The 144,179-nt window shown below is 43.8% G+C and overlaps 2 protein-coding genes and 1 pseudogene across 3 annotated transcripts; 1 reads left to right on the top strand and 2 right to left on the bottom strand.

The window, feature by feature from the left end:
- Window positions 1-1,872: 1,872 nt before the first annotated feature.
- Window positions 1,873-115,843, bottom strand: ARL6 (ADP ribosylation factor like GTPase 6). Of its 2 annotated transcripts, XM_040338719.1 has the most exons (9): window positions 115,701-115,843; window positions 110,491-110,629; window positions 85,165-85,226; window positions 78,553-78,621; window positions 71,704-71,798; window positions 39,999-40,128; window positions 34,711-34,766; window positions 32,826-32,838; window positions 1,873-2,334 (listed from the first exon to the last, which is right to left on the bottom strand). In XM_040338719.1, exons 2-9 carry the CDS (start codon window positions 110,611-110,613, stop codon window positions 2,301-2,303), a joined length of 582 nt encoding a protein of 193 aa, XP_040194653.1. In that variant the 5' UTR covers window positions 110,614-110,629; window positions 115,701-115,843; the 3' UTR covers window positions 1,873-2,300. The 2 variants fall into 2 exon arrangements, with proteins under 2 accessions (XP_040194653.1, XP_040194654.1); XM_040338720.1 differs by lacking the exon at window positions 32,826-32,838 and having other exon boundaries at window positions 115,701-115,841.
- Window positions 65,102-66,502, bottom strand: LOC120927800. Its single transcript, XM_040338718.1, has 2 exons — window positions 65,358-66,502; window positions 65,102-65,141 (listed from the first exon to the last, which is right to left on the bottom strand). Exon 1 carries the CDS (start codon window positions 66,408-66,410, stop codon window positions 65,361-65,363), a length of 1,050 nt encoding a protein of 349 aa, XP_040194652.1. The 5' UTR covers window positions 66,411-66,502; the 3' UTR covers window positions 65,102-65,141; window positions 65,358-65,360.
- Window positions 92,919-93,001, top strand: LOC120930012 (annotated as a pseudogene).
- Window positions 115,844-144,179: the final 28,336 nt, after the last annotated feature.

Genomic DNA, 144,179 nt, shown 5'->3' on the forward strand with positions numbered 1-144,179 from the left:
CACTGGAAGGCTTAGTTTTAAGGCAAGTCTTTCATAATGCGGTGCATACTAGCACATTATGGTATTGTCTAGCAAGAAAAAAATAAACTTTTTTGTCAAGCGTTTACTACCGCTTAAATTATCTAATCAGCCAATTAAGTAGCAGTAACAAAATACATAAAATCCTGCACATACACGAGAAGCTTTAGTTCGTCTTGCCATGGATTGGTCAAAATTCATATGGTTCAGCAGAAACCAGACAAACTGCGATGTGAATCCAACAATTGACTTCTGATGAACAGGGTGAATGGACATTTTTTCTCAAGCTCCATTGGCTGCAACCGCTGTTCAGTGTATTCTGACAGCTGAGGCCCCGTACACACGACCGGATCGATCCGCCGGACCAGTTCCAGCGGACAGATCCGGTCGTGTGTAGGCCCGAGCAGACAATTGTCCGGCGGATCGGACAGTTTCCAGCGGATAAAAATTTCTTAGCATGCCAAGAAATCTGTCCGCTGGAAACCTGTCCGTCGGACGTATTCGGTCGTCTGTACAGACTCACCGGACATGTCCGACCGACCACCATCCCTCGCATGCGTTGTACCGATTCGACGCATGCGTGGAAGCATTGAACTTCCAGGGCCGCGCGCGTAGCCGCGTCATCATCGCGGCGACGGCGCGGCCACGCATGGCGTATTGTTTACGCGCGTGGATTTCTGTCTGATGGTGTGTACAACCATCAGACAGAAATCTCCGGGCGGACATGTCCGCTGAAAACGGTCCGGACCGTTTTCAGCGGATTATCCATCCGTGTGTACAGAGCCTGAGAGTCCCAGCTGTCAGAATAAAATATCTCAGCGGGGTGGATTCCTCTATCCACCTCATTTGTGTGGATGGAGGAAACCATTTGATATTTTTTTTCATTACGCCCGCAGGCAGAAAAAAAAAAAAAAAAAAAAGACCCGTCTATGGCCACATGAAATGACAGGATGCAGAAAATGTGATCGTCAAACTTCCAGTGGATGGCGGTTCTGTAGACGGAAATGCCCCATGGATAAGAGAGATAAGAAGTAAGTGGAGAATGGTCAGGTTCGAACTGCCAGGCTGTGATAACTCAAATAACCACACTTTAAAACTAGCGCGCAGCAAAGCATTATCAAACCTTGAGGTGGGTAGGCTACATTAGCAGAAGACCACATTGGATTCCACTCCTGTCAGCCAAGCTAGAATGGGCTCATTAATACCAATCAATCATCGCTTGAATGTCACAGACTTTCGGAGTATTGTCATTGACCGCCTTTATGGTCTTTATAACCATAGTATTTTGTGTTCCTAGCAACATGGTCAATACACATACATATACAGTATAGATCAGGGGTCTCCAAACTTTTCAAACGAAGGGCCAGTTTATTGTCTTTCCGACTTTAGAAGGGCCAGACTGTGGCCAGCGGGGGCAGAAAATGTCCTAGGCTTGGCATCGTTGAGAATAAATATGGCCTCAGGGTTGGTGGTCAGTAGGAGGAGGAGTAGTGCCCCTATTAGTTGGAGGAATAGTATCCCATCATTGGTATCAGTGGAAGAAATAGTTCTTTCTTGTTGGGGTCAGTGGAAGGAATAGTACTTCATATCAGTGAGAGGGATAGTGCCCGAGGGCCAGATAAAGGCTAGCAAAGGGTCACATCTGGCCCTCGGGCCGCAGTTTGGAGACCCCTGGTATAGATTGTCCCCGAAAAATGAGTTACCATGTGGTTATATGAAGTTTAAAAAGATTCCTTAAACTTATTCATTTTTTTTGGTCCTAGTAATTTACCATCTATGGTGCTGGAATTTTATGAACAAACTTGATATTACTGTAATTATAATTTTCCTGGGGAAAAAATTATGCTACAAAACTGGTTTTAAATATTTTATTGAATGAATTTGACTTTAATAAAACAAATCCACGTAACATTTTCATCCATTTTGTAATATTGCTTTAACATGTAATGACATCTTTTCAGTGCCACAGTATAAATTGTAAAATATGGATATATTACAGTACTTTCCAAATAAAACAAAGTAAATAAATTAATAAGTTAAAACAACATTACTTTGCATTATTTACATATTGAACAAATTTAAAATAACTGGTTTAACAAAAGACATAGAAATGCAAGAGGATAAATGTTTCTACTAATCATTATTTGCATAATGTTTCACTATTTGCTTTAAAAAGTATATCCGAGGTGCCAAATAAAACGGAGGACCTTCCTCTGACCTTGTAAACGGTGGATTAGCACTTCCTTTGGTCCAAGTGGGGAGTGGCGAGGTGCATGAATCATTTATCTTCTTAGGTCTTCATTGCTTGTATTTGATCTAGTGAGAACAGAAAACACATTGAAGAATAGCTTAGGTCTCATTAACAAGCAGTGCTGTGGAAAATATATACTTTTGGGGCATTTAAAGTTATTTCTAGCACCAAAAAAAATATAAAAATGCGCATTTTCAATGTATGTGAAAAATTAAAAAAAATATTCCCCAGTAGACAAGTGGTTAACCCCCCTGGCGGTATCCCCGAGCGTGACTCGGGGTGGGTTTTTTATGCTTAAATCGGTAACCCAGAGTCACGCTCGGGGTAGACATGCAGAGCCTGCAGCGCGCGCTGGCTTACCTTGTCCTGGATCCAGCGATGTCACCACGCTGTGTGAGCGAGCGGGACCTCGCTCGATTCACACAGCGTCCTCCTGTGCCGCCGATCTCCGTTCCCTGCGACGTTACGACGCACGGGAGCGGAGATCGGTGCCAAATTCAAAAAGGTAAACAAACACTTTACATACAGTATACTGTAATCTTATAGATTACAGTACTGTATGTAAAAAATACACACCCCCCTTGTCCCTAGTGGTCTGCCCAGTACCCTACATGTACTTTTATATAATAAAAACTGTTCTTTCTCCCTGGAAACTGGAGATTGTCCATAGCAACCAAAAGTGTCCCTTTATGTCAAAAATGGTTTTAGATCAGCTAAAAAACAGCGATAATAAATTATAATCACTTGCAGAGTTGTGCGATGGCGATTTGTGGGGAACATCGTCATAAAAAAAAAAAAAATAATGACAGCGACAATTTTGCAACTGAGAAAATGTCAGTGATTTTGATTTGATTACATTATTGAATAATTTTTATTAGAATTATATTATTATTTGTTATAATTATTTATAATTATTTATTATATTATAATTTATAATTTTGTTTTTAAAAAAATTTCATACCCGGGATGCCTACTAGATTCTTGTTTGGTCAGATTTAAGTGAGTTATTCCTAAGAATTACAGGCCTACAATATAAAAAGCCAAATTTCCTTGCAAATAATTGTACCGCTTTTGGTACGTAATTCCAGACAGAATCATACCGCCAGGGAGGTTAAAGAGAATTACCGTAATTGGATTTAGGTCTGCTACTTACTCTTGTTGCTCCCATTCTAAAATAGCAGCTAGCCCTTCACATACTACCCATCTATCTACCTCATCTATGTCCCAAGGGTGAAGTTCTGTCTGCCATCATCATGGACACTTCCATTTAGTGTTGCACCAATGCCAATACTAATCATTTGCACGAGTATCGATACTCGCACAAATCAAATGCTCCGATATCTGAAACCAATACTTTCAGCTGTCAGCGGGATTCCCCCCCACTGACAGCTGACATGTAAAAAAATAGCAGTTATCGGTCGTTAAGGAGCGGTGCCCACATGTCCTTAACAACCAATGACTCATTCAGCTGTCAGTGGGGTTCCCCTGTTGACAGCTGTAAAGTGTAAACGAGGTCCCGGTGTTGTGTCGATTACTGCAGAGAAATGCACAGCTCTCTCTCTCCTGAGAGTTTGCCAGGATGGGAGGGGGATGAGTTATAAGAGGGCCGATGAGAGCTGCAGGGCTGGAAGTGTGTGTCTGTGTAAATCCAGGAGGTGAACAGGCAGCAGCTTCAGCTGCCCACAGTTAGCTCCCATTCACACCTAGGCGTTTTGTCGCCTGTAGTGTGACGCCGCAGGAGCCCTGAGACGCTGGAGGGATGACAACACATTGCCCTCTATGGAGATGGTTCACATCTCCACGCCGAACGCCGTACGCCTGCCGCCTGAAAAAAAGTCCTGGACCTTTTTTTCAGGCGGCTTTCGGCGTTCGGCATAGGAGATGTGAACCATCTCCATAGAGGGGGTGAGGCTGCATTCACAATCGTGGCGTTTTGTCGCCGCAAATCGCGGTACAAAACGCCGCGATTTTGCACGCCTAGGTGTGAATGCAGCCTTAAAATGGCTGCAGACAGACTCAGTGGAGGGAGATTCCTGTAGCATATTTGGCAAGTACAAAATCACAGTATATATAAAATAATATGCAAAGTGGTTAAGGGAACCCTTATGCCGCGTACACACGATCATTTTTCGGCATGAAAAAAACATTGCTTTAAAAAAAAAAAAATTCATTTAAAATGATCGTGTGTGGGCTTCACATGATTTTTCGGGTTCTGAAAAAAGATTTTTTTTTTTTCGAGCATGTTGCATTTTTTAACAATTCATCACGCTGTAACAGATAGAAAAGCGCGAATCGTATTTTACTAACATGGAATCAGCTAAAGCAGCCCCAAGGGTGGCGTCATCCGCATGGAACTTCCCCTTTAGAGTGCCGTCATACGTGTTGTACGCCACCGCTCTTTGCTAGAGCATTTTTTTTAAAACGATGGTGTGTGGGCAATTTAGTTTTATTGATGAAGTTGGAAAAACGTTGTTTTTTTCTACATGCCGAAAAACAATGTTTTTTTTTCAAGCTGAAAAATGATCGTGTGTACGCGGCATCAGAATAGCAAAGATGTTTTTATTACAAATTATGTGAGCAGACTGCAGTTGGTCTTTAAAGCAACCTGTCAAATACTCTGTTCAACCCCTTATTAAAGGGGTTGTAAAGGAAAAAAATGTTTTCCCTAAATAGCTTCCTTTACCTTAGTGCAGTCCTCCTTCACTTACCTCATCCCCTCGATTTTTTCTTTTAAATGCCCTTATTTCTTCTGAGAAATCCTCACTTCCTGTTCTTCTGTCTGTAACTCCACACAGTAATGCAAGGCTTTCTCCCTGGTGTGGAGAAATCCTCTTGAGGGGGCGAGCAGGAGTGTCAGGACGCCCACTAACACACAGCTCCTTTCCCTATCTGCAAAGTAGAGAGTGTCCTGACTTGCCTGCTCGCCCCCTCCCCCCTCAAGAGTCTTTCTCCACACCAGGGAGAAAGCTTTGCATTACTGTGTGGAGTTACAGACAGAACAGGAAGTGAGGATTTCTCAGAAGAAATAAGGACATTTAAAAGCAAAAATCGAAGAATGAGGTAACCCATTTAACCCTTAATTTACTCTAATCAGCCTTAATTAACTCCTTATTCTCCTTCTCCATTTAATTATTTATTTGTCTGCTGATTTTTTTGTTCTCTTTTTTTTTTGTAAAACTATTAATAATTTGTTTACTTCAATCATTAATATTTTTACACCTTTAACATATATTTACATGTTTCACATAAAAAAAGTAAAAAATAAATAATAAAATGACTTTGAAAATAACTTTTCATGTCCTTTGTACTATTGCCGACAGCTGAAGTGTAAACAAAACAGTTGTGGTAGGTATTGGCAATTGTTAATAATAAAATAATAAAAAAAAAATGGTAGCAGTGCATCCCTACTTTTAATTACGAATGAAGCGAAGTGTCAGAGGGGACAGTGGCTGAAAGGACCCCATAAGTATTTGGGGGGAGCTGTAGCCTAGCTGCCAAGTTTTTCAAGTTTTTGCATGCGCTGATAATAGAAGTCAAATAGGATGACCTGGAGTATAGGTTGCAACTAACTTATTAATACCAATCGTCTCAAAAATATGTTACATTTGTTATTACCGGTCCCTGCATTATGATCACTTTATATTAGCACTGGTAAACTGCATTCCATACCAGCTTAAAAAAATGTAAACACTAGTATTTCTAGTACCACTGTCCAGTCCACACATGGTCTGCAAACCCCACACAGAGTGCCCACTGGAATGATCATATATGCTTATAATCAGAGTACATGGGAAGAGACACAGAAATCTCACACGACTTCTAATACACAGAGATTTGGACAGTCCAGGGCTGGGGAGGATGCATCGCCTGCAGACCAAAGCTTAGCACAGCAATCTCAATGCTACAAAAACTTGAAGTGGGTGGAGCCAGACTCTTTACATACAATGGGGGAATTTATCAAATCAGGAACAGCCATAACCTGGAGCAGCTGTACATAGCAACTAATTAGCTTGTTCAGTTTAGCTTTGAAAGTGGAAAATAGAAGCTGATTGGTTGCCATAAAAAGCTGCTCCAGGTTTGCCAACCCCCCCCCCCCCCCCCCAATGTACTTTGTGAACATATTCTACAAAACTAAGGGACAGAATACATTAGACTGCTAATGTGTTACTATTTCAGGTAGACAAGAACTAAAAAAGTAAAGATTTGTTATGTTATAAGGAACACTAAAGCCTCGTACACATGATCAGATTTTTGTGTGAAGGGGCGGTGGCCATGAACTTGGTATGCATACACACAGCAGAACATTTTCAGCCAAAATACACCAAACTGCCACCTGCTCTTTACTGCCACCCTTTGGGCAACTTCTGCTATTGTTGTCTGATGTTTAGCATTGGTTCGGAGCATGCTTGTTTGTACTTTGGATTTTAGTCCGATGGATTTGTGTACACACGATTGGATGATCCGACGGAACACATGTTTTGTTGGACAATTTGAGAGCGTGGCTATCCAACATTTGTTGTCGGAAATTTCCGACAACAATTGTTTGATGGAGCGTACAGACGGTCGGATTGTTCGACAAAACATGTCCGTCGGACAATTGTTGTCGGAATATCCGATTGAGTGTACGGGCCTTTAGAAATGCTAATTGTGCCCAATATCCTGAAAAATCTACCCTTTGTTTGGAATTCATTTTACCACATAGTACAGCAGTGGCCCATCCATAAGAGGCGCCCCCCCCCCCCCCATCCATGCATCTGGCCCTCTAATCTACATGCGGGGTGCTGGACGCATGGGTTCCAATGGTATTTTTTTTTTAAAGCACGTGATTAGAGCCAAAGGCTCTAATAGGCTTCAAAAAAGGGTGGGATCGGGACGCTGAGCCCTGTGCCCAGAGCACACCCACTTGTGTGACAATAGCGAATTAATATGTCCTAAAATGTAAATACATTTTCCAAAAAATGCATGTCTGTTTTATTATAGAGGAACTCCAGGAAACTTCTAAAATTTAAAAGAAAAAAAAAGCAAAAGAGGCCGATTTATTAAAACTGGGAAAGACAATGAGCACAAAAATTAGCTGTCCAAAATACCAAGCCATTGACTCCGATTTAAAGCACCTGCACAAGATAAAAGGAAAACCTGCAAACATGGCCTGTTGGGGGTACTTGAGGACTGAGGTTGAGAATATACCACATCGCAGCTTTGATCGAAACGGAATAAAATAAAATGTGGTTTGCTTCTCAGCTGTCTCTCACTATTTCTATGTACAACCGGCCCACCGGAAAAATGCCTAGCACTATGTGGTATAGGGCAAAACCTGTATGGGGTCAACTTAAAAGATATCACATGGCAAATAGATTCTTATTTCTTACCTGCATTACCTGAATAGTAAATGCGGTGCACCCAGTGAACTGATGTCATTAAGGTAAAAATCTATCTAGAAGCCTATATTCACAGTGCTAGATTCAGGTAGACTTACGACGGGCGTATCAGTAGATACGCCGTCGTAAGTCTGAATCCCCGCCGTTGCAACTTTAAGCGTATGCTCAAACTGAGATGCGCTTAAATGTTGCCAAGATACGACCGGCGTAAGTCTCCTATCTTAACTGCATATTTACGCTGGCCGCTAGGGGCGTGTACGCTGATTTACGCCTAGAATATGTAAATCAGCTAGATACGCCGATTCACGAACTTACGCCCGGCTGTCGCAGTAAAGATACGCCATTTACGTAAGGAGTTTTCAGGCGTAAAGTTATTCCACCAAAAACATGGCGCAGCCAATGTTAAGTATGGCCGTCTTTCCCGCGTCGAAATTTGAAAATGTTACGTTGTTTGCGTAACTCGTCCGTGAATGGGGCTGGCCGCAATTTACGTTCATGTCGAAAGCATGACGATTTGCCAACGTCATTTGGAGCATGCGCACTGGGATACGTCCACGGACGGCGCATGCGCCGTTCATTAAAAACGTCAAATACGTGCGGTCATCAGTATTTTACATAGAACACGCCCCCAACCAGCCTATTTTGAATTAGGCGGGCATACGCCGTCCCAGTTACACTGCGCCGCCGTAAGTTTCAGCGCAAGTTCTTTGTGAATACAGGACTTGCGGCGCAAACTTACGGCGGCGTAGTGTATCTGAGATACGCTACGCCCGCCTAATTCTACATGAATCTAGCCCAAAGTGTCTAAACCAGGATCCAGCAATGAGACGATCGTAATCTACCTGGCAAACGCAGCCATGCAAAGTCTCTTCAGCGCATTGCAGGTCTCATGCACACTACTGCTGCTAGACTCACCTTTTTGTGAGTTTAGAGTAGACATTTATTTTTCTGCCCTTGAACTTTCCTAATGTTATCCTATGTGTCCATGCACACGGGGACATTTTTAGCAATTTAGTAGCCGAGGTGCTTAGAGGACGTTTTTTGAATGCCTTAAAATCGCATAAAAAAAATGCTCAACGCCGTTAAACGCGTGTAAATGCCGTTAAACGCACCTCAAATCTAAAAATGTAAATTTGGCCATTCATTTATTTAATTGATCATAATTTCAAACACGGCTGTACTGGTTTGAAAAAAATGCAGCTTAGGCGAGTTTATAAAGGCATTTTTTTTTAAGCTGGTTAGATGTTTGTGTACTGTACTGGGGAGAGAAGTGTTACTTACTGCTGACCTGTACTACTGATCTCTGCGGTGTGAATTACATACTGGCCCTTGCATTCTGCGTGGCATACTATGGGCCCCTTCAAGGAGAAAGTAAACCCACAAAAAAAAAAAAAAATAGAAAAAAAATACACCCTGCAAGACAAAGACATAATGAACTAGTATGCATAGGATACTAGCTCATTATAAATTACTTACACAAGATCGAAGCCCCCGCAGCGGTCCTCGTTCCTCTCATCTACCGCCGCCATCTCTCCCGGAGGGACTTCCTTGTATCATGGCTTCGGCCAGTGAGCCGAGATGACGTCACTCCCGCACGCATGTGCACAGGAGACATCAGGGACAGCGCGATCCCATTCAGAAACGGCACGCTTAGTGTGCATGCCCCGTTGTGTATGGCGTGCAGGCGCCGTAGACACCGGTGCCGTCTTTCTTGCAAATATCTCCTTAACCGTGTAGGTTAAGGAGATATTTCTTGCACCTACAGGTAAGCCTTAATCTAGGCTTACCTGTAGGTCTAAGCAGGGCTGGACTGGGACAAAAATTTGGCCCTGGACTTCATCCAGACTGGCCCACTTTGACAGGTCTCTCCCACAGCGGCCGGACAACTCCCGCACCCCCCCCCCCCAACCACCCAAACCCCCTCTCCCCCTTCACTAGCCCCTACTCGTTTTACTTTATTAGAGTAGAATGGCTGGTACTGGTACTCTTATAGGCAGTACCAGTGGGGAAGCTAGATATTATTTCTACCAGGGCAAAGAATCAGTTTGGTACCCCCCCCCCCCCTTATGGGACAGGATTAGGCAGAAGTGAGAAACTCCCAGGCCGCTGTCACTGAAACCGGCCCACTGAGCCATCGGCCCACCGGGAAACTCCCTGTAGTCCCAATGGCCAGTCCATCCCTGGGTCTAAGTGGTCTGTAAGGGTTTACAACCACTTTCACTTTGTGTTGCATACTACTTACTTCTGACCCTGCATTACTCCTGACCTTTAAGCTACACACTACTGACCCCTGCACTGTTGTATTACACACTACTGACTTCTGCGTTACATACTACAGACTGCTGAACACTACATTACTTACTACGGACTCCTCAACACTACATTACTTACTACAGACTGCTGAACACTACATTACTTACAATGGACTCCTGAACGCTACATTACTTACTGCAGACTCCTGAACGCTACATTTCTTACTGCAGACTCCTGAACGCTACATTTCTTACTGCAGACTCCTGAACGCTACATTACTTACTACGGACTCCTGAACACTACATTACTTACTACGGACTCCTGAACACTGCATTACTTACTACGGACTCCTGAACGCTACATTACTTACTACGGACTCCTGAACACTTCATTACTTACTGCAGACTCCTGAACACTGCATTACTTACTGCAGACTCCTGAACACTACATTACTTACTGCAGACTCCTGAACGCTGCATTACTTACTGCAGACTCCTGAACGCTGCATTACTTACTACGGACTCCTGAACACTGCTCTACTTACTACGGACTCCTGAACATTGCATTACTTACTACGGACTCCTGAACACTGCATTACTTACTACGGACTCCTGAACACTGCATTACTTACTACGGACTCCTGAACATTGCATTACTTACTACGGACTCCTGAACATTGCATTACTTACTACGGACTCCTGAACATTGCATTACTTACTACGGACTCCTGAACACTGCATTACTTACTACGGACTCCTGAACACTGCATTACTTACTACGGACTCCTGAACACTACATTACTTACTACAGACTCCTGAACACTACATTAATTACTACGGACTCCTGAACATTGCATTACTTACTACGGACTCCTGAACACTGCATTACTTACTACGGACTCCTGAACACTGCATTACTTACTACGGACTCCTGAACACTACATTACTTACTACAGACTCCTGAACACTACATTAATTACTACGGACTCCTGAACACTACATTACTTACTACAGACTCCTAAACGCTGCATACAAAAAAACAAAAAAACAAAAACAAAAAAAAAACACACACACACAAGCACACTGCATCCTGGTAATTTTTCATCTCTTCCACGATTCAGAATTCATTGCAGCTGTAGTTTACCTGCAGGGGATCTGATCCCTTGCTGAATCGTAGCTTAACCAGTTAACAACCGCCCTATAGACGAAATACGCCTACAAGGCGGTTGCTTAACTCTGGGAGGACATCCTCCTGCGCACCCTCTGGGGCGCGCGCACTGGAATGTCCATGACCGCCGGGTCCGTAGCGGTGGTTTACCACGTGATCGCTCCGTCCAATGACGGAGCGATCACTTGTAAACAAACCGGCGTCATGTGATGACGCCGGTTCCTCCCTCCCCTTTCTGTACCGAACGGTACAGTGTGAGAGGAGAGGGGAGGGAGCGGATGCAGCAGCAGCAGCTGCTGTGGGCTGGATCTGTGACAAATGCAGTCACAGATCCAGCCATCCATCCATCCCTGCCCCAACTCTGCAATACCCCACAATACTGTGCAATACCCCAAAATACTGTGCAATACCCCAAAATACTCTGCAATACACCAAAATACCCTGCAACGTCGCCTATGGGGATTTTTAAGTAGCGAAGTTTGGCGCCATTCCACGAGCGTGTGCAATTTTGAAGGGTGACATGTTGGGTATCTATTTACTTGGCGTAACTTCATCTTTCACATTTATGCAAAGAATGAAGAAAAAAATACTAAATTTGCTAAATTTTATAACAGAAACAAAGAAAAATTCATTTTTTTTTTTTACAGAATTTTCAGTCTTTTTTCTGTTATAGCGCAAAAAATAAAAAACCCAACGGTGATTAAATACCACCAAAAGAAAGCTCTATTTGTGTGAAAAAAAGGACGAAAATGTTATTTGGGTACAATGTTGTATGACTGAGTAATTGTCATTCAAATTGTGAGAGCACCGAAAGCTGAAAATTGGTCTGGTTATTAAGTGGGTTTACGTGCCCAGTGATCAAGTGGTTAATGAGACAGATGTCAGTTTTTCAACATCAGTGCCCGTTCAGTTTGTGTTGGCATTTACTGTACATAGTGGAGAGGGGTGGACCTGTGATGGCTCTATGGGAGGCCAGATGCAAACAAACATACTTGTGTCCGTTTACATCAGGCTATTGCTGATCTGTCACATTTAGGTCTTTCAGGACAGACTCGGATGGTAGACGGGTGTAAATGGACACAAGTCTGTTAACATGAGACTGCCCATAGAACTACTTGGAGCTTCCAATCAGGTCCGCCTGAAAAACAGATAGGACTTAATTGTAAAGCGTGTGAAAGGGCCCTCAAAGTGTCCTAGAAGCCCCTTCAGGAACAGAGAATGACTTGAATAGTCTATGTACTCTGAAAACCATAGCATAATAATTTTTCTACAAAACTAAAATCATTGTGAATGAGTATTCTGCACTCTGAGGGATATTATGTCAGCATTTATTCTGAAATATGATATTTCCCTAAATAACCCATAATGTCTTTCCAAGGACAAGTACATGTAAGCACCCGCAGGGTGTGCTTGGTATGCATTATGATGTGTGATAAGCATTTAGATCAGTATACATTACAATATATATTGATACAGAGTCAGTAATTATGTTCCAGGAACCCAAGACCAGCCATAAACAGTCCGATCAAAGCAAGCAATGGCACCATTAAGGAGTGTCACCTGTGATTATTGGGAAGTTTCTAATCTTCTAGGTCAGGGGTCTCCAAACTTTTCAAACAAAGGGCCAGTTTGTCCCTCAGACTTGAGAATGGATGGATTGTGGCCAGCAGGGGCAGAAAATGTCACAGGCCTGGCATGAGTGAGAATAAATATGGCCTTAGGGTTGGTGGACAATAGGAGTAGGGGTAGTGTCCCTATTAGTAGGAGGAATAGTATCCCATCATTGGTATCGGTGGAAGGAATAGTGCCCCATTGTGGGTGTCAGTGGGAGGAATAGTGCCCCATTGTGGGTGCCAGTGGGAGGAATAGTGCCCCATTGTGGGTGTCAGTGGGAGGAATAGTTCCCCATTGTGGGTGTCAGTGGGAGGAATAGTTCCCCATTGTGGGTGTCAGTGGGAGGAATAGTGCCCCATTGTGGGTGTCAGTGGGAGGAATAGTGTCCCAAGGGCCAGATAAAGGCAAGCAAAGGGCCACATCTGGCCCTCGGGCTGCAGTTTGGAGACCCCTGTTCTAGGTGACAACAAGCCTCTGCACGCTAATCATTAAATCAGGGAGGCTTTTCAGTTTTGCAAAAGTTAGAATTTGTGTCAGATTTTAAATGTTGTCTATTTCCCAATAGAGGACTTTTCTATTTTCTGCCTGCTCCATTTCATACCTGTCATCTGGGTAGGTAGAGAGTAGAAATCTATTATGGGGCCACAAACCTATAGAGATCTAAACCTTCCTTACTAGGCTAAACAAAGTGTTTCTATTATTGCTTGTATCCCATATTGGGGTAATTTCTCCTCACTTCCTGTCCTAATGCTAAGTTTTACTGCTACATGGCGCCAGCTGTGCACCGTCTCACCAATTAATACAGGTGACCCCATACTTCCACCAGCAGGAGGGCGCACGCACGCCGCTTCTGCTGTGATTATTCACAGCAGAAGCCAATCTGCGGGTTGCCGGGCCACTCTATGTCTGTCGGCCCCCGCCGATCGCTGGGCAGAGACTCAGAATGGTGTTGTATAACAAGGCAGAGTTCCATTCTGAGAGGTGGGGAAGGGATGGATCCTGTGTTCCTGCAAAGCAAAGCAGGGACTCAAATCCATCTCTTCCCCTAGTAAAAGATGCACACAACGTAAACCCAAAGGGCTCTTTCACACGGGCGGCCCGTTAAGGTCCGCCTGCCAGTTTTTTAGGCGGGCCTGAACGGGCGCTCCGTGCTCCTCTATGGAGCCGCGGATGTCAGCGGTGACATGCCCGCTGACATCCGACCCGCCAAAGTGTGACGGAGGAAAAACCTACTTTTCCATCCATCTGGCGGATCGGATTGGGTGAACACGGACAGACGGTCCGTGTTCATCCGATCCCCCCATAGGGGAGAGCGGAGAAAAGACAGGGCAGTCCCTGCACAGTGTGCGGGGACTGCCCTGTCATCCGCCAGCTCAGCGGGGATCAACGGAGCGATCCCCGCTGAGCAAGCGGAGGTTCACGGGGCGGATCATTACTGATCCGCCCCATGTGAAAGGGGCCAAACACTCAGTCCGTGTCATCAGTACAGTGACAGTGCGTATTTTTAGCACTGGCTCCCGCAAAGTGTCAGTTAGTGTCCAGTTGTCTGCTGCAATAATGCAGTCCTGCTATAAGTCGCCGATTGCTGCCATTACCAGTACCGTATTTTCCGGCGTATAAGGCGACCACGCGTTTAAGACGACCCCCTAATTTTACAGGTTTTTAAAGATTTTTTGCCTGTATTAACCATATAAGACGACCCCTATTCCGATGCTTCATATTTCTTTCTTCTGGAGCCATATTCTTCTTCATTCTTGCTGGAGCTGAAGCCAATCACGGCGAGCGATGTATTCTACTAAAGAATACAAAGCCTGCTTGGATTGGCAGAGGCTGTAACATCATCAGCCCACACTTCTCTGACTCTCAAAGCTAATCCGAGTAGGCTACTGTATGTAGGCACTCGGATTGGCAGAGGTTGTTACCCCAATCCGAGCAGGCTCTGTATTCATTTGAATACATCGCTCACCGGGATTGGCTAATCGGTATATACTGTATGTAGCCGAAGCTACACACTGTATTACCGCACATCTAGCAGGCATCCGAGAAGCTGACCCGGCGTATAGGACGACCCCTGCTTTTTGGACAGTTTTTATAAGTGTAAAAGGTAGTCTTATACGCCAGAAAATACAGTATTATAAAAAAAAAAAAAAAAAATCAGGATATATCCCATAGATTGTAAACGATATAACGTTTGCGTAAACCAAAAATATGTAGCAGAATATATTATTGGCTTAAATTTATGAAGAAATTCGATTTTTTTTTTTATTTATTAGATGTGCTTTATAGCAGAAAGTAAAAAATAGTTTTTTTTTTAAAAGTTTGTTTACAGCGCAAAAAAAACACAAATAAAAAATAAAATAAAACGCAGTGGTCATCAAAAGAAAACCATTTGTGGGAAAAAAATGACATACATTTTATTTGAGTACAGCGTTGCATGGCCGTGCAATTTTTTGTTAAAGCAACGTATCGCAAAAAGTGGCCTGGCTATGAGGAGGGGGTAAATCTTCTAGTGGTCAAGTGGTTAAAAAACAGGAAGTGGCGGCAAAATTAAATATGTTTTTGCAAAAAAAAAAAACACAGCACAAAACACCGCTATGCTACCACCTGAAGTTCCTGTTGATGGCCCTGTGATTGGCCGAAATGTGTCAAGGTTTTACCGCGTCATACTTCTGCCCATACGAACACCTGGGAATCAAGCCAAACGCCAAGAGCGTTTTTATTTTTTTTAACCAAATAGTCATTTGTAATAGCCTTGCTCAATGAGAATCTTTGTCATTTCCATCCATCTATATGAGGTTTTTTTCTGCGTGAGACATCATTCAACAATCATGGTCAATAACATCATTGCCTGTAAAACCCTTTTCATTTATTTACTCAGCCTAGGACATTTACAAGACTTGTCTTGCTGGCATTTTAAATCACAGCCCTCTCAAACACTATATAAAACAGCATGAAAAGCATATAAAAGTCTATTGGTGGTGTCATATCTACTGGCTAATTGAAGCCACATTGCCTATTAAAACTTAAATGGGACATATTGGATTTCTATTGAGAAAAACGTGTGAATGTATAGCTGTCACTACACACCGCCAATCATAGGCAGTGAGGCATTTCCTGACTGGCGGCTGCCTATGATTGGCATTGTGCAGTGCCGGCTTCCTGGGGGGTTCGATCCGAACATGCCCGAGCCCATCAATAGTTACTATTAGGTAGATTCACGTAGAAAGGCTTATCTTTAGGACGGCCTAGCCTAGCCTGTTTAGGCTACACCGCCGTAAATTAGTTAGGCTAGTAGCGATTTTCAAGCCACTTACCTGCTAATCTACGGCGGCGCAGCCTCAAACGAGCGGGCGTAAGGGCGCCTAATTCAAATGACTTGGAGGGGGGCATGTTGTATGGAAATGAGGCTTGACCTCACGTTTTTTGACGTTTGACACTGCGCATGCGCCGAGCGACTACATTTCCCAGTGCGCATTGCGGCTAAATACGCCGTACGGGCCTATTGATTTCGACGTGGACGTAAATCCCGATTCGCGGATGACTTACGCAAACGACGTTAACATTTCGAATTTTGCGGCGGGAACGGCGGCCATACTTAACATTGGCTAGGCCACTAGAGCATAGCTCTAACTTTAGGCAGCCTATCCCTTACGGAAACAACGTAATTCGACGGCGTAGGCCTGGCGTACGTTCGTGAATCGGCGTATCCCCTCATTTACATAACCTACGCCGGCCGCAATGGAAGCACCATCTAGCGGCCATCAGAAACATTGCAAGCCAAGATAGAACGGCGCAAGCCGGCCTATCTTAGCTTTGTTTAAGCGTATCTCTGTTTGAGCATACGCTTAAACAAATGCCGGCGTAGATTCAGAGTTAGGTCGGCTTATCTACTGATAAGCCGGCCTAACTCTTTGTGAATCTACCTATATATGTGCAAGGTGATTGGTAGGAAGATGGAGGTAGAAGGCTTGTATAGGATTGTGTTGACACACTGGGGTAGATTTACAAAAGCTGGTGCACTGAAGCAGCTGTATATGGTAGCCAATCAGCTTCTAACTTCAGCTTGTTCAAGTAGGCTTCGACAATAAGCCCTGGAAGTTGTTTGGTTTCTATACAGAGCTGCACCAGATTTTGTACTCTCCAGTTTGAAGCCTGGTACACACGGGTTGAATATTGGCCGGTTCAACAGAAACTACCTGACATTCGGCCCATGGGTACACCAGCCTGGCCGGCTTCTGTCTGTTGGATGGGCATGCTGGAAAAGCATCCGATCAGCGATGGCAACCTATGGCTGCAAGCGCTGGCCGGTGTGGTCTGGCGGGGGGGGGGGGGGTTGGGAGTCCCTCAATAAGAACACAATAGCTCAGCGGCTCCTCAGTTTATTTGTTCAGCCCGCTGGGTTGAAAAAAAAAAAAAAAAAAACATAACGTGTACTAGGCGTTAGTAAATAACCCCCATAAGCTATTGAAGAACTTGGACTACGTTTCAGACCCCTTTCACACTGGGGCATTTTTAAGGTGCTTTAGCGTTACAAAAAAGCGCATGAAAGAAGCCTCATCTGCAATCTCAATGTGAAAGCCTGAGTGCTTTCACACTGGGGCGTTTTTTTTAGGCGTTTAAGCACTAAAAATAGCACCTGTAAAGCGCCTGAAAAAGCCGCATCTGCAATCCCAAAGTGAAATTTCTCAGTGGTTTGCCTCATACTGTCCTTCCCCCGGTGCTCTCTCTGGTTCCGCTTCCGGTGACGTCATCGTCTGCGTTCCACGCTGGTTCTGGCCGGCTTCCTGATGGCCACAGGATGAACAACTACACTTTCCTGCCTACCCATGAGCCTGGATGCACCTGAGACCGGACCGCACCGCGATTACAACACACAGATGAGCCTGTTTTTTTATACATGTTTGTAAGTGCATTTCCTTTTCAACTCAATAAATTGTGACTAACATATTGCACTTGCAGGTGGCGCTTCCTGTTTTGTCCCCCTGTAATCCCAATGTGAAAGTCTGAGGACTTTCACACTGAGGCACTGCGCTGACAGGACGTCAAAAAAAGTCCTGCAATCAGCTTCTTTGCAGTGCTTTAGGAGCGGTGTATTCACCGTAGTTTTAGCGGCACTTTACCAGCATTTTTTGGGCGCTGGCAGTGTGAAGGGGCTCACTCGGGCACTGCAGATGAGGCTTCTTTCAGGCGCTTAAAAATAAATCAACTTAATTATTATAGTGCCCTTTTGGGTGTTTGCTACATGTTTTGTACAGTTCCGTTACATAAAAAAAAAATGAAAAATTATAGCCAAGTAAATGTATTCTGCTGATTCTTGATCTGTCATATTTGACTTTGTACTAGTGAAAGCCTTTGTTTTTTTTCATTAAAGGGCTGAGGTCTCTGCCATGTTGTGCAGTCCAATGGGTGTACTTTTTCTGCTGTAAGGGCTCATTTATAAGGACGGTAGCCAATACCTCCCCTCTGAAAAGCAATCCGCAATGAATCACTTCAGTGGTTTGCAGGCATTTTTTTTATTTTTTCGGTCGTAGAGGTGCCGGTATTTTATATTGCAACACCATGCTACAACGGCGAGCCAAGCATTTTTCTTGTGATTTAGACAGTCTCACTGACTTCATTAGGTATACCGAAGTAGATTTGCCACCCCTCAGGCTGCCATGTGAGGTTTTAGGTTGGTGATAAAAAATGCAGAACAAGCAGCCTCCACACTCCTGCCGATGGCTTCCTCCTGCGCCCCTTCCATCCAGCCCGAGACACCGGAAACCACCGCTGCCACCGGGTGTGATAATACTGCTCTGGATCTCTATTACTATCTGGCTGCCATTGACTGAATCACCACTGTCTAGTGCAGGGGTCTGCAACCTTTAAGACATAAAGAGCCACTTGGACCCATTTCCGAATGAAAAAAAAAAACCTGGGAGCCACAAAACCATTGCGACATTTAAAACAAATATAACACTGCTAATTGATATTGTACAGTATTGCATTTGCTGGGCATGTGGAGGTGGAATCTTATCTGATATTGTCAGGATTCCACCTCCACATGCCCAGCAAATGCAATCATCATCATCATTACAAAATCATCAGCCCCACCATCATCATCATCATCATTACAAAATCATCATCCCCCCTCACCATCATCAGCCCCCCCCCCCCTCCATCATCATTACAAAATCACCAGCCCCACCATCATCAATTACATCACCATCAGCCCCCCCCACCATCATCATTACAAAATCATCAGCCCCCCTCACCATCATCATTACAAAATCATCATCCCCCCCTCACCATCATCATCAGCCCCCCCCCCCCATTGTAAGCCCTAACAGCCTTACTGTTCTGTGCTGTGTCACGGTCCGGCTGTCGCGATGCTCCCCCACTGTTGGTAACAGTTCTGGCGCGCTGATAAATGTCCCGCCCTCCTCCTCCTCTAAACCAGCTTGTGTGACAGACAGCACACTGGCTCTATCACATGAGCTAGTCTTCTAGGATGAGGAGGGCGGGACATTTATCACAGCCCGCCCAAACTGTTAACGCTGTGATCTCCGGGATCGCTGTGTAACCGGCCGGCATTGCCTGTCAGGGTCAGGCTGGCCGGTTTAAAGTTCTCCGCTGGCTGCAAAAGGTGCCCCGGAGCCGCGGCAAAGGTTCAAAAGAGCCGCATGCGGCTTCCGGAGTCGCGGGTTGCCGACACCTGGTCTAGTGAGTACATTACTTTGTAATGAATTGTTCATGACATTGCTACACTTAGATTGGCGCCGCTTCTCTCTCCTTTTGTCTCAGTATATCCAAGGCCAATTTCACATGGGCGATCCAATCAGGTCCACCTGTCAGTTTTTGAGGTGGAACTGATCAGAAGGTCCATGTGTTCCTATAGACAGGCAGGTGTAAATGGACTTTTACACCCACCTACCCCTGGGCCAGCTTAAAAAATAAATAAAAATAATAATAGAAAAGGGATTCGCCCCTTTCCATTTAGGCAGATCGGAGGGAAGTTAGGTGATGGACAGCAGAGTCAGAAACTGAGAAGACAGACGTGTCACCCACCCACTCTGATCAGCAGGGGATCTGTAAGGTCATCCCCCGCTGATCGGAATAGAATCCTCCCTGTGTGAAAGGGGCCTTACTGAAAACTTCATTGTACTTTTACTAGAATGGATTTTGTCCCAGCAGCCGATCAGTAGGGATAAGGACTGCACTGTGATTCAGAACCTACAAATTTGAGCATAATAAAGGACAAAAATGTATTTTGAATAAGAATTCACATTCATAACTCAATCTGAGAACATCATAAAGACATGACAGACGTTTCTGCAGACCCGAGCGATTTCCAAGTGAAATCATTTTCCTGTTATTAAGCCAGTAAAACGCCAGTGGCCTCAATTCAAATGACAGATTTCCAGTTTCATTTTTCATTCCAACGTTGAAAGTTGGGTTGGCAGTGAATTTTTGGACTTTAGGCTTTGTTCACACGTGTGACTAGGGGGCAGTAAAGCCAGGCGATTGAGCTATAGTTTTACTGCCCCCAACAGACCGTCTGAGGCTGGGCATGCAGCTGCTGAGGGCTGTACAGATGTCGCAGCCATGATGACATGCTTTGCGGCCGTGGCAAAAATACACAGCATGTTGCAATGTAAATCTACGGGGGGCCACACCTCAACTGCGTTCAATTCATGAGATTGCAGCAGAGTAGTATGGTATTTACAGGGTTTCATCAGGGGGTGAGATGTGACATAATGCCTCCGCCCCCACCTGTCAAATTCCCTCTGAAGGGCAATCCAATGTGCATCGCTCTTCAGAGGGCACTGCACGTATGAACAAGATCTTAGCTCCGAATGTTAAAGCTTTAATGCTCTGGACTTTTATGAGAAGGTGGTCGATTTAGAATACAATACTGACTGTGTATATTCCCTAGATTGCATAGCAAGAGAACTCTGGAAATCAAAACAATACTTTCAAAAGAAAATTCCTTGGCTTTAGCTGGAGGTCCCAATTATGGCAAATCCACCCTACTCATGTGCAGTGTAACCATAACCTCCTGACTTCACTCGGGGATTCCTGGAAACACTTTAATCATGGCCGTCCGCCCTACACGGAGCTGGCAGCAATCATCAGACCTTTTCCTCACACGTTAATGAAAGAATTCTTTGGGGGAATGGACATTTAACACAGCAGTGTATATAAGTGACATGTGATGTGTGATGCTGCTTCTGCTGAACAAGGGATGCACTGGGACTAGTAGTTCCTAAACATATTGCCCATACTGTGCATATCATTATACAGCATTCAAAAAGCTGCCAAAATGATCCAGAATTCATTACAGATGTGCCAGCATTGGGACAATTCACTTAAAGCGGGGGTTCACCCAAAAAAATAAAAAAATTGTAACATTAGATTCAGCCGAGTTGTCAGAATGACAATCGGCTGTGTTTTTTTTTTTTTTTATCCCCGTACATACCGTATTTTCACCGCCGCTTGTCTTCTGCGGGACTGGGCGTTCCTAATCAATTGACAGGCTTCCGACCGTCGCATACTGCGCGCCACGAGTTGCCGAAAGAAGCCGAACGTCGGTGCGCAGGCGCCGTATAGAGCAGAGTCGCAGTCCGGCTTCTTTCGCCAACTCGTGACGCGCTGTATGCGATGGTCGGAAGCCTGTCAATCAATTAGGAACGCCCAGTCCCGCAGAAGACATACCCGGAAGCGGCGGTGAAAATACGGTATGTACGAGGATAAAATAAAAAAATAAAATAAAAAAGCGATTGTCACTCTGACAACTCGGCTGAAACTAATGTTAACATTTTTTTTTTTGGGTGAACCCCCGCTTTAATTTGAGTTTTATAATATTGCCATGTTAATTAGGATTTTAAGATTTTCTGTCAATGGCCATACTGTGCAACCTTCTTCCCTCCAAGAGACTCCACAATTGATCCTCCTGTATTGAACCTATACTGTCTGCCTTCATGTTGTAAAGCACTGCACAAACTGTTGGTGCTATATAAATCTTGTATAATAATATATAAATCTTGTATAATAATTATATATATATATATATATATATATATATATATATATATATATATATATATATATATATATATATATATATATATATATACACACACACACACACACACATATATACATACATATATACATATACACACACACACACACACACACACACACACATATACATACAAATATATAAAAACAAAATAAATATTTATCTATCCATCTATATACACACACACACACACACACACACACACAATCAAAATAAATATATCTAAAAAAATCCATATATAGATTATATTAAACAAATAGTGAAAAAAAAAAAAAAAAGAGAATAGGCGCCCCTTCTAATTCCTTCCACCCCACTGCGCCAATGATTGTGCGAACCTCAAAAAAAGCAGCTACTTAAAAATAATAATAATGTGTACCAAAAATTCTGAATGAACAAAATAGTAGCGCTAAAAAATAACTAAACGTTTCTAAATATTAAACAATACATTCGTGATACAGAAAATATTGTGAGGAATGCAGAAATATATAAATAAAGTGAAAAAATTGTATAAATATATATGTGAAAAAGCATCCACATAGAAAATCCAAGGTGATAATATTCCAGGTGAAAACAATTAAAGTGTCCAAAGTAAAAAAAAATCTTCAAAAAATCCGAATCGTTGTTCCACATGAAAGGTAAAGTGACTCCAATGGTGAAGTATATCAAACTTGTTTATTTAAAATCAGTAAAACAGCTTCACACACACATTGCACTCACGCAGGGTGAAGAAGTCCAGAGCGACGAAACTAGTCTAGGGGAAGTTACACGGCACACCAAGGAAGCGTCCGAGTACCGACCATCGCAAGTGTAGTGTGTTTTTTTAAGTGACGAGTGAGACGAACGGAGCAGGGGGTGAGGCTGACGGTTTTTATTTAGGTCCGCTGTGACCATAATGCAACAGGATAATCACCTGTGAGGAACCCGCTGCTTAGTTCACTATTGAAGTGCCTTGATTTGCTGTATCAAATGTGAGTGCAATGTGTGAAGCTGTTTTACTGATTTTAAATAGACAAGTTTGACATACTTCACCATTGGAGTCACTTTACCTTTTATGTGGAACAACGATTCGGGTTGTGAGAATCACTGGTGGAATTGGTCAGTTCGTGTGGAGAAATATTTTGCTGTTTGTGCCAAGCATGAGAATGCAAGGCATATCGCATTGGTAAGCGCAAATTCTTATGGGTGTGGAGTCACTGAGCACTTTGGTGTGGTGAAAGGTCTCATATTAATGCGCCGTACGTCATAGCACAACCGCCAATTTGACGTAACAATGGCACATGCGCACATAGTAAGAGGTATCACTCAATGGGAAATACCATTTCAAAGGCAAAATTTAAAACCTATACAAACAGCGGGGGGAGGGGGGCTGGGGGACTGTAGTTCTCAGATTGTGCATCGCTGCTGCTGGAGGGCAGTGAGGCACAATGTGAGAACTTTGGTCTCCCCCCCCCCCCCGTTTGTATAGGTTTAAATTTTGGCCGTGAAATGGTATCTCCTGCAATGTGCGCTTGCGCCCTGGTATGTCACTCCAGCTGATCGTCAACACAGTGCGGCTTCGTCCTGTGCATGCGCAGGCACTATTCGATGGGGGGCACTTCAACAGAATACCGTCACTAAAAAATGATGCACTCACAGCCATGATCCTTGGTATAACCACTTGTTTACGAGTATATATATATATATATATACATATATATATATATATATATATATATATATACACACACACACACACACACACACACACACACACACCAAAAGTTTGGACACCTTCTCATTGAAAGAGTTTTCTTTATTTTCATGACTATGAAAATTGAAGATTCACACTGAAGGCATCAAAACTATGAATGAACACATGTGGAATTATACAGAACAAAAAAGTGTGAAACAACTGAAAATATATTTCATATTCTAGGTTCTTCAAAGTAGCCACCTTTTGCAGCAGACACATCTCTAGAACTGTTAAGAGGAGACTGTGTGAATCAGGCCTTCATGGTAGAATATCTGCTAGGAAACCACTGCTAAAGAAAGGCAACAAGCAGAAGAGACTTGTTTGGGGTAAAGAACACAAGGAATGGACATTAGACCAGTGGAAATCTGTGCTTTGGTCTGATGAGTCAAACTTGAGATCTTTGGTTCCAACCCCCGTGTCTTTGTGCGACGCAGAAAAGGTGAACGGATGGACTCTACATGCCTGGTTCCCACCGTGAAGCATGGAGGAGGAGGTGTGATGGTGTGGGGGTGCTTTGCTGGTGACACTGTTGGAGATTTATTCAAAATTGAAGGCATACTGAACCAGCATGGCTACCACAGCATCTTGCAGCGGCATGCTATTCCATCCGGTTTGCGTTTAGTTGGACCATCCTTTATTTTTCAACAGGACAATGACCCCAAACACACCTCCAGGCAGTGTAAGGGCTATTTGACCAAGAAGGAGAGTGATGGGGTGCTGCGCCAGGTGACTACCTCTTGAAGCTCATCAAGAGAATGCCAAGAGTGTGCCAAGCAGTAATCAAAGCAAAAGGTGGCTACTTTGAAGAACCTAGAATATGAAATATATTTTCAGTTGTTTCACACTTTTTTGTTATGTATAATTCCACATGTGTTAATTCATAGTTTTGATGCCTTCAGTGTGAAGCGACAATTTTCATAGTCATGAAAATAAAGAAAACTATTTGAATGAGAAGGTGTGTGTGTGTGTGTGTGTGTGTGTGTGTGTGTGTAATAAATATTTATATTTATATATATATATATATATATATATATATATATATATATATATATATATATATATATATATATATATATATATATATATATATATATATACACACACACATATACATATACATATACACACACACACATATATATATACATACACATACACACACACACACATACATATACATGTAGATACATACACACGCATGTGTGTTTGAGCTTAAAGTGGATGTAAACCCACTCTCATCCTTTCTAAACTACTGCCATAGTGCTGATCTATAAGGATACAGATGCCTCCTGCATGTATCCTTACCTGTCAAATGTCTCCCCTCTGTCTGTTATGAGACCAGAAAAACTGCAGAATCTGTGGGTGGGTCTGTTGTCTGGAGCTCGGTGGGTGGAGTCATGATGTCAGTAGATTCCCCACCCTCCTCTACACTCCCCTTGTCAACATGCATTTTTTTCCTTATTCCTTACACTAAATTCTGCTATGATCACTAACATCCAGTCAAAATCCAGAAAAGTAACCACATGACTTCAGAAAAAGAGTGGGGGTGGGAATTAAAAAATAATGCTCGTCTCCAGGCTAGTGCATGAGATATGTAAATAACCTGTCACTCACAGCAAGGGGGCAGAACAGACCAAGGTTTTTCTCTGAAAGTCCGTTTTATTTCACTGAACAATAAAAGAGGATTGCTCAGAGCTGGATTAACTGTGTGGCAACACTGGGCACAGATGATAGGAAATCTTATACTGTACATTGTGACATCCACTTTAAGGCCTCTTTCACACTGAGGCGTGGAGCCGCGGTGACGGTATAGCCGCGCTATTTGTAGCGCGGCTATACCGTCGTATTTACCGCGATATTCGGGCGCTAGCGGTGAGGTTTTAACCCCCGCTAGTGGCCGAAAAAGGGTTAAAAGCGCAACGCGGGCGGTATTACCGCGCTTTCCCATTGATTTCAATGGGAAGGCGCGGTATAGGAGCGGTGAACACACCGCTCCTATACCGCGGTAAAGATGCGGCTAGCAGGACTTTTGAAGCGCTCCTGCTAGCGCATCGCTTCAGTGTGAAAGCCTTCAGGCTTTCACATTGAACACTACGGGGCATGATTTTTCATGCGGTATAGCAGCGCTATTTTTAGCGCTGTACTGCATGAAAAACGCCTCAATGTGAAAGGGGCCTAAGGGTGCACACCCAAATGATTTAGGCATGCGGGTCGTTTAAGCACGCCACACGATATTTTTTTATCAGAATATAGAAGAAAGAGGAGTGGTGGTGAATAAAGCAAAGAATAGCAAACATAGTCTTGAAAAATGCGAAACTATGCAGTCTGCGATCATTAATTAGGCTTGGTTCACACTAATGCGATGAGGGAAATGCACAGAAATTGCTGCGTTTCCCGCATCGTATCACAAGCACATTGCGTTAATGCGATCTTCTGCAGGTTTCAGTTAAAAGTTCATGACACCCCATAAGCAGGTCACAGAACAAAGTGCGTTTGCTAGAATTGGATTGCATGGATAAATACACCCATTCAATCGAATATTAGTGTGGAAGGGGAAAAAAAAAAAACACAATCCCTGCACCGCGATTTGAACCATACACAATGATGCATTAAATTTGCAATTTACAGAATGGCTTGCAGGAGCACAGAGCTGCAAAAGATGCAATACTATATGGCTGGCCTTACTCTGCAAACATAATTTCCTATATTTGTCTCAAAATACGAGACAGTACAAAAGGGCTTCACTGATGCAGAAGCCACACTTCATCATTCTGTGTGAAAACCATTCTAGTCGCTCTTCACCCAGATAAGAGCAGGTTTGACGCTTCAGTGAAATCGCATTATAAACAGTAAATCAACTCTGACATCTAGTGGTGGCTGTGTGCACTGCGCACATCATAACATCTGCTATTGTTTGGTGTTGATTCATAGGAGATGAGATCAGAGACGGATGATGTCAGCACATATACCAACTGGAAATGCAAAAAGCGTGGTTTATTACGGAGATCAGGGCCATTGCCATCCCTATAAATATTTTACAGGAATTGTACCGAAAGAAAGCTTTAAAATCATACTAAAAAAGGAAAAACATCTAGAATTGTCTGAATCACTTGTGTGAATTCATTAACATTCAAAGTCTTATGATCAGCTTATTAAAGCATTAATGTATTTACATATTTTTTTTAACAAACAGTAACACAACTTTAAATAAACCTTTCTTGCTGAATGTACAGTAATTCATCTTAAAGGATCACATTAGAGACTCTGAAATTTCTAATGTTTTACAGAACTCTCTGCCTGTTTACATTAAAGCCATGAGATGCTGCCAAGATTCTGCTGCCATAGAAAATAAGGTGGGAGGAGTCCTGATTTTAGTGCATCTGTTGTGAACTATGAAAATGTATTTCTCCACAATGCCTATAGCTACAGAGGACAGTGAGCTCACTGTCTGTTTTAAAGTGCTTTTTACTACTTGATCAGGATACAGTAAATACGTAAATGTGCATAGTCTGGGTACAGGTTCACTTATGGACGGATAACTAGTTCATTTTGGGGTCATTACTGGGGAATTAAAAAGAGCCAATCCATCTCCTTCACTCCTCTTTCTCTTGCAGTTGGGGGTTCCCCAAGGCTCTGTCCTTGGTCCCCTCCTATCCTCTCTCTGCACCTCTTCCCTGAGCCAGTTGATAAACTTCCATGGCTTCAAATAACACCTCTATCCCTCTACTTCCCAGCTCACCTCTTCGATCTTCTCACGTGTCACAAATTTACTGAGTGACAAATCGGTATGGAGGACACACCACTTCCTCAAACTCAATCTTTTTAAAACTGAGCTTGTAAAATTTCCTCCTCCCTGTTCCCACCCTACCATTGGTCCCTCTGCTCACGCTAGTGTGCTAGGTGTAATCATAGATTCTTCAGGCCCCACATCCAATCATCTTGCCGCCTTAACCCTTGCAACAATTCCAAAAATCAACGCCACAAAACAGCGTATTCATTCGGCTTGGTTATATCCCGGCTTGACTACTGCAACTCCCTCCTCGTTGGCCTACCTTTACACAGACGACTACTACTACTACTACCAATCCCTTCACTGGCTTCCACTAGACCAGCGTATAAAATTAAAAATACTAACCACAACTTGCAAAGCCATTCACAACACTGCCCCCAGCTACATCACTAACCACATCACGCCCAAATCGTCCTCTCAGCTCCTCCTGCTCTCTAGCTCCCTTGTTACCCCCTCCAATGCTTTCCTCCAGGTCTGGTCAGCTCCTACTCTGTCCACATTTAGGCATTCCTTGAAAACAAATTTATGCATGGAAGCCTACCCGCGTCCACCTAAAAAACATACCTTTCCTTTAGATCATCCCCTGCAGCCATTACCTTATGTACTACTTCCTCCCTTTATTTTGTAAGCTCCATGAGCAGGGCCCTCCTATTCCTTCTGTATTGAATTGTACTGTGCCCTTTTATGTTGTAAAGTGCTGCGCAAACTGTTGGCGCTATACAAATCCTGTATAATAATAATCAAAAATAAGTATTTGCAGGAATCTGAATCTCCACACTTAAAACAAACCCGTCACAAACATGGGAAAGTAAAACCGAGCATAGAATGACAGTGTAGATATTAAAAGAGACGTATGGGTTTCTGTTTTTTTTGTTTGGATTCCTACTTACCTCGGTGGATGCAACATCTGTCCCCAAGCGCCTCTACTATGAGAGCTGAGCGATCCAACAGCGCTGATCACTCAGTTCTCACAGCTCCGTGAGCAGAGAGCTGCAGACTGTCAATCACAGCTCTGCTCATCTCCCTCCTTGCTCATTGGAGTGCCAAGCTGTGAAGGAGGCAGGGGCGGCCGGCTCAGTCTCTCAGAGGCTGAGCCGGCTGTTGATCCAGGGATCTGGTGGATCCCAACTCCGTGGTCGTGATGACTCAGAGCTTGGACAGACTTCTGTGACGTTAGCAGAGAGTGCAAAACTAACTGCACTCCTGTTATCAATAGGGGAAGTACAGCCACCGAGCTTTGGCTATACTTCTGCTTTAAAGCTGAATTCCAGGTATGGCAATTTTTATACAGGTACATATCTGCGGAAGCTGAAAATCACTGTAGTAAGCACTGCTGAGTGAGCAACCCTCAGTACAGTGAACAACATGACAGCCACTCAGCATGGGACCTAAAGCTAGTGGAGATCACTGTGTAGGGTAGATGTGAAATTATTATACTTCCACAGAGGCACCATCCCCAAAACATATATGGCTAAAATTCGAAAAATGGGGTGGAGTGGGACTTTAAAGCGGAGTTCCGGCCACAATTACACTTTTTAAATATTAATACCCCTGTAATACACAAGCTTAATGTATTCTAGTAAAGTTAGTCTGTAAACTAAGGTCCGTTTTGTTAGGTTGTTACAGCATTTAGACACTTTATAAAATAGAAATTGCCTGGGGCCATCTTAAGTGTGGGCATCATGAAGCCAGACGGTATGACTTCCTGGATTTCAGCCTTTCAGATCTCGCACATGCTCAGTGCTGCACAAGCAGTGTATTAGGTTTCAGATCAGGTTTCAGCACCTGTACTGTCCAAGTCACATGATTCTTCGAGACTGGGGAGTGCACAGACTCCTGGAAAGTTACACCCACTACATTCCCAGGAGTCTGTGCGGTGTAGGTTAGGAAGCTTAAGCACCTAGGTGCAGGAAGTGGGAAGATTAACTATTCTGCCTAGCAACAACACTTTGAAGGCATCTAAAAAAAAAAAAAAAAAATGTCTTAAAGGACTAATGATTTTTTTTTAAAACTACTGATGTAATGTTATATTTATGGGTGGAACTCCACTTTAACTGTACCTCGGTGGAGTATGGACAAATAGAGATTATATATATATACACACACACACACACACACACACACACATATATATATATATATACACATACACACACACACACACACACACACACACACACATATATATACCACAATTATAGAAAAATATAAAAATAAAAAAATATTTGCTTGCCATAGGTAGAGCCTTTTTTAAAAGTCTATTACAATTTAAGACAAAATACAGTCTACTTGAATTTAGGATGTGCAGTTCCTGGAGATCTCAATAAATGTGGCCTACGCATTTCGCGGGAGCCCCTGTTTCGTCAGGCACAAAAGAAAGAGACCGTCATATAGCATCATAAAGATATTGAGAACATTGAATAAAATTAACATAGGTTACAAGTTGACAGTAATTAAGCAATGATAACACACAAATATTTTCCACAGATGCCACATCATTCTAAAGCATCTAAAATGACTCCACAAGGTACAATTAAAGTCCCACTCCACATCAGCATCAGTGCTTCCATGGAGATCGTCCAGGTATGAACCCATACCTGCTGAAATTTTTGGATCACGTTTGGTGATCTTGTAATTTTGGGCTGTGTTAAGTCACCGGCTTTTTCATAATGAATCATTTTCCTGGGCCCGGGGGGAGGATCTGGAAATGCGTCACGTGTAACGTGTTTAACAATGTTGCAAGCTGAAATACATTTCCCGAGATATCACAGGAATTCAACATGTGGGCCGATCACAGGTTATAAATTACACAGAGCCATTTCTTCATAGGGATTAAAAAGCGGTGCGCAGTCACAAACTATCAAACAGAGAAAACCAGAAGCATGTTGGGTGGGGAAAAAGTATGAAAAACCGACCAGATTTTTTTCAGACAAGGAAGCACCGGTATCATTCTAATCCAACTTTCTCCATATTTCAGCGATCTTCACTGTGTGGCCCTGCCCAGCTTTGCACAGCCTTTCTACCAAAATCATCCCCGCTAGCTCCTCTTAGTAGTGAGCACATGCACCTTGCGCCCTATTTATTCCTATGGCTAGTCATATCCCCTGCATGGCCATGATATATAAATACGGCTAGTGTAACACTGCTGTTATACCAGAAATGCAAGTCTCAACACAGGAATAGGTTGAGAAGTATTTGTTGTACTGCCCGAGACTTTCCTTTTTCAATTCTATAAAAAGCTCAGTATTCTGGCCCTTGGTCCTATGACATGCTGTGATCCCACACAATCTTTTCTGACAGTTCGCTGCAAAGAAGCCACAGTCTAGCATGTGCGAAGGACATAATCAGTAATGCCCAAGTGGCAATATACACGGACAGGATATCAAAAGGGAATCCCACTAATTGACAGATGGCGCCACCTTGCAGCCCTGGCTGGGAGAAGACAATATGGCAGTAATCAAATCACATGATAGAAAAATTTTAATAGTGATCACACTTTATGACTTGCAGATAGGCAAACGCAGTGTGTTTTTAGACATATTCTGTTGTGCTTACGATCAGACGTGAGTTCCTTTAAAAGTGTGTTTGACCTACTCAGATTTATGAAGCTGCCTTTGCATTATCATTGAAAAATCAATGAATGTATTTTTATATTTAAAAAAGAAGTACAGACTTCGAAAAAAAAACCACAACAACATTTACACACACCTAGGTGGATGCAGCAGCGATCCAATGCTGCATCTGTCCTCTGCTGGCTCTGCAGTGAGAACTGAGCGATCTAACACTACTGATCGCTCAGTTTTCCTCCTCCACTCTGAGCAGAGAGCCATGACTGTCAGTCACTGGCTCTCTGCTCTGCCCATCCAGTGCTCAACGGAGCGCTGGGCTGTGGAGGGGACAAGAGGGGCTGGCTCAGGCTCTCAGTGGATCTATGAAAGGCTGAGCCAGGTGCCGAACCAGGCATCTGGGTGGATTCCGGCTATATGGGCGGGATCTTTCCTGAGCCTGGACCGGCTGTGTGATGTCAGCCGACAGCAGATTTTAGCCTGCTGTAGGCTGAAAACAGGACTCAGGACACAGGAGTGCATTACGAACTGCATTCTTGTGACCTACAAGAGAAGTATAGCCAAAATAACTTTGGCTATACTTCTCCTTTTATTGGTATATAGCAAGTACATTTATTTATCTTGATATTTACTCACAAGACTAGGAGAGGGAGTGAAACCAACAAGGTTTTGCTGCAGTGCACAGTGCTGTTAGTTTAATACAGTTAACATGCTGACAGGAGGAGAGGAAGACTGAGCAAAATCATGGCTTATGAATGTTTGTGAGCCCTTGCTGTACTGCATAATTGCAGGTCCAGGACCTGACTTTAGCTGGATCACAAGAGTGCTGGAAAAGCATGATAAAAAAAACTTTTGGCAGTTTACATACATTTGAATTGTGTCTTTAGTGGCATGCTTGGAGTTCTGCACTAAGAGTTGTAGTAGTTTTCCTCAAAGTGGCAGATGTGACTGACAAGCCCAGAGGCAGAGCTGGGTCTACTAACTGACAGCGCAGCTCTGCCAATCAAATAGCCAGCAGCTTCAGGCAATTGACTGGGAAGAGCTGTCAGACTGCTGGAGAGATATGTAGCTGTAATCATTACTACCGAAATTAACGTGAATATTGCCAGGGCACACCTGTCTGTTTATGCGGTCTAAACTGCAGGTGGGATTACATGAAAATGCTTAAAAAAAAAAAATCAGCAAATGTAAATATTGGCTTATAATAAAATAATTACAAATTCTGTGCACAAATATAAATGCAAAGATTTGCGCATATATTGTTGTTTGACCATACCCATATCGGGACATGTCAACTTGGGAAGGAAGGGGGCTATAAAAATGAACAGGTTTTGCTGTGTCATATGCAGCCACAATCCACAGTCCACGTTGACTTTGAATGCAACACATAGATGGGCAATTTCTTTCCTGCAACATTGTGTGTACGAAGCACTATGCTCTCCTGTTTTACATACCAAGGACTTTCTTTTATGTTATTGCAAATCTTTACGATAAAAGAATAAAGGAATTATGCTTAAATAACACTGTATTACAAACTATCAATTTTATACAGTATAATAGGAGCTCCCCTACTTGATGCCTTTGTGTACAGACCCACAAGAAACTTACCAAAGACTGTCTGTAATGTCACTCAATGGAGTCATTGGACAAATACCCTATACATAGGAATGTTACCAGCATATACTGCACATGCAGATCACTTCCCGTTCTCATCTTTATCTATAACTTAAATTGTAATTTTAATAAAAGAGACAAAAAAAAAAAACCTAACATTCACAACCAGCAGGTTTTTAGATCTGTATTAGAGGTTTAATACATATACATTCCCCAGAGAAGCACTGTAATAAAAAGAATAAACTTGAAATAAATGGGCAATACATTTGTGGCCAGCCTGATACCAAGTGACAAACAGCAATTTTAAAAAGATCTAGTGTGGCGCTAAAGACTAAAAGCAACAAAACAAAATAAGCAAATGAATGCAGCTATACTCACTGCGTGATTTGATCTGATAGCGGAAGGAATGAAAATAACAAAATGAAAGAAGGGTGAGGGAAAGGAGAAACAGAATGTGCGCTCTGATATAATAATGTAAAGAGATGGGAAAACAGTGAAGAAGAAAAAAAGAGAAAGAGAAAAAAAGAGAAAGAGAAATAGAAAAAAAGAGAAAGAGAAATAGAAAAAAAGAGAAAGAGAAAGAGAAAAAAAAAGAAAGAGAAAGAGAAAAAAAGAGAAAGAGAAAGAGAAAAAAAGAGAAAGAGAAAGAGAAAAAAAGAGAAAGAGAAATAGAAAAAAAGAGAAAGAGAAAGAGAAAAAAAAAGAAAGAGAAAGAGAAAAAAAAGAGAAAGAGAAAAAGAGAAAAAAAGAGAAAGAGAAAGAGAAAAAAAAGAGAAAGAGAAAAAGAGAAAAAAAGAGAAAGAGAAAGAGAAAAAAAGAGAAAGAGAAAGAGAAAGAGAAAAAAAGAGAAAGAGAAAGAGAAAAAAGAGAAAGAAAAAAAAAGAAAAAAAGAAAAAGAAAAAAAAAGAGAAAAAGAAAGAGAAAAAAAGAGAAAGAGAAAGAAAAAAAAAGAAAAAGAGAAAGAGAAAAAAAGAGAAAGAGAAAGAGAAAAAAAGAGAAAGAGAAAGAGAAAAAAAGAGAAAGAGAAAAAAAGAGAAAGAGAAAGAGAAAAAAAGAGAAAGAGAAAGAGAAAAAAAGAGAAAGAGAAAGAGAAAAAAAGAGAAAGAGAAAGAGAAAAAAAGAGAAAGAGAAAGAGAAAAAAAGAGAAAGAGAAAAAAAGAGAAAGAGAAAGAGAAAAAAAGAGAAAGAGAAAAAAAGAGAAAGAGAAAGAGAAAAAAAGAGAAAGAGAAAAAAAGAGAAAGAGAAAGAGAAAAAAAGAGAAAGAGAAAGAGAAAGAGAAAAAAAGAGAAAGAGAAAGAGAAAAAGAGAAAGAGAAAGTGAAAGAGAAAAAAAGAGAAAAAGAGAAAAAAAGAGAAAGAGAAAAAAAGAGAAAGAGAAAGAGAAAAAAAGAGAAAGAAAGAGAAAGAGAAAAAGAAAGAAAGAGAAAAAGAAAGAAAGAGAAAGAGAAAAAGAAAGAAAAGAGAAAGAAAGAGAAAGAGAGAAAGAAAAAGAGAAAGAAAAAGAAAAAGAAAGAAAGAAAGAAAGAAAGAAAGAAAGAAAAAGGAGAAGAAAAAAAAAAAGAGAAAGAAAGAGAAAGAGAGAAAGAAAAAGAAAGAAAGAAAGAAAGAAAGAAAAAGGAGGAGAAGAAAAAAAAAAAAAAGAGAAAGAAAAAGAAAGAAAGATAGATAGATAAAGAGAGAGAGAGAAAACAAGAAGAATGAAAGAGAAAGAAAGAGCGAAAGAAAGAGCCACACACACACACACACACACAAAGAGAAATGCTGCGTACACACGATCAGAATTTCCGACAAGAAAAGTTCGATGTGAGCTTTTGGTTGGAAATTCCGACCATGTGTAGGCCCCATCGGACGTTTTCTGTCGGAATTTCCGACAGCAAAAATTTGAGAGCTGATTCTCAAATTTTCAGACGAGAAAAGTTCTTGTTGGAAATTCCGATTGTCTGTATGCAATTCCGGTAGAACAAAAAAATCCCACGCATGCTCGGAATCATTGAACTTCATTTTTCTCGGCTCGTTGTAGTGTTGTACGTCACTGTGTTCTTGACGTTCGGAATTTCCGACAACATTTGTGTGACCGTGTGTATGCTACACAAGTTTAAGCCAACATTCCGTCGGAAAAAAATCCAAGTTTTTCTTGTTGGAAATTCCGATCGTGTGTACGCAGCAAAAAGAGAAAGAAAAGAGATTAAGAAGGGTGAGAAACAGGGAAGGAGAAGCCAATAGTGAAGCAGCAAAAAAACAAAAACAAAAACACAATCGCCTACCTTGTAGCCAGTCCACTCCTTCCTGAAGGCCCTCACCCTTTAGTCCGTCACTTGCACTGATAAAGAGAAGAGGGTAGTCAGCACAGGACATGATCAGAGATATTTATTATCATATTGAACATTATATGAAAAATAAAAAAAAATGCGTTGACCTTTAGAGGAACCAATATATAAACCAACAACCGGAAAGCTCATTAAAAAGTTGTTTGGAAGACACTGCAGAAAAGGGCTGGATTATAAAAATGTAATCACCAGGTTTCTTTAAAGTAAAATAAATCCTCTGCTTTTATTAAATATACTGGGTCATGTTAGGTGGCGTAACATTACCTAGTACATTTTTTTTAATGCGTGCCCATATATTAAAGTTACCCTCCCTGCTCACTGCTCCAGGTCCTCAATGCAACTTCCAAAAAACTGGGACGTGGTGCGCGCTCCCTGTGCCCTTCACGCGCACAGTACAGCAGGGACAGCACCATGGGTCGCGAGCGCGCTGGCCGGTCCGAAGCTCCGTGACCGTGCCCGCGAACCGGATTGCTGCCGGTGCCCCACGATCGGGTCACAGAGCTGAAGAAGGGGGAGAGGCGAGTGTAAACAAACCTTTCCCCATTCTTCTCTAAGGCTTGTCACTGATCATCTCTTCCCTGTCATAGGGAACGACGATCAGTGATGTCACACGTCCAGCTACACCCCCTACAGTAAGAAACACACATTAGGACAAACTTAACCCTTTCCTCGCCCCCTACAGGTTAACCCCTTCACTGCCATTGTCATTTTCACAGTAACCAGTGCATTTTTATAGCACCGATCGCTGTGAAAATGACAATGGTCCCAGAAATGTGTCAAAAGTGTGCGATGTGTCCGCCATAATGTCACAGTCACGATAAAAATCGCAGATCGCCGCCATTAGTAGTAAAAAAAAAATATTAATAAAAATGCCATATAACTATCCCCTATTTTGTAGACACTATAACTTTTGTGCAAACCAATCAATAAACGCTTATTGTGGGTTTTTTTTTTTTTACGCAAAATATGTAGAAGAATATGTATCGGCCTAAACGGAGGAAAATTTTTTTTTATACATTTTTGGTGATATAGCATATATATTATAGCAAAAAGTAAAAAATATTGCCTTTTTTTCAAAATTGACGCTCTATTTTGGTTTTTAGCGCAAAAAATAAAAACCGCAGAGGTGATCAAATACCACCAAATGAAAAGCTCTATTTGTGGGGGAAAAAAAGGACGTAAATTTTGTTTTGGAGCCACGTCGCACGACCGCTCAATTGTCAGTTAAAGCGACGCAGTGCCGAATCGCAAAAAGGGGCAAGGTGCTTTAGCTGCATAATGATCCGGGGCTTAAAGCGGGGGTTCTCCCTAAAATTTTTTTTTTTCCTAGCATCTCATTCAGCATAGTAGCGTGAGCTACAGTATGCCTTTATATATTTTTTTGGCGCCGTACTCACTGTGTAATCGCGTAGTAAAGTTTCAGGGGAATGGGCGTCCCTATGCAGAGGGCTTGTGATTGACGGCCGGCTATGGCGCGTCACGCTTCACGGAAATAGCCGAAATAGGTGTTTGCTCTTCACGTCGCCTGTGCAGTCAGCTCCGATGTCTGTGCGCAGGCGCCGTATAGCGCCGGGAAGAGCCGAGACCTACTCCGGCTATTTTCGTGAAGCGTGACGCGCCATAGCCGGCCGTCAATCACGAGTCCTCTGAATAGGAACGCCCATTCCCCGCGGGGAGTCTGAAATTTTACTACGCGATTACACAGGGAGTACGGCGCCAAAAAAAAATATAAAGGCATACTGTAGCTCGCGCTACTGTGCTGAATGAGATGCTATAAAGTTGTTTTTTAGGGTGAAACACCACTTTAAGTGGTTAAACTTCTCCACAACTTTATCCGTGACCTGTCTGGTGTGTTTCTTGGCCTTCATGATGACGTTTGATCACTAAGGTTCTCTAACAAACCTTTGAGGGCTTCACAGAACAGCTGTACTATACTGAGATTAATTTACACACATGTCGACTCAATTTACTAATTAGGTGACAGCTGAAGGAAATTGGTTCCACTAGATTTTAGTTAGGGGTATCAGAGTAAAGGGGGCTGAATATAAATGTACGCCACACTTTTCAGATATTTATTAGTAAAACATTTTGAAAATCATTTATCATTTTCCTTCCACTTCACAATTATGTGCCACTTTGTTGGTCTATCGCATAAAATCCCAATAAAATACAATTACGTTTTTTGTTTGAAACGTGACTAAAGGTGGAAAATTTTAAAGGGGTATGAACACTTTTTGAAGGCACTGTAGAAGCTGCACACACAAGTGAAGTATGAACGGTCTCTACAAGATAAGAATAACTGAAAAATAGTTGGGATTATTGTCACAAGTATTCACCCAGCCATCACAGAAATTCTAACTGTAATTTGCTTAATGAAGTGATCTCCTATGACAGCCCTCAAAATTTACACTCGCCTGCTCGCATTTTGCGAGTAAATTTTGAGGGCTGGCGAGTGTGGGCTGCCTGGGAGAAGGGGGGGCGAGCAAGGAGAGTCGCGTCGCCGCTGCCGCCGCCTGGTTGTTCATAGCGTGGGGAACAATACAGCTTTCAATTCAATAGCGGTGTTCCCCGCTGTGCGCGTCATATACAGCGCCTCCCCCTTTTTCGGGCACTTTTTCATAGACAGATCACCCATCCCAGGATTGGATGGGTTATCTGTCTTATCAAAGTTTCCCGGACAAGGGGGGAGGGGCAGTATATGAAGCACGCGGCGGAGAACACAGCTATTGAATTGAAAGCTGTAATGTTCCCCACGGTTTAAACAACGCGGCGGCAGCGGCTCCTCTCCTACTCAGCACAGGTAGGCTGTAATGTGGGGGGGGGGGGGGGGGGGACTCCTGGCTCCAATTGTGGGGGGACTCCTGGCTCCAATTGTGGGGGGGGGGGGACTCCTGGCTGCAATTGTGGGGGGGGGACTCCTGGCTGCAATTGTGGGGGGGGGGACTCCTGGCTGCAATTGTGGGGGGGGGGACTCCTGGCTGCAATTGTGGGGTGGGGGGGGGACTCCTGGCTGCAATTGTGGGGTGGGGGGGGACTCCTGGCTGCAATTGGGGGGGGGGGACTCCTGGCTGCAATTGTGGGGTGGGGGGGACTCCTGGCTGCAATTGTGGGGTGGGGGGGACTCCTGGCTGCAATTGGGGGGGGGGGGACTCCTGGCTGCAATTGGGGGGGGGGGGGACTCCTGGCTGCAATTGGGGGGGGGACTCCTGGCTGCAATTGGGGGGGGGACTCCTGGCTGCAATTGGGGGGGGGGGACTCCTGGCTGCAATTGTGGGGGGGGACTCCTGGCTGCAATTGTGGGGGGGGACTCCTGGCTGCAATTGTGGGGGGGGGGGGGGGGGGGGACTCCTGGCTGCAATTGTGGGGGGGGACACATGCTGCATTGGTAGACATGGGCAGGCTGCATTTTTGGGCACGGATAAAAGTTGTTGTTAATATTTATTTTTATAACTTAATTCTGCATAAAACATTTAAGTGTCATTTCATGAGATTTATGAGGGCGTGTCTAGGGGCGGGATATGGTAGGGCAACTGGTGGCGAGTACGCCTCGAGGCCTGGCTAGTAGCTCAGGACTTGAAATTTTGAGCCCTGTCCTATGACAAGGATATGCAATTAGCGGACCTCCAGCTGTTGCAGAACTACAAGTCCCATGAGGCATAGCAAGACTCTGACAGCCACAAGCATGACACCCAGAGGGAGAGGCATAATGGGACTTGTAGTTTTGCAACAGCTGGAGGTCCGCTAATTGCATATCCCTGTCCTATGATCATCAGCTCTTTTTAGTGGCCATAATGTAGTACAGTAAAACCTTGGTTTGAGAGCGTTTTGCAAGACAAGCAACATTTTTAAATACATTTCGACTTGATATACAAGCGATGTCTTGATACACAAGTAGCGTCAAGTCACAACTGAGTATAAAAGAGAAGAGAGGCGCCTCCAAATGTAGGAATATGGTTACATTTAATGAAGGTACAACATATTGCTACACTTAGAGGCGCCTCTCTTCTCTTTTATACTCTGTAGCTCCTGATGGATTTTGCGTCTAATCCCCTGGTGGATGAACATTTTATGGTTACACAACCTGTCACATTGCTATAATCTTTTTATATGGACTATAGACTGAAGGACCTATGAATAAATGGTTGTGGAACGAATCATCTGAGTTTTCATTATTGCTTATGGAGAAATTTGCTTTGATATACAAGTGCTTTGAATTACAAGCATGTTTCCGGAACGAATTATGCTTGTAATCCAAGGTTTTACTGTATTCTTCCCATTTGAGATATTTCAGAAACAATGCTGCATTATGGTCACTAGATGGAGCGGATGATCAAAGGAAACCAACGCATTAAGGAAATACGGTCATATATACCGTATTTATCGTCGTATACCGTGCACTTTTTTGCCCTGAAAATCAGGGCTAAATCGTGGGTGCGCGATATACGCCGATACCCGTTTTCCCGCGCCGAGTTTGAATACTGCGCCGGCATATACCGAGCGCAGTACACTCGTGTATTGTCGGGCAGTCTCGGCTCCTCTCGCGCTGACGTGCTGGACGTACAGGACATGAGTGCGACAGTAGCCGAGCCTGCCCGAGTGTACTGCGCTCGGCATATGCCGGCGCAGTATTCAAACTCGGCGCGGGAAAGCGGGAAACGAGCGAGGAGGACGCTGCAGAAGGACGCGGGACCAGACGAAGAGGACACCCGAAGCCGCAGACGGACGCCGCGTAAGACACCAAACTGTAAGTACAAAAATCTTTTTTTCCACAGGAATTGGGGGCAACTTTAGGGGTCCGCGCTATACGCGGGAGCGCGGTATACCCCAATAAATACGGTAAATAGACCCCTTCGGCCTCTTTCACACGAGGCAGACTCCGACGCTACGGAGTCCGCCAGCTCAGCGGGAGGTCTCTCCGCTGAGCTGGAGGATGAAAAGACATTGAGCCAGTTTCTATTAATTTGTTTAGACCAGGACCCAGAATCTTTCAGAATTCCCAAGAAACTTACACTATGGCTAAACCAGAATGTAAAGGCTCTGCAATGGGTTCTGTTACCTTAATTTTTTTATTTTATTTTTTGCTTGATGCAGTACAGTTATTGAGAAAACATTTCTGCTTAGAGTTGCAGCACAGGGAGAACTGTATTCTGGGTTATAGACACTTCTAGCAATCAAAACATCTTTATTGTGCACACACACGCACTTCAAAATAATAGAACCATTACCAAATATGCCACGGCTTGTCCTTGATGTTCTCTAAACACAGCAACTGAGAAACCTTCACAGATGACAGAGAGTCTCTCAGGTCCATTTTGTTAGCAAAAAACAAAATTGGTATCCGTCTGTGCTTAATGTCTGGGGAACAGGAGAAAAAAAAATTATGATAAAAGAAAATTAGAAGAGTTTCAGGTTGTGTGAACATGTATTCACCAGCACAAGCAAAGGGTGGAAATCCCTTTTTAAATTCAGGGAGAGATCTGCCTGAAGTCAATGATTGTGTACTCTTTAGCATTTGGATGAGAAAAGGGAATACAGCAAGCTGATGAAAAGTTGAGATTTTTAACTGCACAACCAATAATACACCTTCTGGTCTAGAGTGACAACGCTCATTGCTCCGCACAGTGCAGGAGGAATAGTGTCGTCACTCTAAAACAGGACTAGGACAGAATACCGCTTCTTCTCTATAATATAGGCAGGTGTTTTATAGTCCACACAGGTAGCTGCTGATAAGTGCAACATAGGCAGAGAGCAGAGGAGATTAACTCATATACTCTGGCTGGATCCACAGTAGGGATGCTCAACCCGTGGCCTGTGGAGCCTTCTTATGTGGCCCGCAAACTCAAAACAGAGAAGCGCATTCCCATGCTCTGGGATGGTAGGTCAGCAAGCTCAGATTGGGATCAACAATTGCTGACCTGCCATCCCAGAGGGCATTGAGCCGGCGCTGGCAGTAGAGGGAGAAGTCAGCCCCCGAGGGAGCAGGAAATGCATAAGCCTATGCTTCCTGTGTAGCGCCGGCTCCTGTCCCAGGTGGAGGGATACCACGTGCACTTCGTCTGGAACAGGGATCCTCAAACTACAGCCCTCCAGCTGTTGTAGAACTACACATCCCATGAGGCATTGTAACATACTGACATTCACAGACATGACTAGGCATGATGGGAATTGTAGTTCCTGAACAACTGGAGGGCCGTAGTTTGAAGATCCATGGTCTGGAACCTTTATAACAGCCTGGCAAGGGAAGAGGAAAAAAGGTCAGTGTATTAAACATCACATACACTGCACTTTTGCAATGGGCATATTAGCACTTAAATAAAAAGGTTATTAGGTTCATTTCACACTGATCCGTGGGTACAGCGCAGTGCACCTGCGGCTTTTCTGCAGGATAGCTGCACTGAGCCATAGACTTCTATTATTTCCTGCGGGTTCGGTGTGCTTTTTGAAAGTGCACCGCACCCAAAAGATGTAATAGAATTCTATGGCAGAGTGCAGCTAACCCACAGGAAAGCTGCAGGTGCACTGCTCTGCATCTGCGCTGTGGGTAAATTGCAGCACATCAGTGTGAAAGCAGCCTTATAGGGGGCTCAGAACAGTATGGGCTCGTTAACATTTCCGGTTTAGGGGGTAGTAAAACCCCAAAGTTCATTTTGGCCCGCAAACTGTTACCAAACCAGTTAAGTGGCCCTCGCTCTTCAAAAGGTTGAGCACCCCCGATCCACAAGTTTCTTTTTACATGGATAAAAACAAATAATTTTCAACAGTATATTCGACCAACCAAAAGGGATCAAATTAGAGAAGTTCAATGTTAGGGTTTTAAATTATGCTTTAACTCTAGCCAAAATATTCCTTATGCTGTGCTGTCACATATGAGTATAGCCTAGTTCACACAGAGCGTACTATACCAAACCGTTTTTTTTTTAAGACAAACAGGGCATATTGCTTCTAAATCCTACTAAAAAACAATCTATGGTAGAGGAAGAGTTTATTTTGGGTTGTTTTTTGGTGGTTGGTATGGCAATGGCAAGAAATATACAGTTAAAGAAAAAATAAAATAAATCAGGAGAGATCATTTAGGATTTACCAGAAAATGAAGGCCTACAAACAAGGTATAATACTCCTGGATACACAAGTCTTTGCGAATACATGTACATACCAAAGTTTTGAGCATTAAAAAGAGAAGTGCAATAATTAAAAATAACAAATACACATATTCACCTAAGTGGATGCAGCATTGATCCGATGCTGCATCTTCCTCCGCCGCCACTAAGACCGAGAACTAAAAGATCAAAGAATGATGATCACTAAGCTCTCGTTCTTCAGTGAGAGTCAGACTGTCAGTCGCCGGTTCTCTGCCCCTCCAGTGCTCACCGGAGCGCCGGGCTGTGGAGGGGGCAGGAGCATCATGCATAGAGGTTGAGCCAGCTGCCGAACCAGGCATCAGGGTGGATCCAGACTTTAAAGTTGGGATCTCTCCAAAACCTGGACCAGCTGAATCTGAATCATAGGAGTGCAGAACAAAGTGCACTCCTGTGACCTACAGAACAAGTATGGCCAAAAGAGCTTTGGCCATAATTCTCCTATAAAGTAAAAGTTCACCTTTACAGAAAAAAATGGTAAGGTAAACTTGCACAGGACCCCCTCCTTGCCCCCCCCCCCCGGTCCCGCTTACCTGTTGCGTGGCGATCTCCCGTTCTGAGCCCCGGTATAGTCGCATCAGGGCTCCAGAGCTTAGAAATCCCCTCGGCATTCACGCGTCTTCTTCCCCGTTGACAGGACGGGCTCTGATTGGTCTGTACCACCCCTGTGACAGCGCAGACCAATTTGAATGCTCCAAAACATCCCTCCAACAGGGTACGTTTTGGATTTCTAAGCCCCGGACCCCTGTGATGCAGCTATACCGGGGTTCAGAATGGGAGAGTGCCGCAATCCAGGTCAGCGGACTGGGGGGGGGGGGGTGTATGAGGAGGGCGTCCTATGTAAGTTCACCTTACAGAATTTTCTGTAAAGGTGAACTTCCTCTTTAAGGTTTGTTTTACCTTGTCATTAAGGGGTAGAAATAAAAAACTACTGCAGACTGATCAAAACCTTCTATGCTTTGCTGAAAATAAGCAATTTTAATCCTTTTGTGTACTCCATTTTCTTGGTTTGACCCAACAATAGTAGCATAAAACAATTCATTACCTAGATAAAAATTTGAGGACTGCGCACTTTAATTCACAACAACAACTGGAGCGTTGTTATCACTGTTTTCCATTGAATAAAATGTGCGGCAGCCTTGGGAGAATCCTGTAGACAGTGATGGATTTCTTTATATTTTAGATGAAAAAAGACATGCTGAGCATGCAATAAACTGTCATATAATCATGTATTATACAAGCACAATCATTTGGTTTTAAATGTAGAAACCTTCCTTAATAGGAATTAAAATACCGGGAGGTTAATATATAAATATATTATGCAATCATATTGTGCTGAATCCATGGCCTGATTTGTGTTTTGATTTTGTTTAATTCTGTGTCCTTGATTTACTAAAACTGGAGAGTGCTAAATCTGGTGCAGCTCTGCATAGAAAACAATCAGCTTCCAGGTTTTTGTCAAAGCTTAAAATGGTTTCTAAGGGCAGGAAGGTTTTTTATTTATTTTTTATCTTAATGCATTCTATACGTAGCCATTTTGAGGCCGTTCCTGTCCAGTAACATGATCTCCTGTGTCAGCCAGCAGCAGCTGCAGGGGAGAGGAGAAAATGCTCCGACAATGGCTAGTAAAGCCTGGAGTAGTGATGTTCCTGGCTTCAATGGCACATCCATTGTATTGCCTCCTCAATGCCTGCCGTAACCCCTAAATCCTGCACCAGTGCACTATAACCGCATGTATTGCACATGGTTGCAGGGCAATTGCAATGTGGGCGCATTTACTTGAATGGGTCGCATTCGGCAGGGGGTAGTGCACATTCAAAGCAACAGGGTAGTACAATTCCTGCTGCAGCCCTGGTGCTTTGCAATTAACCCAGACTGTAGCCTCTGCAGCTAAAGGGGGAGCGGTTGGGGGGTGGTAAAAGCCCCCAACCGCTAGTGCGAATGACGCCAGCTACTTGGATTAGTGCTGAAACGTCTTCAACATTGCAGAACAAGTCCAGTTGAATGCGACCAACTATAACTACCGTATATACTCGAGTATAAGCCGAGTTTTTCAGCACATTTTTTTGTGCTGAAAATGCCCCCCTTGGCTTATACTCGAGTCACCTTTTTGTGTCTGATCTCCCGGACTTTGGGGACCCGGTACCAAACTTGGCACACATGTAGCCCCACTCTTCCTCTACAAGTGTGCAAAGTTTGTTGTCCAGGGGACCTACGGCCGGGGAGCACCGATTTTTCAAATCCGGGCACCCCTTCCATAGACTCCTATGTTAAACGATAATTTCTCTGGTGATTTTGGGGACCCGGTACTGGCCGGTTGTAGGACCCCTGGACCCGGAAATTGGCACACATATAGCCCCATTTCTCCTCTACAATTGTGCAAAGTTTGTTGTCTGGGGGACCTACGGCTGGGGAGCACCGATTTTTCAAAGCTGGGCTCCCCTTCCATGGACTCCTATGTTAAGCGTCAGTCTAGTCATGTACACAGTGAGGCATGTACACAGTGAGGCATGTACACAGTGAGGCATGCAGATGGACACCCTAGGCTTATACTCGAGTCAATACGTTTTCCCAGTTTTTTTTGTAGTAAAATTAGGTGCCTTGGCTTATATGCCGGTCGGCTTATACTCGAGTATATACGGTATGTCCCAATACTGTAAATCTGATCTCTCATACTTGTAAATGCTGAAACATTCTTCTACTTACATATTTATCGGCGTATACCGCGCACTATTTTGCCCTGAAAATCAGGGCAAAATCGTGGGTGCGCGATATACGCCGATACCCGCCATGAGTTTGAATACTGCGCCCGCATATAGCGAGCGCAGTACACTCGTGAATCTTCGGGCAGTCTCGGCGCCTCTCGTACTGACGTCCTGAGCGTACAGGACGTCAGTGCGAGAGGCGCCCGAGCCTGCCCGAAGATTCACGAGTGTACTGCGCTCGCTATATGCGGGCGCAGTATTCAAAGTCGTGGCGGGAAACGAGTGGGAGGACGCCGCCGAAGGACGCCGGACCCGCCGAAGATGGACACCGGACCCGCCGAAGATGGACACCGGACCCGCCGAAGATGGACACCGGACCCGCCGAAGATGGACACCGGACCCGCCGAAGACGGACCCGCTGAAGAGGACACCCGAAGCCGCAGAAGGACGCCGGACCCGACGAGGCCGCAGATGGACGCCGCGCAAGACATCAAAACTGTAAGTACAAAAAAACAAAAAATCTTTTTTTCCCACAGGATTGGGGGCCACTTTGGGGGTGCGCGGTATACGCCAGAGCGCGTTATACCGCGATAAATACGGTACATTACCATCCATATAATATACCCACTAAGTAGCAGAAACAGAACCAGATACATTAGGAGAAAATTGCACATATTTTGAAAGCTAAAAAGCCAGTATCCCTCAATAAGTATAACTGTGTGATATTTAACAAGAACACTTCCAGGGAGTGTCCGTTTACATCCTACACATCCACAAATGCTAATAAGCTGAAGGCTGGCCCGTAAATCTGCAGGCTTGTTCATTAATGAATAGGAAATGCCATATATATATATGGGTCATTATTATCTTCAAAGCACAATAGTGGGAAGTAGCAGAATATCCTCTGCAATATACTTTGATGTTTCCTTTCTATGCAGAGTATTGCAGCTCCAACGCCAGTGGCAGGCCAGCATACAAGAACAGATTGTGCATCCAGAGAACGGTGCTTGACAAAATACATTATCCATCAATAGTTTGTCAAGTGCACAGGAGAAGAAGTTTGATCTACGGTGCAGGCGTGTGTGCAGCTGACAGCATATCTATACAAGCCTGAGGACACACATAGTTGGGCATCGTGACTGAGAGGGAAGCAAATAAAACAGTCCATTAAGCCGGCCATGACTCTGCGTGGTCCAAAAGCAGACAGCATAGAGGTATGGAAAGAAAGGATCAATTTCAGGCCACTTTTACCTTCAAATATTTACATGAGCAAGAGAGAATGTACTGCAAACAGAGATCTCCCATATTTCTGCCATTACAGGTTTTCCCATTTATTTAGTTTAAATTACCTGCGTTAATCTTCCAATCAATCCAGGCTTTGCGGAGCCCCATTGGATCATATGTCCAGGCTGCGCAGAAAAAAAAAAAGACCCCTGCCCCCACCTATAACTGGTCTTTGCAGTAAGGCGCACATGGAAGGGCAACGTATGTCAAACAAAAACAAAGAAAATTCCCAGCTCTACTTACCAACCAGTCTGCAACCAACCGAATTAACCTAACAGTATGCGTTAAAAATAGGGGTTTAGTTTGCACACATTTACAAATACATGCGTAAGCTACAGAGCCACTTCACTGCACCCCAGTTTTATCTGCAGTTTTAACTCTAAATTTTGAGAGCCTCCACAGTGGAAGCACATGCATTATAATGGATAGCAGAGGGCAGGTAAGCCTGGAGGGAGCCCACCCCTCCGTAAAGGGGCACACTGGACACCCAGCATGTAGCACAGTGGCAGCGAAGGTGTCCAGTGCATCCCCTCAGCAGTATTCCGTGAAGAGGCTCTGTAGCTTACGCATGCATTTTCAAATGTGTGCAAACGAAACCCGTTTTTTACGCATAATGTTAGACAGATTACTTTGGTTGGTTGCAGGCCAGTAGGTAAGTAGAGCTGGGATTAGGCTGTACAGAAAGCCTGAACTCTCAGACCCTTGTCTTTCAATTGTGAAATGGCAGAGCCTATACTGCACACTGAGATTTTGGGTCATACATGGTGCGAATTTCCAACCATGGGCAAGGGCAATCCCCCTGCCAAGTAATTTTCACCCCCCCCCCCCCCCCCGCAGGAAAAGACAGTGATTATTGCTAGCACATAGGGCTGCACGATTCTGGTCAAAATGAGAATCGCAATTCTTTTGCTTAGACTAAAGATCACAATTCTCTCACGATTCCCAAAACCCCCCCCCCCCCCAAATAAATAAACCTGCCATTTATTTGAAAATACGAATATATAAAAAACAGACCAGTGATATGTCTTTAATGTTAAAGACCATATAACTCCTTTGAAAAAAGCAGAATCAAACTTTGATTTTGCTTTTTTCATAGGTGTTATATGGTCTTTAACAATATAGACATATCACTGGTCTGTTTTTTATAGATCAGAAGCAGTACCGCCGGCAACCACTGGGTGGCGCATGGATACACACAGTTGTACAGAACTGTGAGAAAGATAAATGCATCAGAAGCATACCGCCGGCAACCACTGGGTGGCGCATGGATACACACTAGAGTTGTATTGAACTGTGAGAGAAGTCCAGGCTGCTCACGTCTGTCCCGATGTCGGCGGCATTTGCGTTCCACGCCGGTTACGTGGAATGGCGGTGACATATAAGAATCGCAGGTCATCCCACGGGGAGATCGCAGGCGGGGAGAATCGAGATCGCGATTCTCTCTGCGATTAATCGTGCAGCTCTACTAGCACATGTAAGATTTGGCAGGCTGGTTGTACCCAAGCTGATCGATCAACTTGGTACATTCAGCAATCAGCCTGCCCATGCATAGCTCACCAGGAAAGGGCTGAGATTCGAACCAACACCCTACACAAGGGGTAGGCAACCAGTAGCCCTCCATCTGTTGTGGAACTACATTTCCCATGAGGCATTGCAAGGCTGGCAGTTACAATTACTCCCAGAGGCATGATGGGACTTGTAGCTCTTCAACAGCTGAAGGGCCCCAGGTTGCCTACCTCTGCCCTACACCTTCCCCTTCGTACTTCCCTCTGTGGGTTATTAGCTCATGCAATCTAGGTAGCAGTCCAGGAATTTGAAATCCCTGCTCATCTTCCCTTTCTTTTTGTAGGGCTTCCGGGATGAATCGGCTTGGGCAGTGCTGACGCTTTAACCAATCGGAATCACTCATATCCACCCCAGAATCCCTGCAGAAAGATGGAGAAGCGCTCATCACCTATGGTGGCAAGTACAGCAGAGACTGAGGGACCGGGGAATATGCAGAGTGTTCGTTCACCTTTTATGAAAAGGTAAACTAATGCCCCGTACACACGATCGGAAATTTTCGACAGCAAAAGTCTGTTGTGAGCTTTTGAACGGAAATTCAGACCGTGTGTAAGCTCCATCTGACTTTTGCTGTCGGAATTTCCGCCAACAAAAGATGGAGAGCCGGTTCTCAAATTTTCCAACGGAAAAAATTCCTATCTTCTGTAGCAATTCCGACGTGCAAAATTCCAACGCATGCTCGGAAGCATTGAACTTAATTTTCTCGGCTCGTCGTAGTGTTGTATGTCACAGCGTTCTTGACGGATGAAAGTTCAGAGAACTTGTGACGTGTGTATGCAAGCCAAGGAGCTTCAGAGACATTGGCTTGTGGAATAACACACATACAGTAATTAGTATCTGTATTTAAAGGTTACCTTGTTTTCTTTTGTTAAATATAGAAAAAACACAAATACATTCAGTATATCTTTATAGCTAAACGCCAGGTAGGATCTTTATTGCATACTTCTATTTGTTCATCTTGGACCAATGCAAGTATGCATATCTCAGATCTGGCAGGCTTGCTGAGGAAGTAAATAATTATTGTAATAGTCTGCACTGCAACAGAGATGGCCGTGATCTTCTGGGTCCTGCTGCAAACTGACCACAGAGGGTCACCGTTTACAGAATGCGTTGTATTATTATGAATAAAAGGAGTTCTTGTATTATTAATTTTATGGATACAAGTTCTCCCATTTAATGAGGCGGAGATTGTGACGTCACCAACCCCTCTTCTCCACCTCATCCAATCGCTGAGCGAGTGACCCCACCTGTGAAGCCCCTCGGCACAGGATCCAGAAGCTTGCAGGTATCTCTGTAGTAGTGCCGGCTACTGCCGTGATTGTCAGCTTCCCCAGCAGCTCATCAGGAATGAGTTGTGTACCTTTAGGCCTCGTACACACGATAGGTTAAACAGATGACAACGGTCTGATGGACCGTTTTCCTCGGTCAAAACCGATCGTGTGTGGGCCCCATAGGTTATTTAACCATCGGTTAAAAAAAAGCCAACTTGCTTTAAATTTAACTGATAGATTCCTAACCGATAGGTCAAAACCGATCGTTAGTAGGCACAACCATCGGTTAAAAATCCACGCATACTCAGTCAAGTCGACGCATGCTTGGAAGCATTGAACCTCGGTTTTTTTCAGCACGTCGTTGTGTTTTACGTCACCGCGTTCTGACACGACTGGGTTTTTAACCTATGGTGTGTGGGCGCGACGGACCATCAGTCAGCTTCATCGGTTAACCTAGGACAACGGTCCATCCGACTGTTCTCATCGGATGGACTGATCGTGTGTACGCGGTATTAGTGATCCAAGCTAAACCAATGAAAACCCTGGAGTGGCCGAGTTTGTGAAATTTGCTTCAGTTGATTTCATGAACTGGTAATCCTCCCTGATTGCCAACCCTTGCACCAAGGAAGCCCATGCTTTATCCTTCCGTCAGTAAGACAATCTAACTGGAACCTTTTTATGTGCAACAGAACACAGGATGATGGGGTGAAGATCCCCATTTCCAATGACCTGACCCAAAAAGGGAAAACATCATGCTATTTATGTTAGGGTGAGCTCTGTATGCAGCACACTCCTGAACGATGCACCCTTTAAGCTGCGCACTCCTGAACCCTGCACCCTGTAAGCAGCGCACTCCTGAACCCTGTTCATAACACACTAATGGTAAGGCATTGTTAGTGCAATATGGCTACACCCACCTCTTGATGCAGCATGCCCTGGGTCCAACCAATGCATCTAGGTTTAAAATATTAAGATCTACAATTCTTATTTAATGCACCTGGTATTTTGTATGAAATTACGTTATTTTAAATATTGGATTTTTTATTTATTTTTTATAACATGCATACAGTATACATTTTTTACACTGTACGTGGACATTCCATGTTTCCATGTCTAGTTATTCGATGGGCTCAAAGTGGGTAATATTTAGCAGCTAAATTACCGGTAATCAGCTTTCCTCAGTTCGCAATGACAAGGCGCGAGCAGAGGAGAGCCAATCAGCGCCTCTCCTGACAGGAGGGGCAGGGAAGGGTCTGCGCTAATAATCAGCTCAGCCTGCATCACAGGTGCCCACAACAGATGCCAATCAGTGAAAATTTTTAAAAATGTCAATCAGTGCCCATCAGTAATGCCAGTCAGTGCCTCCTCATCAGTGCTGCCCATCAGTGCCCATCATCGCCACCTGCTCATCAGTGAAGGAGAAAACGTACTTCTCTACAACATTTTATAACCAACAAAGAAAAAAAAAAAAGATGGTCTTTTTTAATTTGTTTAGCAAAAAATAAAAACCCAGTGGTGATCAAATGACACCAAAAGAAAGCTCCATTTGTGGGGAAAAAAAATAAATATAAAAATGTAATATGGGTACAGTAGCATGACCATGCAATTGTCACTCAAAGTGGGACAGCGCTGAAAGCTAACCATTGGTCTGGGCAGCAAGGGGGTGAAAGTGCCCTACATGGAAGTGGTTGAAAAATAAAAAAATAAAAACATTTTGGTATAAATGTGCTTTTTATTTTAATATTTTTAAAATGTCTAAATTTCTGATGTGGATGTTTGATCATTTTTAAGTGACATAACCAGAATTTTAGGTTGGACTCTCTAACTGCATTGCAAACCGGTCCGTCAACCTTCACACAAAGCCTTGCTGTACCTTTAACAATCTGCAGACAGGTTTAGTATGCAGAAACAAGCACCGCTGCATATTTTCCCCCATGTTGTGGATGATTATTATCCGAGACATTCCTGCCTATCAAACCCCATTATTTTCTAAAGTGTCATGTCAGGACTTCTTCAATTACATCCTCTCTGTCAGTCTCATTTTTCCCTCCATTTCATTCCTGTATCTGTGGCCCTCATCCTCCCTCTCCGGGAGGGGTGACTGCAGGTCAGCCTCCTAATGGTCATTGGTGGATGAAAACTCGAAACATCAAGTAAATTGTTTCTGTCAGATGCTTTGATGTTTAAATCTCTTTCAAAGTCCCTCTTCTCCCCTGACAGCAAAATCAAAGCACTGATATTTTCTTTGCTCAAAATTAATTTTGTTTGTCTTTTTTTTCTCCGCTTTGTGTCTGTTCTTTACTGCGTCCTAATTTGTCTCAGTTCATATCCCATAAGTACCTTTTATTGCAGACTTTTTATATGACATCAGTAGCCTGACAGAGTATTACAAAATTGCTGTGAATCAACTGGCTCCTTCCTCTGTTCTGCACTTTATGCCTCTTGTAATGCGTCTCGTATATCATGGCAGCGAACACAGTTTTGTTCCTCAAAAGCAGACGCTGGCCTATTGCATTTTCACTAACCTGAAATAAAATTTTGCTTTCTACATACATATATAAAATTGATATTTACATCTGCTACTATTAGGTGCGTTGTAAAACTGGATCCATGAACAGAAAAATATAGTGTGTGGTAAGCCTCACTTATTGAAAAAAAAAAAAAGGATATAAATAAAAAGGTGCAGAGCTTAAAGCGGGGGTTCACCGAGAATAGGGTGTGTTTTTTTTAAATGAATGCAGTACTTACCGTTTTAGAGAGCGATGTTCTCCGCCGCTTCCGGATATGGTCTTCGAGACTGGGCGTTCCTATTTGATTGACAGCCTTCCGACGGTCGCATACAGCGCGTCACGAATTGGCGAACGTCGGTGCGGCTCTATACGGCGCCTGCGCACCGACGTTCGGCTACTTTCGGAAACTCGCGACGCGCAAGTATGCGACGGTCGGAAGGCTGTCAATCAAATAGGAACGCCCAGTCCCGCAGTCCATACCCGGAAGCCACGGAGAACATCTATCTCTAAAACGGTAAGTACTGCCTTGATTTAAAAAAACAAACAAAAAAACACCCGATTCTGCTTCCCGTAATTAGGCCCAATCTAATTTAAAAAATTTATTTTTTGGGTGAACCTCCACTTTAACCACCTGCCCACCAGGCCAATTCTGACATTTCTCTCCTACATGTAAATATATTTTTTTTGCTAGAAAATTACACAGAACCCCCAAACATGACAGAGACAGAGACATAGAGAGATAGAGAGATTCATTACAACTTTTTATCTTGCACGGCATTTGTGCAGCAATTTTTCAAACGCGTTTTAAAAAACAGTAAAGTTAACCCAATTTTTTTGCATTTGACACACTTCAAGATTGCACATGCTCGTGGAATGGCGCCAAACTTTGGTACCTAAAAATCCCCATAGACGATGCTTTAAAGTGTTTTACTTGTCACATGTTTTGAGTTACAGAGGAAATCTAGGGCTAGAATTATTGCTCTCGCTCCAACGTTTGTGGCGACACCTCACATGTGTAGTTTCAACACCGTTATCATATGTGGGCTGGACTTACGTATGCGTTTGCTTCTGCGTGCAAGCTAGTGTGGACAGGGGCACTTTAAAAAAAAAAAAAAAGTTTTGATCACTTTTATTCCTATTACAAGGAATGTAAACATACCTTGTAATATGAATATGGCATGACAGGACCTCTTTACAGCGAGATGTGGGGTCAATAAGACCCCATATCTCACCTCTAGGCTGACAAGCCTAAAATAAAAAAAAACGATCACGGCTTCCCAGCCAAGGTGGCCCCGTTCTTTTTTTAATGCAGAGGCCGGGCATAACGTCATAACATCACGCCCGGCCTCCAACAATCATAGAGACTCCGGCGACCATCTGATCCACCGGAAATCTCTACGGTGGACATCCGGGGGCCGGTGGATCCGCTCTCCGACTCACCGATTGCAGCGGTGAGTCGGTAGAAGCACCAGAGGGCGGGACATCCCCTCTCACCGCCAAGAACGATCAAGCTGCTGACCCGCCGCTATGATCATTCTTACGGTAGGGAATCGCCAGCTGAAAACGGCAATATCTGAATGATGCCTGTGGCTGCAGGCATCATTCAGATATACCACCACAAAGCAGAGGACGTCCAGCCGGTAGCAAGTGGTTAAAAACGTCATAACACCAATGTGATACCAAATACACACATCTAATCATGCAATAAGTGAAAACCCAAAAATGTGGTAAACATGTACCGTATCTTCATTCATAAACTGAAAATACTTTTTAAGCCCCATACACACTATCAGTTTTCCTGATGGTTTTCTCTTCAGGTTTACCAAAACCATCTAATATGAGGTCAAACCTTAAGCGTTTCAATTTGAATGCAATCAGGCAGGTCCTTGTACTACATGGTTTTGGTAAACCTGAAGAGAAAACCAGCAGGAAAACGGATAGTGTGTATGGGGCTTTAGTCTGTGAAAAAGAAAATAGTGACTCAACAGTTAAAGGAAACATATGGTGCTTCTCCTTTTAAATAGACATTCAGAGATTTCAAGTGCTCTCCAGAATTTTCACTGATAACCACCACCAAGCACACTGCACTCACCAGAATGTATGGCTGCATAAAGTCTAGGCCACATACAGGCTCTATAACATGGGTTTAAATCAGCATCCAGATATCTCAAGTGCTCTGCAGAATTTCCACTGTGCTAACCACTTGCTTGTGCAGACATCATGCCGCTCCATGGTCTGTATACAGCAGCCATATTTGTAAGTCTTGGTTGATTGTGTTTTCTATTATACCTCTTTGTATGTCAGATTTTTACAATAAATACTACACGATGAGTACTCCATTTGGCTCTGGCTTGTGAGCATTTGTTCCATACAGCTGCACCACTTACCTGTTGTCTCTGGAAAATGATAGTCCAGTTTGATGGTAATACCAGAGGGACATCGTCTTAAAGGGACAGCTCCTAGCATGAAAGACTGTTTGGAGCAAGCATACTCAACCTGTTGCCCTCCAGCTCTGGCAGAACTACAAGTCCCATGAGACATTGCAAGGTTGACAGCTACAAGCATGACTCCCAAATGCAGAGGCATGATAGGACTTGTAGCTGGAGCACCCATGTTATAGAGCCTGCATGTGGCCTAGAACTTATGCAGCCATACATTCTGGTGAGTGCGGTGTGCTGGTGGTGGTAAGCACAGTGAAAATTCTGGAGATCACTTGACATATCTGGGTGTTTATTTAAAGGAAAAGCACCATATATTTCTTTGAACTGTTGGAGTCAGCGTTGTCTTTCGCACAGATTAAAAAAAAAAATGTATTTTCAATGTTTGAATCAAGATACACGGTAACCACATTTTTGGGTTTTCACTTATTGAATGATTTGTGTGTATTTGGCATCACATTAGTGTTGGGTCATTCAAGCACTGCACTTTTATATATACACTTGCTGTGATGGATTTGGCATATTAACCTTAGGGCTGGCTAGGGGTGCAACGGATCAAAAAACTCACGGATCGGATCGATCCTCGGATCGGATCATTTTCGGATCAGCAAAAAAAAAAAAAATTATGAAAAAAAAAGACGGATTCAAGTCTGGGCTCTAGCTGGGCCAATGGCTCTATATGGTAATGTCCACCATTGCCCCCCACTCGTCACTGTAATGTCCACCATTGTCCCCCACTCGTCATCACCATCACTGTTCCAGTTTAACATTGCCCCCACACTAGTCACTGCAATAATAGCCAGTTTAACATTGCCCCCACACTAGTAATCACTGCAATTGGTTAGGGTGGAGCAAGATGGCCGCCGCTCCGGAGCTAGGCCGAAGCCGGGGACTTTCCTATGGCCAAGGCTCCGTAGCGCTCCGCGGATCGCGTGGTGTGCCGATCCGAACGGAGTGACCCGTTCGGATCAGTGACGATTCGTTGCACCCCTAGGGCTGGCTATATGGATGCTTACAGGCGCATCTCCAAAAAATTAAATATCATCAAAAAGTTAATTTATTTCAGTAATTCAATCCAAAAAGTGAAACTCATATTATATAGTTTTATTACACACAGAGTGATAAAGTCAAAGTATTTCTTGCTTTTAATATTGATGATTACGGCTTACAGCTAGTGAAAACCCAAAGTTCTGTATCTCAGAAAATTTGAATACTGTGAAAAGTTCAATACTGTAGACTCATTGTGTCACACTCTAATCAGCCAATTAACGCAAAACACCTGTAAAGGTTTCCTGAGCTTTTAAATGGTCTCTCAGCCTGGTTCAGTAGGTTACACAATCACGGGGAAGACTGCTGACTTGACAGTTGTCCAGAAGTCACAAAAGGTCATTGCTAAAGAAGCTGGCTGTTCAGAGAATGCCGTATCCAAGCATATTAATGAAAAGTTGAATGGAAGGAAAAAGTGTGGTAGAAAAAGGAGCACAAGCAACAGGTATAACAACGCCTTGAGAGGATTGTGAAGCAAAGGCCATTCATGAATTTGGGGGAGATTCACAAGGAGTGGACTATGGCTGGTGTCAGTGCTTCAAGAGCCCCCACACACAGATGTGATGAATTCAGGACATGGGCTACAACTCTCGCATTTCTTGTTTCAAGCCACTGAACCAGACAACGTCAAAAGCGTCTTACCCGGGCTAAATAGAGAAAGGACTGGTCTGTTGCTCAGTGGTCCAAAGTCCTTTTTTCGGCTGAAAGTTAATTTTGCATCTCATTTGGAATTAAAGGTCCCAGCGTCTGGAGGAAGATTGGAGAGGCACAGAATCCAAGATGCATGGGGTCCAATGTGAAGTTTCCACAGGCAGTGATGATTTGGGGAGCCATGTCATCTACTGGTGTTGGTCCGCTGTGTTTTATCAAGTCAAAAGTCAGCGCAGCCCTCTACCAGGAAATTCTAGAGCACTTCATGCTTCCCTCTGCTGACCAGCTTTATGGAGATAATGATTTTATTCTCCAGCAGGACTTGGCACCTGCCCACACTGCCAAAAGTACCAATACCTGGTTTAAGGATCATGGTATCACTGTGCTTGATTGGCCAGCAAACGCGTCTGACCTAAACCCCATAGAGAATCTGTTGGCTATTGTCAAGAGGAAGATGAGAGACACCAGACCCAACAATATAAATATATAAAAATCAACCTTGGCTTCCATACCACCTCAACAGTGCCACAGCCTAAACGCCTCCATGCCATGCTATATTGATGCAGTAATTCATGCAAGAGGAGCCACGACCAAGTATTGAGTGCATAGTTACATACTTTTCAGTAAGCCAACATTTCTGTATTAAAAATCTTTTTTTTTTATTAGTCTTATGCAACATTCCAATTTTCTGAGATACTGAATCTTGGGTTTTCACTAGCTGTAAGCCATAATCATCAAAATTAAAAGAAAGAAATGCTTGAAATATATCACTCTGTGTGTAATGAATCTATATGACATGAGTTTCACTTATTGAATTGAATCACTGAAATAAATTTACTTTTTGATGATATTCAAATTTTTAGAGATGCACCTGTACATCTACTATTTTTTAAGACAAAAAGCAGCAACCCCCCCCCCCCCCCCAAAAAAAAAAAAAAAAAAAAAAAAAAACACACTAGGTCCCATTTATAGGACAGTGTATGACCATGGCCATATTGCTGCTTTACTAAAGGCAAAAATACTGTGTTGCCCCAGAGCTTTGTAAATTAGGTGAAGTTTCACTTTGCAAAGAATACAAAAATCACATGAAAACAGCATCTTTGATTGCACATGATTGGATAGAAATCAGCAGAGTTTCCCCTCCTTTAATAAGATTTAGAGCAACTGCCGTGCACAATATATTTGCCTTTAGTAAATCAACCCCATTGCCTCCGTGATCATCATCAACCTCTTCATGCTGACCGCACACACATGTGCAGCCTCTCAGCGTGTGGGCCTTCACGCTGGGCGATTTGGTAAAAGAGAGACCTATTTTAATGTGCATACATCGCGTGGTGACACCGCGAATGCACTAGTATATAATGTGCCAACGCCCCGAAATAGCGAGAATTGAGGAAAGGACTAATAAGTTGGGCTTTAAGGGCACACAGTACCAATAGATGTAGAAAACTAAAAGTTTATTTAGTATGAAATATCATAAAAGTGGAATGACATAAAATCAAAGAAATTAACGAAATTAGGTCAGCAACTAATACCACAACTGTGATTACAACACTATACAATCAGTACCGCATGTGTCCCCAGGGAAACGATGACGCCGAGCTCTTCATCGTTTCCCTGGGGACACATGCGGTACTCACTTTGCTGATCAGGCTGCAGGAACTAGCTCTGGGAATCCTATACAATATCCTTGGGTTTATATACCCAGGATCTTTTGGAATGCCCTATCATATGCCAATATCTATCCTGTTTAGCCCAGCACTGTGAAATTTTGAATTACCGCATGCTATAGATCCCTGGATCCGAATTTTTAGTGCCCACCAGCACTTGACTGTCTGAACACCTGTATGCTTACAAATCAGTGTTGTTGAATATTTCCCCACGTCTGGCTGGCTTGATATAGTCTGTCCGCCCAGCCACTGTGGGGCTAACACGCTATTGTCGCTTGTCTACCCCCAATGCGACCTATTTTTTAGATGCAATATCTTATGCTCCTGAGGAAGCGCTAAGCGCGTAACATGTAGAGCAAGCTCTTCACCAAATCTTTGGAATACTACACTGGATATGCAACTCAACATTGTACCTGTAACTGTGCTCTCTAAATGAAGCCTATATATGATATGATTGTATAGTGTTGTAATCACAGTTGTGGTATTAGTTACTGACCTAATTTCGTTAATTTCTTTGATTTTATGTCATTCCACTTTTATGATATTTCATACTAAATAAACTTTTAGTTTTCTACATCTATTGGTACTGTGTGCCCTTAAAGCCCAACTTATTAGTCCTTTCCTCACTTCACGCTGGGCGACCGCATATATGCGACCGTGTGTAGACCACTTAAAGCGCTGAGAGCATGCTCCCAGTGTGGTAGATGGTGGATACTGGAAAGCTCCTGATGCATACTAGCTATCGGGAGTGACCACTGTGACAATCACAGAGGTCACATGACCAGAATGCCCACCTCCGCTTTCCGGCTTTTAGAACCCTTAAAGGGCTGGGAGGCGGTCAGCGGGAAGGGGTTAAACAACCTCAAAGAGCAATCTTCCATGGATTGCTGTTAATAGCGGCAACGGCAGCTTAGTTGCAAAATATTTTTACAGCTCTACCTTGACAATTATTGGGTTTTAAGATCTTAGTACAAGGAATGTAAGACAGTCACATGAAGAAAATGCAGTGATGGACCGGTTACAGAGGCAAGTAAAAAACTGAATATATAGATTCACTGAATAGAGCAGAGGTAACACTGCAAACATCACAAGCGAGAAGGCACCGGGAACTGTACATATTCAACTGTAAGGCAGGGTGGGAGAAGCTGCTTCGGTACCACTACCTACAAAACGGGTCCATGAACTTGTCAGCTTATAGTTCATCAGAAGCTGCATTCTCAGAATTTACTTGCAGCTCCACCTGCTGGTGAATCAGAGATTGCAGTTAGTCTGTACACATATAAAGGCTCTTTATGGAGCCAAGGTTTCAAAACATGTGCCAAAAAATGGCTGTATATTTTGGAGCTGTTGTCCAGGGCAACCAATTGTGTTTAATCTGGCTGATTTACATCAATGTGCTGTAGGAATGTGCGTGTTACAATAACATGTGTCTAAGCATGCTTCATTTGTTGACATGTTGTGGTGCCATTCATTGGTTCCGCCGCTAGATCGTTCTTACAGCCGGATGGCGGCGGGAGGGGGGGATGTCCCCTCCCGCCGCCATCCGGTGCTTCTCCGGGCTCTCCCGTGCCATCGGGGGCCCGGAGAGATGATCGCCATCTGCCGGATGTTTGCCATAGAGATGACTGGTGACCAGATGGTCACCAGTCATCTCTATGACCGTCGGAGGCCCGGGCGCGATGTGATGACGTCACGCCCGGGTCCCCGTAAGTAAACAAACCGCAATTGCGGCTAGTTTGAATGAGATCTGTGAATTTTTTTTCACAATCTCATTCTTTCCAGCCTGGAGGAGAGATGTGAGGTCTTATTGACCCCGCATCTCTCCTTAAAGAGGACCTGTCACACACATTTCCTATTACAAGGGATGTTTACATTCCTTGTAATAGGAATAAAAGCGATTGAAAAAAAAAAAAAAATGTAAAAAAAAAAGTGTAAAAAATAAATAAATAAGTAAAATAAAAAATAATAAAAAAAATTAAAATGCCCGTCCCCGGTAGCTCGCGCTCAGAAGCGTACGCACACGCAAGTCCCGCCCACGTATGTAAACGTCGTTCAAACCACACATGTGAGGTGTCGCCGCGTGCGTTAGAGCGTGTGCAACAATTCTAGCACTAGACCTCCTCTGTAACTCTAAACTGGTAACCTGTAAAAATGTTAAAGTGTCGCCTATGAAGATTTTTAAGTAACGAAGTTTGGCACCATTCCATGAGTGTACGCAATTTTAAAGCATGACGAGTTAGGTATCCATTTACTCGGCGTAACCTCATCTTTCATATTTTACCAAAAAATTGGGCGAACGTTACCGTCTTGTTATTTTTTAATTTATGAAACCATTTTTTTACAAAAAAAAGCGGTTTGAAAAATTATTGCGCAAATACGGTGCAAGATAAAAAGTTGCAATGACCGCCATTTTATTCCCTAGGGTGTCTGCTAAAAAAACATATATAATGTTTGGGGGTTCTGAGTAATTTTCTAGCAAAAGAATGATTTGTACATGTAGGAAAGAAGTGCCAGAATAGGCCCAGGAAGGAGGTGGGTTTTAAAGCCCTGTATTGAAGTGGTTATAAAAAAAAAAAAAAATTGGGTGGACCTCCGCTTTAAGTTATTACTAAAAACCAATAATATTCTAATGCGGATGCAATTATTTAATATGATAAAAAGGAGTAGATACATTTGTATAATCTTACAGATACAACCTTTCCTTTGAGGGCAACCATAATTCTGACGCGGCCGGCGATGAAGTTTGACACCCCCCTGCAATAAACCATCACAGACTGACAGGGCCTTTCCTTTACAAAGTCCAGCAACTGAACTTTTTTTATTCACCAGCAAGAGCCACCAGCGATTCTCAATTATTCATCTCAGCACTCTTGAAGAGCACTGTCATGCAGCAACAGGAAAGACAGATTACTTTTAAGTATTATTTCTGTAATGAACCTGCTGTCATAGATTCAAAGGCTCTAGTGGGCAGAAAGCCATCACACACTAGTGAGGAAAGATGATGAGGTTAGGAGAGCGTATACCGGAAAAAAAAAGACATTTCATTGTGTTAGTCTACGGCCGGCCTGATTTAGAACAGGCTGGATAGTTTTCTTTATAGGACGGGTTTTACATTTTTTAGGGCTCATTCTACACTAGTCTGACGTGTTCTACTACTATGGGAGTATAACATCGACTCGCTGTTCCTTAACCACTTAACCCCCGGACCATATTGCTGCCCAAAGACCAGAGCACTTTTTGCGATTCGGGACTGCGCGGCTTTCACGGACAATTGCGCGGTCGTGCGACGTGGCTCCCAAACAAAATTGGCGTCCTTTTTTCCCCACAAATAGAGCTTTCTTTTGGTGGTATTTAATCACCTCTGCGGTTTTTATTTTTTGCGCTATAAACAAAAATAGAGTGACAATTTTGAAAAAAATGAATATTTTTTACTTGTTGCTATAATAAATATCCCCCAAAAATATATAAAAAAAACATTTTTTTTCCTCAGTTTAGGGCGATACGTATTCTTCTACATATTTTTTGTTAAAAAAAAAATCGCAATAAGCGTTTATTGATTGGTTTGCGCAAAAGTTATAGCGTTTACAAAATAGGGGGAATTTTTATGGCATTTTTATTAATATATTTTTTTTACTAGTAATGGCGGCGATCAGCGATTTTTTTTCGTTACTGCGACATTATGGCGGACACTTTTGACACATTTTTGGGACCATTGGCATTTTTATAGCGATCAGTGCTATAAAAATGCATTGGATTACTATAAAAATGCCAGGGGGGCGGGGAAGGGGTTAAGTATGTCCCTGTGTGTTCTTACTGTGGGGGGGGGGGGGGGGGGTGGCCTCACTAGGGGAAACACTGATCCTCTGTTCATACATTGTATGAACAGAAGATCAGCATTTCCCCCGCTGACAGGACCGAGAGCTGTGCGTTTACACACACAGCTCCCGGGCCCCGCTCTGTAACGAGCAATCGTGGGTGCCCGGCGGCGATCGAGCCCGCCGGGCACACGCACGGGAGGCGGGAGCGAGCGGGGGGCGCGCGCCCCTCCGGCAGCGCGCACGCGCCCCTAGTGGCCGCTCAAAGAGCCGGCGTTATACTACGGGCTCTCGCCCAGGAGAGCCGACCTGCCGCCGTAGAATGACGGCGGCTGGTCGGCAAGTAGTTAAAATCATTGTGTTCTTGGTGGGCTGGGTTCAAACGTAAACTGGTCTCAATGCGGAGTACATAATCAAATTTTAAAATAGCAAAAGTTAACTTTTTATGAAGACCAAATGTAAGAATGCATTAAAATGTGAATCTTAATTTTGAAGGATGGCATCTAAAGCTGATCTTAATCCTATTGACTTTCATTGACACGCTACTAGGAAAAACACGTCAAAGTTCACAGCAAAAGCATTGACATCCTCGCTTAACAGCTCAGCTTAAAGTGGAGGTTCACCCTAAAAACTAATTTTTAACATTAGACTAAGCATAGTAAGGGCATATACTTTGGGCAGGTCTTTTTTTTCCCTTTTCTTCGTACATACCTTTATATTCTGATTTGGTCCAGGGCTTCCGCGTTCTGATGACTCCGGGACTGGGCGTTCCTATCCTTCGGTTCGATGATTGACGGCTTGTGAAACAGGTGACCTGTCGCACAACGCGCGTCACCAGATTTCCGGAAATAGCCGAGCTGCGAGTCGGCACTATACGTCACCTGTTTAACAAGCTGTCAATCATCGAACCGAAGGATAGGAACGCCCAGTCCCGCAGTCATCGGAACCCGGAAGCCCTGGACAAAAACAAAATATAAAAAAAAGGTATGTACGGAGAAAAAAATAAAAATTACCTGCCGAAAGTAAATGCCCTTACTATGCTGGCTCTGCTAGATGTAATGTAAAAAAATTTTTTTTGGGTGAACCACTGCTTTAAAGGGGGTTGTAAAGGTACAATTTGTTTTCCCTAAATAGCTTCCTTTACCTTAGTGCAGTCCTCCTTCACTTACCTCATCCTTCCATTTTGCTTTTAAATGTCCTTATTTCTTCTGGGAAATCCTCACTTCTTGTTCTTCTGTCTGTAACTCCACACAGTAATGCGAGGCTTTCTCCCTGGTGTGGAGAAAGCCTCTTGAGGGGGGAGGGGGCGATCAGGCAAGTCAGGACACTCTACTTTTCAGATAGAGAAAGGAGCGGTGTGTTAGTGGGCGTCCTGACTCTCCTTCTCGCCCCCTCAAGAGATTTTCTCCACACCAGGGAGAAAGCCTTGCATTACTGTGTGGAGTTACAGACGGATGAACAGGAAGTGAGGATTTCTCAGAAGAAATAAGGACATTTAAAAGCAAAATGGAAGGATTAGGTAAGTAAAGGAGGACTGCACTGAGGTAAAGGAAGCTATTTAGGGGGGGGGGGGGAGAGTACCTTTACAACCCCTTTAAGCTGCTCTCCCTCCCATTCCTGCCCTATGCTTACTTTCAAAGTAATTATTTGGCACAGTCCTCTGCAGCATTAAAGCAGAGTTCCACCCTAAAAATGATTAAACAGCTTGCCTTTAATGTAAAAAAAAAAAAAAAAACCTCACTTCTATCTGGCTGTTAAATCGGCAGATTTCGTAATCTGCCTAGTTCCTGGTCCTAGGTGGTTCAACTTCATGTTCTAGGACTCCATTGCCTCCTAGGAAATGAGTGTCATCATTTCCTAAGAGTCTCTGGGCATTACTGTGCCCAAGAATAAAAAAAAAAAAAAAAAAAAAAAATCGCCCAGCATGCAACCTCTCCCTGAAAACCAGGAAGAATAATGAACTGGGCTTCACATGTCCACACATATGATGGAAACGGCCACAACATGAGCTGGAGGATATAAGGCAAGTGTTTGCAATGATTTCTGGAACGATTGGGGAGCTAGTAATATGTTTTAGGGACTATTTAATGTGATTAATTTTAGCTTGCATGCGCTCTGAAGGAACGTCCTCAGGTGCTGTTGCTTCCAGGTGCGGCGCAGGAGTGATGTCATCGCGGCTCCAGCCATTCACAATGCAGAAGCCCACGACCCCGGAAGAAACTCCAGAGAAAACGTCAGCTATCTCAGCGGTGTGCGGGCGCCGCTGGAAGCCTTCGTTCTAAGGTATGCATTTCATAATAAGCTAGTATGCGATGCATACTAGTTCATTATGCCTTTGTCTTACAGGTTTTTTTTTTTTTAAACGTTAACAACTTTAAGGGCCTGCATACCACCAAAGAAAGAGGACCTTGTCACTTGAGACGAGTCTGGTGTGTTTCTTGTACAGAGGAACACTGATCGGTCTCCTCTCCTTGCGAGTCCCCTTCCCCTACAGTTAAACTCACTCCCTAGGTAGGGAAGCCGCCGCTCCAGGTGAGCACACTAGGACAATCACTGTCCGCTCAGAAACCAATGGGTGCCGGCAATGCGCAGGATGTGCAAAGAAAGAAAAATATGGACAGCCGCACTCCAAAGCGTAAAAAGACGTGCCCTTTATTGGGTGAAGGAAAAATACACTACAGGTACCAGCATACAGTTGGAAAAACACCTGACGCGTTTCGCATTGGATATCAATGCTTAATCATAGCTCCCAGCTACGTAGCTATGATTAAGCATTGATATCCAATGCGAAATGCGTCAGCTGTTTTTCCCACTGTATGCTGGTACCTGTAGTGCATTTTTCCTTCACCCAATAAAGGGCACGTCTTTTTAAGACTTTGGAGTGCGGCTGTCCATATTTTTCTTTCTTTGCTTAAACTCACTCCCTAGCCACTTCAGCCCCAGACCATTTTGCTGGTCAACGGCCGACCCCTTTTTGCGATTCGGCATTGCGTCACTTTAACTGACATTTGCGCAGTTATGCGACATGGCTCCCAAACAAAATTTACGTCCTTTTTGTCCTACAAATGGAGCTTTTGGTGATATTTGATCACCTCTGCGGCTTTTATTTTTTGCGCTATAAACAAAAATAGAGCGAACATTTTAAAAAAATATATATATATTATTTTTTACTTTTTGCTATAATAAAATATTCCCCAAAAATATATAAAAAAAAGCATTTTTTTCCCTCAGTTTAGGCCGATACGTATTCTTCTACATATTTTTTGTAAAAAAAAAAAAAAATCCCAATAAGTATTCATTGATTGATTTGCGCAAAAGTTATAGCGTCTACAAAATAGGGGGTAGTTTTATGGCATTTTTATTATTATTTTTTTTACTAGTAATGGCGGCGATCTGCAATTTTTAATCGGTACTGCGACATTATGGCGGCCACATTGGACACATTTTTGGGACCATTGTCATTTTCACAGCGATCAGTGCTATAAAATTGCATTGATTACTGTAAAAATGTCACTGGCAGTGAAGGGGTTAACACTAGGGGGTGAGGAAGGGGTTAATTATGTTCCTTAAAGTGTGTTCTAACTGAAGGGGGGTGGGACTGACTAGGGGAAATGACAGATCACTGTTCATACATTGTATAAACATACGATCAGTAATTTCTCCCCCTGAAAGGACCGGAAGCTGTGCGTTTACACACACTGCTCCCGGTTCTCGCCGTCACGAGCGATCGCGGGTGCCTGGCGGTGATCACGCCCTCCGGGCACTCGCATCAGCACCAGTGGCGAGCAGGGGGCGCGCACGCGCCCCTAGTGGCCGCAGCGCAACATCACACTATATTACAAGTATATTACAAGTAAAACTGCGGTGGGCGGTCGGCAAGCGGCTAGGTAACATATTTAACCCCCTGATCGCCCCTTAGTGTTAACCCCTTCCAGTGATATTGTCACTCTTCTTTTTTTTTATAGCGCAAGAAATAAAAACCGAAGAGGTGATCAAATACCACCAAAAGAAAGCTCTATACGTGGGGGAAAAAGTTATAAAAATGTCATATGGGTACAGTGTTGCATGACCGCACAATTGTCATTCAAAGTGTGACAGCGCTGAAAGCTGAAAAAAAAAATGGAGTTACACTTACCGGTAACGTCCTTTCCAGTAGTCTTTCAGGACAGCCACAACTTGAGAGATAGGCTCCTCCTCTTCCTTAGGAAACACTGCCCAGCCTTTAAAATCTCTCCTCCCCCTGCTAGACCTCAGTTTTTATACGAGCACTCCGGTCCGCTGGGGAGACACAAGAACATGTTAGTAATCCATAGTTAACACATCAATATCATACTATGTTCCTGGATTAGAAACCCCTTCTTCTTACTTTTCGGGAGGGTAACTAGGGCTGTCCTGAAAGACTACTGGAAAGGACGTTACCGGTAAGTGTAACTCCATTTTTCCCTATCCGTCTTTCAGGACAGCCACAACTTGAGAGGATAATCGAGTACTTACAATTTAGGGTGGGACCACGGCTTGCAAGACTTTTCTCCCAAAGGCTTGTTCACCTGCTGACACCAGATCTACTCTGTAATGCTTGATGAAAGTGGCGTAGCTGGACCAAGTTGCGGCTTTGCATATTTGATCTGGCGTCGCTCCAGCCCTTTCAGCCTGAGAAGTAGCCACCGCCCGAGTAGAGTGTGCCTTAATTCCTGTAGGGACTTCCCTACCAGATAAGGAGTAAGCCTGCCCAATAACTAGTCTGAGCCACCTAGCAATAGTGCGCCGAGACGCTTTCTGTCCCTTTCTGGTCCCAGAAAACAAAACGAACAAAGAGTCTGACTTCCTAAAAGCTCGAGTCAGCTCCAAGTACTGTAGGATACATCTCCTAACATCTAGTGTACTGAACTTAAATTCCCTTTCACTAGAGGGATTGGAACAAAATGAGGGTAATACCACCTCCTGGCTTCTATGGAACTTGGAAGCCACTTTCGGAAGGAAGGCCGGATCGGTTTTAAAAACAACTCGATCCGGGAAAATTACACAAAAAGGAGGACGAATGGACAGGGCTTCCAATTCACTGACCCTCCTGGCAGTAGTCACTGCAACTAAAAAGACTGTTTTAAATGTTAGATCCTTTAAAGAACACTTGTCTAAGGGTTCAAAGGGCAACCCTGTTAGCACCTGTAAAACTAATGATAGATCCCACTTGGGGAAGGAAGGTCCCTGGGAAGGTTTCTGTCTGGACAAAGCCCTAAAGAACCTGATGACCCAGGGATTGGATGCTAGAGGGCTCTCTAGAAACACACTGAGTGCTGAGACCTGGCCTTTAAGGGTACTCACTGACAAGCCTTTATCCGCTCCGCACTGGAGAAATTCCAGAACGGACTTGTGGCTTTGTGTTGGAAAGGAAAATTCCTGGCACCAAGTATTAAAACGAATCCAAACTTTTCTATAAATAGAACGTGTCTCCTTCTTCCTACTGTCAAGAAGGGTGGCAGTCAGTTTGTCCGAAAAACCTTTGGACCTCAGCAAGGACTCCTCAGTAACCACGCCGCGAGGTTCCATCTGTGTACCTGAGGGCACAGTACTGGACCCTGCGAGAGGAGATCCTCTCGAAGAGGAAGAAAAAGAGGGGGTTCTGTGGTCAGTTGCTTGAGAACCGAGAACCAAGCCCTCTTGGGCCAGTGGGGTGCCACAAGGATAAGTGAGGTGTTCTCCAGCTGAAATTTTCTCAGGACCAGTGGCAGAAGAGCTGGGGGTGGGAAGGCGTAACAAATCCCGAAGCGCCAGCTCTGGGATAGGGCATCTATCCCTCTTGCTCCCTCTCCCCTGCCCCGAGAGAAAAACCAATGTGTTTTTGTGTTCTCCCTGGAAGCGAAGAGATCTATCTCCGGAGACCCCCATCTCTTGACCAAAAGATGGAAGACCTCCTGATTGAGGGACCACTCGTCTTCCCTCAGTTGACTTCGACTGAGGAAATCTGCTGTACTGTTTTCTATCCCCTTTAGAAAAACTGCTGATAAGGACAGGGTGTTTGTTTCGGCCCAGCGAAAGATTCTTGTTGTTATGGCCGACAAGGCTACACACCTGGTGCCACCCTGCTTGTTTACATAGGCCACGGCCGACGCATTGTCTGACCTCACTTGGACGTGGTGTCCTCGAAGTCTCTCCTGAAAGAAGATGAGAGCTAAACCGATCGCCCTCAGCTCCTTCCAGTTGGAGGAATGTTTCAGCTCTGCCACTTCCCAAACACCCTGTGCTGGAAGTACCCCCAGGTGAGCCCCCCAACCTCTGCCGCTGGCGTCTGTGGTGACGATCAATGGAGACCGGATATGCCATAGACGACCCTGTGACAGATTGGTGATCTTTCTCCACCACCAGAGGGATCTCTTTACCTGACTTGGGACCTGTACCAGAACGTCTAGGTGTTCTGAGCTGTGGTCCCAGATTCTGAGTACAAAGGCCTGCAGGGCCCGAAAGTGAATCCCTGCCCACTGGACTGCCGGTAGAGTGGAAGTTAACAGTCCTAGTGTTGACATCAGGAATCTGATTGAAACCTGATGGCTGCCCTGGAGGGCAGATACTGACTTTTCTAATTTTAGAGCCTTCTCTAATGGAAGGAAGACCCTTAGCAGGGTGGAGTCCAGGGTGTACCCTAAATAAGGAATGCGCTGCGATGGTATTAGACTGGATTTTTCCAGGTTTAATAGCCAACCTAGGTCCATAAGGGTCTTTTTGGTTAGTTCCAGGTCCCTGGAGACTTGTTCCGGAGAGGCTGCAAAAAGAAGCAGGTCGTCCAGGTACGCTATTATACCCACTCCCTGAAGACGCAGAAAAGCTATTGGTTCCGCCAGGACCTTTGTGAACACGCGGGGTGAGGAGGATAGACCGAATGGCAAGGCCTGGAACTGTAGGTGCACCACCGAAGTTCCCAAGTCTATCGCTAGCCGTAGAAACTCCCGAGACCCCTCTGCAATGGGTACGTGCAGGTACGCGTCCCTGAGGTCCAGGGAGACCATAAAGCAATTCTGTGGTAGGAGGGCCCTTACCGTGAAAATTGACTCCATACGGAATCTTTTGTATGTTACCGACTTGTTCAGCGGTTTCAGGTTTAGGATTAACCTGTACTTGCCAGAGGGTTTCCTTACCACGAAAACGTGGGAGTAAAACCCTCTTTCCTCCTCTCCTTTTGGGACTCTGCAAACAACATTTTGGACCTCCAGATCCCTCAAGGCCCCCACTAGAGCTTCTGCCTTTTCCTTGGCTCTGGGAAGCTGAGTGACCAGGTACCTCTGTGGCGGAAGGCATGAGAACTCTAGAGAATACCCCCTTCTCACTATCGCCAATACGTACCTGTTTGGGGAAAAAGACTCCCATTGTGGAAGGAAGGCCCCCAACCTTCCCCCCACTCTGATCTGGGAGTCATTGTTTTTTGGGGGGCTGGTCAGGTGGGCGAAAAATCGCTCCTCTTCCCCTACCCCTAGGTGTCCAGATCCTTTTTTGAGTCTCTGGTTTCGGAACCCCTGTTTGTCTTTGGGGACGAAACCCTCTTCCTTTTTGTGGAGCTTTACGTTTAAAAGGAAAAGATTTTTTCTTATCCGCCGTGCGGTCTAAGACTGACTCCAGGTCAGGACCAAATAGAAGGTCTCCTGTAAAGGGAATCCCACATAACTTAGACTTGGACGCAATGTCTCCAGACCAAGTCTTGAGCCAGAGAGCTCTTCTGGCAGAATTAGCCAGGGCTGCTGACCTGGCTGACATGCGGACGGATTCTGCTGAGGCATCCGCAATGTAGGCTACCCCTTTTAAAATTGTGGGGAAGGAAGCCAAAATAGTGTCCTTGTCCGTATCTGCCTCAATATGTTCTTGGATCTTTGAGAGCCAGTGTTCTAAATTACGGGCCACTACTGTAACTGCTAATTCTGGTTTTAAATTGCCAATTATGGACTCCCATGCTTTTTTTAACAATGAGTCCATTCTCTTATCCATAGCATCCGTCAGGTTGCCCATATCCTCAAATGCTAAATCAGTCTTTTTAGAGACTTGTGAAAAGGCCGCATCTAACTTAGGGTTCTTATTCCAAACAGACGTGGAATCTTCCGCAAAGGGAAACCTTCTCTTAAGGGATTGAGAAAAGAAAGGCTTTCTTTCAGGGTCCTGCCACTCCTTCTTAACAGTATCAATCAGAAGATCGTGTACTGGGAAAACCCTGCCCTTGTGTTCCCCTAGACCTTTGTACATCTGGTCATGGAGACTAAGAGGTTTGATATCCGTGTGAATGCCTAGGGTCGTGTAAATGGCCCCTAGTAGTTCCTCAACCTCATCAAGAGATAGCTTGTATCTGGAAGACTTCTTGGACTCACTGTCCTGGTCTTCTTCACCTGACTCTGCCTGCGAGTCGAAAGCAACATTCTCCATTAAGGAGTGCTGCCCCTGTGAAGGGCCTGCAAAATCAACTGCTTCCTCTGAAGGATCAGGAGAGGCAGGTGCAGGACCCTGAACATCAGGGCGGGCTGTAACCTGTGTGGGTACCAGGGGGGGTTGCACCCTTTCAAACAGGGTTTTGAAAGAGGAAAAGGTAGAGGCTAGTTCCTTAACTGAAGCAGCTAGACTATCCTCCTGTTCTGCATCCCTTTCCCTAACTAGAGAGTTTATGCAATCTCTGCATAAAACTTTTGCCCAAGAATCAGGAAGGGAATCCCTACAGGAAGCACATTTCTTCTTAGAACTATGTGTCCTTCCTGTTTTTTCTTGGCTCTTTTCTAGGCTCTTCTGGAAAAATAGAAGACATAAGGACCCACATTAAAAGAGCAGAGATATATATAAAAAAGTTTTTTTTTTTTTTTAAAATAACAACCTGGTTACAGCCCTCTGGGAAGCACTAGACAGACACTACTGCTAGGTGCCCTTCTGTCTTTCCCTCCTCTCCCCCAACCACCAAGGGAAAAATAGAGGAAGGAAAAGAGACATAGTCTAAGGTTTTGGGAACCCTCCCCAGGAACCCTTACCTTGGACTGGCTGGAGGTAGCGTCCCTAGTCGGGTCCCGTTCCGGAGAGGTCACCGACATAGCGGGGTGGTTGTGCTGTGTCTAACTCGTCCCAACGAGTATCCGACACCTCCAGCAGGACGCGTGGGTCTCTTATCAGCGCCGCGACCCGGAACCGGAAGTCGCGGGTCATAGGGAATCCTTTCCGAGGCGCACCGGAAATGACGTCGCCCGCCACTCGGCCCGCATTTTTTAAAAGAAAAAAACAATGTGCGGCCTGTAATCAGGGTGCCCGGAGCTGAATTCCCCCCGCCGCGGTCCTGTGGACACGATAGGGACCCCCCCACGAACCGTCTGTCGCGCTCGACCTGGTTGGGGTGCGTTTCTTTTGGCGGTAAGTCGCCCAATCTCCTTTAGGAAGCCCTTGCCTCCACCATAGGAAAAATAATGATGGCCACAGTCCCCTGACTGTTCTGCCTGGTTCCTTAGCAGTGTCTCCCCACCGGAGGAAACACTAAGAACTGAGGTCTAGCAGGGGGAGGAGAGATTTTAAAGGCTGGGCAGTGTTTCCTAAGGAAGAGGAGGAGCCTATCTCTCAAGTTGTGGCTGTCCTGAAAGACGGATAGGGAAAATTGGACATGAAGGGGGTGAAAGTGCCCTGTATTGAGGTGGTTAAGAAGCATTCATCCTCAATCCAGAAAATGCCTAATGCCGCGTACACACGACCGTTTTTCGGGTTGTAAAAAATGACAAACCAAGTTTTTTTCAACCGATCGTTAAAACGGCCTTGCCTACACACGATCGTGAACAAAAAAAATGCTCTAGCAAAGCGCGGTGACGACAACACGTACGACGGCACTATAAAGGGGAAGTTCCATTCGGATGGCGCCACCCTTGGGGCTGCTTTTGACGATTTCGTGTTAGTAAAAGACGATTCACGCTTTTCACTCTGTTACATCGTATTGAATGTGCTTACTCCATAGTTGTAAATTTTTAATGGTCATTTTTTACACCGTGAAAAATGCTCTGGAGCGCACACTCGATCGTTTTTAATAAAATAAAAAAATCATTTTTTACAACCCGAAAAACGGTCGTGCGTACGCGTCATAAGGATTTAAAAACCATGCTTCGCCTCTAGCTGGAAGTTCTGTAAAATGGTAACAAAACTGCACTAGCAACCAACCAGTTCTAAAACCGAGAACAATTTTCCTTCTGTGCTAAAAAGAAGTCTGATGTGTATATTTTCCCCATTTAGGAAGCCAAGATAGGTAACAGAATCAACAGATACACAACATCCGCTTCTCAGGTTCACGGGCAGTTTTTAATGGAATCACCTTTTGGAGGCGTTTGTGACAACAGACGGCCTTCGCTTCCTAATTAACACGCATAGATAATTTTTTCTGAACTTCGCCTCTGTTTATAAACTCCATTTAGAACCCATATGTTCTACAATTAAAGTATTAAGTAAATATGCAAAATATCTGTGAAAAGCAGAACGTAAATAAGCTGACATAAGCGTAGAAAACGCGTACGAAGAACAGAATTAAAGCTGTGATAGAAAGCACTGTTCTGCAGCAAGCACAATGTGACGAGGTGTCAGATCCGCTAAACTCCCTTGTACTTGGATCTTCAGTATCTAAGTATATGATGGTGCCTGCTGGTCCATCTCCGAGTTGGGATGTATTGCAGTCACAGCCGAAGAGACCGAGATTAAAATCAGTCAAGAAAGACTTTAGGTATTTGAACCGCTGACATATATCATTTGAGCTGAGTGCTCTTCAGTAGCAGCCGTCAGCGGCGCTGACAAGACGAGTTTCTCTAAAATGTCTGATGAGAATAAAGGGGGAGAAGGGAACGCCGAACAATCTTACCTGCATGATTTAAAAGGGTCTCCAGCTCTTCTTTGGCCACAACCATTCTCAGCTTGTCACTGCTGTCAATGACAAAAATAATTGCCTGGCCTTCTCTGCGGAGAGGAAAGACAAGAAGCAGATTTATAGACGGACAAATTATTTACAGCTTGCAACAAGAAGGTCTTACTTCTTTCAGTCTTATTAAACAATATCGCCTTAAAGAGGTACTTCTGCAGTAAAACTTTAAATTTATAAGACTGTATATCATATTCCATTTAAAGGTGATAATGTAGGCCGGCTTTGTGGACCTCTTGTTCTGAAAATGCTAGTTGCCCGACACGATCTTTGACGTCATCCGAGACACAGACCTGGATGGAGATCTGGAATTCTGACTTCACTTTGCCCCCCTGGCTGAACACTTGTCAGTAACTCAAAGTAATGATGTTAGACCGACAGGCAACTAACATTTTCAAAAAACTAGCAACGGTGATGGGAAATTTTCGCTTGACTTGTGGGGGTGGAGTTATTCTAATGGAGGTGACAAGTTTAGTCCTGTGATAAAATGTAATCAAACAACAGTCCTTGCAAAGCCAATCTACGCGTTGTTAATTCCTTTATGTTAAAGCTGGGCTTTTATGCCCACACAATGCACATATGTATCGCTAGGTGGGCAATTACTAGCTAGGGCCGAGGCCATGGGGAGCCTAGCTAGGGCCGAGGCCATGGGGAGCCTAGCTAGGGCCGTCGCCATGGGGAGCCTAGCTAGGGCCGTCGCCATGGGGAGCCTAGCTAGAGCCGTCGCCATGGGGAGCCTAGCTAGGGCCGTCGCCATGGGGAGCCTAGCTAGGGCCGAGGCCATGGGGAGCCTAGCTAGGGCCGAGGCCATGGGGAGCCTAGCTAGGGCCGAGGCCATGGGGAGCCTAGCTAGGGCCGAGGCCATGGGGAGCCTAGCTAGGGCCGAGGCCATGGGGAGCCTAGCTAGGGCCGAGGCCATGGGGAGCCTAGCTAGGGCCGAGGCCATGGGGAGCCTAGCTAGGGCCGAGGCCATGGGGAGCCTAGCTAGGGCCGAGGCCATGGGGAGCCTAGCTAGGGCCGAGGCCATGGGGAGCCTAGCTAGGGCCGAGGCCATGGGGAGCCTAGCTAGGGCCGAGGCCATGGGGAGCCTAGACAGGGCCGAGGCCATGGGGAGCCTAGACAGGGCCGAGGCCATGGGGAGCCTAGACAGGGCCGAGGCCATGGGGAGCCTAGCCAGGGCCGAGGCCATGGGGAGCCTAGCCAGGGCCGAGGCCATGGGGAGCCTAGCCAGGGCCGAGGCCATGGGGAGCCTAGCCAGGGCCGAGGCCATGGGGAGCCTAGCCAGGGCCGAGGCCATGGGGAGCCTAGCTAGGGCCGAGGCCATGGAGAGCCTAGCCAGGGCCGAGGCCATGGGGAGCCTAGCTAGGGCCGAGGCCATGGGGAGCCTAGCTAGGGCCGAGGCCATGGAGAGCCTAGCTAGGGCCGAGGCCGAAAGGAAATTTCGGCAGCTCTGTCTTTCAAGTGGGCCCCCAGCATATAAACATTGCCCATCCAGCAAATCACATGTGCATTGTTTGGGCGTAAAAGTCCAGCTTTAACATAAAGCATTGATTGGCTTTGCAAGGACTGTATAATCAAATTTTATCACAAGGCTAAACTTGTCAGCTCCATTTTGTTCATGTGGAGTATCATTTGCTTCTGGAATGAGCTGAGGGCAGGCACTTGGGACCTGGAGAACTACATATACTAGGTACCTAGGAGTGGAGCACTATAATGCAGAAAGATCTGTATAAATCTATCAAAAGACAAACAATAATAGGAGTAGTATTATGCCTGGTTGAAGCTAAGAAACAGTGGTTTTTACAAAGGCACTGCCACCCATTTCAACCTTCCTAGTTATTCCACAGTACGGCATGAGTGTTGTAGTCAAACTTTGCATTTTCCACTCAAATGTAGTTAATTTCAAACAGTTCCATTACCAACTGGCCAATTTGGACAGTGTATGGCCAGCCTAATTCTTATGTATTCCCATACACAGTTGTGCTCAAAAGTTTTCCATACTCTGGCAGAAATCATACATTTTGACTTTTATATTGAAAATATGACTGATCATGCCAAAAAAACTGCCTTTTATTTAAAGAATAGCGATCATATAAAGTCACTTATTATAAGTTTGCGTCTTTTTTTCCCCCCCATAGATACAAGAATAGAAAATGACAACCTTTAAATCATAACAGAAATCACCCAAATGGCCCTGATCAGAAGTTTGAAATGTGTGTCACAAGGTGACACACATGGGTTAAAATGGCAATTTATGGTTAATTTCACATCCGTGATATAAATTGTCAATGAGTTTGTTAGCTCTCATTTGGATGCACTGAGGAGACTAGATACTGAGCCATGGGGAGCAGAAAAAACAAACAAAAAACAAACAATGGAAAAGACCTGCGTAACAAGGTCATGGAACTTTATAAAAATGGAAAAGAATATAAAAATATACAGAAAGCCTTGAATATGCCAGTAAGTACTGTTTAATCACTTATTAAGTGGAAAATTTGTGATCTCTCGACACTAAGCCAAGGTCAACTAGACCAAGAAAGAACACAGCCACAACTGCCAGAGGAATTGTTTAGGATACAAAAGAAAAACCTGCAAAGATGATGTGGTTGTTTTGAAGGGGGACAATACAATGATACATGAACAAAAATGAGCTGCACGATCAAGTTGCCAGAAAGAAGCCTTTAGGCCTCGTACACACGATAGGTTAACCAGAGGACAACGGTCTGAAGGACCGTTTTCATCGGTCAAAACCGATCGTGTGTGGGCCCCATAGGTTAGTTAACCATCGGTTAAAAAAAAGTCAACTTGCTTTAAAATTAACCTATGGATTCCTAACCGATAGGTCAAAACCGATCGTTAGTAGGCACAACCATTGGTTAAAAATACATGCATGTTCAGAATCAAGTCGACGCATGCTTGGAAGCAATGAACTTTGTTTTTTTCAGCACGTCGTTGTGTTTTACGTCACCGCGTTCTGACACGATCGGTTATTTAACCTATGGTGTGTAGGCGCGACGGACCATCAGTCAGCTTCATCGGTTAACCTATGACAACGGTCCTTAAGACCGTTGTCCTCTGGTTAACCTATCGTGTGTACGAGGCTTAACTGCGCCAATGTCATAAAAAAAAGTCTGGTTACCGTATGCCCAAAAACACGTCGACATGCATCATTGGGATTTTATGTGGCACGGGTGTAAACTTTTGATCAGGGCCATTTGGGCGATTTCTGCCATCATTACGATTTAAAAAGTAGCCAAAAACAACATGCGATACACAAATAGAGCTTTCTTTTTGGTGGCATTTAATCACCACCATTTTTTTTTTTGCCATGTAAACGAAAAAAAGACCAAAAACAAATAAATATTTTTCACAGTTTGTTACAAAAAGGTAACTTTTTAGACAGTTGCCACTCAAACAAGTATCCCCATGAGTAGATTTCACCTTTATTCCTGTTCTGGTGACATTTGTAACACTTTGGATTTTCCCTCACTTTCTGTCCTGATGACAGAGATCCCCAGAATAGGGAGATTAATCTAACCAACGAGGACAGAGACAGCAATAAATTCCCTCCACATTGCAATTAACACTAAAGCCTTGTACACACGGGCAGAATGTCGGGAGCCATACCAGCCGTCATTCTGCCCGTGTGCATGTCGGTCTGTTTGGCTGGCTTCTGTTGGACGCGCATGCTGGAAAACCAGCAGCCCACAACTCCTGATCAGAGCTCTCAGCCAATGGCAGAAAGCGCTGATCAAAGTGTTCTGGCAGGGGCATCCCCCCATCAAAACACAACAGCTCAGTGGGGGAGATCGCTGAACTAACCTTGCATGGTTATTACAGCGGCTCCTGACCAGAGCAGTCACAGTTTTTTTGTCTTATCAATAAGTGGGGTCATTTCCGCACAGTTTTTTTCCCGTGCAACCCAGTGGGTACCCAGCTTAAAAAGTTTTGTCTTAAAGCGGAGGTTCACCCTAAAACAATTATATACCATCCCATCCAGCATACTGCCGACATGTACAGTATGATTTTTTTTTTTCCGCTGTACTTACCGTTTAAGCGTTCTTTTTCTTTTCAGACTCCCGCGGGGAATAGGCGTTCCTATAAAGAGGCGTAGATGATTGATGTGCGGCTAAGGCGCGTCACGCGTTCTGAAAATAGCTGGACTGGGACTCTGCTCTATACGGTGCCTGCGCACAGACTAGGAGCGGACTGCGCAGGCGCCGTATATAGCCGAGTCCTAGTTCGGCTATTTTCGGAACGCGTGACGTGCCTTAGCCGCACGTCAATCATATACGCCTCTTCATAGGAACGCCTATTCCCCGCGGGAGTCTGAAAAGAAAAAGAACGATTAAACGGTAAGTACAGCGAAAAAAAAAAAAAAAAAAACAGCATACTGTACATGTCGGCAGTATGCTGGATGGATGGTATAGAATTGTTTTAGGGTGAACCTCCGCTTTAACATATACTGTAAGGCCCCGTACACACGACCAAACATGTATGCTGAAACTGGTCCGCGGATCAGTTTCAGCATACATGTTCGGTCGTGTGTAGGCGCGAGCGGGCCGAATTCCAGCAAACATTTGCCCGCCGGGCCTTTTCCCAGCAGACACAGACAAATATTCCTAGACGTGTTTTAAAACCGTCCGCTGGAATCCTGCCCGCTCGGACATGTACGGTCGTCAGTACAGACCTACCGTACATGTCCGAGCGCCCGCCGTCCCTCGCATGCGTCGAATGACTTTGACGCATGCGTGGAAGCCTTTAAATGGCAGGGCCGCCCACGTCGCCGCGACGACGCGGACACGCCCCGTGTAGTGTTTACGCGCGGACTTCTGTACGATGGTTAGTACAACCATCGTACAGAAGCCCTCTGGCAGGCATGTACGGTGAAAACGGTCCGACGGACCGCTTTCATCGTACATGTTTGCTCGTGTGTACCGGGCCTTAGAGAACCTGTAAGCCCAGAAATATTGTAGCTGCCACTGCTGACTTATTTTGGAAGGTACGTACTCCAGGTTTGTCAAATGTATTTTCCAGCTTCTCCAACCAGGAATAAGCACGCTGTCAGTAACGTGTAGGGTCACCCCGACATGCAGTTTTTTTTTCCAGGTCAGATATAATCTAGGCAGTGAAGGTAGAATATAAATGGCATACCTGCGAGGCTGCAGCTTGAAATGGAAGCAAGCAGTGACAGCTCCTTTATTTCTATCCTGGCAGGTTCATTTAAAAGCAAACCTATTCATTCACAATACATATTTGCTTTCAGATATTATTTTAAAATAACCGGAAAGTCATATTCTGCACCATTTTGTCATTTACTTGCTAAACTAAACTTGGTGCAAATATCTGTGACTATGAAAAGTGTAATTACTAGGCGCTAACCGCCACATAAAATGTAATGTTTAATCTCACTAAATAAACTAAATCTAATTGGCTAATACTGCTTAATGCTCTTGGAACGTGCTCATGCCTTACTGGGTAGACCTGCTGATGAACTTCCCAGGGCAGTCATTTCTGAGGGCGCTCTCAGGGCACGCAATCCCCAGAGTGCTTTATTAACTGGTAAGCTGTGCTCAGCCAAGCTTATGACTTATATGGAGGGGGCTGGGAGCAAATGATGACTTCTAGTGCGAATTATAGGAGATGCTAGTACCCCAGATGGTGGGTGGCTGGTATAGCTCAGAGGCCACCTGTAGAAATGAGTCTGTAGCCATTTTTGGACCATCCTAATCTATCTATAGGTACCTAAAGCCTTAGCTGAAAAGGTTTTTCCTTGAAAGATTTCTTGCAATGGAAATGTCAAAGAGATGACAAATAGCCAATAATGAAATGAGAGCAGAAAGGTAAAAATCACTAGACTTCAGAAGACAGCTACAGAACATGAGTAGTCTGTCTGTATGTGCCGCACATTTATTTACATAGTACATCGCTGATTACCTTGAAAAGGGGTGAGAATATTGGCTTAATCAGTGCACAGCGATCAGGGAGAATGATTTTATATATGCATTAAAGTAAATGTACCTTATATACTCGAGTATAAGCAGAGTTTTTCAGCACTTTTTTTGTGCTGAAAATCCCCCCCCCCCCCCCCCCCCCCCTCGGCTTATACTCGAGTCACCTTTTTGCGCCTGATATTCCAGACTTTGGGAACCCGGTACCGGCCAGACGTAGGTCCCATGGACCCCAAACTTGGCGCACATATAGCCACACTCTTTCTCTATAATTTTGCAAAGTTTGTTGTCCGGGTGACCTTACGCATGAGGAGCACTGATTTTTCAAAGTCAGGCACCCCTTCTATAGACTCCAATGTTAAACGGTCATTTCTTCGGTAACTTTGGGGACCCGGTAGCGGCCGGCCGTAGCGCCGCTAGCTTTACCAGCATTTTTCATGCACTGCGAGTGTGAAAGGGCTCTAAGGCTTCGAACTTATCTGTACATTGTGGGAAAGCATGCTTTCCTGCAACACACAAAAACACGCTTCTCTTTTGCACACGCAAGACAGCGATAATAATTCATAATGGCACCCTATGTATCTTGCCAATGTGCATGGCAAAAAACAAGGGAACGCAGTACGCATTGCACTGTATTAGTATGTTAGAAGGGTGCATGGGGGATGCCCTTAGAAATGAATGCCACTTTTGTGCATCTGTAAAAGGGATGCGTGTTTTTGTGCGTTGCAGGAACGTGCATTCTCAAAAATGTGTCCAAGATGACAGCACCTACCATTCCCAGGAGAACACAAATGACAATCTACAGTACTTATTCTCTAAGACACATTAACAAATCACTTACTTATAATAGTGCTCCCACAGGTTCCTATATCTCCCCTGTCCAGACATGTCAAAAACGGTAAACGATAAGCTGGAAAAAAGAAGAAAAACAAGTTAATACAAAGTAAACCTATTCATAAAAATAGTTTTCACCATCTGTTTTCCTCAACTTGTTCTCTACTTTCCCATGGAGTCCCCGGAGCCTAGAGAATGCTATGGATAGGCGCCTTGACCCTCTTCTTGTCTATATTCCTATCGCACGCCTTCCTGGAAACAAGGCTCATCAGTAATGGGTGCTGCAGGGATTACCAGCTGGGTACCGGAAACACCAAGTCAGTGTACATATCGGGAATCTTCAGTTGTCGTCCAAAGGTTTTTATTGCGGATAGATCACATCACAAAGACAAGTGCAACTTTGAGCCACGCCACGTATCCTGCACGGCTCGGAAACGGTGCACTTGTTTTTGCGATGGGATCCATATACAATAAAAACCTTTGGACGACAACTGAAGATTACTGATGAATCTGTACATTGACTAGGCTTTGATTCCTGTCTGACTTGTAGGCAAGCACACCTTCCAAACCAGGGGGGGGGGGGATATAAGCAGATTAAACTTCAGCTTTAAAGTGGTTGATGTAAACCTGTAAAATGAAAACAAAATGAATAAAACATACTCCTCTAAAGCGTGTACTTGCCTCAATCCAAAGCACTTTGTGTGATTTATGTCTGCCATCTCCTTCCTCTGCTATCTGCACAAGTCACTCCCGACAGGTTATGCTAAAGGATCCATGGGAATGGAGGGGAAGCACCAGCTAACAGGAAAACATTCACAGCTGAGGCTGTCAATCACAGGCTATGTAAGACTCGGTTCACACTGGAACTAGCAATTCTGTGCAGTGCACTCCACAGCCCCGGAGATAGGTGAACCGGCTCCATAGGGAAAACCCACATCCAATTTGCATAGGTGTAAATCCATCAGAATGCATGTGCTTCCATTGTGGAGTCTCTCATATCTATCTATCTATCTATCTATATATTTATCTATATATAGATAGGACCACAGATACCAGGGTACCGTGACGAGGCTCTGTGGCTTAGGCATGCATTTGCAAATGTGTTCAGACCAAATCCCTGTTTTAACGCATACTGTTAGATAGGTTGATTTGGTTGTCAGCGGGCTGACCGGTGAGTAAAGCTTGGATTTTTCCCTGGTCTTGTCTATATCATTAGTTGGGAACCCAGCCTAAGAGTGTGTGTGTGTGTCCATCTCCTCCACTCAGGTCTCAGATTACACTGAGCTCTCATCAGTGCATTGTGTGAAATCAGATCCCCACCCCCTGCCTGGTGGCAATCAGAAATGCTGTGTAAACTGTACACCTTGCAGGAGATGGTTGCAGGTCAACAGTTACAACGTATGCAGGAGGATTTGTTTCATCTCTGTGTATCACCTGAGGCCAGCCACTTCACTGGGTATATGTAAGGGTTATGCAAGACTTGAAACTTCATGGGCTTTCTGACTTTTGCATCCTGAATAATGTTTTTGTGTCGCCTGGATTTGCTCCTTAAAGTGGATCTAAACCCACTCTCATCCTTTCTAAACTACTGCCATAGTGCTGATCTATAAGGATATAGATGCCTCCTGCATGTATCCTTACCTGTCAAATGTCTCCCCTCTGTCTGTTATGAGAACTGAAAAACTGCAGATTCTGTGGGTGGATCTGTTGTCTGGAGCTCAGTGGGTGGAGTCGTGATGTCAGAATTCCCGCCCATCTCTACACTCCCCTTGTAAACATTAATTTTGTCCTATGTATTACTTACACTGAATTCTGCTATGATCAGTAACATCCAGTCAAAACCCAGAAAAGTAACCACATGACTTCAGAAAAGAAGTGGGGGGTGGGAATTAAAAAACAATGCCTGTCTCCAGGCTAGTGCATGAGATATGTAAATAACCTGTCACTATATGGTATAAACAGTGCAGCATGGGATCGTGGATCCCTCTGGTCATACTGGGGTGTCATGTAACATGGTGGTAATATTGCTGGAAAGTGATCTGGTTTGGATCCGTGGTGCCATCTTCAGCCATTCGTTTCCTATGGAAGTTTCAATCTGATCCTTGGTTCAAATTGATATGCTTTGTGACCCGGCAGGGTCGAAGCCGTAAGGTGATTGGCCATCTTACACTGGTGGTGGATATCTTTTTGGGGTCATCTCTTCACTTACACTATTTGGATTCTTCTAAATTGGATCTTTGGATTTATTATTATATGGACTTTTATTCACATGGACACATCTTTTCTTTTTCTTTTTCACATGTTCTTTTATGAACTCGTGATTATATATTTATTTAGTTTGATTTTTCACCTTTGCGCTGCACTGTTTATACCATATAGTTCAATTGGGAATTTTTTATGAATTTGTCCTTAGTGCTGGCTTGCATATACATTAGGTTATTTAATTAATTTATTTTTCCAGCGCTGAATAATTTTTATTATTTTTAATAACCTGTCACTCACAGCAAGGGGGCGGAACGGACCAAGGTTTTTCTCTGCAAGTCTGTTTTATCTCACTAAACAATAAAAGAGGATTGCTCAGAGCTGGATTAACTCTGTGTGGCAAAACTGGGCACAGATGATAGGAAATCTTTTACTCTATATTGTCACAGCAAAAAAATAAAATATTCGGTTTTACATCCACTTTAAGTTATTTTCCACCCGTCCACTCCAACTAACTACACAAAGCGATACAAAACCGCAATACAAGTCTGAGATGCACAATTATCACTTGTAGCTTGTCAGCAGCAGTGAACTGGAGTTTTCTTGCCATTAAGCAAATTCCCTTTGGAGCTGATTATTTGATGCTATCAAACCCATCTAGTTATTCATATGCCAGAAGAAATGTTCCAATGAAGTGGATTAATGCATTACAGTGACAAAGTTAAGGCGCATCACAGGGAGGCAATGAAGCAGCTTTAAACCTCTGATGGCTAAATTAGAAAGAGAACGTCAAGGTATAGATGTCGGTGGGATTCATTATTTTTTATATCTTAATCAGTAGTTTCCACGCCGTTTTCCGATACCCTGCCCTGAATGCACATTACGCTTCATTAGGATGTAGCCTCTGGTAAACAACGTGAAGACAACAAACGCACTTTCTGTAGGTTGTTCGGCAGCCAAATGCTTTTTGACTTCAGATTTAAGTGCGTGTGTATATTAATACCTTGTTAAAACAGCTGTGCTCCCATCTCTAGTTTATCGCTAAAATACTTAACAGGCTAACAAGAGATTTTACTGCGGGAGAAGACCCACTGAGAGCAAGCAATCTCGTATAGATCTGGCTGTAAATTAATATTTAACAACACATGAAATATCAATGTATCACCTGGGAGGCAATTCATTTTCTTGCACCATTTGAGGATATAGCTTGTTAATAGACGTCCTCTGCCGATACTATAAAATCCCGCTGAAACGCGATGCCTTGGAGCGCGAGATCTGACAAAAACGCTGAGCCTTACACCTCACACCCCCATCGCTCTGATGGCTTCCATCATTTGTTTGATTTTTTTTTTGGAGCTCCAACTGGAGTATTTAAAGTAAAGGAAGACTTTGTTTTACCTTTTCTCATGTTTTTGTGTTTTATGGGAGACTGGAAATGAAATAATCGGGCTCGCTGGAAACGTTTCATTCATTTTTAATTGGATCTTAAGCCTCATACACACGGTCGGATTTTTTACAGACAAAGGGGCAGATCCACAAAGATCTGCCCCGGCGCATCGTATCTGAGATACGCTACGTCGCCGTACCTTACCTGGCTTTGGTTCGAATCCATAAAGATTTTGCGCCGTAAGTTACGGCGGCGTAGTGCATCTCAAGCGACGTAACGGCGCGGAATTCAAATTGGGCGGGTAGGGGGCGTGTTTCATTTAAATGAAGCGTCCCCGCTCCGAACGAACTGCGCATGCGCCGTCCCTAAATTTCCCGCAGTGCATTGCGCGAAATAACGTCGCAAGGACGTCATTGTTTAGACTTGGACGTAAATTACGTTTATCCCGCGATTCACGGACGACTTACACAAACGAAAAAAAAAAGGCGGGAACGACGGCCATACTTAACATAGCAGGCTTAACTATACGCCACGAAACAGCAGCTTTAACTATACGCCGGAAAAAGCCGACTAGAGACGACGTAAAAGAATGCAACAGCCGCTCGTACGTTCGTGGATCGTCGGAAATAGCAAATTTGCATACTCAACGCGGAAAACGACGTGAACGCAGAAAAATTGCATCTTAGATCTGAAGGCGTACGAAGACGTACGCCTGTCCGATCTCACCCAGATGCCGTCGTATCTTGATTTGAGGATTCAAAACAAAGATACGACGTGGGAAATTTGAAAGTATGCCGGCGTATCAGTAGATACGCCGGCGTACTCGCTTTGTGGATCTGCCCCAAAGTGTAGAACTTTTGCTCGAAGGGCGTTGGCCAGGAACTTGTATTGCATACAAACGACAAAGAATTGTCTGCCAACAAACACGAAACAATGTGGTTTTTCAGCTCTTTAGCGCCGCCCTTTTGGGCAACTTCTGCTAATGTTGTGTTAAAGTGAGCATTGCTTCCGAGCATTAGTATTTTCTACTTTGGAGTTTTGTCCGATGGACTTGTGTACACATGATCGGAAAATCCGACAACACACAATTAAAGCATGCTATCCAACATTTGTCTGCGAAAAATCTGACATCAATTGTCCGATGGAGCGTACAAAACGGTCGGATTTTCCGACAACAGCCTGTCATCACACAATTCCCATCGGATAATCTGATCGTGTGTATGAGGCTTAAAGCGGAAGTAAACCCTGGAAAAAAATAAAAATAAATAAATAAAACCTGCAAGACAAAGCCATAATGAGCTAGTATGACTAGCATACTAGCTCATTATGCATGAACTTACCTTAGAACGAAGCACCAGAAGCCGTCCTCGTGTCCCCCTCTGTCGCATCCATCGCTCCCGAAGGTTCCTTCCGGGTATCGCTGCTCCGGCGATGACGTCCCTCCGCGCATGCACGCGGGAGCTGTCAAATTCAGCATTGCCGAATTTAGACCGGCTATTCTCAGTGCGCGCCGTTGTCTACAGCGCATGCACCATAGACAGCTGTGCCTGTCAATCAGGTTTAGGAGATATTGCAAACACCTACAGGTTAGCCTTAATCTAGGCTTACCTCTAGGAGTAACTTACAAAAGTGGGTTTACAACTACTATAAGTACCGTATTTGTCAGCGTATAACACGCACCCTAACTTTAAGAGGGAATTTTCAGGAAAAAACGTTCCACAGCCCCCTGCGTATAACACGCAGGCACAGTTTACCCTCTAATTTTAGGGTAAAAAAGTGAGGGCCCTTTCAGTAATGATCCGCCTCCGTGTGTCCGTCAGCTCAGCGGGGATTGCTCCATAAAATCCCCGCTGAGCCGTCGGCTGACAGGGCAGTCCCCGCACACCGTGCAGGGACCGCCCTGTCTTTTCTCCTCTCTCCCCTATGGGGAGTTCACCCGATCCGTTGTGCAGACAGATGGAAAAAATTGGATTTTCCTCCGTCTGCAGAATCGGACCATAGCGGGGGAACGAGGTCATCGGGTGTCGGCGGATGTTCATCTGCCGACACCCGCTATCCCATAGGGATACATGCATGTCCGTATTTCATTCAAAAATGGATGGATGAAATACGGACAAACTGTCCGTACGTGTGAAAGGGCCCCCAACAGTCTAAATACGGTCAGCTTTGTATATGAAAGAAAAATGCAAATTTTACTGTTTTTCAATAATTGCCCTTTTATTCTTTGCAAATTGGATTACCTGCAATAATATTATTTCCCTTTCTCTACAAAGAGTTTTCAACATTGCAGTTACATGGCTACTAAGGATCTTTATTCCTTGTGTTAAAGCTTTGTGAATTGAGCCTTACATGCAATCTTGATATTACACAACATACATGTTATACTTACCTCCACTGTGCAGCTCGTTTTTCACAGAGTGGCCCCGATCCACGTCTTCTGGCGTCCTTCTGCGGCTGTCTCGGCTCCCCCTCGCAAGAACTCATCACTTTCACGCAAGCTTGCATGGTGATGAGTTCTTGCGGGCGTGCTCCTGTGATACAGCCATAGCCGCCCCTGTATCACTCGACCCCGCCGCGTCATTGGATGAGATTGACAGCAGCGTCAGCCAATGGCTGCGCTGCTTTCAATCAACCTATGAATGAGCTGAGAAGCCTGGCCGAGAAGCCAGCGCGTTCACCGCGCGGGACTTTCAAGGGGTCAGGTAAGTAAAATGGGGGCTCGGGGGGGGGGGGGGGGGCGCTAATCTGCAGATGTTTTTTCACCTTATTGCATAGAATGCCTTAAGATGAAAAAAACGTTTACCTTTACAACCTCTTTAAAGTTCACATCAGGGGAACAGTTGAGGACCAGTTCACATATAGTGCTGTAACCAGCGTTTTTCTGCACTGGAAGAATTCTTGTCAGCTTCACACAAAAACAATTAGATATATGAAAAAAGACCAGTGGGACATCACTGGACAATTATTACATAGATTTGCATTTCCAGTTTTTGGCTTCACCACCATTCAAATGATCACTGACAATAGTACCTGGATGTCTTGAATTTCTCTATGCTGAATCCAATGGTTGGAACTATATCCTGTGTCTGGGCCTGGAAGATAAAATAAAAAAACAGAGAGATTGTGTGAGATTTGTACATCCACTATAAGAAAATATGGTATAAGAATAAATCCATACAAAGTGATTAGCATGTGGGTCATCAATAGCATGTTGCCTCGGAAATGCACAGCGGTAATGATAAAGGTGGCAGGCATCCTGGCCAGCTGTTAAACTGGAACTTCACTCTACCAATCAACATTGATTATTTTTAATCATCATCCTGCTAGCATTACAAACATGGGAAACAATATCATATTTACTTGTCGTAAACAATGTCTTTAGTTACTTCCCGGTTTCTTGCCTAGGCAAAAGATGTCATACATCCCAGGAGTCTTCAGGAGGGGAGGAGAGGAGGAGGGGTTGTCTCAGCTAAGTACACTTTCCTGCATGCATGCTTGAGCCAAGGGCAGATGGATCCCAGGAAGTAAATGCTACAACAATCATTTCTCAACAAAATAAATCAGAGACATGGATGGATGGATGGATGGATGGGGGTGTTTGCTTTGACTATTAAAAGCAAATTAAAGTGGTTGTAAAGTCAGAAGCTTTATCTTGATGCATTCTAAGCATTAAGGTAAAAAGCCTTCTGTGTGCAGCAGCCCCCCCCCCCCCAAATACTTACCCGAGGTCCCCCTCTGTCCAGCAATGTCCACACGTGTCTCAGCCATCCGAGATTCTCCCTCCCGATTGGCTCCCGCTGCTGTCAAAATCAGCTAAGCCAATTGGTGGAGAGAGGAGGGCGGGGCCAGGTCAGACACAGTGTACACAGGACACAAGGAACTGTGACTCAGCTCGGGTGTCCCCATAGCAAGCTATGGGGGAACCCCCCTTTTTTTATGGGGTCCTCAAAATTTGTACCAGGCCTGAAGGGCCAGGTATAGATTATAAATGGGAACCCCGTGTCTTTCTTTAACCATTGCTTTGTTTACAAGGCTGGGCATTAATGGCCAGTGAACGTATGGAGCCAGAAGATGTCACTGGTTGGAAAGGTGCCGTCACACCCACTTCCTTATTACAGTGGAGGAAGGAAGCTGTTGGTTATAATAGCAGTAGAAAAACCCACTACTATATATAATGTTCAGCTTCTGATTGGACAAAAGCCCGAACAAGAAAAGTTTGGTCTGAGCCTGTGTTTGGACTGAACCATGTGCTCATCCCTACAGCAGAATAAGCACCACCAGCTCCATGTGGGTCAGAAGGTAAGAGTGAGCAGTAGGAGTGCAATTCCTAAAGCTGTGCACCTTCCTGCATCGGCAATCACATCCAAACCTCCAAGGCCACATTGGGCCATATTGATGGCTGTAAGGCCCCATGCACACGAGACGCAGATGCAAACTCATCTAAACACACGTTTTCAAACACAAAAGCCGGCGTTTAAAACGCCCGTTTTTGCCGCGAATTTCGCGGCGTTTTACCGCATTTGCGTTTATAAGCGTTTGGTTAAGAAACATCATAAGACCCTCCCTAAGCTCAAAAAAACAGTATTATTTAACCATTTCAGCCATTTTGTGAGACCAGAGTGAGTAGTAGCTGAGAGAGCAGCAGTGTACGTGTATTTAGCGTGTCACTTGCCACGTCACCTGCCTCAAGTTGTGAATTGTCCACTTGCCACGTCATCCGCCACGTCACCTGCCACAAGTTGTGGACTGTCCACTGGCCATGTCACCTGGCCTCAAGTTGTGAATTGTCCACTTGCCATGTCACCTGGCCACATCACCTGCCACAAGTTGTGGATTGTCCACTTGCCATGTGACCTGGCCACGTCACCTGGCCACATCACCTGCCACGTCACCTGGCCACATCACCTGCCACAAGTTGTGGATTGTTCACTGGCCACGTCACCTGACCACGACACCTGCCACAAGTTGTGGATTGTCCACTTGCCACAAGTTGTGGATTGTCCACTTGCCACGTCACCTGCCTCAAGTTGTGGATTGTCCACTTGCCACGTCACCTGACCACGACACCTGCCACAAGTTGTGGATTGTCCACTTGCCACGTCACCTGCCACAAGTTGTGGATTGTCCACTGGCCACGTCACCTGCCACAAGTTGTGGATTGTCCACTTGCCATGTCACCTGCCATGTCACCTGGCCACATCACCTGGCACAAGTTGTGGATTGGCCACGTTACCTGGCACAAGTTGTGGATTGTCCACTGGCCACGTCACCTGCCACAAGTGGATTATCCACTTGCCAAATCACCTGGCCACAAGTTGTGGATTGTCCACTGGCCACAAGTTGTGGATTGTCCACTTGCCACATCACCTGGCCACGTCAGCTGCCACAAGTTGTTGATTGTCCACTGGCCACGTCACCTGCCACAAGTTGTGAATTGTCCACTTGCCACAAGTTGCGGATTGTCCACTTGCCACGTCACATAGCCATGTCACCTGCCACCAGTTGTGGATTGTCCACTGGCCCCGTCACCTGCCACAATTACAAGCAATTACATTTTTTTTATGTTTTTTCATCATTTGCCATAATTTTTGAGATTTGTAATGTAAAAAAATAGGTCACCTTTAAAAACGCCTATAAACGAAATCGCGGCAAAATGCCAGTACCGCGTATTGCCGCGTTTAGCCGCGATTTGCGTCTGAAACACAAAAACTTTTGCGTCTGAACGCAAAATTTTGCTTCTGAAAAAACGAACCTAAACCCAACTGCTTTAAAAACACAAAAAAACGTGAATGGACACATAGGATAACATTAAATGTGTTCAGGGGCAGTTGAAAAAAATGCCCAAATGCATCTGAACTCGAGTTTACCAGCGTCTCGTGTGCATGGGGCCTAAGAAGCTTCCTAGAGGTATTTTTACATCAGGCTTTCTCCAAATGAGAGTCAGCAAGGCGAGTACTCCACCATCACCAGCAGATGTGTTCCAGAATCACCAGATTACAGACACGAATGAATATGGTGGACTGAAGGACAGCCGAGACCCAATTAAAAACCGGAACTGCTCAGCAGGTAGGCCACTTTCCCTGAAAATCTAAAACTTGACTTTCATTCTGACTGCAATGTATCTTGTAAAACCCTAAAGGATTGTTTGAAAAATAATTTTCACATAAAATAAGCGTACATAGCTCAGGGGTTTCTGAATTAGGGCAACATTAACCACTTCAGCCTCAGAAAAAAGGCCATTTTTTTTGGGCGATACGGCACTGCGTCGCTTCAACTGACAATTACACGCTTGTGTAATGTTGTAGACAAAAACAAAATTTAGTTCCCCCCACAAATAGAGATTTCTTTTGGTGGTACTTGATCACCTCTACGTTTTTTTTATTTATTTTTTCACATTATAAACAAAAAAAAAAAGTGTGACAATTTTGAAAAAACAAAAACCAAAAAAAAAAAAAAAAAAAAAAATATTTTGTACCTTTTTCTATAATAAATATCCCAAAGAAACTAATTTCTTCATCAGATAGGCCGATATGTATTCTACATATTTTTGTCAAAAAAAAAAAAAATTGCGATAAGTGTATATTGATTGGTTTGTGCAAAAGTTATAGCGTCTACAAAATAGGGGATAGATTAATGGCATTTTTATTATTTTATTTTTTACAAGTAATAGCGGTGATCTGTGATTTTTATCAGGACTGCAACATTGCGACGGACACTTCGGACACTTTTTGGGACCAGTGACATTTATAAGCTATCAGAGCTAAAAATAGCCACTGATTACTGTATAAATGTCAGTGGCAGGGAAGGGTTTAACACTAGGGTTGATCAAGGGGTTAACCGTGTTCCCTATGAGTGTTTCTAACTGTGGGGGGAATGTGGCTGGCTAGAGGAGACAGATCGTTGTTCCTACTTAGTAGGAACACACACTCTGGGCCAGATTCAGGTATGAGATACGCCGTCGTATCTCTGAGTGTGCGGCGTCGTATCTATGCGCCTGATTCTTAGAATCAGTTACTCATAGATTTGACCAAGATCCGACCGGCGCAAGTCTCTTACGCCATCGTATCTTAGTTGCAATTTTACGCTGACCGCTAGGTGGCGTTTCTGCATATTTACGCGAGGAATATGAAAATTAGGTGGATACGCCGATTCAGAAACGTACGTCCACCCGGCGCATTTTTTTTACGCCGTTTACTTTAGGCTTTTTCTGGCGTAAAGTTACCCCTGCTATATGAGGCGTAGCCTATGTTAAGTATGGACGTCGTTCCTGCGTCAAATTTTGAAAATTTTACGTCGTTTGCGCAAGTCGTCCGTGAATGGGGCTGTGCGTAATTTACGTTCACGTCGAAAGCATTGGCTTTTTGCGGGTTAATTTGGAGCATGCGCACTGGGTTACTTTCACGGACGGCGCATGCGCCGTTAGTCAAAAACGTCATTTACGTGGGGTCATGTTTTATTTGCATAAAACACGCCCACCTCTTCACAATTTGAATTAGGCGCGCTTACGCCGGCAGATTTACGCTATGCCGCCATAACTTAGGGCGCAGGTTCTTGGTGAATACAGAACCTGCCTCACTAAGTTACGGCGGCGTAGCGTATCCGATATACGCTACGCCCACACAAAAATAAGTAATTTTACCTGAATCTACCCCTCTGTCTCCTCTCCCCTGACAGAACCGGGATTTGAGTTTACACACAAAGATCCCGCTTCTCGCTCTGTCATCGGGCACCCGCATCAGCTCCAGGGACACGCTGCGCGCACCTGCTAAAGCGTCTTCAAGAGCCGTACAGCTACGACGGCTCACCCAGTGAAGCCATCCTGCCGCAGTATAACGGCGACGGCTGGTCGGAAGCGGTTAAAGTGTTACTTAACCCACAACGGTAAAATCGGTCTGTATATGCAGTAAAGCATCCTTGTTATACTTAACCTAAGGGGTTAATCCTCTGCATTGTGTAAAAATGCTGTTGGATTCTGTCTTCTCTGATCCTCCCCTTCTTCCACAGTGCCCAATCTTTTAGCCGATAGAACAAAGCCTTGGGGGCAAGCTGTATATGCTCAGAGTTTTTTCTAGGGCACGTTCATGTGATCAGCACAGGGCCAATCAGCTCTGTCCAGACAGAGGGTAGTGGATCCTGCAGCCTCATAGGACAATCAGGGGAGAATGAAAACTCCTCTTACAAGCTTTAACCAGACACTGAGTGAAGTCACAAGACTGCTACAGTATATACTGCTGATGAGAAAAGGTATTTAGCAGTTTATATTTACTAAAATAATTGCATTTCCATGTTCTGTGTACTGTGGGGAACCTATAGATGTGCAACATCCATCTGTAGAAGACATCCATACACATAAACATACTTTGTGATGTGACGCCTGTCATAGTTTAAAAAATCGCTGTAAGTTTGCCTTTTCCTTGTTTAAACGTAATTGTTGTTTCCCTTCACACCAATTAGATGTACTGCTGGGAAACGAGGACATTTAAACGTTGAAACAAGTACGTTTATATCCCAGATCTTGTCCCACGGGAGGACACGATCAAGCAATGTCTGTATCTCGTCACAGGCGGTGGGGAGAGGTTACTTGTGAGAAGCGGATAGGAAGCTGGAGGAACATTTCTGGCATGTCGCTGGTCCCAGGAGGATTCGGCATCCCTAACACACTGTCATGGCTGCAGCATAAACAAGGCATTGAGAAGCCAGGGATGACATTAACACAGCTAAATCCTCGAAACTTTTATGCACTGATAACTGTAAGTGGCTTTTATTACACTGAGCCCAGACAGCTCTACAGCTTCATGACTTTAATGTTTTAAGGAAAGTTTTCGCAACATTCTTCCTTAACCACCAACAGATTAATCATTTACTGCAATAGAGCATTAAACCCAAAGTTTTACTAAACCAGGGCCCTGCATTCACTAGATCTGGTCTCCCACAGTATATATAGCAGTCTTGTGACTTCTATCAGTTCCTGGCCGAGCACTGGTTAAAGCTTGTAGGAGGAGTTTTATTCTGCTCTGACTGTCCTATAAGGCTGCAGGACCCCTGACCCTCTGCCTGGACAGTGCTTATTGGCCCTGTGTTGATCACATGCACCCTCCCAAAAAAACAAACAAAAAACAAAACAAACAAACACACCTTTCTAGCAATACACAAAACCAAGCATGTGCAGAGTGCCTCCTAGGGCTTTGTACTATCAGCAGATGGTAGAGCTGCACGATTCTGGCTAAAATGAGAATCACAATATTTTTGCTTAGAATAAAGATCACAATTCTCGTGGTGCAACATCTTCTTTCACATTATACAACAAAAATTGGGCTAACTTTACGGTTTAATTTTAATTTTATTTATTATAGTGTCTTTCCCTTCCCCCAAAAATTTTTTTTTTAAAGATTGCCGAGCAAACACGGTGAGACATAAAATATTGCAACAACCACCATTTTATTTTCTAGGGTCTCTGCTAAAAAAAAGAAATTTTCAAGCAGAAAATAATGATTTTTACTTGTAAGCAACAAATGTCAGAAAAGGTTTATAGCTGGATTCAGGATGGCGGGCGCATAGTTGCGGCGGCGTAGCATATGTCATTTACACTACGCCGCTGTAAGTTAGCGTGGCAAGTACATGATTCACAAAGTACTTGCCTGCTAAGTTACGGCGGCGTAGCGTAAATCGGGCGGGCGTAAGCGCGGGTAATTCAAATTCGGCTGAGGGGGCGTGTTTTATGTCAATAGGGGGTGACCTGACGTGATTGACGTATTTTACGAAGGGCGCATGCGCCGTCCGTGTACATATCTCAGTGTGCATTGCGGCAAAGTACGCCGCACGGTCCTATTGATTTCGACGTGGACGTAAATCCCTATTCACGGACGACTTACGCAAAATTTTCAAATTTCGACGCGGGAACGACAGCCATACTTAACATTACTATTCCAGCTATTTGATGGAATAACTTTAGGCCTGAAAGTGCGTTACGTAAACGGCGTATCTTTACTGCGTCGGGCAAGCGTACGTTCGTGAATCGGCGTATCTACTCATTTACATATTCTGGGCCGACCGCAATGGAAGCGCCACCTAGCGGTCAGCCTAAAAAGTACACTTTAGGATACGACGGTGTAAGACACTTACGCCGCTCGTATCTGAGCCTAATTTAAGCGTATCTGGTTACCAGAATATGCTTAAATTTGCGTTGGCGCAGATTCTGACTTAGGCTGGCGTAGCTACTGATACGCCAGCCTAAGACTATCTGAATCTAGCTATTAGTCTTTAAATCATTAAAACTTCTTTCCTTTGATGAAAGAATGAAACTTGTTTCTACTTATTAGCAGTGTTGTGATAAAACTTGGCAGGCTGACTGGATTTTTTTGTTACTTTTTTATCCAGTTGGGAGAACTCTCTGCACTTGTTAGAAAGAATCGTGACCTACCGTTTTGAAGATGGGGAAGGGAAAAAGATCGCAATTTTGATTCTTAAAGGGGAGTTCCAGCCTTTATGTTTATTAAAAGTCAGCAGTAACAAAAAGTGTAGCTGCTGGCTTTTAATAAACATACACTTACCTGTTCCACTGTCGAGCGACGCGGCCTCCCGGTTTTTCACCCCCCCCTTTTCGCCAGCACCTCCATTCTAACTGTGGGCACCAAGCCGTGATAACTTTCGGCTTTGCGGTCGGGCACTCACTGCGCATGTGCGAGCGGCGCTGCACTCCCTGAGTAGACAGTCGATTGCCTGGGACCTGTCACGTGTCCCAGGTGATCGCCCACAGTATGACGAGTCGCCTAAGCGGTCCCTGGGCGGCTTCTCTGCCTTTTGGCTAAGATCAAGTGTAGTATCTGTTCTTATCAGTTGCCAGGAGGTGGCGCTACGCTAACCGTCCCTAGGACACGGCGAGGTGGAAAGGGAGGGTGGTGGCAAAACCTGTTGGCGTAGAGGTGAAAGCCTTCTGATCGGGACGGAGAAACATGCGGTCGAATCGCAGGGCTGAGGGTTTTTCCGGCCTTCTGGCTGGTGTTGGTGATGCTCCTATCAGCGTCCGGTGGAGGAGCTGGTGAACCTGGTCCGGGAAGACGAGCCTGGCCTGGGTTGAGCCATGCAAATCCGCTGGATTGTAGGGGGCCTGGAAGGGTTAGTACCGGTGGAGGCTGCTGGAGGTTAGCTGGCGGCTCGATCTGGTAGGAGAGGAGTGCCGCACTGATCTGGTCAGGGGGTCGGATGGGAACCGAAAAGGCTGCCATAATTGCACTTGTGTTCCTCTCAACACTTTTGCTTTTTGGCACCATGGTCACATAACCATAACACACTTTTTTAGCACCTGCCTCTAGGGCCGAGTCTTTTGGCTGGGACCAGAGAAATATTTGATTCCTGGCCGGAGGGCCGGCCATCGTATTGCACGATGGTCACTTTCACTCTCCCTCATTCTTTCTTCTCCCCCACTTTTTATTATTTACCCCCGTGTTTGTCACTTTTATGTATTTTTTTGTTTGGTGTCACGTTTTGTCACAGTGTGATCAGTAGCGTGCCAGTCCTCGGGCCATCCCTGAACGTCTTGGGAGTGGGTGGACATGGCCTTCTGGCTTAGTTCGCCTGTTCTCATGGGGGTCTTCCTTCGGGGGAGCCCCATGAGAACCGCGGCATCCTCAGCGCCTTCTTACGTCACTCCAGGTGTACGTCTGCCCACGGCCAATCCCTACGCGTTACGACACTGTCACGTGTCTTCATCTGACACAGATGAAGACACGTGACAGTGTCGGAACGTGTAGGGATGGCCGTGGGCAGACGTACACCTGGAGTGACGCAAGAAGGCGCTGAGGACGCTGCTGTTCATTTTTAATACTGCACTTGTTTTATCTCTTTAATGTAAGAGCATTTACACTTTAATAAACGTTCCCCCTTACCACAAATACTACACCATTGGAGGTCCTCTCTGTTTGCTCTTTCTCCCCCTTATTGGAGCCATGATAGGGATTGATCAAGGAGGCTTTTGGAGTAGGCTGCCATACCATTTATGAGTCTGCAGACAGTTTGAGAGACACCAGTAGAAGTGTGGATATCGTTTTTTTATGGAAGTGAATTGCTCTATGGAAATCCTCAATGCTGGATATATCTATTGATGAGGTGAGAGTTCTGAGAGACCAGATACACTTGTGATCAAGCTACCTTTTTATTAGGATCGCTTCATGTTTAAGATCTGTGGACAACTATTTACTTCTCTTTTCTCCTCTTTGGCAGTGCATCTGCATTTATCACTTATGAACATTATCACTATTATTCATTTTCATTGATTTATCACTATTTTTGACTCACTTTATGGTAGTATTATTGATGCGTGTATATATTATGCGCGAGAACTCTTTTTATATTATTTTCACTTTTGTGTATTGTAAACACTGCTAGTTTTTGCTGCATTTTCACTATTTTGTTTGTGTTACATTCACCTATTACTCACAATAGCGCGAAGGACACTATGGGCCAGATTCTGAAAGGACTTACGACGGCGCAGCGCCATGTACGCCGCCGTAAGTCCTAATCCGACCCGTCGTATCTATGCGCCTGATTCTTAGAATCAGTTACGCATAGATATCTATTAGATCCGACAGGCGTAAGTCTCTTACGCCGTCGGATCTTAACTGCATTTTTTTGTTGACCGCTAGGTGGCGCTTCCGGCGAATTCCACGTCGAGTATGCAAATGAGCTAGATACGCGAATTCCCGAACGTACGCGCGGCCGACGCAGTAAAGTTACGACATTTACGTTAGGCTTTTCCCGGCGTATAGTTGCCCCTGCTATATGAGGCATAAGTGTGGCGTACCAATGTTAAGTATGGCCGTCGTTCCCGCGTCGAAATTTGAAAACGTTACGTCGTTTGCGTAAGTCGTCCGTGAATGGGGCTGGACGTCATTTACGTTCACGTCGAAACCAATGACGTCCTTGTGGCGTACTTTGGAGCAATGCACACTGGGAAATTCCACGGACATGCGCAGTTCCGCAAAAACGTCAATCACGTCGGGTCACAGTAGTTTAGCATAAAACACGCCCTCCTGATCCAAATTTGAATTGGGCGGGCTTACGCTGGCCGATTTACGCTACGCCGCCGCAACTTACGGAGCAAGTGCTTTGAGAATACAGCACTTGCCCGTCTAAGTTGCGGAGGCGTAACGTAAATCGGATACGTTACGCCTGGGCAAAGATACGCCGCTGACTGAGAATCTGGCCCTATATATCAAGTTAGGTTATATGTTTGAGGTCCTATCATGTTTGGATGCATCCAAGATGAATTTTTTGGGTAGAAGCCTCTTTTAGCTTTGCTTTTTTAGTCTACCGTTAATTTTACATTTATTAGGCTTTTAAAGTAATTTCTAATTCTTGTTCATTAGAATTATTCTTTTATGATGTCTGTATAATTGTAAGTAGCCAATCTATAATAATATTATGTATGAAGCTTATACTTATTTAAGATTTGATTAATGTGGCTTTGCAGATGCAGTTGCATTTACAAATCGGGGGACACAATAATGTTGTCTCATTAGATCATGGCTGTATTAGAACTTCCTGTTTCCATACTCAAATAAGATCTTCAACAAAATGGCAGAATTACCACTTCCAGATTATATATTTATTATACACACACACCTATAGAGGGCGAGTTTTTGTGAGGCTACAAAAAGATGGTGGACATCAATACTGGAGGATCCCTTGATAACGTCCTATTGGACGAAACGCTTTGGGTGGAGTTTCTGGTGCCGACGTGACACCACTGAATGATCCCGGGTCAGCAGCGGTTTTCTATGCAAGAGATTTTTCCGTTTTTACATATGTATATATGTTATACCATACTTTCCTTAAAGTCTACATTATTGGAGATTATTTTTGGCTCCTGGTGAGCTTTCTTTATCCCAGCTGCATTCCATCAAGAGGTGCCTTTTGATCCAGACACTGGGAGAAGTACATACACACGCTGTGGATTTTTTACTTAAAGTCACAGGTGCACATGCTGTTGTAATGGCAGCCATATGTTCCGGTGAGTGTTGACTCTCCTCTGAATACACTTTGAGAAGGAAAATTTACACGTGTGATCAGAATGTGGTGCGATATGAGCCATACAAAGCCATGGCTCAAATCACACTCCAGAGACATTGCATGTAAATTCGCACAAGAATGTGCTGCGATTCCTGTGTGAATTACATGCAGTGTCCCCCACTGCATCAATGTGAACCTGGGCTAGAGGGAAGCAGATCCTGCAATTTTCCTCATTAGAGACCTGCAAGTGCAGCAGCTAATCGATAATTATAAAACCACTCCCATTAGATTCACTCTCCACATGGACACAGACAAAAACACATGGATTTCTTCAGAAGAACAAAAAGGTAGAAATCTGCAAATCTTGTTAAAATCATTGTAATGTACATAGATCCCCCAGAGGGGAATGTTTTTTTTTTCTCAGCAAAAGTGGAGTTACTCTTTAAAGCCTGTTACTCCTCCGATGAGACAAAAACGGTACTTAGCAATCTTTACACTTCACAAGAACAATATGCAGCCTTCTCTCTGAACTTGAGTCCTCATTTTCTGCTGATGTAGGTGCTGCCATCTTGGGAATGTGATGAGCAGCTAAATGTGTGTGTGGGCTTGTCAATCACTGCATGCTGACAGCTCATGACAGCTTCAAGACGTTCGCTGAACAGTATTTGTTCAAAAAGAAAAAGGCTGAAATAACAAAAAGGGAGCTTGTATGTCATGCCGCAACAAAACACATCTATAAAATCCCTAGAATATGCAGCTATCCTTAATGCTGAACACCAGGAGTTCAGCCACTTTGTAAAATGTACTGGTTTACTACCAATTAAAGTGTCACTAAACCCACATCATAAAAAAAACACATCAATAATAGGTTTATTATACATGCTGTTCATAGTCACCCACTAGGAGATTCTTTGTCTGTATTGTGTAAAAAAAAAAAAAACTGCTTCAGCTAGGGATTTTGCAACGGTTGTGACAACTCTGCACATGCTCAGTTTTCAGTGAGTATTTCCTCTCCATCACATCTGAGCAGCCCATGTGACTAGAGTCACACATGTGGGTGTATACACTGCAGTAAATGACAGCCCACTAACCAGCTACACACAATGGGGGAAGGATATTACATGTAGATTAATAGAGGCTTCACCTCCCTCTTATTCTATGGGCTGGTTCACGCCATAAAAAACGCACTCCAGATTTCCGAATGCATTTTTTCCCTGTTTTATTTTTCACTGTACTGGGGTCCGTTGTGTTTTTTATGCATTTTACCACTTTTCCAGTACAGTCCAGTGCAGGAAAAATGCAGGATGTTCTACTTTTCTGAAAAGCCCTGGAAATGACCACACTGGTGTGACCTAAGCCACCGGAAACCATATAACATATTTTCCATGCGTTTTTGATGTAGAAAAAAAAACGCACTGGACTGTATGTGGTGTGGATTGGCCCCAAGACAAAGGCTGGAGAGGCGTGACACAGCCCGTGACTGGCAGAAATCCGCCCACACCATGTTATTTCCACAAAATAATAAAGATGTCATCTCAAATATATATTTTTTATGCTGATCTAAAAACAGTTTATGGATATTAATTATTTATTTTTACTTTGTATTCCAAAGGCCGGTTTTTTTTTTTTTGTGAACATGTGATCAGCAACAGAGGACTAGAAGCTCCTCCTGCTTAGGTTTCCCTGCAGACAGGCTGGAAAAGATCTGAGTCATGTGACAGCTGTATATCGATTAGGAAAAAGGCACTTCAATTTTTTTTTTTTATTATTAAAATAATTACAATCGGGAGCTGCGGTGGTTCAACGCGATTGGCACTGCGCTGACAAGCCATTCACCTCTGCAGCTAGGGGTTCGGATCCCGGTCTCGGCTACATGTGAATTGAGTTTGGTGGTCTCAGCCCGGCTCCCGGTGGGTGTGCTATGCGAGGTAAGCCTGCGCTTAGTATGCCCACCCCCTCCCACAAAAAACACCACACTTACACGCACTCGAAATTGGGTTAACATGCACGCACTTTGACCACGCGATCTCTAAAGAGAGGCGAAGGACTAACGGGGCTGGTTGAGCGGGCTAGATCCTCTCACTCCCTTATAGGGAGTCCCTCTGCCCCGTTGGGCTTCAAAGCGGAGCAGGTAGGGCGGGCTGTGTGGGAGGACCCCCTCACACACCCACCATTGCCACCCGGGGCATGGAGAAAGGTGGCAGATTGCCTCTGGGGGAGGCCTGCCTACTCCCAACTCCTGCAGTCCGGCTCCTCTCTCGAGTACACGCACAAAATACTAAATAAATAAATAAATAAATAAATAAATAAATAAAATAATTACAATCATCAATGTACAGAAGTAGAAGGGACAATGTAAATTAAACAGTGTGTGTTTAGTTTTACTTTAAGTCCAATGAAGTGCATGCCACTAGATGGCCTTATCTCTGTTATTTACAACCAACAGTTTTCAGAGCACCAGGACTACCGCCATCACTACAATCCCAAAACCCTGACAGGAGAGACCCAGTCTTCTCATACACAGTATCTGTGCCCACCTCACCCCTCTGCTGTTCATTCACAGAAGGCTTTGCATTTTGTGAATGGGTTCAGCGTATGGGTAGTAGGAGGGCTGGGGTGGGCACAGCTGCTGCATGCGACTCTGCAGCTGCAGGAAGTTCCCATATTGGAGTTCCCGAAGTAAAGCAATAACTATTCTCCCAATGCACAATAAAATGTGAACTGTAAATGAAAAAAAAAAATCTATGAGGTGGCATGCACCTTGTTGGCCTTTACCTATATTAAAATCAAGCACATTTTACAAAGTGGCCGAATTCCTAGAATTCAGCTTTAAAGGTGGTAGTACAGGTAAGCCTATATAAGGCTTATTCGTAGATACAATAAATATCTCCTATATGTGTACCGTCGCTGTCCCTGGCGCATGCGGACTGCGCTCTCTATGAAAGGCGTGCTGTCCATTGAGAGAGAGCTGTGCTGCAGCCGTGACTCCCAAGCGCATGCCCAGGAGTGACGGCACGCCGGCTTGGCCAATCAGACAGCCACAGCCCACGGACGACCACCAAGTGAAGATGGAAGCCCTGTCGGCTATAACAACACGCTTCATATTTCAGGCAAGTATTTCATAATGTACTAGTACTCTCAGCCCATTACAGCCACTATCACATACTTCGGCCATTTATTGAACCATGACGATGTACAGTGCAGCAGTAATAAAGTTGAGGGCATAAATACTATGGGTTCCAGGTATAGGACAGCAGTATGGTTTAGCAAAGCCATACCACTATTTAGGCTAGGTTCACACTAGTTCAGCTGCAACTCTATCTAATTTACAGTGCAATTTTAAAGTGCGACATTGGTGTTTTTTGATGCGTTTTTCATGGCTCTGCATTTGTTTTTGTATGGGAAGGAGACTTAATTTGGAGATTCTGGCTGTAAAGGCGCTGGCACCTGCCGGCGTCCCAACAGCCAGTGACTCATTCCTAGATGACAGCAGAATATAATCACAGGCGCACATAATTAAAAAAAACACGTCGCCCCCCCCCCCCCCCCACACACAAATCAGAGCCCTTTGAGTCTGGTATAGATTTTAAGGGGAAAACCATTATTAAAAATGGCGCTCATTCCCTCCAAAATCCAAACCCTTATTTAAGCATGCAGCCTGGCAGGCATTCCCCTCCTGAACCCTACGAGCCAAATGTCCTTAGCATGGCAAAGCACCTTTCCCCCATGATGAGGACAAGGGCTTCTTCCCCACAACCCTGGTCTGATGGTTGTTGGGGGTCTGCGGGTGGAGGGCTTATCAGAATCTCAACGTCCCCTTTAACAAAAGGGGGGGTTCCCAGATGCTGTCCCCCCCATGTGAATGAGTAAGCGGTACATAGAACAAAGAAAACACGAGTCTTCTAAAAATACTTACATTACTTTTTTATGATATGATGCAGCCTAGTTAGTGTTACGATAAAGGTATTTTAATTATACACTACAGGTTTGCTTTAACCTACACAAAATGATACCACTGCAGACACATCTACAATGATTCTCATTGTGCCATAATTGGATAATGTTAAAACAATGGGATGCGTATTTCCAGCTGGCATGTACTTGTGCTTAACTGCCTGTGGACTGAGCACATGCAGATGCAATGACTCAAGATCAGAGCTTTATAATCTGTAACTCCTTACTGAGTAATAAGAGAGCTGTATAGAGGAAAATGTCTCTCTCACTATACAGGATGGATACAGAAGCCGTTGTTGGCCAATATTTATTGAATGATTTAGCCAAAAATAGCCCCTAATACACAAAGCACCTATAAAGGTAATATGGCTCTAAACTCCATTTTTTTTTTGATATCTTAAAGGGGTTGTAAAGCTATGTGTTTTTTTCACCTTAACCACTTCACCCCCGGCCATTTTGCAATCCGGCACTGCGTTGCTTTAACTGACAATTGTGCGGTCGTGCAACGTGGTTTTCCAAACAAAATTGACGTCCACAAATAGAGCTTTCTTTTGGTGGTATTTGATCACCTCTGCGGTTTTTATTTGTTTGCGCTATAAACAAAAATAGAGCAACTAATTTGAAAAAAATATATATATATTTTTTACTATAATAAATATCCCCCCCCCAAAAAAAAAATATATATATATTTTTTACTATAATAAATATCCCCCCCCCCAAAAAAAAATTTATATATATATATATATATATATATATATATATATATATATATATATATATATATATATATATATATATATATATATATATATATATAATTTCCTCAGTTTAGGCCGATACGTATTCTTCTACATTATTTATTTTTTTTTTTTTACGAAAAATAACACGCAACAAGCATTGATTGGTTTGCACAAAAGTTATAGCGTCTACAAAATAGGGGATAGTTTTATGGCATTTTTATTAATATTTTTTTTACTAGTAATGGCGGCGATCTGCGATTTTTATCGGTACTGCGACCTTATGGTGGACACTTCGGATACTTGACACATTTTTGGGACCATTGGCACTTTTTTAGTGATCAGTGCTATAAAAATGCATCGATTACTGTAAAAATGTCACTGGCAGGGAAGGGGTTAACACTAGGGGGAGCTCAAGTGGTTAATTATGTTCCCTATAGTGTGTTCCAACTGAGGGGGGGGGGTGGGACTGACTAGGGGAAATGACAGATCGCTGTTCATACATTGTATGAACATACGATCAGTCATTTCTCCCCCTGACAGGACCGGGAGCTGTGTGTTTACACACACAGTTCCCGGTTCTCGCTCTGTCAGGAGCGATCGCAGGTGCCCGGCGGTGATCGCACCCACAGAGGAAAACTCGCATCAGCACCAGGAGTGAGCAGGGGGCGTGCACGCGCCCTTAGTGGCCGCAAAGCGAAATCACGTTATATTACGTGATTTTGCGCAGCCGAGCCGACCTGCCGCCGTAAAACGGCGGTGGGCGGTCGGCAAGAGGTTAATTCATCCTATGCATTAAGGTGAAAAAACACCTTGCAGTCACCGCCCCCCCCCCCCGTTTTACTTACCTGAGCCCCGAATGTCCGTGGGGCGCGATCCCGCTTTGCTTTCCCCCAGCTTTTGTTGGCTCTTCATTGGATGATTGATAGCAGCGCAGCCATTGGCAAATCAATGACGTGGCGCGCCGGGAACGGGGCCCGAGTAATACACTCGGTGGCAATGGCCGTCGACTGTATCATACAGGAGCGCGCCCTCAAGGTAACCACCTTGGAAGAGAGCTTCCCAGAGGGGGTTAGCGAGAGCCGCCGTGGGACCCCAGAAGAGAACGTTCGGGGGCCACTCTTTGCAAAATGAACTACAACCCTGAACCTTTAGTGTCACTTAAATGCATTCTCTGCATTAAAGTGGTTGTAAAGGCTGATTTTGTTTTAAATCTTAATGCATTCATCGCATGAAGGTGTGCAGTGGCCAAATCTTTTTCCCGATCTCCCTCCAACCCAGCAATGTTCATGATAGCCTTGGCTTTTGCTAAAACAGGAAGAAGTTCTGGACAGCCGCACTCAAAAAAAAGTTTTCAAAAATTCTAAATTCAAAAAATGTAATCAAAAATACATGCCACAGCAGAACGGGCAGAAGAGCCTTGGCCATTGCAGGACTCTTCTTCCTCATTGGCTGAAACAGCAGCAAATGCCCTTTGGCTCACACTGCTGTCAATCACAGCCAGTGAGCCAATAAGGGAGCGGGGGGGAGCTGCGGCTCTATGTGTCTTATGGACGCACAGAACAGCAGCTCGGGAGCAAGCACACAGGGGCGCCCCCAGGTAAAGCAGGTCTTTCTCTGGGGACACTGCTTGAAGGGGAGGAGCCAGTAGCACCAGGCCCCCCACACGAAAAGTAGAGGATTGGAACTGCTCTGTGCAAAACCACTGCACAGAACAGGGAAGTATAACGTGTTTGTTAAAAAAAAAAAAAAAAAAAAAAAGAAGGATTTAATACCACTTTAAGGTTAAAAAATAAATAATAATAATTAAAAAAAAACAATACCTGTTAACCCCCCCCCCCCACTCCCTAAACGCTTACCCGAGTCCTCTCTTTTTTTTATATATATATATATATATATATATATATATATATATATATATATATATATATATATATATATATATATATATATATATATATATATATATATATATACACACACACACACATATATATACACATATATATATATATATATATACACACATATACATATATATATATATATATATATATATATATATATATATATATACACACATATATATATATACACACATATACATATACATATATATATATACATATACATACACACACATACACATACATACATATATAAGACTTATACTTGTATCCCCTTATGCTTCCCTCCCCCTATCTCACCTAAATAATCTCTGATGCCATCTAGATTTCCCTTTTTTTGTTTTTTTGTTTTTGTTTGGGGGGGCTATCTTAACTCGCCTCCCTTAATTTTTCCGCGTAGCTCCAGGATTTCTTAAAAGTCCTCCAGTTGTCCCATTTCTTAACTTGTGCTATGCTATGCGCCCCCAGGTAAAGCAGGTCTTTCTCTGGGGACACTGCTTGAAGGGGAGGAGCCAGTAGCACCAGGCCCCCCACACGAAAAGTAGAGGATTGGAACTGCTCTGTGCAAAACCACTGCACAGAACAGGGAAGTATAACGTGTTTGTTAAAAAAAAAAAAAAAAAAAAAAAAGAAGGATTTAATACCACTTTAAGGTTAAAAAATAAATAATAATAATTAAAAAAAAACAATACCTGTTAACCCCCCCCCCCCCACCCCCCAACCGCTTACCCGAGTCCTCTCTTTTTTTTATATATATATATATATATATATATATATATATATATATATATATATATATATATATATATATATATATATATATATATATATATATATATATATATATACACACACACACACATATATATACACATATATATATATATATATATACACACATATACATATATATATATATATATATATATATATATATATATATATACACACATATATATATATACACACATATACATATACATATATATATATACATATACATACACACACATACACATACATACATATATAAGACTTATACTTGTATCCCCTTATGCTTCCCTCCCCCTATCTCACCTAAATAATCTCTGATGCCATCTAGATTTCCCTTTTTTTGTTTTTTTGTTTTTGTTTGGGGGGGCTATCTTAACTCGCCTCCCTTAATTTTTCCGCGTAGCTCCAGGATTTCTTAAAAGTCCTCCAGTTGTCCCATTTCTTAACTTGTGCTATGTTATTGCCTTCCAATCCCTCTCTCAGTTCTTCCATTCTATAAGTCTCTTCCACCGAGTCAATCCATTCAACCCCGAGTCCTCTGACAATCTAGCTCTGTCTTGGCTGCAGCAGCACTCCTCTCTCTTCCTAGTCTCACAGGAGATGCTGAGAGCAGCGGGAGCCTTCTGTCAGTCAAATACTGTGAGAAGAGAGTGGGGGGCATGGTAAAGCCAAGTTGTGTGCGTGTCTATAGAAGCACACAGTTCAGCTCGTGAGCGCATTCACACAGGGGCCACCCGCAGGAAATGAGGAGCAGGCAGCATGGGAGAGGACTCCCAAAGAGGAGGTAAGGGGGTTGCTTTTCAGTCCACCAAGGGCACATTTAACATGGAGACATCTCAGGAGCACATAATCAGCTAGATTCTGATGAAGAAGCCTTGAGCTTTGAAACGCGTCAGCCGGCAGTGGTCCTCATCACATCCTCCATGACCTTTCGAAGTGTTGTTCGAGTTCTAGATGCTGCAGCCATTTATGGTTATTTTTGTACTGCTAATACTTCTACTACAATTGTGAGTAGTTTTTTTATTGTATTTTAATTAAAAAAAAAAATTATCAGAACAGTAATACACTAGGCTGGTGCACCTTTGTCTTTCTTGTTTGCTACTAGGATATTCCCATCCATGAAGGGCAGCAAGGCCAGTGTCTTCGTTATGGACTATTGACTGTTTGACAACCCACTCATGCGCAGGAGCATTTGTTTTCTGTTATCAAAAGCACATAATCTGTTCCAGGAGAATGCTTGTAATCCAAAGCACTCGCATATCCAAGCGAGTTCCCCCATAGAAGTCAATGGAAACGAAGATAATTTGTTCCACATTGATTTTTATGGCATGCAATACCGCGTGTGGCCAGAGGTGGGGGCGTCAGAGAGACTCGGAAATACTCAGACTGCTCGGCTGCTCTTGGAAACCCTCGGGAATGGAGTATTTCCGAATGGCTCCAAGTGTCACCAGCACTCCCGCACCTCTGGCCAAACGTGGTACTGCAGAGGCTTGAATCATGCTCGTTTTGCAAGACAACACTCGCAAACCGAGTCAGGATTTATAGAAAATAATTGCTCGTATTTGCGAAATGCTCGTTAACCGCGTTACTCTCAATCCGAGGTTTCACTGTACATATTGAATAAAACATTGCTTTTAACCCATTTTGATTTGTTTATGGCATATCTCATAAAAGTCACATGAGCTTTGTTTGTTATGCATTTATCAGTATTTTAAAGAGTAACTCCAATTTTGTTGAGAGAAAAAAAAAAAAAAGAAATCCCTGTGTTTTTGTCTGTGTCCATGTGGTGAGTGAATCTAATGGGAGTGGTTTCATAATTATCAACCGGCTGATGCCCCTGCCAGGCATTAAAAAGGAAAATTGTAAGGGTCTGCACCCCCTTTAAGGCCGGGTTTACACTGGTACGACAAACGCTCCGACTTTGGGAGCTCATGTCGCATGACGTGTGAAAATCAATGATTCCCTATGGGAGCCGTCTTAACTGGTCTGACACAAGTCGGTCCCACATTGAAAAAGGTTCCTGCAATACTTTGGTCCGACTTTAGCCCATTGAATATCATTAAAGTCGGATCAAAGACGGATCCTTGTCCTAAACGTCCGACTTGTGGCATCTGACATGGTGATTACAGCAGCAGTAAAAGGAATTTATGTCACTCTGGGATTGTTTTGAGTGGTCAAAGGACAAGTCAGAGCAAAATCGTATCTTGTTCATTCAAGTCGGATGGAATTAGGACCGATGTCGCAGGGCAAAGTAGGACAGTCTTGTTGTACCAGCGTGAACCCGGCCTTAGACATTATTTCCTATTGGGAGTATCTCACCAAAAATGACACTTTTGTTGCAGGGGATGCCTGAAATCTGACTTGTATCTTAGTGCAGACTTCTGGGAAAATCAGTGAGCCAATCACACAAGCAGTATATGTTTCTGAGGGGCGTCTGTACACATTCTGTGTACAGAACACCTTCAGGTGGCCATATTGCATTGCACTACAGTGGCTGCAGATTGAAAAAGAAAAGGTCATTTTTAATAACATTCAATTACAATAGGACTTGAGTCACAATTGTATATGCTAGATTATTTTAAAAAATGTTATTTGTAATTTTTTTTTCTTACCACAAAAGTGGAGTTACCCTTTAACTCTCCAGTAACTGCCCTAAACTGAAATAAGGACTAAAACTTAAAAGCACAATCACTGATGGATAACACTGTCATAAGCTACACTAGTTACAATGACCCTATTACCTGCCAAAGGGAACCAATTAACCGGTTCCCGACCGGCGCAAGACGATGTACGTCGACGCAACATCTCCCCGTTCTGCCTAGGTGACACTGTCACCGATCGTGTTCCCTGTCATCGGGAACAACGATCAGTGATGTGTCATGACAAGCCACGCCCCCTAACAGTTACAAGCACTCCCTAAGACACACTTAACCCCTTCAACACCCCCTACAGGTTAATCCCTTCACTGCCAGTGTAATTTTTACAGTAAAAAAAATGCTTTTTTTTTTAGCACTGATCGCTGCAAAAATTATAATGGTCCCAAAATGGTGTCAAAAGTGTCCGATGTGTCCGCCATAATGTCGCAGTCACGATAAAATAAAAACAAAACGCTGATCCCTGCCATTACTAGTAAAAAAAAAAAAAATATATTAATAAAAATGCCATAAATCTATCCCCTATTTTGTAGGCGCTATAACTTTTGCGTAAACCAATCAATAAACGCTTATTGCGATTTTTTACCAAAAATATGTAGAAGAATACGTATCGGCCTAAACTGGAGGAAATTTTTTTTTTTTTATATATATATTTTCCGGGATATTTATTATAGCAAAAATAAAAAAATATTGCATTTTTTTTTTCCAACACTGTGGCTCTATTTTTGTTTAACCACTTAAGCCCCGGACCAATATGCTGCTAAATGCCCAAAGGCGTTTTTACAATTCGGCACTGCGTCGCTTTAACAGACAATTGCGACATGGCTCCCAAACAAAATTGGCGTCCTTTTTTCCCCACAAATAGAGCTTTCTTTTGGTAGTATTTGATCACCTCTGCGGTTTTTATTTTTTGCGCTATAAACAAAAATTGAGCGACAATTTTGAAAAAAAATTCAATATTTTTTACTTTTTGCTATAATAAATATCCCCCAAAAATATATATAAAAACATTTTTTTTCCTCAGTTTAGGCCGATACGTATTCTTCTACCTATTTTTTGTGAATAAAAAAAAAATCGCAATAAGTGTTTATCGATTGGTTTGTGCAAAATTTATAGCGTTTACAAAATAGGGGATAGTTTTTTTGCATTTTTATTAATTATTTTTTTTTTACTACTATTGGCGGCGATCAGCGATTTTTTTCGTGACTGCGACATTATGGCGGACACTTCGGACAATTTTGACACATTTTTGGGACCATTGTCATTTTCACAGCAAAAAATGCATTTAAATTGCATTGTTTATTGTGAAAATGACAGTTGCAGTTTGGGAGTTAACCACAGGGAGCGCTGTAGGAGTTAGGGTTCACCTAGTGTGTGTTTACAACTGTAGGGGGGTGTGGCTGTAGGACTGACGTCATCAATCGAGTCTCCCTATAAAAAGGATCACTCGATCAATACGCCGCCACAGTGAAGCACGGGGAAGCTGTGTTTACATACGGCTCTCCCCGTTTTTCAGCTCAGGGCAGCGATCGCGACGGAGCGGCTATAAACGAATAGCCGCGCCGTCATCCCGGATCGCTCCCCGCGGGAATCCGCCCGCAACGGGGGGGGGGGGGGTCCCGATCGGACCCCCCACCTGCTAGAAGGCAAGGACGTATATATACGCCCTTCTGCCTGTCCGTGCCATTTTGCGGACGTAAATAGTCGTGCGGCGGGCGTTAAGGGGTTAATAGCGCAAAAAATAAAAAACCGCAGAGGTGATCAAATACCACCAAAAGAAAACTATTTGTGGGGAAAAAAAAAAAAAAAGGACTTTAATTTTGTTTGGGAGCCACGTTATACGACCGTGCAATTGTCAGTTAAAGCGACGCAGTGCCGAATTGCAAAAAGTGGTCTGGTCTTTAACCAGACAAATGGCACGTTGAACGTGAATTTCTTGCGTTCAGAAAAAAGCCCATAATCTCCACTGCTCATTAACGCTAAAAAACGTCCATGTGTGCAAGGACACATAGGCTAACAGAGTGCAGTTTATGGGCTTTAAAAATAAAAAAAAACACCCAAACGCCAATAAACTGCAGTTTATGAGCTTTAGTGTGCATGGAGCCTTAAGCCGCGTACACACAGTCGATCCAAAGCGATGAGAATGGTCCGACAGACCGTTTTCATCAGTTCACCGATGAAGTGGCCTGACAGCCTGATATGCGTACACATCATCAGTTCAAAAACCGATCAGGTCAGAACGCGGTGACGTAAAACACACGACGTGCTGAAAAAAATGAAGTTCAATGCTTCCAAGCATGCGTCGACTTGATTCTGAGCATGCGTGGGTTTTGAACCGTTGCTTTTGTGTACTAACCATCGGTTTGGACCTATCGGGCAGCGGTCCATCGGTTCGATTTTAAAGCAAGTTCTAAAAATTTTGACCGAAGGACAACGGACCGATGGGCCGTACAATGGTCGGTTTGGACCGACCTTGTGTACGTGGCCTTAGTGTTTGTTTTTCACAAACCCTCCCTTCATTTTTGCTATTTTTTTTTGTGTGTTTTCAAGCGTCTTTGAGCTTTTTTATGCTCTTTTTTGCATGTTTTTGGTCACTTAGGCCTCTTTTTTCTCCTCAAAAGCTAATCTCAAAAACATGAGATTGGTGGGGGGGTATTCTGCCTGTAAACACCTGAAAAAGCCATAGTGTCCATGGACACATGGGGGGTTATTTACGAAAGGCAAATCCACTTTGCACTACAAGTGCAAACTACAATTGCAAAGTGCACTTGGAAGTGCAGTCGCTGTAGATCCGAGGGGGACATGCAAGGAAAATAGAAAAAAGCATTTTAGCTTGCACATGATTGGATGATAAAATCAGCAGCGCTTCCCCTCATTTCAGATCTACCCCTCAGATTTACAGCAACTGCACTTCCAAGTGCACTTTCAGTGCAATTTCAAGTGCACTTTGCACTTGTAGTGCAAAGTGGATTTTCCTTTTGTAAATAACTCCCATTGGCTAACATGGAGGGGAGTTACCAGGCAGAAAAGATAGGAGCTCAAAAAAGCTCAAAAGCCTGAAGGAACTACTTCTTCGAGCTGCAGTATGCCATAAACATAACAATCTAATCAATGGATTCTTCACAGAATTGGGCAATATGGTTGAATCTTTGGGTTATCGAAAAGACATCAAATGTGTCATTGATATATTTTGAGCGACACGGATTGGTCTGTATAGGAAATCCAATCATAGGAAAGTACAGTGATCAATATGATCGTAAAGTGTATAGTTCATCAAACAATCTTTTTGATAACATTTTTCTCCCAGACAGTAAATTACAATGGTAAATACTAGGGTTGTCCCGATACTAGTATCGGTATCGGGACCGATTCCGAGTATTTGCGGGAGTACGAGTACTCCCGCAAATACCCCCGATACCGAAATAGAATACTCCCCCCCCCCCGCCGCTGTCGCATCCCGCCGCTACGCCGCATCCCCGCTTGGTTAATACGGGCGGGGAACATTACAGCTTTCATTTGAATAGCTGTAGTGTTTCCCGCCGTGCCGCGTATAGACACTCCCCCTTGCTCGGGTGAACTGTCCAATCCCAAGGGGGAGTGTCTATACGCAGCGCGGCGTGAAAGACTACAGCTATTCAAATGAAAGCTGTAATGTTCCCCGCCCGTATTAACCAAGCGGCGGCACGGCGTGGCAGCATGTACGGTAAGGGGGACATGGCTGCATATATGGGTGGGACATGGCTGCATATGGGGGGGACATGGCTGGATATGGGGGGGGACGGACATGGCTGGATATGGGGGGGGGGGGACGGACATGGCTGGATATGGGGGGGGGGACGGACATGGCTGGATATGGGGGGGACGGACATGGCTGGATATGGGGGGGGACGGACATGGCTGGATATGGGGGGGGACGGACATGGCTGGATATGGGGGGGGGACGGACATGGCTGCATATGGTGAGGGGGACATGGCTGCATATGTGGGGGGGGATATGGCTGCATATGTGGGGGGGGACATGGCTGCATATGTGGGGGGGGGACATGGCTGCATATGTGGGGGGGGACATGGCTGCATATGTGGGGGGGGGACATGGCTGCATATGTGGGGGGGGACATGGCTGCATATGTGGGGGGGGGACATGGCTGCATTTGGGGACACATTTAAAAAAAAGTATCGTTATTCGGTGAGTACTTGAAAAAAAGTATCGGTACTTGTACTCAGTCCTAAAAAAATGGTATCGGGACAACCCTAGTAAATACAAACGCTCCATGTACGGCTGCATTACAATCACAACACAAGAGATATTAAAGATGCACTTACATTAGCGGGTTTTAGTTTGTTGATAATGGTGGTCTTCCCACTGTTGTCTAAACCCAGGCATAAGACGTGAACTTCTTTCTTCTTCAGTCCCAGCCAACTTGCCAGCCGGTCAAACAAACCCATGATCCTCAGTCTGCACCTGACATCAAAAATTTACATAATAATCATCAGTACAGGACGGGGGACAACATCATGATAGGTCTTGTATCTTTAGGTGAGGGAAAGGTAAGCAGCCATGGCACAGTAGATGCAGCCTGCAGAACACACTAAGCTTCTTATAATAAAAGCCTGTGGTTTCTAATCGGGATCGACAAGCTGCTGAGAGCAAACTACTCTGTAGGTGGTCTTCACAGTGTTAGACCGTCATTATAACCTGTTATGAAATCCTTTTACAACTCTTGCAATAAACGTATACACACACAACCAGATAAAAAAAAAAAAAAAAAAAAACACTCCACACACAAAACCAAGAAAGGTGCTAGATACCGTTAGGCCGCGTACACACGATCGATTAAACTGATGAGAACGGTCTGATGGATGATGATCGTGTGTGGGCCCCATCGGTTATTTATCCATAGGTTAAAAAAAGCAATCTTGTTTTAAATTTAACCGATGGATACCCAACCGATAGAAAAAAAACGATCGTTTGTAGGCACGTCCATCGGTTAAAAATCCACCCATGCTCAGAATCAAGTCGACGCATGCTTGGAAGCATTGAACTTCGTTTTTTTCAGCACGTCGTTGTGTTTTACGTCACTGCGTTCTTACACGATCGTTTTTTTTTTAACTGATGGTGTGTAGGCGCGACGGACCATCAGTCAGCTTCATCGTTTAACCGATTAAAACGGTCCATCGGATGGACTGATCGTGTGTACAGGGCATTAGTATTGAACTATAGAGGAGGAACTGGTACGGTCACCGAGTAAGGGCAATCAATGCTCAAGCTACAAATGACAGTTAGCATGAAATCAAAACGTTACTATAAGAATTCCTGATGTATAATCTAAAACAGTCTACTCGGCACCAAAATCGGGACCTAGAGACCCTATACTAGTTAGAAACATGTTACCCAAACCCCACCCCCACCCCACGGCAATTGATGGCAATGACACTGTCCTAATCGGTGCGACGCCGCATCTGCGGCGCTGCACTGATTTCAAAAAGTAGTTCCTGTACTACTTTTTGCGATTTCGGGCCGCGATTAACATCTGTGCAGAAACCTGCACAGATGTCTCTTAAATCGCAGCGGAAATCGGGACTGCCAGCGGGAGTGAAGCCGTGCGAGTTGAACTGAACTCGCACGGCTTCACTCCCGCAGCCCAGTGTGAACCAGGGCTAATACTGAGATGGGCACCCGGAGGACCACCTTTTAAAGGGTTTTAAAGGTTAATTTCTTATTTTCTAAATAGGCTCCTTTAAGCTAGTGCATTGTTGGTTCACTTACCTTTTCCTTCGATTTCCCTTCTAAATGTTTTTTTTCTGTTTGAATTTCTCACTTCCTGTTTCTCCTCAGTAAACTTCACACCATCATCCGAGCGGTGGTTAGTCAGCCAGAACAGCTTACTGAGGAGGAACAGGAAGTGAGAAATTCAGACAAAGAAAAAAAAACATCTAGAAGGGAAATCGAAGGAAAAGGTAAGTGAACCAACAATGCACTAGCTTAAAGGAACCCATTTAGAAAATAAAAAACAAACCTTCACAACCCCTTTAAGTGTTGGGGGTTAACGTGTTTAAAAAAACTTCCAGCCCAAGCCAATTCTGGCATTCCTCTCTTACATGGAAAAACTCATAATTTTTTTTTGCTAGAAAATTACTTAGAACCCTCCCCCCAAACATTATACGTATTTCTTTGTAGCACAGACCCTAGGGAATAAAGTGGTGGTTGTTTTTATGTCGCGCGGTAATTGTACAGCAATTTTTTAAACAAGATTTTTTTTTGGAAAAAAAAACAAACACTTTCATGAATAAGAAAAAAACAAACAAACATGCTTGCATGCGCCATCTTGGTGCCCTCTCCTTGTGGCTCCCTCTCGGCTACACTTGGAAGTGACGCAACAGCTCTGCCCTGCTTTCTGGATTGGCCAACTCCAGGTGGTACCCCCACCCACTTCTTCCAATAGGCTAGCACACCATCGATTGTTCCATGTGTTGGGCAGACGCTTTTCCGGCGCTCACTTTCCCACGCCTCAAAGACACCCTTTTGGTCCTTTAACCACTTAACCACCTGAAAGATTTAATACCCTTTCGGCCATTTTTGGCGATACGGCACTGCGTTACGTTACCTGACAATTGTGCGGTCGTGAGACCCTGTACTCAAATAACATTTTGGACCTATTTACCCCACAAATAGAGCTTTATTTTGGTTGTATTTGATCACCTCTGCGCTTTTTTTTTTCACAACAAAAAAAGGAATATAGACAATTTTGAAAAAAAAATATTATATTTTTTTGTTGAAAAAAAAATAAAAAATAAATCTAAAAAAAAAATGTATTCGAATTTCTTCATAAATTTAGGCCAACTTATATTCTGCAACAAATTTTTGGTAAAAAATCCCAACAGGTGTATATTAATTGGTTTGCACAAAAAATAAAACTTCTACAAACGATGGGATATTTTTATTTTTTTACTAGTAATGGCGGCGGTCAGCGACTTATGGCGGGACTGCGATATTGCAGTGGACAAATCGAACACCTAACTGCCACTTTTAGTGGCCCTGTGACACTAATACAGTGATCAGTGCTAAAAAATATACACTGTCGCTGTACTGACACTGTCTCGGAAGGGGTTAACATCAGGGGCGATCAAAAGGTTAAACGTGTGCCTAGCCTGTGCTTACTCACTGTGGGGGAGGTGCATTGACTCTGATGAAGCAATTCACATTTATTAACGTTGTTATAGAAAAATAGCCGGCAACTCCAATCCGTAAGAAATATTTAATGGCACATATAGGAAAACAAAACAGCAGACGCGTTTCGGCTCTATTTGGGTATTTGGATTCCAACCAATGACTCCAGTGCTGCAGGGCAGAAATGCTAATCACTGAGCTGCCCCATAGCTTGAGAAGTTCTGGTCCCAGAGGATTCAACATCTTTCTATGGAAGCCTGCGCACAGAGAGCAATGCGTGCCCCCTGCGTACAGAGAACCAATGCGTGCCCCCTGTGTACAGAGAACCAATGCGTGCCCCCTGCGTACAGAGAACCAATGCGTGCCCCCTGCGTACAGAGAACCAATGCGTGCCCCCTGCGTACAGAGAACCAATGCGTGCCCCCTGCGTACAGAGAACCAATGCGTGCCCCCTGTGTACAGAGAACCAATGCGTGCCCCCTGTGTACAGAGAACCAATGCGTGCCCCCTGTGTACAGAGAGCCATGCATGCCCCGTGTTTACAGAGATCCATGTGTGCCCCCTGTGTACAGAGAGCCATGCGTGCCCCGTGTATAGAGAGATCCATGTGTGCGCTCGCTATACAAAGATCCATTCGTACGCTGTGTATACAGAGATCCACGTGTGCCCTGTCTATACAGAGATCCACGTGTGCCCTGTCTATACAGAGATCCACGTGTGCCCTGTCTATACAGAGATCCATGTGTGCCCTGTCTGTACAGAGATCCAAGTGTGCCCTGTCCATACAGAGATCCAAGTGTGCCCTGTCCATACAGAGATCCAAGTGTGCCCTGTATATACAGAGATCCATGTGTGCCCTGTATATACAGAGATCCATGTGTGCCCTGTATATACAGAGATCCATGTGTGCCCTGTATATACAGAGATCCATGTGTGCCCTGTATATACAGAGATCCATGTGTGCCCTGTCTATACAGAGATCCAAGTGTGCCCTGTCTATACAGAGATCCATGTGTGCCCTGTCTATACAGAGATCCATGTGTGCCCTGTATATACAGAGATCCATGTGTGCCCTGTATATACAGAGATCCATGTGTGCCCTGTCTATACAGAGATTCATGTGTGCCCTGTCTATACAGAGATCCATGTGTGCCCTGTATATACAGAGATCCATGTGTGCCCTGTATATACAGAGATCCATGTGTGCCCTGTATATACAGAGATCCAAGTGTGCCCTGTCTATACAGAGATTCATGTGTGCCCTGTCTATACAGAGATCCATGTGTGCCCTGTCTATACAGAGATCCATGTGTGCCCTGTCTATACAGAGATCCATGTGTGCCCTGTCTATACAGAGATCCATGTGTGCCCTGTCTATACAGAGATCCATGTGTGCCCTGTCTATACAGAGATCCATGTGTGCCCTGTCTATACAGAGATCCAAGTGTGCCCTGTCTATACAGAGATCCAAGTGTGCCCTGTCTATACAGAGATCCATGTGTGCCCTGTCTATACAGAGATCCATGTGTGCCCTGTCTATACAGAGATCCATGTGTGCCCTGTATATACAGAGATCCATGTGTGCCCTGTATATACAGAGATCCATGTGTGCCCTGTCTATACAGAGATCCATGTGTGCCCTGTCTATACAGAGATCCATGTGTGCCCTGTATATACAGAGATCCATGTGTGCCCTGTCTATACAGAGATTCATGTGTGCCCTGTCTATACAGAGATCCATGTGTGCCCTGTATATACAGAGATCCATGTGTGCCCTGTATATACAGAGATCCATGTGTGCCCTGTATATACAGAGATCCATGTGTGCCCTGTATATACAGAGATCCAAGTGTGCCCTGTCTATACAGAGATTCATGTGTGCCCTGTCTATACAGAGATCCATGTGTGCCCTGTATATACAGAGATCCATGTGTGCCCTGTATATACAGAGATCCATGTGTGCCCTGTATATACAGAGATCCATGTGTGCCCTGTCTATACAGAGATCCATGTGTGCCCTGTATATACAGAGATCCATGTGTGCCCTGTCTATACAGAGATCCATGTGTGCCCTGTATATACAGAGATCCATGTGTGCCCTGTCTATACAGAGATCCATGTGTGCCCTGTATATACAGAGATCCATGTGTGCCCTGTCTATACAGAGATCCATGTGTGCCCTGTCTATACACTGTACATACAGAGATCCATGGGAATACATATCTGTGCACGGTATAGACAGAGGGATATGGATGGTTATCCCTGTGCACTGTATAAGGAGAGGGATGGATGGTGCAGGAAATGTACACAGACTCTATATAACCAGCACACCGCACATGACAGCCTAGCTGCTCCCATCACTCACCTCAGCGCTCAGGGATTCTGTAATTCTCTCACACACAGGCGGATGGACACAACAATGAAAACCGGAAGCGACAGGTTCTATGGCAACACTACAAACACTTTCCTGCTCGTTGCAGCGCCGCCCACCACATCTGCAGACCAATCCCTGCTCCGGTTCCATAGAGAGCATAAGCCTTCGTCTAGAACAGCAGTGGAGTTTTGATTGGCTGGTAGTGTTGTGCCTGTAATTGGCTGGTAGCATCCTGGGTGTGATTGGCTGGTAGTGGCTTGTAGTGTGATGACCTGGAATCTCTCCTCCTCTTTGTATTGGATGTGGAGGAGAGGACAGAGCTCCATGTGTGTACAAATCACAGCAGGCTGCTTTCTAGCTGGTTATTCCTCTTTCTATGTGAGGCTCATGCACTCAGGGCGTCTGGAGAAGTCATTTTAAAATGCTGGCAGGAAAAAACGCAGTAAAAGTCGTCTAATGCATGATTAGGCGCTTGACAAGCGTTATTATGTAACAAACTCCTAACTGCTTATTTTTCACTCTGAAATGCCCACAATGCATTGCAAAACCATTACTTATTTAACCACTTTTTTTTTTGCGCTGTAAGCAAAAAAAGACCAACAATTAAAAAAAAAAAAAAACATATTTTTTTTACGTTCTGCTATAAAACGCAACCAGAAAAAAGAAGTAAAAAATCAAATTTCTTTATCAATTTAGGTCATAATGTATTCTTCTACATATTTTCAGTAAAACAAATCCCAATAGCCATATATTTAGACTGGTGACTTGTCGGTATGGTTCCTCTATCGAGATGGTTCCTGTAAGGACTGCGCAGGCGCAATCCTTGCCGACGGAAATCTCCGAACTTTGGCCGGCATCTAGGCTCATTCCTTAACATCCCTGTGGATTGGAGGATGTTAAAAAAAAAAACAAGGAGGCCGAGCGAGCGTAGCGAGCCGTTCGAGCGAAGCAAGGACGTGAGGCCGACTGGCCACTTACCTGAAATTCCACGTCGCCCTGGAGGTTCGGTAATTTCCGTCGGCAAGGATTGCGCCTGCGCAGTCCTTACAGCAGGGGTGCCCAACCTTTTGAAGAGCAAGGGCCACTTAAGCGACTTAGTAACCAGTCGCGGGCCACAATGAGCGGAGTGGGCAGATGACAGGTCCCTGTCCACTTTTTTATATACAGAGTGGACACAGACACAGCCCACTCTACTCTATGGGCCCTCTGATCAGATGGAAGGGGACGGATCCACTTCTGTTTTTTAAGCAGATCAGATTGGAGGAAGGCGGGTGTAAGCGGACACAAGTCTGTTTGCATCTGCCGCTCCATAGAGGTGAATGGAGGGTCTAATTGGGTCAGACCGATCATGTGAAAGGGGCCCAAGGCTGCAGGTTAGCTGCACTTTGCCATAGAATTCTATTATATCCTTCAGGTGTGGTGCACTTTCTGAAAGTGCCCCAACCCGCAGGTAAAACCAGAAGTCTATGGCTCAGTGCAAGTAACCCGCAGGTGCACCTGCGGATCAGTTGAAAGCAGCCCAGTAACCACTGCAGAACAGATATGCCCATATATACACTGCGATTTTAGTAATAAACTTACCATTGATAACAGTTTTCCATTCAGGTATCGCCAGCTGTTGCTGTCCCAGGCAGAGAACATTTAGTATCACTCCCCCTATTACAGGAGTTGGCGCTATACAGGAAGCATTGGATTATGCTGCTCTGCTCTGCAGCCGCTTGCTTCCTCTACCGTCGGCTTCATTCACAACACTGATGCTCTGGGATGGCGGGCCGGCAACCTGGAATCTGGGCTTGCCAACCTGCCATCCCAGGGCAGAAGGTTGTGGGCCACATCAGAGGGCTCCGCGAGCCACATGTAGCCCCCGGGCCACTGGTTGGGCACCCCTGCCTTACAGGAACCATCTCGATAGCCGGAACCATATCGTCAGATCACCGGACGATGGCTCTCTAAAATAGCTGGAGAGAGGATTAGGCATTTTTCACCCTCCAGCTTGCAGAGGGAGATAGAGAGCTGACATTGACAGAGAGAATTTTACCAGAGTCTCAGCGTGGCATTGCAGGGGAGTGAAGACAGACTGGAGACCGGAGAAAAGGAGGAGGGGTGGCTTTCTTTGCAGTTTGTGATCTGACTATGAGTACAGTGAGAAAGAGAGGGACAACTAGGGTGATGTAAGAGGGTCTCTGATGGGGGCACTTGATGTAAGGAGGGGAAATCTTCCAATGGAGACACTAGTTATGGTGAGAAAATCCTTTAATTTGTAGGGATTTCCTCTAACTTCCTGTTTGGCTATGGGACAGGAAGTGAAGAGAAATCTCCACAATGTGACACATGTAGTGATATAAAAATGTCCAATAAATGTAGTGATATAAAAAAGGTATAGTGTCCAGTCCTCTTAGGTAATTGATATCTTAGATATTATATGATGACTATAAATTAGGTTGTTCCGCAACAACACACCAGAGAACGCATTTTAATTAACTTCCAATAATAAACAAAGTCCAAATTCCACAGATGATACAAAATCCAACAGGGTAATTCAAAGTCTCATCTTAGAGAATATATATTCTGATCACTTCCAGACCAACATATATTCATGCAGAGAATACATAAGGAAAATATTCTCTGAGTGACAAGGCTCACCTTCAAGTTTATATGCTCTATCCAATGAATAGCTGAGCAATTTGATTGGCCGTCTCTGATCTACATCCTGTCTTTCAGAGTGCCAGGTAATTTGTCACTCCCAGCCGGAGTCACTAATTAGTATGCATCCTTGCATACTAATAAGCTCCCTCTAATAAGTAATTAGATTACATGTGACCTGAGTAATTGTTTGATTGGTTTGATGTGTAAAAATTGACCCATCCTGTCTTTTTACATATTGACAATAGACAAGCCTCTTTTGATGTGTAACATGTAATTACAGGTTTGATGTGTAAACTAGACTTATCCTGTCTCTTTGCATATTGATAATCGACAAGGGTCTTTTGACGTGTAACATGTAATTACAGGTTACTGAAATCTGGCCTGGTCAATTTTGGACTTACAATATATAATACAATATACACACATATATATATATATATACATACATACACATTACAACATCCCACATAAATTGGCCAACATATTACAACAACACAGATGGTGACAAAAAATCTGACAGGGGTTATTATCCTCCCTTACTCTATCCAAATGAAAAAAAAAGTAACCCTGAACAAAGCCTACTTGCTCACTGCAATGAAAGAACTAATTGAGCTTTAAAATATAAATTTCTTAATCATACAGTACACAGTGTAAATAAAGTAAAAAAAAACATAAATTACAAACGTTGGAATGTCGGAATGTTGAAATTGGGGAAACCACCAAAGATATGGAAAGTTCATATGACAGATACCAGACCGTCGGTTTGGAGAGGAGTCCTGGATGCCCTCTTGGTGCAGGGAACTTGTTAGTCAAAGGAAGAGAACCTTTCAATCAACATCCTGGAACTCAGGGAAATTCAGTTCTCCCTTTAGCCCTGGTTCACACCGGGCTGCGGGAGTGAAGCCGTGCGAGTTCAGCTGAACTCGCACGATTTCACACCCGCCGGCAGTCCCGATTTCGGCCGCGATTTAAAGCGGTAGTTCACCCTCACTGACATGATTTTTCCATCGAGACAGGCATTGTAGCGCGAGCTACAGTATGCCTGTCCCGATTTTTTTACCCCCGTACTCACTGTGTACTCGTACATTAAAGATTTCGGCTCCCGCGGGGAATGGGCGTGCCTATGGAGAGGGAGGATGATTGACGGCCGGCCCTGGCACGTCACTCTCCCCGAAGACAGCCGGAGTAGGTCTCGGCTCTTCACGGCGCCTGCGCACAGGCTATGCGCAGGCGCCGTGAAGAGCCAAGCCTATTTCGGCTATTTCCGGAGAAGCGTGACGCGCCAGAGCCGGCCGTCAATCATCCTCCGTCTCCATAGGCACGCCCATTCCCCGAGGGGAGTCGGTATCTTCGATGTACGAGTACAAGGTGAGTACGGGGATAAAAAAATCGGGACAGGCATACTGTAGCTCGCGCTACAATGCCCGATTTTATGGTAGAAGAATTTTTTTTTTTTTTTTTGCGTTTATAGGGTGAACCCCCGCTTTAAGAGACATCTGTGCAGGTTTCTGCACAGATGTCAATGTAAATCGCGGCCAGAAATCGCAAAAAGTAGTATAGGAACTACTTTTTGAAATCGGTGCACCGATTAGGACGGTGTCATTGCCGGCAAATGCCGCCGATTTGAGATGCGATTTCACATGTGAAATCGCATCTCAAATCGAAGCAAAACGTACCCAGTGTGAACCTGGGCTGAATGCCGAATCTCTGAGCTGTGAGGTCACCTTACTAGAATCCACGTGGACAGTACCACTGCAGTAGCGTACAGTATATCAACCATGAAGGAGGCACCTGAAGTCACATCGCTCAACAAGAAGCAGACTTAATTCTCTCTTGGACACAACTCCATGTTTTGGCCCTGCCTGCCATATTCTCCCCACATATAGAAAATTGGTATACAGACTTTTTCCACCATCAGCATCTAGATCCTGGAGAATTGACTCTTCATCCGGAAATGTTTCAAGCTCATTGCCACAAGTAGGGGATGCCAGACGTGGATCTTCTGGCGTCCAGATTCAACAGCAAACAGCTCAGGTTTGACACTTTCCTGCGTCCCTGCGGGGTTTAGTTCAACCAGATCTGTGCTATTTCCTCCTTTCTGTATTTCACTCATCTGCTCCGCATTCTCATAAAGAAAATCATTCTGGTTATTCTCATTGCATTAAAGTGGCCCAGAAAGTAGTGGTACTCCTACATACTCAGAAACAGGTGTATGGGGCATTAAGCTGTTCTTTAGTTCTGTTGTTACCCTGAACCCGTATTTATGAAGGCCAGTAGGTGTTTGCTGTGTTGCCAATTCCTCTGCTTTAGGATATCCCATGGTTAAAGAATAACCAATCGTGTTCTGTACTAGGGGCCAGATTCTCGTAGATCCGCGTATCTTTGCGCGGGCGTAACGTATCCAATTTACGTTACGCCTCCGCAACTTAGACGGGCAAGTGCTGTATTCTCAAAGCACTTGCTCCGTAAGTTGCGGCGGCGTAGCGTAAATAGGCCGGCGTAAGCCCGCCTAATTCAACGTAAATGGAGTATCTGTACTGCGTCGGCCGGGCGTACATTCGTGAATTTGCGTATCTAGCTGATTTACATATTTCTAGGCGTAAATCAGCATACACGCCCCTAGCGGCCAGCGTAAATATGCAGTTACGATCCGATGGCGTAAGAGACTTACGCCGGTCGGATCTAATAGAAATCTATGCGTAACTGATTCTAAGAATCAGGCGCATAGATACGACGGCACAACTCAGAGATACGACGACGTATCTGGAGATACGCGTCATATCTCCTTTGTGAATCTGGGCCTGTATGTTTTAAGGGGGTGGTTTGATAGTAACAAGCCATCATAGTAATATGGTTCTCTAAACAAATAGCACTGACATGGCCGGTGTTCTATCAGAAAGCTGCTACCCATCAGAATATGTAACGGAAGTGACGTTTCGGCACGGCCATCTTGGTACACCCGCACTCGTTTGCAGTTAGCCTACAGTCAGAAGGCGATAAGCGGACATCTTTTTACACATGCTGAAGTCTTGCATTTCACACTTCGTTTTACCAGTAAACTGAGCTTATATAGTCAAATACAGTATTTGGAAGTCTGTGTGACTGTTTTGATGTTGAATTCTGATTTCACAGGTCTGCTAATTCACTATACAGTATAAGCTCATTTTCCTGGTAAAAATAAGGGTGACATGCAAGACTCCAGTTGGTGTAAAAAGATGTCCACTTGGCGATTTCAGACTGTAGGCTTACTGCGGACGAGTGCGGGTGTACCAAGATGGCCACGACGGAACATCACTAAGGTTGCATTTTCTGATAGAACACTGGCATAGTTTATTGTGATGCACTTTTTTCATTCTTTTAACAGCCGTTTCCTGTTTGGCTTTCAATATTTGTTCACATGACATTTCAGGCCCCGTACACACGACCGAGTTTCTCGGCAAAATTCAGCCAGAAACTCGATCGGAGCTGGATTCTGCCGAGAAACTCGGGCCAAATAGACAAAATGTTCTCTATTTCCTCGTTGTTCAATGAGGAAAGTCGGCCCGCCGAGATCCTCGGCGGCTTCAACACTGAACTCGACGAGGAACTCGATGTGTTTGGCACGTCTAGTTCCTCGGACGTGTGTACGGGGCCTGAGAGTTTTAAAGAAAGAAGGTGCAAGGAGGCTTTTCATTGAAAGAGCTGTGATCCCAGGGTTGTGAGATGGTACAGTATCTTACACCCATCATGTGTGACTGACTGTGGGTCCCACTCTCAGATTCAAATGGGTAGTGCCTCCAATGAGGGCCATCAGCCCAACATATCTTATTAGAATTGGCTTAGAGGGCAAATTCCCTACTTGCCCCCAAGCCCAGTCCTCCTTTGGTTACAATGCATGGGCAACACAAGGCAATCATTACAATACATAGGTAACAAATAGGCAGTCAGAATGCATGGGCAGTAAGGGTGCAACTGGTACAATATGTGGGCATAGAAGGACAAGGTTACAACACCTGAAATCACAAACATAAGTGCAGAAAACTTTTTTCAAATCAATGCGGCACTGCCGCAAGTTGGCGTTGCAACGATTTGAACAGTTGCATTGCTGACAATAGGGCGCGACTTGTCATGCGATTTGAACCTATCAAGTGGCACCGGTGTGAATGGAGGCTGAGGGAACAAGCAATGACTATAGTTCATCGTTTAAAATAATTGGTCCTCCCCACCACCACCTCTCCAATTTACTCAGGCCTTTGATCCAGCAACAAGCTGTAGTTTCTACCTTCCTCTGGCCAAGCAGAGATCAGAGGAAATAGATGAAGGAGGAAAAAGCACAGCTCACATCTCATACCAAGTCTCTACTTATCTAGAGTGCTAGTAGCTGCTCTGGCAGCTGTGATACTGGAGTAGTGATGCTGATAATGATTCTAATCTGATAAGTCAGTTGTGTCAGAGGGAATGCCAAGTGGCTTGGTAATTCTTTTGATTACCAAGAATCTCTTGCCAAAATTCGGAGTTGCCATCTATGATAATGAGCAACGGAAACACCTTTGGAAAGCAATATTGCCTGGAAAGGGCAGTGTTAAATGGACTAGTAGATTTATCTGGAATTTACATAAGTGATTATCAAATCAAAGGTTTAAGGTTTTATATAACAGATAAAAAATGACCATTGTAAGCATTCAATGGTTTGTTCCAACACTCTTAAAAACCACTTTAGGACCTTAGGTGTTTTTCAGATTTGGTGTTTGCAAGACTAAAACATTTTTTTCTGCTAGAAAATTACTTAAAACCCCCAAACATTATATATATTTTTTCCTAACACCCTAGAGAATAAAATAGTGGTCATTGCAATACTTTTTGTCACACCGTATTTGCGCAGCGGTCTTACAAGCGCACTTTTTTTGGAAAAAATCACTTTTTTTAATTAAAAAAATAAGACAACAATAAATTTGGCCCAATTTTTATATATTGTGAAAGATAATGTTACGCAGAGTAAAATGATACCCAACATGTCACGCTTAAAAATTGCGCCCGCTCGTGGCATGGCGTCAAACTTTTACCCTTAAAAATCTCGATAGGCGACGTTTAAAAAATTCTATAGGTTGCATTTTTTGAGTTACAGAGTAGGTCTAAGGCTAGAATTATTGCTCTCGCTCTAACGATCGCGGAGATACCTCACTTGTGTGATTTGAACACCGTTTTCATATGCAGGCGCTACTCACGTATGCGTTCGCTTCTGCGTGCGAGCTCGTCGGGACGGGGCGCTTTAAAAAAAAATTGTTTTTGTTTTCTTATTTATTTTTATTTCTTTTATTACTTTTTACACTGAAAAAAAAAATTTGATCACTTTTATTCCTATTATAAGGAATGTAAACATCCCTTGTAATAGAAAAAAAGCATGGCAGGTCCTCTTCAATATGAGATCTGGGGTCAAAAAGACCTCAGATCTTATATTTAGACTTAAATGCAAGAAAAAAAAAAATTGAAACTGTCATTTTTTTCAAACGACAAAAAAAAAAAAAAATGTTTCTTTAAGACGCTGGGCGGGACTGACGTTTTGACGTCACTTCCGCCCAGCAGAGCTATGGGGACGGGTGAAGGACATTTTTCGCTCACTCGCATCCCCAGTCAACAGTCGAACGCACCCAATCTCCTCCGCCGCTACCGACGGCAACGGTAAGCGGCGGAGGGCACGGGAGAGCGGCGGGAGGGGGGGGCCCCTCTCCCGCCACCGATAACGGCGATCTCGCGGCGAATCCGCCGCGAAGACTGCCGTTATCGTGTACAGGACCGCTCACACTAAAGGTGGATACCTCGGTTGTGGCAGCGGCTGCTGCCGTTACCGAGATATCCATCTTTAAAATTAGGACGTATATGTACATGAGCAGGTCTGGAAGTGGTTAAACCCTGTACACACGATCGGATATCTGATGGAATCCGATGAAGCTGACTTTCATCAGTCTTACCTACACACCATCAGTCAAAAATCCGATCGTGCCAAAACACGGTGACGTACAACACTATGGACAAGCCGAAAAAAATAAAGTTCAATGCTTCCGCGCATGTGTCGACTTGATTCTGAGCATGCGTGGATTTTTGTCCGATGGAGTTCCACACAGACGATCTGATTTTTTCTATCGTTTTTTTTAGCCATATGAACAATTTAAACGTGTTCTATTTTTTTCCACCGATGGACAAAAAAATACGATGTGACCCACACATGAACGGTTTGTCCCATGAAACAGTCCATCGGTCTGTTTTCATTGGACAAACCGATCGTGTGTACACGGCTTAACTGGCGCTTATTCTGGACAGCATGATCTGTTAAAGAAAGTTGAACAAAAAAACTGACTAAAAGCGATATTCTGCCTGGGGCAAAAAAAAAAAAAGCCACACAACAACTACTACAGCTGCTGACTTTTAATATATAGACATTTACCCGCGATGTTGGCACCCTAGCTGAATTTCGGATCAGCTGTCGGGTGCTGCAGCCGCTATTTGTGGTAAGGGAAACTGGCCGGTTCCCTACTGCACATGCGCAAAGCACGCTGCGCTTTCTAATTGGCCCGGCAGCGAGGGAAGGAGGGGATGGAACCCAACTTCCAAGGGACAGCGCTGCGGTACCATCTCCCAGAAGTGGGGAAGGGTATCTGTTGAAAACAGGTACCCGTTCCCCCCTCCCCCCCAAAGGTGCCAAATGTTGCACTGGAGGGGGGGAGGAAACAGATCTAATGAATCAGATGTAATGAAAGTATGCCATAGGGGTGCATTCAGAAAAAAAAGACTGCTTTGTTGATGTGGAACTAAACCCTCTTGTCCTTTACAGCCAAGAAAGCTGCCATCTTAATCTCTATTTGGGAAAAGAACCCGCTCCAGGTGTCTGGGTCACAAAAAAATGCTATGAGTAAGCACCAGTAGTTACGGTGTGAAACATGTCAGCTGTTGATTGCATCTTTTGCTGTTTGGTTTTTAACCAATAAAGAAATCGTTGTTAAAGTGCGGCCATCCAGATTGAATTATTTTCTATATATTAATCTCCATTTGATTTACAGTTGCCGTGATGCTGTACATGTGATCAGTTATAACACCTGCCATTTGTTGGCTTGACAGTTCAGTTGAGAGCACAATCAGCTATGACAGTTATCAATCACAGCATGCCTTGAATGTAACTATTTTGTAAAACAGTTAAATTGAAGGGTTTAGTTCCCCTTGTCTGCTATTGTCAGAATACATCACATACTGTTTTATTTATTTTGGCTTTAAGCCATAAAAACATGTTCTGTATAGTTTGTAATTTTGAAAAAAGGAGCCTTTTCATGTAATTTTTTTTTTTTAGGGTGGACCTCCGCTTTAAAGTGGATGTTCAGGCAAAATCTAACTAAGGCTAAATCTACTCCCACCTGTATTCTAATGCCGCGTACACACGATCGGATTTTCCGTTGGAAAAACCTTGGAAGGTTTTTTTCAACGGAATTCCGCACAAGCTTGACTTGCATACACACGGTCACACAAAAGTTCCCTGAACTTTCGTTCCGTCTGAAAATTTGAGAACCAGCTCTCAATCTTTTGTTGGCGGAAATTCCGACAGCAAAAGTCCGACGGAGCCTACACACGGTCAGAATTTGGGACAAAACCGGAGCGGCCTCAAAATAGGTAGGTATGCAGATAGTTTCTTTACAGGGTTATATAGTATAGCCTTAGAATTGGGGTGGGAGTAGGTTTAACCTTACTTAGGTTTTGCCTAAACTTCCACTTTAAACACTTCAGCCCCGGAAGATTTTACCCCCTTCCTGACCAGAGCACTTTTTACAATTTGCCACTGCGTCGCTTTAACTGACAATTGTGCGGTCATGCAATGCTGTACCCAAACAAAATTTGCGTCCTTTCTTTCCCCAACAATAGAACTTTATTTTGGTGGTATTTGATCACCTCTGTGGTTTTTATTTTTGGCGCTATAAACAAAAAAAGAGCGACAATTTTGAACTTTTTGCTATAATAAATATCCCACATTTGAAAAAACAAAAACTAATTTCTTCATCAGTTTAAGCCGATATGCATTCTTCTACATATTTTTTGTAAAAAAATAAATAAATTGCAATAAGCGTATATTAATTGGTTTGCGCAAAAGTTATAGCACCTACAAACTATGGGAAAGATTTATGGCTTTTTAATGGCTTTTATTTTTTTTTACTAGTAATGCCAGTGATCTGCAATTTTTAGCGGTACTGCGACATTGTGGCAGACAGATTGGACACTTTTGACAAATTTTTGGGACCACTGACATTTATACAGCGATCGGTGCTATAAATATGCACTGATAACTGTATAAATGTCCTTGACAGGGAAGAGGTTAACACTAGGGGGTGATCAAGGGGTTAAATATGTGATGACTACAGCATGGCTCACTAACTCTGGGAGGGCGTACTATGACTTTCTCCCAGAATTGCGCTCCCACGTGCCCTCTGGGCCCGGTGCATCACGGATCACTGTAAATGGCTGCTAACAGCGGCCATTTACCACGTGATCGCTCAGTCAAATGATGGAGCGATCACTTGTAAACAAACCGGCATCATGTCCGGTTCCTCTCTCCCTTCTCTGTACGGATCGGTACAGTGTGAGCGGAGAGGGGAGAGATCGGGTGCAGCAGCACTGTGGGCTGGATCTGTAATGCCCACAGCGCTCCTCTGTTCCCATTGCAGCAGTCATCCATCCATCCATGCTCAGCCCCATCCATACTCACGGCCATCTATACTCAGTCATCCATCCATCTCAGCCATCCCAACCACCCCCAGACATACTCAGTCATACCCAGCCATACCCAGTAATACTCAGCCATATTCTACCATATCCAGTTATACCCAATACCCAGCCATACCCAGCCATGCTCAGCCATACCCAGCCATGCCCAGCTATACCCAGCCATGCTCAGCCATACTCAACCATACCCAGCCATACTCAACCATACCCAGCCAGACTCAGCCATTACCAGCTATCCCCATTCATGCCTCATCCATACCACATCCATGCCACATCCATGCCACTACAGTGTCCATCAGTGCCTCACAAAAGTGTAATAGGTAATCAAATTAGATTTGACATTTATGTATGCCCGTAGAACACCTGATGGTGCTCCCTGTATGTTTGGCCTCTGTATGTGGCCAGGCTGTGGAAAAGTCTCCCACATGTGGTATTGCCATACTCAGGAGGAGTAAGAGGATCTATTTTGGGTTGTAATTTTGGTATGTACAGCTATGTGTTAGAAATATTGTATAAATGGACAACTTTGTGTAAAAAATTTAATTTGTTTTCATGTTCTTTCCACATTTTCCAAAAACTTGTAGAAAAAAATTACATTTTTAAAAGACTTATTTATGCCTCATAGATTTTTTCTTTCCAAAATGGGGTAATTTTTGGGGGGTTTTCATTGTCCTGGGGCTCAACAGTGCAATGCTCCTAGAACGCCTGATGGTGCTCCCTGAATGTTGGGCCTCTGTATGTGGCCACGCTGCGTAAAAGTCTCACACATGTGGTATTGCCATACTCGGGAGGAATAGTAGAATGTGTTTTGGGGTGTAATTTGTGGTATGCATATGCTGTATGTGAGAAATAACCTGTTAATATGCCAATTTTGTGAAAAGAAAAAAAATCTTGATTTTGCAAAGAATAGTTTTTTTTGTACTTTCCTGGCCTTCAGTACATCAGGTGTAATCAATTTTCAGAGATTGGCACCATAGCTTGTGGATTTTATTTTACCAAAGTTATGTAGCAGTATAAATTTTGTCCAAAATTTTTGAAGAAAAATTACTAATTTGCAAAATTTTATAACAGAAACGAAGAAAATTTTTTTTTTAACAAATTTTCTGTCTTTTTTCTTTTATAGTGCAAAAAAAAAAAAAAAAAACAGCATTTATTAAATACCACCAAAAGAAAGCTCTATTTGTGTGAAAAAAAGGGACAAAAATGCTGAAAATTGGTCTAGTTAGGAAGGGGGTCCAAGTGCCCAGTGGGTAAGTGGTTAAGGTAATGAGATTTAGTAATGCTGACAATGTGCTCTATTTATTGACGTAAAGTGTGAAATCCAATTAAATATCCACTGTAAGTAATAAATGCATACATAAATAAAAACATGACGGGGTTCATTCAGTTTAACTACTTGCCTACCAGTCGCCGCAGTTATAGGGCGGCAGGTCGGCTCCCCTGCGCGAGAGCACGTAGCTCTACGTCACCTCGCAAAGCGGCCACTAGGGGCGCGTGCGCGCGCCCCCTGCTCGACCCTGATCCCGACTCGCGTGCCCGGTGGGTGCGATCACCACCGAGCACCCGCGATCGCTCGTTAAAGAGCGAGGACCGGGAGCTGTGTGTGTAAACACACAGCTCCCGGTCCTGTCAGGGGGAGAAATGCATGAACAGCGATCAGTCATTTCCCCTAGTGAGTCCACCCCCCTACAGTTAGAACACACCCAGGGAACATACTTAATCCCTTCCCCGCCCCCTAGTGTTAACCCCTTCCCTGCCAGTGGCATTTTTATAGTAATCCAATGCATTTTTATCGCACTGATCGCTATAAAAATGCCAATGGTCCCAAAAATGTGTCAAAAGTGTCCGAAGTGTCCGCCATAATGTCGCAGTACCGAAAAAAATCGCTGATCGCCGCCATTACTAGTAAAAAAAAATATTAATAAAAATGCCATAAAACGACCCCCTATTTTGTAAACGCTATAACTTTTGCGCAAACCAATCAATAAACGTTTAATGTTTTTTATATATTTTTGGGGGATATTTATTACAGTATAGCAAAAAGTAAAAAATATTATTTTTTTTTAAAATCGACGCTCTATTTTTGTTTATAGCGCAAAAACTAAAAACCGCAGAGGTGATCAAATACCAGCAAAAGAAAGCTCTATTTGTGGGAAAAAAAGGACGTCAATTTTGTTTGGGAGCCACTTCGCACGATCGCGCAATTGTCAGTTAAAGCAAGGCAGTGCCGAATCGCAAAAAGTGCTCTGGTCTTTGACCAGCAATATGGTTAAGTGGTTAAGAGAGAAAAGCCAAGACTTATAAATGTGACTTTTAAGCAGCATCATGCTTTAGGAATGCAAATACAGAGATGTTAGTGTCTCTCAAACTCATTCAGCAGTTAATAGCAAAACAAAATCAAGTGTTACACCATCTCGTACTGAAGCATAAAGTTCAAACAGAGAAAATAGAGACAATTGTGGATGAAGTGATTTGAGTAAGGTATTTTGCAGTGCTCACTTACGAAGAATGGAAATTGGAAACACTTCATCAGCTAAACCAACTGTGAAAAGTGTTTGCTGAACTTGGTACTAGTGGGGGAAAAAACAAAGATTAGGACAAGAAATACTTCTCTACAAACCAATCTTTGAAGCTTTGTAAAATCATTGAAGTTGGTTAAACATTTGGAGTTTAAAAGACACCTGAGATAAAAGAAATATGAGGTTTACCATAGCTGACCTGCTTTTGAAAATTCTAGCTGCCTGGCTGTTTTGATCCAGTGGCATCGGTACCTTCAGAGTTACCGATTCGAACATGTATGCCGCAATTGAAAAGCAGGAACAAAGATTGTCTCTGGACAGCCGCACTCTGAACAAATTGTAGCCTTTTATTAAAAGAAGGACAGCACTACAAGTCACAGCAAAATAAAACCTGACTACTGACGCGTTTCGCACATGAAACTGGGGAGGGGCAATGGCTAATTGGGCCCAATTTGGACATTTTCACTTAGGGGTGTACTCACTTTTGTTGCCAGCGGTTTAAACATTAATGGCTGTGTGTTGAGTTATTTTGAGAGGACAGCAAATTTACATAGAAGCTGTACTCTCACTACTTTACATTGTAGCATTGTAGCTATATATAAATTCATTTAACCACTTCCGGACCGCCGCATGTACATATACGTTGGCAGAATGGCACGGACAGGCACATTGGCGTACCTGTACGTCCCTGCCTAGACGTGGGTCAGGGGTCCGATCGGGACCCCCCCCCCCGGTACATGCGGCGGTTCCCGTGGCTGTCCGAGCGATCCGGGACGAGGGCGCGGCTATTCGTTTCTAGCCGCCCCCTCGCGATCGCTCCCCAGAGCTGAAGAACGGGGAGAGCCGTATGTAAACACGGCTTCCCCGTGCTTCACTGTGGCGGCTGCATCGATCGAGTGATCCCTTTTATAGGGAGACTCGATCGATGACGTCAGACCTACAGCCACACCCCCCTACAGTTGTAAACACACACTAGGTGAACCCTAACTCCTACAGCGCCCCCTGTGGTTAACTCCCAAACTGCAACTGTCATTTTCACAATAAACAATGCAATTTAAATGCATTTTTTGCTGTGAAAATGACAATGGTCCCAAAAATGTGTCAAAATTGTCCGAAGTGTCCGCCATAATGTCGCAGTCACGAAAAAAATCGCTGATCGCCGCCATTAGTAGTAAAAAAAAAAAAAATAATAAAACTATCCCCTATTTTGTAAGCGCTATAAATTTTGCGCAAACCAATCGATAAACGCTTATTGCGATTTTTTTTACAAAAATAGATAGAAGAATAAGTATCGGCCTAAACTGAGGAATTTTTTTTTTTTATATATGTGTTTTTGGGGGATATTTATTATAGCAAAAAGTAAAAAATATTGAATTTTTTTCAAAATTGTCGCTCTATTTTTGTTTATAGCGCAAAAAATAAAAACCGCAGAGGTGATCAAATACCACCAAAAGAAAGCTCTATTTGTGGGGAAAAAAGGACGCCAATTTTTTTTGGGAGCCACGTCGCACGACCGTGCAATTGTCTGTTAAAGCGACGCAGTGCCGAATTGTAAAAACCCCTTGGGTCATTTAGCAGCATATTGGTCCGGTCCTTAAGTGGTTAAAAAAAGGTTGCATAGTGAATAGATCGGGCAGAACATGAATGGTCAGATTTAAAGTGAGACGATAGATAGATAGATAGATAGATAGATAGATAGATAGATAGATAGATAGATAGATAGATAGATAGATAGATAGATACTGTAGACATTTCAGGTAACATATGGTATGTCAATTTGTTTTGTTTTTTCCCTTGGCTCAGATTCATTACAAGTTGTATTTTCTGTCAATTGGCAGTCTAGCAGCTGCGAGAAGTATATTTATACTCACACCTTGCAGATTTCACATCTTCAGATGAGAGCTGACAACTGACAGCGATCTTTTATTCCAAAACTAGGACTATCGCCTTTAGGGTTTGTTTCTGAAGTGAAAACATCTGCTGAACAATTTTTTGCATTAAATACTGTCACTGGGTGCCCAGTCACCACTCCAGGACTACAATCACATTACCTCTCCTAGACGATTGAAATACAAAACCAACATACAAGATTATACTTGGTTTCTTTTAAAGGGTAAACTCTACTTGGTAACTCCACTCCACTTTCCCCACTTCGTGGGAAAAAAAGCAAATAAAGAAAAAATAATATAGCTTATACAACTGCAACACAAGTAATATTGTAATTAAATGTTATTAAAAATTACCTTTCCTTTTCAATCTGCAGCTCTGCAATATGGCTACCCGGAGCTTTTCTCTACACAGAATGGGCCAGATTCACAAAGAACTTACAGCGGCGTATCTATTGATACGCCGCGTAAGTTCTACGATGCGGCGTTGTATCTTTGTTTTGTATCCACAAAACAAGATACGACTGAATGTGGGCTGGATCCGACTGACGTACGTCTTAGTACGCCGTCGGATCTTAGGTGCATATTTATGCTGGCCGCTAAAACGAAGTTCAATGCTTCCAAGCATGCGTCGACTTGATTCTGAGCATGCGTGGATTTTTAACCAATGGTTGTGCGTACTAACGATCGGTTTTGACCTATCGGTTACCAATCCATCGGTTACATTTTAAAGCAAGTTGGCTTTTTTTTACCTATGGTTAAATAACCTATGGGACCCACACACGATCGGTTTTGACCGATGAAAACGGTCCTTCAGACCTTTGTCCTCTGGTTAACCGATCGTGTGTACGAGGCCTTACAAGGATCCCACACACCTACATATATCTCTCAACTGTCCCTGAATCGCCGGGACCATCCTGGAAATTGTCCCTTGTCCCGGCGAATCAGGGTTGAGTCCTGGATCGCCTGCGGCGTGTGCGAGGTGTCTAGGTTCCCACGTACCGCAAATTACATATTACATGTAAATCATTTATAAAAATGTCATATGGGTTACAGTGTTGCATGATCGACCAATTGAATTAGAAGTGTAACAGCACTGAAAGCCAGGTCCGATCCTAGGGTCACAGGCGCCTGGGTGCAGAAATATTTCTGGCGCCCCCACATGGGCGTCGTAATTTTACCAACTCCTCCCACTTACAAATGTTTCTATGGCAATGACTCAACCACAGAGATACTCCCCTACGAAGTCTTCATTAATCTGGGATCCTTACATGATCTCTTAACAATAAACAAAATACAGGAAGAGAAGCAGAGTACTTTATTGGGACCTGGAGGGGGCCTCTGATGGACACACAGAGGGCTTATGTTAGAGAGTCTGTTAGATGTTCGGCGCCCCCACCTCTGCAGGCGCCTGGGTGCAATGCACCCTGTGCACCCTGCCTAGGATCGGCCCTGCTGAAAACTGAAATTTTACCTGGACAGGAAGGGGGTTAAAGTGCCCGGTATTGAAGTGGTTAATACACCAGCTGATGTGGGCTATTTATTCAGAAGTTTGACATTGTGCAAATTATCGGTATGAGGTTGATGCTGGAAATGTAAAGGATCATGGTAGTAGCCGAAATCCATCTCACCCACCCTGTAATAGATGAACATGTTCAACCAATTTGCACGAATATCGATGAGGATATTGATTTTAATGATTTGCAGGAAATTATGGTTCTCGAAGTATTAAAGTGATTGTAAATCGAAAATAATAATAATAAAAAAATAGCAAACATGGTATATTTACCCGCTCTACTGCCCCCCCCCCCCCCGCTAATAAATTAAATAGCAGTTTTAGTTGGTGGTGCTCGGATACAGGAGGCAAATTGTAAATTATTGCAGTGTTTCTTATGGCCACTAGAGGGATCAATTCAAGGCTGTTGGCTAAATTTTCATTGCTTTCGGCAAAATGTTTTTTTTTTTTCCTTTTGTTTTGATAAATCCTCTCTATGTCCCAAGTTTCATTAAGCTCCAGAAACTTTGGCATATTTATTTCTGAATGAGATTAGCAGTTCATTTATAGAAGGCAAGATGCCTTTTAGGTTTAGCTGTTCATTAATATTGGATTGATTCCAACCTGCTTATCAGTGAATGACATTTTAGTGCCAGATAAGACAAAAAAAAAAGTCCTGCAGCCTTCAGCTACTTCACAGTAAATATCTCTTCTCCGAGTTTTACACCTGCATTTATCACTGCTATAAAATGCCTGCACTTTAACCATAAAAAACACATATTGTAGTTGTACAGATTTTACAAGGTATGTTTAGTGACACTTATTGCTTTTCCCTATTAGCAGTAGTGCTACTTCTGAAACTTTGTACAATAGTCTCAGAATTAGATATAGTGCTCACTTTTAGCTGCTTTCAGAACTTTGTCAGGTGCATTCCACTCTTCTATTTAGAGCCGGGGTTCCTGACTGAGGTTATCCATATACTCCAGAGATAAAACTATAATCCTGGTACTTTATAAAACTTTGGTTCGGCCACATCTGGAAAATGCCGTCCTGTTACAGTAATCAATCCTCATGAGGGACGTGCGGGAACTGGAGAGAGTCCAGAGTCCAAGCTAATAAGGGGACTGGGGGACCACAGTTACGAGAAACGACTACAAACATTAAACTTATTCCCCCTGGAGAAGAGACGCTTAAGAGGAGATATAATAGCGATACTCAAATACCTCAATGGTGATTCTAGAATCGGGAGTAAGCTATTCAGTCTCAGGGATTGTAAGAAAACATGCTGCTGATGACGTCAATTGTGACGAAACATGTAGGGCGGAGTCTATGTACCACGTTTGTCTTGCTGTGTACACAAGCTGATATACCTTAATGCATGGCTTTATGTGCTTTGGATTGATCTTATATGCCTGTGGTGTCGCTGACATTGTGAGTACTGTTAGCCCCCCTTTTTTTAATTAAAGTGTGTTTACACATTTTACACTATGTGATTGTTTTATTTTATTTTATATCTATGATAAAAACACATTTCTGCATATCCACTGAGATACAACTGGATATGCTGAATCCTTAAAGCGGGGGTTCACCCTATAAGAAATTTCTAACACTACATCCAGCCCAGTTCTGCAAATAATATTACACTAACTATTTTTTTTTTTGCCGTAGATAGGGGTTATCCTTAGAATTCACCGCGGCTTCCGGGTAGGGAATCCCGCGGGAGTGGGCGTTCCTATTGACATGCCAATTGATTGACATGCTAAACGACGGCGCATACAGTGCGTCACGACTTCCCGAAAGAAGCTTGGGTCGGCTCGGCTCTATTCGGCGCCGGTGCGCAGGCGCCGAATAGAGCCGAGCCGACCCGAGCTTCTTTCGGGAAGTCGTGACACGCTATATGCGCCCTGGTTCCCTACCCGGAAGCCGCGGTGAATTCTAAGGATAAACACTATCTACGGCGAAAAAAAAAAAAAGGTCAGTGTAATTTTATTTGCAGAACTGGGCTGGATGTAGTGTTAGAAATTTTTTATAGGGTGAACCCCCGCTTTAACCTTTTGTTCCTGGATGACACTTGCTGTTTTGTGCTGTTTAGCGTTTATCTAAGGATAAACGCTATCTACGGCGGAAAAAAAAAAAAGGTCAGTGTAATTTTATTTGCAGAACTGGGCTGGATGTAGTGTTAGAATTTTTTTATAGGGTGAACCCCCGCTTTAACCTTTTGTTCCTGGATGACACGTGCTGTTTTGTGCAGTTACCACACTAGGTCGCTTTTTGACTCAGAAAAATAGTCCTACAACTATGGTAATGCCCTGTACACACAATCGGTTTTTCTGTCAGAATAAACTCTGACGTGTTTTTGCGACAAAATTCTGCTCAAGCTGTCTTGCATATACACGGTCACACCAAATTTCGTCCATCAAAAACGCAGTGATGTACAACAAGTACGACGAGCCGAGAAAAATGACGTTCAATGCTTCCGAGCATGCGTCGACTTGATTCTGCGCATGTGTGTTTTTTTTCTCCGTCGGAGTTCCATACAGACGAACGGAATTTCAGATGGAAAAAAAGAGAGCATGTTCTCTTTCTAAGTCCGTCGGAATTTCCAACGGAAAAAGTCCGAACATACACACGGTTGGAATATCCGATGAAAAAATTCCGTCTGACTTTTTCTTCGGAAATTCCGATCGTGTGTACGAGGCATAAGAGTCCTTCTTATTATGGTGGTGGATCACGTGGTGGAATTGGATCATATATAATTTCATGATTGCACGGACATTTCTTCATTGGACTTTTTTCTGTTGTTCACTTTTGGTTTTGTTATTTGCATTTTTTCTTTATCGTTTATTACACTTTTTTGGGCTGTATACATTTATGTGTCACAATCTTTGGTTTGATGTTTCCTATCACTATTAGCGCTGCATTTTTTTTATGCTTTATTTTACTGTACAGTAGATCTGTCTGTTTTTGCTAGCAGCTATTTTTGTCATGCGGCCACTCACTGAATTTGGAGGGAAAGCAGTTTAACTTTAAACTTCTTAGGGGGTTTTTCACTGTCAGGGCGATAAGAATGGTGTCGGTGGTGTCAGTGGGATGTATTGATAGTTTTAAAAAACGTATGGACATGTATTTTAGCAAACACAGTATACAGGGATATGGGAAATGATTTTGAACATGACCACACGTACACCCACACAGGTTGAACTGGAAGGACCGGTGTCTTTATTAAACCTTACCAACTATTTAACTATGTAGCTACACTATATTGTCAAAAGTATTGGGACACCTGCCTTTACACACACATAAACTTTAATAGCATCCCAGTCTCAGTCTGTAGGGTTCAATATTGAGTTGGCCCACCCTTTGCAGCTATAACAGCTTCAACTTATTTGGGAAGGCTGTCCGCAAGGTTCAGGAGTGTGTCTATGGGAATGTATGACCATTCTTCCAGAAGCGCATTTGTGAGGTCAGGCACTGATGTTGGATGAGAAGTCCTGGCTTGCAGTCTCTGCTCCAATTCATTCCAAAGGTGTCCTATCGGGTTGAAGTCAGGACTCTGTGCAGGCCAGTCAAGATCCTCCACCCCAAACTTACTCATACATGTCTTTATGGACCTTGCTTTATGCATTGGTCCAAATCATTTGGTGGAGGGGGATTATGGTGTTGGGTTGTTTTTCAAGGGTTGGGCTTGGCCCCTTAGTTCCGGTGAAGGGAAATCTTAAGGCGTCAGCATACTAAGACATTTTGGAAAATGTCATGCTCCCGGGCGTTGTGGGAACAGCTTGGAGTTGGCCTTTCCTGTTCCAACATGACTGCGCACCAGTGCACAAAGCGAGGTCCATAAAGACATGGATGAGCAAGTTTGGGGTGGAGGAGCTTGACTGGCCTGCACAGAGTCCTGACCCCAACCTGATAGAACACCTTTTGGATAAATTAGAGCGGAGACTGCGAGCCAGGCCTTCACGTCCAATATCAGTGCCTGACCTCACAAATGCGCTTCTGGACCCCAGAACAGGAGGATCGGGGCCACTCTGTGCAAAACAAACTGCACAGTGAAGGTAAGTATAACATGTTTGTTATTTAAAAAAAAAAAAAAAAAAACGAACCCATACAACCCCTTTAACTAAAACTGGAGGCCCAGATTCTCATACATTTACGTTGCTCCTGGGCAGCGTAACGTATGTGATTTACGTTACACTGCCACAGGTTTACAGGTTTACAGCCTGATTCTCAGAACCCTTACCTGTAAACTTGCCGCGGTGTATCGTAAAATCGCTCGGCGCAAGCCCGCCCAATTCAAATGGGGCGGGCACCATTTAAATTAGGCGCGCTCCCGCGCCAAACGTACTGCGCATGCTCCGTCGGGTAAATTACCCGACGTGCATTGCGCTAAATGACGTCGCCTCTACGTCATTTGCTTAGACGTTTACGTAAATGGCGTCCATCGCCATTCACGGACGTCTTACGCAAACAACGTAATTTTTTTTAAATTCGACGCGGGAACGACGGCCATACTTAACATTGGTTGCCCCTCCTAATAGCAGGGGCAACCTTACGCGTCGCGTACGCTACGGAAACAACGTAAATTCTCAGCGTCGACCACGCGTATGTTTCGGGAATCTCGCGTAATTACCTAATTTGCATAGACGACGGGGAAAACGACAATGCGACACCTAGCGGCGGGAAAAAAAATTGCTTTTAAGATCTGACAGCGTAAGAGCCTTACGCCTGTCAGATCTAATGGGTATCTATGCGTAACTGATTCTAAGAATCAGTCGCATAGATACCCGGGGCCAGATGAGGAGTTACGGCGGCGCAAATGGTGTTGCGCCGTCGTAACGCCTTTGAGAATCTGGGCCGGAGAGTTCAAATTCTGGTGCAGCCCTGCCTAGAAACCAATCAGTTTTTGTCAAAGCTTAATTACTGTAAACAAGCTGAATGTAGAAACTGATTGGCTGCCATGCACAGCTGCACCAGAGTTTGCACTCTCCAGTTTTAGTAAATCAACCCCATAATTTTAATGAGCCCTGTAAATTATTTGTATACAGTCATTGTGGTGTTGCTCCTGCACAGGAATATAGAGCTAGATTCAGGTAGGGGCGCGCATTGTTACGGCGGCGCAGCGTATCGTATTTACGCTACACCGCCGTAAGTTAGAGAGGCAAGTGCTGTATTCACAAAGCACTTGCCTTCTAAGTTACGGCAGCGTATCGTAAATGGGGCTGGCGTAAGTGTGCGTAATTCAAATGAGGATGAGGGGGCGTGTTTTATGTTAATTCTTGGTGACCCGACGTGATTGACGTTTTTCCCGAACGGCGCATGCGCCGTCCGTGGAATTTGCCAGTGTGCATTGCTCCAAAGTACGCCGCAAGGACATCATTGGTTTCGACGTGAACGTAAATTCCGTCCAGCCCTACTTGCGAACGACTTACGCAAACGACGTACAAAATTCGACGCGGCAACGACGTCCATACTTAACATTGCGTACACATCATAATAGCAGGAGCAACCTTACGCCAAAAAAGCCTAACGTAAACAACGTAAAAAAATAGCGCCGGGCGTACGTAAATTTGTGAATCGGCGTATCTAGGTCATTTGCATATTCTACGCCGAAAACGACGGAAGCGCCACCTAGCGGCCAGCGTAAATATGCACCCTAAGATACGACGGTGTAAGAGACTTACGCCAGTCGCATCTAAGGCTAATATCAGCGTATCTTGCTTTCTGAATACAGAAAGAAGATACGCTGGCTCAGCTTTGAATTTACGCAGCGTATCTATAGATACGCCGGCGTAAATCAATGCTGAATCTAGCCCATAATTTCAATGGGGTAGATTCAAAGAGCAATTGCGTCTGCGTAACCATAGTTACGCAGCGCAATTGCTTACTTGCCCCGGCGTATCGAATGCTCCTGATTCAGGAACCTCGATATGCCGACTGCAGCCTAAGAAATGACTGGCATAAGGCTCCATATGCCGTCGTATCTTAGGCTGCATTCTTACGCAGGCCGCTAGGTGGCGTTCCCATTGTGGTCAGCGTATAGTATGCAAATTGCATACTAACGCCATTTCACAACCCTACGCGAGCCCTGCGTACGCAGTTTACGTCGTTTGCGTACGTCGGTTTTTGCGTATGGCTGCCCCTGCTATTAGCAGGGGCAGCCAATGCTACGTATACCCGTCGTTCCCGCGTCGCGAAATTTGAAATTTACGTAGTTTGCGTAAGTGAATCGTGAATGGCGCTGGACGCCATTCACGTTCACTTTGAAGCAAATGACGTCCTTGCGATGTCATTTACCGCAATGGGATCATTTAAATTGCGTGCGCTTACGCTGGGCAGTTTTCCGGTGCGCACACGCAATTTACGTGAATTGAGCGTAGCGCAGTTAATTTACGGAGGCGCAGCGGCAAAACGGTGCGCTGCGCCTCTGTAAAAAAAATTATAAAAAAAAAATTGTAAATAAATACAAAAAAAAAAATTGTAAAAAAGTAATAAAAAAAATAAACTACCGACACCAACCTCTGCCCTACTGACACTGTTCATTGCCCTGAAGCCCTTATTATAATTACACACATGCATGTGTGTTTGCACTTTGGGGTGCACACCCTAATGCAATAGGCTGCGCACACCTATGATTGGTGCATTTTTATAACACCGGTCGCTGTATAAATGTCAATGGCCCCAAAGATTTGTCAAAAGTGTCCGTTGTGTCCGCCGCAATGTTGCACTCCTGCTAAAAATTGTAGATCACCACCATTATTAGTAAAAAAAAAATATGGCATAAATCTATCCCCAATTTCGTAGACGCTATAACTTTTGCGCAAACCAATGAATATACGCTTATTGTGATTTCTTTACAAAAAATATGTAGAAGAATACATATTGGCCTAAACTTTTTTTTTTTATATATATATATTTATTATAGCAAAAAGTAAAAAAAAAAAAATATATATATATATATATATATATATATTTTTTTTTTTTAAATTGTCTGTATTTTTTTTTTTATATATCACCAAAAAAATTTGGGGGATATTTATTACAGCAAAAAGTAAAAAATTTAGCATTTTTATCAAAATTTTCGCTCTATTTTTGTTTATAGCGCAAAAAATAAAAACCACGGAGATGAGCAAATACCACCAAAAGAAAGCTCGATTTGTGGGAAAAAATACGTCAATTTTGTTTGGGTGCAACGTCGCACGACCGCGCAATTGTCAGTTAAAGCGACGCAGTGCCGTATTGCAAAAAATGGCCTGGTCATTAAGGGGGCAAATCCTTGCGGGGCTGAAGTGGTGAAGCAAAGTCCATTTTGCTCCAGCAGGGAAAAATTCCCCTCATGATAACTCCCTGGATCAACATTCTACAACGTTACTTTGATTTTTTGTACGTTTATAGCCACATCTAGCTCTTTTGTTTGGAATGTATAAGGATATGATCCTTATTAACCTCCACATCCAGCACTGGAAGTGATTTTCGGAAAGAACTTGGACAGTTGCCAGTGGGAGCAGTTCCCTGCCCAGCTGTACGCTCTCTGATTCTCACATACTGGAGCCATGTTTGTTGCAGGTTCAGGAAGGCACATACAACATGTTTTATGTTACTAAACCCTTGTCTTCCTGCTTTGACAAAGAACTTTGTTCTTCATTTTTATTTTTTCCTCTGCTGTCATGCTCGATAAGTGCGCCAGCCATAAAACACAATAATAAACCTCATGTAGTTGTATCATTGGGATTATTATTACAGTAATAAAACCACACAGCGGTGAGAAGGAGCTCTGTGCAAACACCGTCGCTCTGAGCACATCATATTTGTACAGCTGAAATGTGTATGTTGCATTGCACCTGACAATGATATCCATTCTTTTTTTTATCTTTGAAATATATATCGTCCAACTAATAATAGGATTATTTGCAAAATTGTCAGCCTTCTGCTGGAAAAAATATTACATCCGCTGCATAGAAAATGACGCAAAGATCCAAACGGCGTGTACAGTACTTATATGAAGAAGAACATATGAAAAAAAAAACATTGCTGAATAAAGTAGTGCTAAAGCCTCAGCTTTTCAAATACAAACTTATCCCTCTTGACAAGCTATTAATTGTACAATAAATGATTACCGTATTTATCAGCATATAACACGCACAGGCGTATAACATGCAATTTCATTTTAAGAGGGTAGTTTCAGGAGAAAAAAACGTAAATTTTAAATAAAGAACCTTAACCACTTTAGCCCCGGGCCTGTTTTTCAGAGTCGGTGTTTACGAGACTAAAACATTTTTTTTTGCTAGAAAATTACTTAAAACCCCCAAACATTATATATATTTTTTTCTAACACCCTAGAGAATAAAATGGCAGTCATTGCAATACTTTTTGTCACACCGTATTTGCGCAGAGGTCTTACAAGCGCACTTTTTTTGGAAAAAATTCACTTTTTTAAATTAAAAAATAAGACAACAATAAATTTGGCCCAATTTTTTTATATATTGTGAAAGATAATGTTATGCTGAGTAAAATGATACCCAACATGTCACGCTTAAAAATTGCGCCCGCTCGTGGCATGGCGTCAAACTTTTACCCTTAAAAATCTCGATAGGCGACGTTTAAAAAATTCTACAGGTTGCATTTTTTGAGTTACAGAGTAGGCCTAAGGCTAAAATTATTGCTCTCGCTCTAACGATCGCGGCGATACCTCACTTGTGTGGTTTGAACACCGTTTTCATATGCGGGCGCTACTCGCGTATACGTTCGCTTCTACGCGCGAGCTCGTCGGGACGGGGCGCTTTAAAAAATTTTTTGGGGGGTTTTCGTATTTATTTTTATTTATTTTACAATTTTTAACACTGAAATCAAAAAAAAAAATTATCACTTTTATTCCTATTACAAGGAATGTAAACATCCCTTGTAATAGAAAAAAGCATGACAGGTCCTCTTAAATATGAGATCTGGGGTCAAAAAGACCTCAGATCTCATATTTAGGCTTAAATGCAAAAAAAAATAAAAAAAAATTGTAACTGTCATTTTTTCAAATAACAAAAAAAATAAATGTTGCTTTAAGACGCTTGGCGGGACTGACGTTTTGACGTCACTTCCGCCCAGCAGAGCTATGGGGACGGGTGAAGGAGATTTTTCCTTCACTCGCAACCCCACACAGCTGCCGAACGGTCCCGATCTCCTCCGCCGCTACCGACGGCTCCGGTAAGCGGCGGAGGGCGCGGGAGAGTGGCGGGAGGGGGGGCCCCTCTCCCGATAACGACGATCTCGCGGTGAATCCGCCGCGGAGACCGCCGTTATCGCTGACAGGACCGCCCACTGAAGAGATGAATATCTTGGTTGTGGCAGCAGCTGCTGCCGTTACCGAGATATCCATCTTCAAAGTGATGACGTATAACGACGGTGGGCGGTCGGCAAGTAGTTAAAGCAAAAGAATGCCTCGTTTCCACTGAGCGGATCGATTCGGTACGGTACCCTATTTTGGGTGTTTCCATTATGAAAGTGTGCCATAAAACTGAACTGTACCGCACCATTCTGGGTCCTGCTTCAGATGTGGGGCAATAGAAAATGGAACGGTTCGGTTAGGGCGGAGCTACAATACATTCCACTGATTGGTGGACACACTAGGCATTTTTTCTAAACCCTGTATGGGCCATACAGGGTTGACTTCTGTATGGGCCTGACAGTCTGACTTGCGGTGAAAACGCTCACCAGAATAGACCGGACCATTCTAACCGTTCCAAACTGTACCGACCCGAACCATTGCGCTCAGTGGAAACGAGGCATAAGGGTCAGTGCCCATCAATGCAGCCTGATCAATGCCCAACTGCAGCCTCAAAATTGCCCATCAATGCCGCTTGATTAATGCCCATCTGCAGCCTCCCCATGAATGCAGCCTGATCAATGCCCATCTCAGGGAGGGGGGCGGAATGAGCGCTGTCAGATTACATACAGCGAGAATCTCCTGTTTACTCGGCGGCCTCTTTAATTCAAAGTCCCACCTCCTGGACCGGCTTCTATGATAGAACACTGGTCCAATGCCGGCCCAGGAGACGGGACTTCCTATTACAGAGGCCGCTGAGTAAACAGGAGATTCTCCCTGTATGTTATCTGACGGCGCTCATCCCACCCCCTCCCTGTTCTCTTCGAGGCAGCCCAAACTGCAGTATCGCCATATAACGCGCATACACTAATTGCAACCGATTTGCAGGGTGAAAAAGTGAGTGTTATACGCCAATAAATACACTACAGTAAAACCTTGGTTTGAGAGTAACTTTTTTTTTTTAAGTGTATTTTCTCCATGCCCCGGGTGGCAATGGCGGGTGCATGAGGGGTTCCTCCCACACAGCCCGCCCTACCTGCTCCGCTTTGAAGCCCAACGGGGCAAAGGGACTGCCTATAAGGGAGTGAGAGGATTTGCCCGCTCAACCAGCCCCGTTAGTCCTTCGCCTCTCTTTTTAGAGACGGCGTGGTCAAAGTGCGTGAATGTTAACCCAATTTCGAGTGTGTGTAAGTGTGGTGTTTTTTTTGTGGGAGGGGGGTGGGCGGGGGGTGGTCAAAGTGGTAAGCACAGGCTTACCTCACATAGCACACCCACCGGGAGCCGGGCTGAGACCACCAAACTCAATTCACATGTAGCCGAGACCGGGATCCGAACCCCTAGCTGCAGAGGTGAATGGCTTGTCAGCGCAGTGCCAATCGCATTGAGCCACCGCAGCTCCCTGAGTAACTTGGTTTGAGAGCGTTTTGCAAGACAAGCAAAATGTTTTAACACATTTTGCCTCGATATACAAGCGATTTCTTGATATAAGAGTAGCGTCATGTCACAACTTAGTATAAAAAAGAAGAGAGGAGTGGCTTTGATTGTTGTGGCTTTGTTGTGAAGTCATACTGTTTTTGTCTTTTAATTTGAAAAATAAAAATAAAGATTATACAAAAAAAAAAAAAAGTCTGTTATATTGCAGCTTACCAATCCCTAAATGTGGTAGCTGCATTTTTTAAATGTTTGCTCTGAGATTTCGATACGCTTAGGTACAGTAGTAGCTCTGCTTCCATTACTCTTAAACCTGGCATTACATTAATGAAAACCATTGGCAAGATGAATGGCAGAATTAGGGGAACCGGAGCTAGATACCAGAGGGAAAAATAGACCAAAATGTTAAAACCTGGGCTGCTTGGATCTTGTTCAAAGGTACAA

The sequence above is a fragment of the Rana temporaria genome, chromosome 2 (genome assembly GCF_905171775.1).
Source record: "Rana temporaria chromosome 2, aRanTem1.1, whole genome shotgun sequence".
Taxonomy (NCBI): Eukaryota; Metazoa; Chordata; class Amphibia; order Anura; family Ranidae; genus Rana; species Rana temporaria.

Bases quoted from the DNA above. Each gene is read 5' to 3' on its own strand.
- LOC120927800 (XM_040338718.1), bottom strand. From the start codon at position 66,410: ATGGAACCTCGCGGCGTGGTTACTGAGGAGTCCTTGCTGAGGTCCAAA.
- ARL6 (XM_040338719.1), bottom strand. From the start codon at position 110,613: ATGGGTTTGTTTGACCGGCTGGCAAGTTGGCTGGGACTGAAGAAGAAA. The intron at 85,227-110,490 runs GTAAGTGCATCT...TTTATCTTCCAG, and splicing joins ACAAACTAAAACCCGCTAAT to GCCCAGACACAGGATATAGT. The intron at 40,129-71,703 runs GTAAGATTGTTC...CCTGTTCCCCAG, and splicing joins GACCCTTTTAAATCATGCAG to ACATTAAGCACAGACGGATA.